The 144179-nt window shown below is 45.3% G+C and overlaps 4 protein-coding genes across 4 annotated transcripts in view; all 4 read right to left on the minus strand.

Moving 5' to 3' along the window:
• Positions 1-1656, minus strand: part of IGBP1 (immunoglobulin binding protein 1) — a 5988-nt gene extending 4332 nt beyond the window's left edge. Inside the window, exons 1-2 of the mRNA XM_026066306.1 lie at positions 1432-1656; positions 1024-1320 (exon numbers count right to left, since the gene is read on the minus strand). Coding sequence (XP_025922091.1) covers positions 1024-1320; positions 1432-1622 — 488 coding nt within the window. The 5' untranslated portion in view covers positions 1623-1656. The remainder of the gene's footprint in view (positions 1-1023; positions 1321-1431) is intronic.
• Positions 1657-11647: 9991 nt separating this feature from the next.
• On the minus strand, positions 11648-16518 carry LOC112966330 (protein Wnt-11b-like). The gene is made up of 5 exons (XM_026066332.1): positions 16439-16518; positions 15287-15522; positions 14054-14331; positions 13028-13320; positions 11648-11903 (listed from the first exon to the last, which is right to left on the minus strand). The coding sequence occupies exons 1-5, from the start codon at positions 16516-16518 to the stop codon at positions 11729-11731; spliced, it is 1062 nt and encodes a 353-aa protein (XP_025922117.1). The 3' UTR covers positions 11648-11728.
• A 14465-nt stretch (positions 16519-30983) lies between these two features.
• On the minus strand, positions 30984-34811 carry LOC112966245 (leucine-rich repeat-containing protein 32-like). The gene is made up of 2 exons (XM_026066162.1): positions 34657-34811; positions 30984-33223 (listed from the first exon to the last, which is right to left on the minus strand). The coding sequence occupies exons 1-2, from the start codon at positions 34774-34776 to the stop codon at positions 31238-31240; spliced, it is 2106 nt and encodes a 701-aa protein (XP_025921947.1). The 5' UTR covers positions 34777-34811; the 3' UTR covers positions 30984-31237.
• An 8510-nt stretch (positions 34812-43321) lies between these two features.
• EDA (ectodysplasin A) lies at positions 43322-93401 on the minus strand. The gene is made up of 8 exons (XM_026066290.1): positions 93348-93401; positions 78552-78657; positions 56814-56843; positions 51911-52090; positions 49895-49929; positions 49420-49471; positions 46234-46364; positions 43322-44153 (listed from the first exon to the last, which is right to left on the minus strand). Exons 1-8 carry the CDS (start codon positions 93399-93401, stop codon positions 43902-43904), a joined length of 840 nt encoding a protein of 279 aa, XP_025922075.1. The 3' UTR covers positions 43322-43901.
• Between the last annotated feature and the right edge of the window lie 50778 nt (positions 93402-144179).

The raw sequence follows: 144179 nt of genomic DNA on the forward strand, positions 1-144179 counted from the left end.
AAATAATATATTTTAGGCTAAATGATTGTGTCCAACTTCCTTTACCTACAGTGAGAAATGAACAGTAAGAACCAAGGATTAGAAAACTACAGGAGCTGAATGGAGAAGCAGCCTAGAAGAACCTTGCAGCGGGGCAGGTTGCTTCAGCTGGCCTGCTGCAACGCCAGCCTGCTCCCCAGGCTCCGGCACGCTGGAGCGCCGCGCTCACGTACGGCRCAGAGAGCAAGGGTAAGGCAGCTAGGATGGCATGGGTCCAGACTAGATGCAGGCCTCCTTAAGGAAGTGTGTTCACAGTGTCTAAGGATTTTCCCGAAAGCAAATATAATTGCAACTCCTCACCTCGCAGCCGGATCGAGTAATGACCTGCTTTCAGCCAAACTCACAACACAGGCACCTCCGGTTTTCCCGTGGGCGGATGATGCCCCGTGCAGCTGCGCTCGCGGGATCAGGCGCAGCTCCAAGACGGCCAACACCCATCCCGTGTCGCAGAGGCTTTGCTGCGCTCACCCAAACGTCTCCAACTCACTCTCCTACCCCAAAGCCCATTTTATTTAGACTGCTTTCTAGAACAGGAATCATGTTTTGCCTTTGAGCAAGGTGAGCGCTCTTTGAGCCCAGACAGGGCCTTCCAGCGCTGCTACAGCAAGCGACAACTTTATTATCAAAAGCCTTAAAGCAAAGCACGATGAAGAGGCTTTATATCTCTTTATTAAAGATCTATCAATAAGTTCAGTGGTAAAAAATAAAAATAAATAATAATCCCAGCGTGTGGCTTTAYGCAGCTGGCAGCGACTAGGGAACTGATACCGAAGGAAGCATGTGCGGTACTTACCAGAAGACTGGAAACTCGAGACACGTCTCTCCTCTCCCCGAGGGAGCAGAGCTACGAGGCGGCGCGCGTTTCAAGACGGAGCGAACGCTCAGCGCCGAGGAGAACCGCTTTACCGCCGCGCAGGCCTGCCCAGCCGCCCCCCCCGGGCCCGGGGCCGGGGCCCAGGCCTCCCCCCTCCGCCCTCGACCTACCTCTCGATCTTGGCTTGCCGGGCCGACGCCATGGCCACCAGGCCGCCGGCGGCCGGGCCCGGGGCGGCGGCGGCGGCGGGGGGCGGCGGGCTGCCGGCGGGGCCCGGCAGGGCGAAGCTGCCCAGGCCGTAGCTCTTGCAGAGCCGCAGGAAGCGGCAGAAGTGGGCGCGGGCGCTTTCCAGGTGCTCCAGCCGCCGGCTCTGGTTGACCTGCCGCAGCGTCAGGGCCCCCAGCAGGGCGGGCAGCGGCAGGTAGCGCAGGTCGGCCGACGCGATCTCCTCCAGCTCCTCGTTCTCGCTGCGGGACGAGAGAGGCGAGACCGTCCCGCACCCGCCGCCCGCACCGGGCTCGGGGGGGCGACGGGGGGACCCGCGCGGCGCGGCCCGCCTCGCCCCCGCCGCCTCTCACCTGAACAGGTCCAGCTGCGCCACCATGGCGGCCGCCTGCTGCAGGGCGTCGAGCCCCCGCCGCACCTTGTCCTGCACGGCCGGGGCGGCCGAGGACGGCTCGGTGCCGGCCTCCACCTCCTCCCACAGCCGCCAGCCCGCCGCCAGCAGCTCGGGCAGCCGCGGCGCCTCCGTACCAGCCCCCTCCGCCATCTTGGGCCGGGAGCGCAGCCCTTGCCGCCGTGCCGCTTCCGGGCCCGCCCCCGGCCGCCATCTTAGTGGCGGCGCCGAGCCCCGCCGCAGCGGGCGTGCCGCCATCTTGGTAGGGGCAGGGCGGCCGCCGCTGCGAGAGCGGGGCGCCATGTGAGGAGGGCAGCGGGGCGGCGGTCGGGGGGCCCGTGAGGCGAGGGGAGCCCCGTGAGGCGGGGGGGGGAGCCCGGGCTGCCACACCGGGGGCCGGGCAGCCACCGTTGCCCGCAGCAGCATGGCCCCCAAAAGTGAGGCTGCGCGCCCGCCTCAGGGAGTCGGCGTCACCTCGCCTCACACGGGCCCATCGCCTGCAAAATCCGACCTGCTGTCCTTGTCTGGCTCACGTAACTCCTCAAATACCGCACCTACCAAGGCGTTAAACTTCTAGTGGTGGCCTGGGTCCTACCGAACAAGCGAAGATAATGACAGTTAGGGAAATTGTCAGAAAACGTGCCTTCTTCCCACTCAGAAATTGAGCGAGAATGGCAAAGAGGCCATTGCCATGTTAAAATAGCACATTTTTTATGAAACATCTGTTCTAAACAAATTACTTTGAAATTGGGCTCTTATGAGAATAGCCCAAAGAATACGAAGACAACAGGTTATGCCAGAAATTAAATCGGAAGGGACAAAGTGAAGTGGAAAATGCAGCTAGCTAGCCACTTCTTTAGCTCTGCCGATTTGGCTGTCACCATTACCAGTCATACCGATTTTAATATGACACACAGCATATACACCAGTTAAGCGGCATTCTGTATCACAACAGAAAATAAGACCTGGTCCATCTCTCCACAACTTCCAGCATCTACAGACAAGGTGATGCATCGCAGGACAAGGGTTATAAGGCACAAGCAAAGTAACCTGCCTCCGGCAGCCAGTGGCATGTTAATAACACAGCGTTCAGGAAGGAACAGAGAGGGAGAAGGGAGCTAGACAGTGACTTTAGTTATGAAGAGATAAGCTGAAGGCAGGGCAGAAGATAGCAAACGATGAAGAGTACAGCCAAGGTGCCCCAGTGACTGAGAGGGAGAAGGGTCTCAAACAGTTGATCGACCCAAGGCAGGGCAATACCACCCTTAAGGCCCTCCTCAAATGTCAGCACTCTCTGCTTGCATGGACTGAGCCTCCATGGAGGACGTCAATCCTTTGAAAGGGATTGTATTTCTGTTCTCCTTTTAAAATCAAATGTGCTGTTGTACGTGTCTGGAGCAGTGATTCACGTCCTCAGCCATAAGAGATTCTTTACCAGTGGGATACCCTCCCTTGGCCAGGTGTAGAGCAATATGTCTCACATTCAGTGTGCTCAAGCAAACGAGCCATGAATATAAAGAGACTTTACAGAGAAAATTGGCAGAAGTTTGTTTCTGTTGTCTACTCTGGTTTTCCCTTCCACCGGATGCTTTTGCTCATGGCCTGTCTTACCTTAAGTGCATCCACATATATAACAGCAGTTACTCATCTTTTTAGGCCTTGGGGTCTTTTTGTAGATAGCATTAAATACAAGCTCACTAGAGTTCTTCCTGCTAAACCAAGAGGACCTGGATTTCCAAAAGCTCATGTCACCTCCCATTTGACTTTTGCTCCAGTACCCATACCTCTGGAGATTATTGGTTTGGTGGTTTTTTTTTTTTTTTTTTAATATTGTGAATCTCTTTCCATTAATCTTACCAGAAGAAATATGCAGTGCAAGGTTGGAGTTTGTCTGCATAACATAACATGGTGCTATGCAGCACCAGCCAAGCTGTAATCAAATACTTCATAAACTTTATATCAGTATAAACAATATTGTCCTGATGAGCCCATTTGAAGATCAGGCTAGTTAGCCATTCTGCATGTGAACCCTATGCTAGCATTTCTGCACGGTGCTCAGCTCTCGTCTCCCAGCGCAGCGGTTTGCGTGGCAGCAGCCTGCACATCTCTGTGCGGCGAAGGTGTTGGTGTGCGCCTGGGTGTGTTTTGTCTGTGCGGCTGCACCAGAGGGAGCTAAGTCATTGCTAGCAGTGAGGCCCTGCAAGCCCTCCCTGAAGGCCACCTGAAGTCACAGCAGCCGCGGCAAGGCTGTCCCAGGCAAACGTACAGGTCATGACGGCAGCGTGTCTTGCCCCAGGTGCTAGAGCAGTTATTAAATCTGTGATGGCAGGTACTGCGTGTGGTCCTCTCCCGCACTTGGAAGAGTCAGAATGACATTAAGCCATAGGACACTGCGGCCAGTGCCACAGCTGGGATTCACTAATGGCTTGTACTGGATTGGACTCTTACTGCCTAGCATGGGATCTAAATCTGACAGACAGTCTGGACAACGCAAAGCACAGCATGTCAATACGTACAGGCAGCGTAGTATTTTATAAGTGCAATGCCTCCCGTTTCTTCTCTGTGTAGCTTTTTTGAAACAAAAGAAAGACAAAAAGCTATTCACGTTTCCTTGCTTTTAGCTCAGAGTCCTTTCTTACAATATTTCTGAAATTAAAATAGGGATAAGACAGATAAGAGTTAAAGCTGTATTTCTACAAACTGACATTGGTCCATAAGAAGTACAATAAAAGTAATTGACCTAGCTGTGAAAAATTTATATGGTGCAACAGTAATTCAGGGCAGGCTTGCAGCAATTAACCTACTAGAATGAGTCAGTTTATCATCTCCTGTGTTTGTTTTCTTCATACATACATGAGGAAGCTTGATAAAAAGTTAATCATAAAAAACAGAGCAGTTGTGGATTTAGGTTCCTGTATTCTTTGTCCTGAATAGACCCCCAATAGTTTTACTATCCTGTCATCCTCTCTCTGTGTGACCATTTTGCTTATGCCTGAAAATGCAGACACCAGTACTGTGAGATACGTCAACAGTTTTACATGTCATTATGCAGTATTCCTGCATACCAGGCAGGAAGTGAAGAACAACACTCTGTCCAGCAGTGGGAAAATTAATTAATATAATTATTGGAAGCAGAATGGGGCCATGAATCAACAGCCATTTGTTCTTCACTAACACAAAATGCTATGACATCCCTAACAATTACTAGTTCCCTTTCAACAAAAAGGCAATGCCACTATCAATACAGCATCTTCCCCTTACACACGGATTAATTAAAAGCTGCAATAAACCTATCAAATCATCACCCCTTTTAACTAAGAGCCAAGATTTCAGCAGCACTTTTTTCTTAAGGATCAGAGTGAAAGAGACTGTTAGAGTGAACTCCTTCACCCTTAGTGTTATCCAGAGGCTCTCTGAGCAGTTCAGAGATCACCTTTCCCATAGGAAAACTCTGTTTAATCGTTAACGGGTATCTTCTATAGGCATGCCCTTCTGAGGCCTTCACCTCTCGGAGCAAACCAGAGCAGCGGTTCGCAGGGAGCTATAGGCTTGCTCTCCAAATAATTGCAAACAGGCTGATGATGGGGCAGTTTCCCCTCCCTTAGCATTGCGTGGGGACCATTTTGCCCCAGATATCCAGGGGTGGCACAGGACCAGCTTTCAGACACACACTGTCACAGCTCACCAGACGTGAACCAGACTGAGAGTAAGAAATCTGTGTGAGGCCCTGTTTCCTCTGAGAGGGAGAAGGCCATGCCTCTAAGAGCCAAGTGGGTCAGCTCACTTGTTAGCTGGTTGGAAGTTCATGAATTTCCCTGCTAGGAGTTAATCAGCCCTATTTTCACCTGTTGCTCCAGTTGGTCAAGAATAGGTTCTACTTACAGCACAGGAGCATGAAATAAGAGCTAGTGACCAAAATCACCCACAATCTGCTGGTCTTCAACCCCAGCATAAAAAATTGCAAGTACCCGCACATGTTGTTCTCCTGCTGACTGAGGTCTGCTTGGCAGGACATGTTTTTCTGAGCTGCCCCTTCCAATTACAGAACTAATGTTCTTAACACAAGGAAAAAATAAATGGTTCTTTGGCAGGCATAATTATCTAGCAAGCCCCTATTCACACCACAATGAGCCTCAAGCTGGGGACTACAGGAATAGTAGCTGTGATTAGTTCCACTGCACGTGAAAAGGGGGAGTTCCCAGGGTTTTGACAAGCAGGGGATCAATCTCTTCCACTCTCCAGCTCTACAGGGTGTTTTAGTGCAGTAGGTTTTCAGCATGAAGTTGACATCTAGGGATCAATCTCACCTCAGGTTCTGGAGTGTCCTTATATTTCCGCCCATCATTTCCCAGACATGAAACATGCCCACATGCTTTCCATTATATAGGTAGTAAAACCAGGACCGCTATGGTGTATTCCATTTAATGCACATGTGCAGAACATCTGGCTTTGCACATCCAGAGGGCCTGTCCAGTGCTTCCCAGGAGCACCAGACACGTTACAAGTACGTCCAGTCTTCCTGGAAGGTGTTGGAGCTCCTGCATGTGGCCCTACAGCATGGTACGCACAAATAACACTCCAGCCAGACTGAAGCATGCCTGGAAATTCCTTGCTCTACCACACAGCACATGCACAGTGGTCATGGCTGACACAAACATAAGCTGAGAAAGTCCTCAAAATCTGAGTGGACTGAGTTCTGGGGTGGGAGGGGGAGGATGTATCTGGAAAAGCCCAGTTGCATGGCAGCCCTAAGGCAGCTCATAGGCCTAAGTCAGCCTCTGCTTTGGAGACAAGACTGTTCTGCACATCCTTCCCTGCTTAACTCACCTTCTGACTGGCTTTGGAGGTGGTTTCCTCAGGAGTGCACACAAGGAAGATGCTATTATTTAGTGATTCATCAATAAGGCCAGGGCACCTTCTCTGCAATTTGAAAAGTCTACCACAAGCAACCTGCAGTGCGCCACCCACACTATACATGAATGAATTCAAACTAGGCCCTATTGCCCAGAAAACAAGTGAGAGGGAGGAAAAACAGGGTGGTGAAAGGAGACCAAGGTGCTTAGAAATGTAGCAACCCTACTCTCTTCCTGGCCCCTCTGGCTGTGATAAGGATACCATAACATGCAGTTGGCCTGTTCTGTCCCCGAGCCTGTGCATCATCGGGTGGTCCCTGAGCCTGTGCACCATTGGGTGGTACAGCTGCTGCTTCCCTCCTGCAGGGTGTCTCCTCAGTGTGACCTTCCTAGAGAGAGATCCCATCATTTTTGCTGCATTCAGCTTGACAGGACTCCAGCTCTCTCTCACTGCGTCCCCACTGCTGAAGACTGCTCGCACAGCAGTCAGCCTTTCCTTAAGAATACTTTTGGCCATATCTCCTCCTAGCAAAGTCCTGTTCCGGTGACAGTGCTGGTACAAGCGCAGGTAACATGATGCTCCCAGGCTTTTTCTGTTGCGTGTCTTTTGTTCTGCAAAGAAACCAACAAGCACCACCGGACAGTTTCTTGACTTCAGAGTGTAGTTCTCCACAGCAACCTTTTGTATCTGGGTCTTTTCTCCTCTGATTCACCAACTTGCTGAAACACATGATTCTGATCTGGAAGGGATTCCCGCCTGACCATCCGAGAAGAAGGGATGGGAGTCTCTTTCTCTTTGAATCTAGCACAGCCATTGCATCCACTGCCCTTCGTGCTACGCCTGAGGTCCTTCCAGGCTGCAGTCTAGTTCCCCCTCAGTCTCATGGCTGTTACTCTCGTTGATTCATCCCTGTTTCCCAGCTGAAGATCCCCATAAGGACAATCCCTATGGTTGTTTGTCATCCTCAGGGTGTCATGATACTGCTGAACACCCCAGAAATAAAGGAGAACAGAGATGCAAAGGTTCTTCCTTAAATACAAGCACTTACTCATGTTTGTGTCTTGAGGCGGAATAACGTAGGCACCAGCTGTCCCAAAGTTCAAAGTAACATCCCCCAAATATCTAAAGCAGTACAGATGTTGATCAACAGCTGAGCCCCCAGGCAGTGATGCCATCCCAAGCCTTTTCATTCTGGCTCAGCTTTTGTCATAGCCAAGGAACTCCACTGGTGCAGGTGAAAGCCCTGACCCACCCCACCTTCCTGTCAGAGCTGCAGTCTCAGGGCTGTAGGGAGGAAACATCCCAACATGTTCTTGAACAAAGTCATTCATCCCCAAAACTCTTACTTATTTACCAACAGCTAGTTGCCTTTGCTCAGGTTATCCTCCTGGAATAATTTATTGAGCATCCTTCAATGAATAAAGAAATAAATTAAAAAAATTGTTCTTTATCAAAGTCAAAGGAATCCATGCAAATTGCTCTCTTTTCTATAGACCTCATTGTCCACACAATCTAACCAGTAGGGAATGATCCTGTTCATCTCAGTGTTACTCCTTTCAAACACAAGTAAAAAAATCAGCTAGTGAGGAGAGGAGCCTCTTCAGAGCAAACCCCTTGCCTACTTCTCATCATACTTCATGTAGAGGAATAAGTTTCCTTCTTTTTTCTGAGCTCAAGCCAAATTCAGAGCCATCTCTTCCACATCAATTCACAGCACCAAGAAGTGAAAGACTTCTGCCATGGCCATGGCAAAATCAGCTCCAGGAATTTCATTTCCAGAGAGAAAGATAAACAAAAAGCCACAAGACATTAGAAAAAAAGATAATAAAAAAAGGCTTAGGAAAGAAAAGTAAAGAGGTAGATCCGCCAACATCAGTAACAAGCCAGATGAGGTTTCATGAAGCAGAGGGTAATGACAGCAGTCTACCACACTCTGGAGAGGACTGATTGTGAAACTGAGGCAAAAGAAATGTTGGAGGGAATATCTGAAGGGCTGCAAAGCCACAACCATTACACAGATCTTCTCAGTTACAGGGACAGTGCTACCTTCCTGGTCCAGGTTTAATCAGGTCCTGAAGTGGTATCTACCAGAGCTTGAAACATTTGTGGTGGAACAGAAGGTATAGAGGGTTGGAGAAAAAGTCTCTTGTACTGATTTCTCTGGCAGAAGGCATTGCACTTTCTAGCGCTGGAAGCCACTGAAGGGTGACATCCACATTCAAGTTGTTCCCATCTTTTACCTCAGAGGGTTCTTGTGCCAGCCTGGGCAGAGGGAAAAGGGCTCTGTGTTCCTCTGGCGACTTCCTACTGGCATTTCTGTCCAGGCAGGAGTAGAGATAGAAAATGCATTCGGTCAGATGGATCCCCTCAACTGCATGGTTTATTCCTTCTGCATCCATCATCTAGTATTAATTGCCTTGTTCTGGCTCTTTGTCCCTGGGAGACTCTCTCAGTCTAGCAGATCTCACAAGCCCGGTAATTCCAGATGTGGGCCCAGGATTACAACACCTCCCACTCAAAACATTGTCATTTGACTGTCATCTCCCCACCACAGTCCTTCCTGTCCGCCTGACCATTTGCATCCTTCAACTAATTACAGTGCTTTCCAATTTCCTCCAAGACGTAAATGGAGCCCAGCATCTTCACTGCCAAATGACCCCTCCAATCCTTTCCCAATTCTTCCCTGTTGGGCCTGCAGTCAGAATGCAAAAAGTGAGGGAAGGAGAGGACTCTGCATATTCAGCACTTGACCCTGCCTTTTCCCAGGCAGAAATTCAAACAGGACCTCTGTAGGAGAGGATCACAACACCTCCTCAGGGCATTCCTAGCTATTGTAGCCCTTCTCCTCTACCCCAGGCTATGTATGTTTGTAGTTACCAAATGCAAATCACATTTCCCACCCTCCTGGCCGAATCTCTCACTCCACAATATCCTTCTCCTGTTTTTTTCTCACCAGCTCATTTTGCAATGCTCTGCAGAGTTCACAGCCCCTCCCAGTTTCACCTCCCTCTGATCTTGCAATGAACAGTGAGGTGGCTATAGAGAAGGTATTTAAGCAATCCTCCTAATTAAGTACCTGCATCACCTCTCCGCTTAGCCTGGTTCTGGATATAGAAGCTTCACCCATTTTGCAGCCTAGCAGCTTGAAGACTCCCCTTTTCTGAGGAATGTTGGTGACTAACTCCTAATTGCATTTTAAAAGAAAATCTTGAGAGATAGCTTTTTTGGCCTTGCAGCTGTGACGGAAGCCTTGCAGCTGTGGCTTTGCTGTCACTCTGGGAAGGCTATATGCCAGCAGCCTGATCAAGTCAATGGCACATTAACAACTGATAATGATAGTTAACTCACTTAGTTAACTATGTGAGCATATGCTTCACCCCTGAGCATTTCAACTTCCAGCTCCCAGGCTTCTCTCAAATCACCTTTGACTCTCAGCTCTTATTCACTCTTAATATAGAAACCTGGAGCACATTAAATGGAGGGGACAATTTACAATAAAAGCTTATGAATTGATTCCATGACCCAGCAGAGGCTATTAAAATGATTGAATGAATATGGAAATGAGTAATCTTACAGCTGGACTCAGGGCTGAACACAGCCAATTCCATTCAATGCAAACCACAAATAAAACAAGATGCATGCAAAGCCGCCAGAGTCTCTAGGTCATGGTGTGAACTGCAGGAATTTGTCTTAGGATTTCAGTCACATTTACCTGTATTCCTCATGCTGTAGGTTTTCTGAGCACATTTGTATTTAGACTCATCCTTTCTCTCCAAAGCCTGCATGAACTGGAATCTCTTATTCTATGCAAACACTTGGCCAGCTTCAGTGCTAGAATAAATCAGGGCAGCAGAGGGAAGGAAAGGTATATCAGGCCCCCCATCCTGCAACTTCTGACTTCTTGCTGTTCACACACACAGTCCAGCCCACGTTCACAAGGATCAGAAAATAAGCCCATGCTTCCTCAGTTTTCAAGCTAACAAAACTAAACCCCAGAAGGCTGAATTCTTAGCTTGTTGGTCAGAGGCCCAAGGAAGTATTCCATAAGGTTTTCTGTACGTGCGTAATAGCTGAGGCTGACCGGCAATAACTGTAGGTTAAAGGCAAACCTGGACCAATGAGCAGCAGAAAGTAAAAAACATGTCTTAGAACAGAACCAGTTCTCTGCCATACAAGTTGTGGCACCATTGTGTGAGGGTGCAGAAACAGTGCTTCACTCTCCTTACAGCCTCATTTTCCCTGTGGCCAGCTGAATTCCAACAGAGGGGAGGAATGAGGCTGTCCTAGGAAACATGTAGGTCTGTCACCAGAAGAGATGCTGTAATATGTTTATTTAAAAAACACACACCAGAATCCCACTTACATTAAATAAGCGAGTACAGAGTCTAAAGGTTCAATCTTATTCCCCTAGGGCCCTGAAGTCATGTCCTCTCTCCAGGCCAGAGTGCCAGCACACCCAGTATTAAGGGGGGTGGTGGTGGTGGAGGAAATAGGCTGAATACCCTTGTGATCTAACAGAAGGGGTAGGAAGGACGAGTGAGCACACTTGCTGAATGGGCTTCCACCTCCAACACAAGTTCAGAGGGCAGAAACTACGGGGCTACCATGGTTGTTTTGTTAATACAAGGTCGATGTGTGTGGTTTTGCCACACCAACCTGCCTAGGCAGCCTCCAGGACCCCTCCTGTCCGTAGGCTTGTATATTGGCATCAGTCACAGATGAAGTCTCTCATTACTGAGGAGGAGCAATCTCCATGCAGATCTTGGAGAAGATTGATGAGTCTCCTGGAGCAATAATTGGTTCTCCCTGTGTCCAAACATGGTCTTCATTTCAGATGCTGTGAAAGACACTGGACAAATATCTGCCCCTGAGGAGGAACATTTAGTGGTGTGGGGTGAGCCCACAGCAGAAACCTGCCCCCCCCAGAGCAACAGCCCATGACCCCTCACCCTGAGCAGCAGCTTTCTTCCCCTGCAGCTTTCTCCCAATGGGCAGCTCTTTACCCCCTTTCCCATCCATCACTCCTAGCTTTCAGGCTACTGTCAAAAACCTCCTGCAAAGAGACAATGGCAGCCCAGGGTCCCCATTCACCCCTGGAGAAAAGGGTCTGTGCATGCAGAGTGACAAATGGTTTGTCCCCAGCAGGAGACAGAGGGCTGGACACTCCTGATCAGCTGCAGAAGAGCAGCCCTTTGTCTCTGGAGAAATGGAGGAAAGGTCGGCCTTGGGTTTTAGACTCCCCCTCATCACTTGGTTTGTGGTAATGCCAGAGTCCAGGCTTCCAGCCCAGCCCCCTTCTTGCCATAGCTCAAAGCATCCCTTGCAGTTGGTGTCCAGGCTCCAGATGCACGCTGGAGGGTACCAGCACAAGGAGTCCTCCCCCGCCTGCCGTGAAGCCTCCTGCGCTATTTACAGACGTATCTCTCCACCATCCGCCGGCACTTCTTGCACACCACATAGCAGCACCAGTGATACTTGCAGTGACACCTCTCCACCATCTCTTCAGTGTAGGCGTTGTAGCCACGGCCGCAGCACATCAGGTTGCAGCCGTCACTGCCCACGGAGGTCTTGTTGCACTGCCTGCCAATGGGAGGACGTACAAGCAAGAATTCAGAGACTGTACATGTCCGCCCATCATGGTGGCAGAAGAGGGTACAGGCCACAGCTGTCTGCCCTGGCTTCCTGGCAAAGATTTCTTGCCCATAGCAAGAGGCAGCAAGATACAGGGGGAAAGCAGGGGCTGCTTGTGGCACACACTAACTGGAGCTGATTTCTGCTCATGTTACCATGACAGTGCAAACACTGTGCCAGCGGCTGTGACTGAGGATGGACACACACTATATCACGCTGGTGCAGGAACTTCCAGTGGAGAAGGAAGGGAGGATGGCTAGGACCAGTTACTTCTGCTATTGCTAGATCTAACAGGGATTGCAAGTCACAGCCCTGAGGCAACCTTGGCTCAGCCTTCAGACTATGCTTCCCCACCCTTCTAGACCACCCCCCCACACACAAAAATACACCCCAGAAAGATGACCTCTGGGAAACACCACAGACTCCAAGGACTGCTGAACCTTCCTACCCTGTTTACAGGCATGCAGCACCCATAGGTTTGCAGGGAGGGGCAAGATTTTTCCTCCCTGACTCCACTCCCTGAAATGGCTGGATCCTGTCCTGGAGCAGAGTGGAGGTGATGGACTATCAGTGATGGCCTGCTAGACTCTCAATTGCCTTTATTCCTGCATAGTTCCATAAAAGCAACATCTGCCATCCTCCCCATGGGGGCTTAAAATATGCAAAGACTTCTCAGCAATCCCCATGGTGTCCACATCTAACTGGGAACCATCCATCCACATAAACTTCTTAGAGCGTGCTCTCAAACCCAGTGGTACAGACACTCATACATGGGTAGGTGTTAGTTTAAGCCACAGAAGGTGCCACATGAGTCAATGCAATGGAAAGGATGTTCTTCCTGCCCAAGTCTTTGGTGGGTCTGCTCGTACAGTCTGCCTCTGCAGATACAGGGGGCTACAGGCTTACTGCAGCAGATGTAAGCAGCACTCTGCATAAAGATATGGCAGTTATACCCCTTTCCAAACTGCTGAGAGACTGCAGAGACTGTCCAGAGTATTTCCGGTTACATATATGTAACAGAAGCCTCTCTATATTAGAGGCTGATTTATTATGTATTTGTAGCAGTTTCTTACCTATCCTGTGTCCCCAGAGACCCCAGCTGGAGATTCACAGTGCAGTAGTCTGGAGAGTTGATCAGATAAACCAAATCAGTCTCTTTCACTGGCCTCACATCCATTTCTTTTGGTATTAGCTGCTTCCTGGGCCCCAGGAGCCGGTGGGTCACCTTGATAGCTGTCAGGTACTTGGATTTGAGGTCAGAGGCAATTTCACCCAAGTTTGGTAGACCCTTCCAACAGGTCTTAACTGAACAGGAGCCTGAAACACCATGGCATTTGCACTTGGTTTCCAAGGAGTCACTCAGCACCTGCAGAAGACAGGAAAACAGATGAATTTACTTTTGCTTTCGCCTGGTACCCACCCTACTGATTTATTTACAAGAGCATCCACAGGAGGCTTCGAGAGATGAAAAAGCTCTGCTGCTTTCTGCCACCTGAGAAACTTTTTACTTGTTTGAAGGCAAAAGAAAACAATGCTATTGGGACAACAAGAGAATGCTTTCTTTGCAATGAATATAATGGGGCAATCAAGGACTCAGCCCTGCTTCATTCCCCTGGTGATAAGAATGTAACCTTTGGGAAAATACCAGCTGGAGTTTGCAGTGGGGCCAGACGCTTCCCTAACTTACATGTGCTGGCCAGAGATGGCCAAGTCCTCATCTGGAGAACACGACTGCATGAAAGCACAAAGAAATTTGCAGTTCTCAGCATAGCTGATAAGCACAACTGACAGCATTCCTTGAAGCAGAGCAGCCACGAAGCAGGATGGGCCTTTACTTTCCATTAGAAGGGCATAGAGAATTAGCGTAATGTAAAGTTGCCAATACCTCCCTAGTTGTGTAAGGGGTACAGGGATACGTGCATGTGTGTGTCTGCAAACAGATGTAGCTCCATTTTAACAATTTAGTTGTCTCCTCACTTTAAGGACAGCATCCCAACAGCCTGGCCAGAGTCTACAACCTTACATTAGGCTCCCGGCCATCCAAGTTGCATCACTATGTGCCCCTGTTGTAGCAATTTGTGGCCAGTGACCATACCCACCTGTCGGCCCACAGCATTGTTATGCAGATTCATGGCCTTGATAGCTTGTGTTCTCAGCTTGCTGGATTTCAAGGGACTGTCAGCAAAAGCAGCACCAAGCTGGAGGCCATAGCGCAGGTTGTCCCCACAGCCACCCCATCGGAAGTCAGGCCCCGGGACCTCAGATGGGACAGATCCACACGAACAGAGAGGGAGTTCTCCAGAGGCGCAGGCCTGAGCAATAGAGTGCGTGACAGCAGCAGCAGCAAGAGCATGGACAAAGGCAGATTCCCTGGTTCCTGCAAAGAAAAGGGGGAAAATGTCACACCCGCCTGAACACATCAAGTCACAAACCTTGCAGTGCAAAGGGTTTTCCTGGTGCCAAGCAAGTCACCCGCGATTGGTTCCATTTCTACCCACTACCAACAGGTGCATTTTGGAGAGGTCTCAGCACAAAAGCAACTGCACTTCCCCACATACAGTGGGGATAGGGAAAACATGACTCGTTAGGGCTGACACTCAGATAAGCCGGGCAGCAGCACACCATGGCTAGCCCTGCTCAGCCTCAGAAGTCCTTACAAGGCATAACACTGTGTGCAAGTCCTGCACTGCTTTCCACCGCACTTGTCCCACCCACATGGATCTCAAGTCCCTGCACATCTGAAGTCCTCCCAACACTTCACACATCTGCTGTGTAAGTCAGCACCAGGCATTTTCTCTTCCCTTTTTCTTCTCCATCTGACTCGATCCAGCTTAGCCACCTTCGTACCTCTGCGATACACCCCACTGTATCAGCCTCATGCTCTTTGCCAGACTTTTCTTCAATACTGCCTATCAATCATTGCTAAACACTGCTACATGCCACTAAAGAAAGACTCAGGAGGATATTTTCAACGCAAATGCTGCTTTCTTTCTTGCAACAAGATAAAGCTTAGGCTTAACACATTTTTCTCGTGCTCCGTATTTTTAACCTGTGCCCCCTATTGTATTATCCGCTCATTATATAGCCTCTGTTTCTGCTGGATTAGAGCTCTTCTCCCTTTTTCAGAGCCTCTAGCAATTGGTTTTGCCTGAAATCAAATTAACACCACTGTAATAGCAGCAAGTTTTCCCCAGCGAATCTGAGGCAGGACTGACACCCATCAAACGAACAGCAGTTTTGTTTGTTAAAGCACTGTCTAAAGCACCGTTTGCCCAAAAAGCTACGAGAAGCAGAAAAACCAGCATGAAAACACCGGGCGAAGGTTCCTTTACCTTTTAGCAGGTCAGGACCGAAGGCGGGGGCGCGCTGGATGGAGGAGCAGTTCCACCGCATGTCGGCGAAGGTTTTCTGGCAGACGCTCTTGGTGTCGGTGGCAGCCCGGACGATGCTGTGCATGACCTCCAGGTTCCTCCGGCACATCTGGAACTGGTCGGGCACCAAGCCCGCGAGCAGCCGGCAGTGCTGGGTTTCGTTCCAGGCCACCCGGCTGCCGCTCTCCGTCAGCCCGCTGCGGGGAGAGGCCAGGCGTGAGGGGAGGGGGGGGGTGTGCGCGGACACCCCCCTCCAAGGGACGGGGGACAGTGAGCGGGGGGGCCGGGGACAGAGCGCTGGGGGCCGGGCCCTGAGGGGATCCGGCTGCACCCCGATTTGGGCTGGCCCAGGCCCTGAGGGGTCGGCCGTGACAGGGGAGCCGTGAGGGGAGCCAGCATGAGGGGGAGGCAGCCATACGGCAGGGAAGGGGTCCCTGAGAGGAGCCCGGAGGGGGAGAGCCATGACAGGGGGCAGGAGGGGGGAGCCATGAGGGGAACCAGCATGAAGGGGAGCTGCTCTGAGGGGGAGGCAGCCACAGGGAAGGGAAGGGGTCCCTGAGGGGAGCCTGGAGGGGGAGAGCCCTGATGGGGGACATGAGGGGGGAGCTGCTCTGAGGGGGAGGCAGCCACAGGGAAGGGAAGGGGTCCCTGAGGGGAGCCCGGAGGGGGAGAGCCATGATATGGGGCAGCCCTGAGGGGACAGCTGTGAAGGGGGAGAGCCCTGAAGGAGGGTCATGAGGGGGGAGCCCAATGGGGGGTCCCTGAGGGGAACTGTGAGGGGGGGGAACAGCCCTCAGAGAGGGTCCTGAGGGGAGCTGTGAGGGGGGGAGAGTCCTGATGGGGGGAAGCAGCCCTGGGCATCCCTGAAGGGAGCTGTGAGGGGGAAGAGCCCTGATGGGGGTCGAGCCCTGGAGAGGGGCAGCCCTGATGGGGGGGCCATGAGGGGGGGGGAACCCACTGGGGGTCCCTGATGGGAGCTGTGAGGGGGAAGAGCCCTGTTGGGGGCAGCCCCGAAGGGGAGCCGTGAGGTGGGGGAGAGGGGAGCCCTGGTGGGACTCTGCCTGCCGCCGCCAGGCACCCGGGACCCACATCCCCCCCCGTCCCGCTACTCACAGCCACCGGATGGCCGCCGAGAGGCCCAGCTGGCAGAGCAGCGCCGCGGCCACGGCGGCGGGCACGGCGGGGCGGCCCATGGCTGGGGCTGGGGCCTGGGCTGGGGCCGTGCGGCGCCGCCGCCCCCTTTTATAGCCCTCGGGCGCCGGGCTCCTTCCCCCCCGGGGAGGGGAACAAAGGCGGTTTCGGTGCCGTTCGCAAAGCCCCCGCCGTGTCGGGGCGCRAAGCAGCGGGCATCCGCCCGGAGCCGTCCGGGTCGCGCTAGGCGGCGGTTGTGCCCCCGTGAAGTCCTCACCCGCCGCGTGCAGCTTCCAGCCCCACAGCGAGGCGCAGCGGAGCGGGTCGCAGAAAGCCCCGACGCCGGAGGCATGGCACGGCCCATACCTGGCGCCGCCTGGGTTTAGCGAGCATCACCTTCCGCATCCGCTCTGCAAGAGGGAGGTCGCTGGACCGCAAAGCAAAGGCCCATTGCTTTGCTCTGCAGATGAAAACTCATCCATGGGACTGGCTGGCGGGAGCCAGAAAGGGCTGACACAAGTAGGGGACACAAGGGGTTGGCAAGGGCTGCTCTTATTTTCTGGCTTTTTCTCACTTTCTGTGCGGGAAGCTTTAAACGTTCATTTTCCCTGACACAGGACGAGTGAAAGTCTCAGCCATCCGCCTCCTCTGCCTCCGGAGCCCCACGACGAGAGCGGGCTCTCCAACAAGAAGCCGGGCTCCAGATGCACATGCGTCGGCCAGGGTGCGGACAGGGCGTCTCCGCAGCCCGGAGACAACCCAGTCCCCTGGGGAAGGCCGGGACTGCTGGGGACAGACCGCACAGCGGGACTGACAGCAGCAGAGCGGCTGACCCCTGCGGAGAATGGGCGAAGCCAGCCAGACGTGAAGTTTTCTCCCGCATCTGGGATCCCCAGTGACTCCGCCAGTCAAATGCTGTTCTGGGACTGAAGCTAATTGAATGTGGGGAAATCCTGCCCCTAGACATTGCCTTCCCAGCTTCTGCCCTATCCCCCTTGTCTTACAGACAAACCATGTTGTTGACCTATTGTCTCAATCAGGACATTAGCAGCTGCTAATAGTTTCATAAATGTCTGAGGGCCAAACTGCAGAGAATTAGGGTGAGCAGAAAAGGACACCGGGAGGGCTGTCAGCATGCAACCAGCAAGCACATTTCAAAGTAATGCTGTTAAAATTTCTCCCTCCTGCAGCAAGGTGATGGGCTGCAAAGCAACTTCTCCTGCCTTTGCACTCCTCCGTATAGCCTTGCACATAAAAACCTGAGAAACAGCCCTAATTAATTAGTTAAACCATTAGAAATTAATGTGCTCAAAGCAGGATCTAACTCAGCATGGTGCTGTTTAAGCTTGCAAGCACTGCGAACCCCTGGACCATGATTGACATCGTTTTTTCTGTTGCCTCCAGCCCCCTCAAAGTGTGTATGGGGGCAAAAGGGACACCTAAAGGACTTTGACTTGACTCTGTCACTGGGCTTTCCAGACCAGGACCAGTGCCTTGATCTGTACTGCTAATTCCTTACCCAAGAGTCCTGAACACAGCAGGACCAGGTTCTTCAGCACTTTGTCTCTCCAGGCCAAGTAAATCAGCTTAAAAATCCATCATTTATCTCACAGACAGCCCCAGGAAAGGAAGTGGCACAGCTCAGCACAGCACACCAATGCCCAAAGGGGAGTTCGCCTGGTGCGGCACTCACGTCAATGAGCCAGCAGTGGGCTGCAGAAGTGCCTGCTTCATTAGAGGGACTAGCTTATTGCTGGAAAAGTGATACAGCAGGGAAAACAGTGCCTCCTTCAACATGAGCTGGCTTGATGTGACATTTTCATGGCTTGCACATGCTCACTTGAGTTGTTTTTTTCTGGAGGGGAGACAAGGCCTCAGTGAATCTTTCCCTTCAGAAAGTGGAAAAACAAAAGCGACACCTTGCTGCTGTGGAGAGCTTCAGGAATCAGGTAGCCTGATATCTTCCCACAGTGGGAGATGACACTTGATAGAAAAATCCAGCTGACCACTTTTCTGAGGCATGCCCTGGGGCTGTGATTTGGCCTAGCAACATCTCAGGAAAGACTTGCAGCAGAGCTTGCTGGCTGTGTGCACTATCTTTTGAAAAGGGTTGCTTCCTCACGTTTTCCTAAACCACTGTGCTATCCCCTGAAAGTGGTACCAGTTCTGACCACATAGTTGGAGGTTTTCTCCATGTTCATCTTGAAATGCCTGTGGTGGATCTGTTGGATGTCATAGCATAAACCATGTTTGAGAAGAAGGACTTCCACTGGGTCCTATTGGCTGTGCTTGAATTTGTGTTCTTGCAAAATCAAACATCAATCTATTTTGGAAATAGAGGCCTAAGACCTCTACTTGGGGCTTTCACTCCCTCCCTTGCTGTATAACTTTCCTTCTAACTGGAAGGGGCTTTCCCTTCACAGGACATAATTAGGTGTTTGGTTAGTATTCCCCCCCCACTTGACCTCCCTTTGACTTACTGCCATGTGAACTAAAACTATGAAACACAGCTTGAATTGTTGACCTTCCCAAGCTACTCCCTTGGGATGAAAAGGCCAAGGTGCATTGTGCCTAAGCAATGGCCCATGAGGAAGGGTCCTACTAGGAAAGGCTGAGGTCACTCCCAAATCCCAGGCAGAGGCACAAGGGGCTTAATTAAAAGACAGCAAGAAAAGAAAGAAAGAGACACTATATTATGGCTCTCTGGAATCAGCTGATTCTGATCCCATTAACCCTCCTGCTCCTGGCCTCTCCCTGATGACTGTGTATTGACTCCAAAGGGCTCTGAGGTTATAGCAAGCTCTTGTCAACTGAGGAATGATTTTTCAGCAGAGGGAGAAAAGACCACAGCTGGGAGTAGGAACGATAAAGGAAAAAAGTAAATCCACTGAGCTGCTCTACAAAGTGCGCAGCTTGGATGCCTCTGCAGAGATCATGTGGAGGCCAGCAAATACAATCCACTCCCATTTCTGCTTCAGAGTCATCCAAACAGGCAGCCTGTTCCAGCTCTGGATGTGACACTGCCTCTATTTCCACTGGTCCCTGCTGGAGAGAACAAGGAATAACCCAGGCTGATATTCCCTAAACAACAACCCTCATTTTTTAGTTTCTGCCTCCAGAACAAGGACTGATCTGATCAAAATAACAACAACCTGCCTATTTTTACCAGATAAGATGAAACAAGAAAGTAGCAATGAGCCTTCCCTCTCCTGTAGCATGTGCTGCTGCCAACCACTACAGACTAGGCATCAGGTATGCAAGTGTCCTCCCGCACCTCTGGGGCAGCGGGGCTGGTCCTCCCCCTCTGCTGCTCTCTCCAGCCCCAATTATTGCCCAGCAGAGAGAAGGGGTAGGAAAGATAGAGGGCAAGTCAGACACGCTGGCTGTGGCTATCAGCTAGCACTGCTTGTGATCCCCTGCTGCAGGGTAAGTAACCTACAACCTGCTTGGAGGTCAAGCACAGGCGTCTGGGCTGACTTCATCCACAGGTGCAATGTGATCTGCTGGCAGTGCACCCAGCTCCATGGGAAAGGTGTTCAGCAGGAACAGGCATGCCCAGGAAAGCCTGCAAGAAGCAGACAAGGGACCATCAGGACTTGCTGTACTCTTTCAGTCTGGGCAGCCCCTAGAGAAGCTTTCTCTTTCTCTCTGATTCCTTGTGGTCTGAGACACATTTCAGACACCTGACCATTTCCACAATGCAATTCACATTTACATGTGAAATGACTCTCACTTGGGAGAACTGCAGAGATGAACCTGATGTGTGACCCTGGTCCTCTTCTCCTGAGAGCTCTGAAACAAAAAACAATCTCTGTTAATTCCCTGGCATGATGGATATTGAGGGTTGAGGTAGAAAAGTCCTATGAAGCAGCACCTGTCATCGGGGGCCAGATGCTGGTACTGTGTGGGACAGGGTGACAGCACTGCCATGTCTGGTGCCCTATCACATTACCACTAGCTTCATATCCTTAGACCCTGGGGTAAAGCTGTGCCTGCTGGGGTTCTCTGCTATGAAGCTGTTCATGAAAAACCCAAGTTAGACCAGTCTCACCACCATGACATAGTTCAGCTTTCATCTTTCTTTACCCAGTTCTGTCCTGATAGTACTTAGTGTGCTCTGGAAGTCCCTGATATATTTTGCCATCTCACCTTCCCAGTATGGCTTTTGCAGATCCTTCTCTTACCTTGACCAGAGATCAGATATGGTGTCCACACTTCTCCCTCACGCTGGCCCATACGATCCTTTCACTCCAACCCGTAAGATTTTGATGTTATGAAATCATACTCTCTGTAAGTTCCCTTTTTCAGCCTAAGGAAATGCGGAAATGCCTTGGGCTCAGAGGGGGACATTAAGGGAAAATCTCAACAGCTCTTGGAGGGATTAGGAGTTTTCTGACCAGGAAGAGTAGATTTTGTCAGTGTTAGGAAGTGCTCGGGTGCTTTTCTGCGCATCATGTGCTCAGTCCATGTTTCACCAAGCATGTGCAAGCCAGGAATTGCCAAGCAAAGGCAAGCCAGTGTTGGCCTTCTCAGACATGGGCTGCCACATTTCCTCTCCCAGCAGACCCCTCTGCCAAACTCAGCCAGAGATGTGCAGGAAGTCCAGTGACTTCCAGTCTCTCCCGGTTACAGACATGCGGCCCCAGATTCCTCCGTATACAGGTACCCTGCATCCAGCCCACCAGGAAAAGCTTCTTTGCTTGTTGTTTCTTTAACTTCTCCCAGTGCCACAGCTCTGCTAAGGGAACTGGTGGTGGAGACTCTGGTCTAATGAAGAGGCTAACCCTGCTCCGAAGAGGTCCCCATGCCACTGGTGTTTCAGTTACGCTATGACTCCCACCAACGCCAGCACAGCAAGAGCTGACTCCATGAGAGGAACAGTGGGATGCTGAGGGACAGGGAGGTCTCAGCAGGAACACGGGCTGTCAGAGAAGCTAATCCTCCTTGCATGATTTCTAGTGTTATCTCATTAGCCRCCTGGAACAGCCCCACACAGCCCAAGAAAAAGTGACCATCAGCACAACTATACCCTGTTACAGAGGATTTCAGACAAGAYGGTCAGGGAGGCCAGCAGTCCCCTAATCTCTCCTGAGCGATACACAAAGGTGGGCAAAGTGCAATCCCACTTCTATGCAGGAGGGGAGGTGGAGGAAGGGCCGGTGCTCCCAGSTCCCGGGTGCCAGCGGGGCCCTGTCCCGGGGGTTTGTCATCTAGTTGGGTGACAGGGCACTTGCCTCCTGCCAGCAGCTCCTGCACRGAGAGCAGCAGGGCCACGCAGCAGCCTGCATTGGAGTTTCGGGACGTGCTGCCTTGCCCRCAACACTCCGAGGCTTTCACTGCCACAGGCGAAGAGTGCTGTGGCAGGCCTGAGGGCTTGGGGACAGCTCTGAGAAACACCTGAGAGGCAGAGGCCGAGGCGGGGAAGGCCTCTCGCTGGGGGACGACAAAGGCACCCGAGACCTCTTTGGCTTCCCTTGTTTCTCAAGCGACCTTGCTGCACTTTGCACTGAGATCAGCGGGATGTGCCTGCGCTGCGCGGCAGCAGGAGGCCTCCAGTGGTCTGCACACCGGCATGCAGGGAGAGGCCCGGGAAGAGCCCCATGCAGAGACTCTCCTCTCCAGCAGTAGTATGCACCGTGGCGTTCACGACACTAGCACCCACGCTGGCTGGCATGGCCTGCAGACTGAGCTTCTGGACAGCAGAACATCTGGATGCAGCTGGACATCATGGATGCTCACCCACCTCTTTGGGACATGGAGCATTGTCCTGCCACCGCCYGAGCTGTCCCTGCTCTGTAGACAGTCTACAGGCCCTAGAGTTGCCAAGCCAGCTCTTTACCCCTCAAAGCTTGCTAAAAATAAGCAATTCATACCTTGGCCCTTTCTTCCCCATATTGCGAGATGCCCTTCTGGGGCAGTATATAYTGGATCTTCTGCTTCCTTCCCCAGCAGGAATTCCTCTGCCGCATGCTGAAGCTGTGTCCTATAGGCAGAAGCRGTGAGCATCCCGGTGCTCAGCATCCCAGACATCCCTTCCTGATCCTAGATGGCAAAAGGTCGAGACAGGGAGGTTTTGCAGCAGCTGGGGCTGAAACCTTGGACTAGCTCACAGAAACACAGGGCTATTCAATACAAAGCCAGGTCTGAGTTGGGTTAGAGTTTCCAGAACAATATKGACCATTCCCTGCTTAGTGGGTCAACCCCTTCTCTGGGCTGCTCTGAGCAGTGTCAGACCCAGAAAGGAGAGCGGAGATTGCCACCTTCTGGCAAAGCCCATCCCTTTCCCAGTGGTTTTGGTCTGAGGGCCACAGTCTCCCCTTTTCACCCCTGGAGTATCTGCTTTCACCTTGCTCCTGCCTGCTTTGTTGGTGCTGGCAAGTCTTATGTTGCAACAAGGCGCTTTTTTCCCCTATTAGCTATGTTGGTTTCAGGCAGACTCCTCAAGGTGYGGATGGCACCTTATCCTGGGATCTGGAGGCTCTTGAATGAATGAGTTGCCATATCTGATACGATGCTGGGGTCAGWTGGGAAGGCATGAACACATGGGTGCCTGAGCATCCGTTTCAAGGAGCCTGCCTCCCAGCCCTGGTTACATCGGCTGAGTGTTACGGAGACMGGCCATGCAGGTCACCTTTTCTGGCTGACTTCCAGACCTCAGGTGGCATCAAAGCACTTGCTCATGTCTCCTGAGAAGCAGGAGAGACTTTGCTGAGTGCTTGCTGTGGTCATGTGTGGGTCTCAGAGTGGCATTGTGTCCACGGGCATGTGAGGGTCACAGCCCTCCTCGGTGCCCCAGGGGACACTCCTGCCATCAGTTCAAAGCATCAGCACTGTACTCCTCTGAGGTGGATAGATCCGACTGTCCTGGGAAAGAGGTGGCTTCCTTGACTTGGTCCACATTGGCCTTTGAAAGAGGAATTTGGYGAAATCCTGAAGCAACAATGAGCAGTGTAGCTGTGAGATACAAGGGGTTTCAGGAGAACCCATGAGCAATAGATGCCAAAAGCTGTCGGTGAGCAGGAATGAAGAGAGGGCAGATATGAGACTGATCTGGCAGGCAGAGGGCACATCAGACACAGGATAAGATGGATCTGTCTGTGGAGCCTGTCTCTGTGCAGATGAACACTACACCTTCTCGGCACTGACAGTACCRCACAGCCCTCAGCTTGTACCCCTGTGCTTCACCTCTGTCCCKTCAGGCCAGGAAGATGGTACCACAACAGGTTTCACCCACCACCACCTGCGGTTGCTGGTAACAGTGACCAGAGCTGGGGGCAGAGGTTATTAGTAGCACCCTGTCTCCTTACTCTGGGATGCGAGGTCAAGATGGGAGCTGGCCAAGCCCATGAGAAGCCAGTGCCAGTACAGGAAATAGCATCCAGAGATTTCTGATGTCCTGTCCTCAATCTCCTACTAAAATCTGCTGCCTCCTAYAAAAGGTGATTTCTACCAGTCCCCTCTTTGGAGAAGAATTTTGCAATGACTGAGTAGCAGAGAAAAAAAAAGTTTCCTTTTAAAGCCAAAGCCATTCTTCATTTGATATCAGTTCCTCTTCTTAGCTTAATCCTTGAAACAAACATAGGGTAAGTGCTAAAAATGCCCCTTCCACTTCCATGTCAGTGTCTCTCCTAGGGAAGGAGGAGGGTGAGGAAGGGGATTCCCAGCTCAGGAGAAAGGCTTCCCTTTCTGAACCTACCCAGGGGCTGGAGAGCCACAGCAGGGAGAAAGTGAAGTGGTGCGCTGCTTGCCTGATTTGTCTGCGTGTGCTGTATGGAGGGGAAGACCATACAAGAGCAGACGAGGAGCAGGGAACGGACACTTGGAAAATGTGACCACGTGAATCCTTGCCTTTCTGGCAAATGTGTCTCCTCGGGATACAGCTAGAAGAGGCTGCAGCAGGCTAGTCCAGGGAAAGCTCAGGGTGGCAACACAGCTTCAAGACCTGCTCCTGGGTCAGGGCTTGTCTGCACACACACAGAGCTTGCTGCTGGGATTAAGCTAAGCATTGAATTATGCCGAGAGCAGGCCACTTTGGGCCCCCTCCTGAGCAGAGGGGCAACAGAAGTATCGAGAGGCAGAGTCTCGAGTCAAGAGGACAAAAAGCGATGGCCAAAGCAGCAGTGACGAGAGCTTGCTGACGTTCTCCTGGACACAGCATCCGAGCCCAAAGGTCTGGCCTGCAGGCATGGGCAAAACTAACTGTTCACCTGGCTAAAGACCGGACAAGGGGTGATGCAAAAAGAGCAACAGAGTCCGGACCCTCAGGAAGAGCCGTTCCGTATTCAGCTGGGCCGTGCTGCTGGATAAGCCGGCGCCCTTCGGGGCAGCGACACGCAGCTTGGTGCTTGCTGCAGGAGAAGACCTGGCTGGCTGAGGGAGCTGCTCAGGGAGGAACTAAGAGGTGTCCTACATATGTCCCTTTCCGACCCCACAGCGAAAGCTGCTCCTTATGCAAAGAGAGGCCAAGGAGGGGGGATAGCAGAGGAACGTAAAAACAGTCCTGGATGTCCAACGGTTCGTGTGGCCCAGGATTGTGACTCTGACAGGGGCCAAAGCGAACACCCACGAACAGTTTGAGAACAAAGCAAGCACAGGGGGATACCTCCCCCGTGGACCGCCCAGCTCCCAGCTGTCAGAAGAGGCAGCTTCCTATTTTGTAACTTCCGTGGATTTCTCTTCCATGAATTTGTCCAGCCTCCCCTCATACCTCTGGAAACTCAGTGCCCTCCCCATCGCACACTCACGGAAGAACCACATCCTTTTGTCTGGGAGGATCTGACAGTGCTGAGCTGTGGTGACGCAAAGCCCGCTGGTGGCATGCTGTCATGTGATGCCGACGTCTCGGCCCTCCCTCCAGCACAGCTCGGCGACAAGGCAATTTCTGCGCCCCGAGCACCTCCAGTGACATGCCGGAGGGTACGAGTGGACACACTGTGTGTGTGTGTCTGGGAGTCTCTGCTCCCCACTGGAGCTGCAAAGGTTGGTGCTGCCTGGTAGAGGCCACCCGTGGTACCAGGTGGCTGTCCCGCTGCAGAGGGCTGCCTTTCCTTCAGTGAAATGGTCCTTCCTCTTTCCAATTTATTGGTGGAGTCAGTGATCTTACCACAGGAAAGATACTAAGAACAGGCTGTGGGAGGTGGTGACCTGCAAGAAATTACTCCTATCATCAGCTGACCTCCTACAGAGACAGTTAACGCAAGATGCTGACTTCCAGCGTCACGTGGTGATGTGGCTTCCCCATCTTACTGGGAAGATGCTCCCTTAGGTCTGCCTGGAGCAGCAGTGCTTTAAAGATGGAGACAGGGACCATGAGTCTGGAGCTGCTTGTGGGTTCAAGCTCTGAGGAAACCAGAATACTGGGGCTGCTGGCAGCAGCGGCACTGTCCCACTGCAGCCCCATCCCCAGGGCACTAGGAAAGCCGAGCTGGTGGGATCCAGCTGCAGAACACATGGATGCTTCTGTGCGTCCAGGCCTAGCAGCCTGGGACAACATGGGCAAGTTGCAGAGAGGCACCCCAGAATGCTAAAGGGATGTTGCAAGGGAGCTGCTCTCTCCATCTGTTCCCTGCAAGAGTCGCGCTTCCGACTGAAAGTCTGCGTGCTGGAGGTTCAACGGCAGGTCCCAGTCTGGCCGGAGCCCCACCGGAGAGGAAGAAAGTGTCACGAATAACATGTCCGACCTTGCTAACTTGGACAGAAATAGCTGTCAGGGGAGTTTTGTTGAGTCACGCAGAACAGGCGGTGGTAGCGAGTGATAGTGGAAAGCAGCGGCAGCACCGTCCGCACCGAGGGGCAGGGCCATGCCTCCGACCGGGAGGGAAACGTGGCCTCATCTCCCAGAGGTAGCCAGAGCCCAGCCGGGAGGGGGAAGAGACACGGCCACCAGCCCTCTGTCCCCAACCCACACAACAAACACCACGTTAGCTAGAAAGACGTAAAACCCGCCCTGCCGTGGGGAGCCAGGTTACAATAAGACGACAGTGGTTTGCAAGATCAGCTGCATTTGAGAATGCAGCAGTATCAGCAAAAAGCCAAGGAAAGGGTACGTGCAGCCGCTGCTTTGCTGCCGTGGCTGCCCGCGCACCGGTGTGGACGGAGAGCGCCTGCCTACGCGAGCTGGTCGTCGGGTGAAACACGGGCAGGAACTTCTGGTGAGAGGGAGAAAAACAGCATCTCACTGCTGCAGCTGCTTCTGCAGGGATCGTCGGGCAGCAGCCTACAACCCCTTATCTTAAAGCAGATTTGGGGGAGATTTAGGCTAAGCTATGTGCTAAACGAAAGCATGAGGAGCGCCCTCCCCACCCTGGCAGGGAGCCACAGCTACCAGCCAGCCACCACCGACTTCTTAATTCTTAGAGCGGGTCGAGCTCTGGCTTTTGTCTCCATGGAGAAGAAGGGGAAAAAAAAACAACAACAAAAAAAAGCGTGTTCCTAATTCAACTTTGCTGCAGAGAAGGTAATTTCCACATGAGTTAGCAGAACAACTAATTGGGAATTTTTGACAAAATCTATTTTTCTTTGAAAATACAGATTCAGTGAAATTTGAAAGCTTTCCACTGGAAAGAAATAGTTTTGCTGGATTTCTCAACCAGAAAAAAAATCTCCAGAAAATTTGTAAATGGTCAGAATATTTTAACTACAACTACTCTTTTTTCAGACCGCAATTTAAACACATGCTTTCTTAAAGCTTGACATTAAAATGCAACATGTTGCCATAATCATTTCATTTGTTTAAACTTCACTGTTTTACAGCTCTTTTAAACTCATTTTGGATTAAGAACAAACTGGAAATTCTGAGACTTCCGTGGGATAAGGCACAGCTGCCTGAAGCTGAAAACTCCTCGCTTTCTGTATTGCTTGGGAAAAGCGGGCATTACCCTCGGTGCTGCTGTGGACTTGCATCAGCTTAAAGCAGCTCCGAGGCCACCGCCTAGGATACTGCTTTTCTTGGAATCACAAAGGCACACGGATGCAGAGACAGATGATAACCCCCACCACCATTTCCCTGGCCCAACTTCCCTACCTTTGCCCTCGGGGGTTCTCTAGGGTTTCTCTCCGTTATTACAGCTTACCTGCACCTTCCCTGGGCTCTGGCAGCTTCCCCAGCCCCCAGCAAAGCCAGCGCCTCTCCTCCACCTCGCTTAGCCCGTTTTAGGTGTCTCCGGGAGCCCTCGCTGCGGGGTGGAGTTTCTCTTTCCGCTACCAGGCTCCTTTCTTCCAGCTTGAGTAGACGTCCATTGCTCCAACCCCCCCAAATTCGACCCATGGGGAAAACTTAGGGAACCCGGAGAGCTCCATCCCTGCAGCCAACCGTTAGGATCTGGCAACCAGCCGCTGCTCCCGCTCCGCGGGGACGTGGCACAGCCTGGGTCAACACTGCTCGGCAAACAGCACCGGGAAGCCCGCGGGAAAACAGGGAACTGCGTCATGCCGGCTACGGCGCCCAGCCGCACGCGGTGTCAGGCCAGCGCCGCGCAACGCCAGGACGCCCTGCGGCGAAACGCATGGGAAGTACAGCCTGGTAGGTGCTTTAAACGAGGAACAGAGGCCACGCAAAACGCACCAGAAATGCCCACCCAAGGCGCCGGCCCGGGGCCCGCAGGAGGCCTGAGAGCCGGACGGGCAGCAAAGCGCCGCAAACAGCATCCCGGCAGCAATGCGCACAGCATGGGGAAGGCATATGCTTTCCAGCGAGAATGCCCTTTGCTTTGCAGTAAAACCACGGCCAGTTAAGAAAAGAAAAAGTTAAGTAATCGGGATTTTAAGTTAGTTCCAAGCCCTTTTGCTCCCACATCCTCCAACACCACAGGTGTGTGGACACGTACGCAGCCTACGCTGGGCTGGCTGGGGACTTTCAAGGCGGAACCAAAGCGACAACAGATGTCAGAGGCTTTGTTGCAGCTGTATTTTTGCCTTCCCCAGAGCTCGCCCACCTCTGCTGGAGATCCAGCTGCCCCTGCCGCCACGGATTTAGGCATTCGGGCGCTGAGGGCAGTGAAGGTGGGGAAGTCCTGCCTCCCGCACACACTCGCAAAGAGCTTGTAACCAAGCACCAGTCAGGGACAGCACAGACTTTTTTTTCCCCTCTCATCCTTGCTATCTACCTCAATGGTAAGGACAGGACGGGCTGCCTTCCCGTACCCTTAGGAGTGCCTGCGGTCATTTTAAGACCTGCCAACTCAACAGCATCGTTCAGATGAAAGCGTTGCAGGAAAAGGAGCAAGAAAGGAGCGTAGGATTGCGCAGAAGTCCCCTCCCCTCCACCGTGACACACAGCACTGTAATCACTGCCGGGTGCCCAACAGTGCCGGAGTCATTCCTCCAGCAAGTGCTTTGGCACCTCTTTGAAAAGGCACATTTTCCTGGCACAGGCCACCTCTTGCAGGGCTGGGCCAGGGCATGTTTTTGTGCACAGTAGCAAGTATTTAGCCGAGCTATTAAACCTACTTAAAAGGCAGATATTGACTCCTGGGAAAGCTGTGAAACACTCTAGTAGCACCGATACTCTCTGCTATAGAGATAATTATCTTTTCACAAACAGAACCCTGATGGATTGAGGAGGGGCAGATCAATGCAAACAGCTCAGGCCCTGTTTTCATGTCCTCAGTGATGAAAACAGAGTGGAGGGCAGGGCAGAAAACCCACCCACAATTACTTACACCACATGTAATTTCTTCCACAAAACACAGCAGATGGGAGCCACCTCCATTCTCAGTATGGAGAGGTGCCCACAGAGATCACAACATCTGGCTGGCTGCAGCAGCACGGAGCACAGTGCTGGATTTGGCACCAACAGTTTGTGTTTGATTGTTTTTGTAAATCATGTAGGATATTGGTGACAGGAGGAGGCCTAAAATACAATAATTTTATTATTAATATTACAGAATCACAGAATCACAGGATGGTTGAGGTTGGAAGGGACCTCTGGAGATCATCTAGTCCAACCCTCCCTGCTCAAGCAGGGTCACCTAGAGCACGTTGCCCAGGATGGTGTCCAGATGGCTTTTGAATATCTCCAGCGAAGGAGACTCCACAACCTCTCTGGGCAACCTGTTCCAGTGCTCTGTCACCCTCACAGTGAAGAAGTTTTTCCTCATGTTCAGACGGAGCTTCCTGTGTTTCAGTTTGTGCCCGTTGCCTCGCGTCCTGTTGCTCGGCACCACTGAAAAGAGTCTGGCTCCATCCTCTCTACACCCTCCCTTCAGATATGACTTATACACCTTGATAAGATCCCTCATCAGTCTTCTCTTCTCCAGGCTAAACAGGCCCAGCTCTCTCAGTCTTTCCTCATAAGAGAGATGCTCCAGTCCCTTAATCATCTTTGTAGCCCTCCACTGGACCCTCTCCAGTAGTTCCACGTCTCTCTTGTACTGGGGAGCCCAGAACTGGACACAGTACTCCAGATGTGGCCTCACCAGGGCTGAGGAGAGGGGGAGGATCACCTCCCTCGACCTGCTGGCAACACTCTTCCTGATGCACCCCAGGATACCATTGGCCTTCTTGGCCACAAGGGCACATTGCTGCCTCATGCTTAACTTGGTGTCCACCAGCACTCCCAGGTCCTTCTCCGCAGAGCTGCTCTCCAGCAGGTCAACCCCCAGCCTGTACTGGTGCATGGGGTTATTCCTCCCCAGGTGCAGGACCCTGCACTTGCCTGTGTTGAACTTCATGAGGTTCCTCTCTGCCCACCTCTCCAGCCTCTCCAGGTCTCTCTGAATGGCAGCACAGCCCTCTGGCGTATCAGCCACTCCTCCCAGTTTTGTATCATCAGCAAACTTGCTGAGGGTGCACTCTGTCCCTTCATCCAGGTCACTGGTGAATAAGTTGAACAAGACTGGACCCAGTACTGACCCCTGGGGGACACCGCTAGCTACAAGCCTCCAACTAGACTTTGTGCCACTGATCACAACTCTCTGAGCTCTGCCATTCAGCCAGTTCTCAATCCACCTCACTGTCTGCTCATCTAGCCTGTACTTCAGGAGCTTGCCTATGAGGATGTTATGGGAGACAGTGTCAAAAGCCTTACTGAAATCAATGTAGACAACATCCACTGCTCTCCCCTCATCTACCCAGCCAGTCATCCCATCACAGAAGGCTATCAGATTGGTTAGGCATGATTTCCCCTTGGTGAAGCCATGCTGACTACTCCTGATCACCTTCTTATCCTTCACATGCTTAGAGATGGCATCCAGGATGAGCTGCTCCATCACCTTTCCAGGGATGCAGGTGAGGCTGACTGGCCTGTAGTTCCCTGGGTCCTCCTCCTTGCCCTTTCTGAAGACTGGTGTGACATTTGCTTTCTTCCAGTCCTCAGGCACCTCTCCTGTTCTCCATGTGCTTTCAAAGATGATGGAGAGTGGCCTAGCAATGATGTCCGCCAGCTCCCTCAGCACTCATGGGCGCATCCCATCAAGGCCCATGGACTTGTGGATGTCAAGTTTGCCTAAATGATCTCTAACCCAATCCTCCTCCACCAAGGGAAAGTCCCCCTTTCTCCAGACTTTCTCCCTGGTCTCCAGGGTCTGGGGTTCCTGAGGACTGGTCTTAGCAGTAAAGACTGAAGCAAAGAAGGCATTCAGTATCTCTGCCTTCTCTGTATCCTTCGCCATCAGGGCCTCTCCCCCATTCAGTAGCGGGCCCACATTTTCCCTAATCTTCCTTTTGTTACCGATGTATTTAAAGAAGCCCTTCTTTCTTGCTGTCCTTGGCATCCCTTGCCAAATTATTAATAATAGTTAGAGTTCTGACCAATGGCTACAGTTCCTCCTCCCCAGCACCGGGCTAAACTTTTGTAATGCTGTCTGCTGGCCTTGCCTCAGCTGTCTTTTCTCTTTCTGGATGGTACGGCATGACATCCACCCTATTGCTTCTGAAACCCAAACACCCAGGCAACTTCTGTCCTTTTTTCAGAAGGCAGCAGGCCCCATAGCTGAGAAACAAGAGGCTAATCACTACCACCAGCACAGCCAGAGAGCTATTTCCTTCGGGATGTGGACAAAGCCACCGAGGACTGCTGGTTATCTTGACCGAGAAGTTCTTTGTCTTATCTTGGTAGGAGCAGAGCGTTTCATTCAGGTCCAGCACGCTCACGCTGGTCGCCTGCAGCATATCCAGCCAGGCCAGCGCACAACAGTTAAATGGGTTTCCAGCAACAGACATGTGCTTGAGGCTGTGGGACCAGCCCGCAAGAGCCAGCTTTTCAAAGGTCATCAGGTTGTTACTGCGAATGTCCAGGCTTTCCAGCGGGGAGCAGAAAAGGCCTGTAGGAAGAAGGCTCAAATTATTGCCTGATAGGTCCAAAACTTTCAGCGTGTCCAGACAGGGGAATTCTGTCTGGCCATCATGCATTTGGTTTCCTCTCAGAGAGAGTTTCTGCAAGGAAAACTCCAGCCCCTCCAGAGCTTCTTTGGGCATGAACAAATCCTTGTTCTCAGACAGATCTAATGAGATCAGAGGAGTTCGGTTGAACGTGTAAGGATACAGCCTTGTAATGTTATTCTTACACAGACTCAGATGCTTCAAGCTAGGTATGTTATAAAATGCAGTGCAGGTACCTCCTGGGGCTGGCATACGAGAGCCCCCTCCTGAAACCTCTCCTTTATTAGTTTCCTGGCTCTCACAAGGTTGGAGGCTGTTGGAACCAAGATTGATCGTTTCCAAATGAGGCAGAAAATCAAAAAACCAATGTGGCAACAAGTGAATGAAATTGCCATGGAGATCCAGTGAGCGCACAGACAGAAACGCATGCTCCTGAGACACAAGTGAGTCGTCGCTTCCTGTGTCACCTGTAAGTGACTCCTTGGTTACCTTCTGGAGACAATTCATAGCCACATTGAGATTGTGCAGAGCGCTCAGACTGTGAAAGAAAGTAAATGGAAACTGATGCAGCTGGTTATTGCTGAGATCTAAGTCAGCTACATGGGTCAGACTAGCCACAGTATTCAAGGACTTGTTAAGCCTTGCCATCTCATCATACTGCAGTACAAATTCTGCTGGATGGTGTGAACTTGGGACCAGTGACGTAATAGCATTGTTGGAGAGGTTTAAGTGTGTGAGGTAATGTGCTTTGGGGAGCTCTGGAAAATAGAGAAGTCTGTTATGACTCAAGTCTAGCACTTGAAGGAGGTAGTGCTCTTCTCCCTCCTCTGAGACAAAGAGCTCCAGGGCATTGTGGCTGAGATTTAAAACTCGCAGCTGTGTGAGAGCGAAGCCAGCAATACAGTGGAGGGAATTCAAAGCTAAGTTCAGCACCTTCAGGTCTCTCAGAGCCTCAAAAGCTCCCTCCTCTATTTCCATGATATAGTTGTTGCTGAGGTTGAGCTCACTCAGCTGTGGCGTACTCCAGAAGATACCTGCCGGCAGCCTTGTCATCTTGTTCCCAGACAGATCCAGCTTCTTCAGTGTGGTGAGATTGCTGAAGTACCAGCCTGCCATGTGACTCTCCAAATTATTTGCTGACAGATCCAGGACCTCTATACTCCTGAGCAACCTAAAGGCCTTCCCATTAGTGAGGTAATTGCGATCAAGGTGGTTTGATCCCAGGAGGAGAGAGTGAAGATGGGGTAGCTGAGCCAGGGTCATTTCAGACACAGCCTCCAGCTGGTTGAAGCATATGTCCAGGTATTCAAGCTGCCCAAACCAAGGCATGCAGCTGTCTGACAGGTTTTGGATGAAGTTGTTGGAGAGTTCAAGGTACTTAACTCCTTGGCCAAGCTCCTTTGGAAACTTGCGCAGGCCAACACCTTTGCATGACACCTTCGTGGGGCTCTACAGAGAAACAGGAAAAGCCATCAGCATGAGAGAAGGTGTACAAACCAGACTTCCAGCCAAGTGAGCTGCTGTTCAAGATGTGCATGAGAAATGTGAAACTGTAGAAATGAGTACCACTCCCAATTTCTAAGCCCAGGACAGGATGGGGCCAGTCCATCTAAAGACAGTCTTCAGGAGACAAGAAGCTTGTCCACAGGATTAAGGTGAGCTTTCCAAGACTCTGCTTCAGAGGTAAAGGAGAAACTAGCTTCTGTGGTTTCTTTTTGTGCAAGACGCAGTTCACTGGTTTGCACTGCTCTACGATACAGTGTCATCTGAGCCAGCAGCATGGCTCACATGCCTCGGCCTTGCTCCTCTGTCTGCCACTGGAACAAGGCCAGTGACAGGCAGAGAACAGCAGCTCCTGACAAATGATCCAGGCTGTGTCACTCATGGCTGGGCACAGGTACCGTTTTAGTGACCCACACTCCCCAGAGTGCAGATGGGTACAAACTCAAATGGGATCCACAAAATGTTATCCAACTGCTTGTGCCATTAAATTGCACCAATGCTTGTTCCATCTGAGAGCCTCAGCCCTCAGGGAAATGTGCGTTCTAGCAGAGCACAGAGCGGGAGGGAAACCTCTGGATGAATCTGCTCTGCTGCTTCTGATGCCACAAGGAGAAACCTCAATCTCTGACCCCACAGACTATCCTCACATGTTGCCCAGCAAGCACGATGGGCAAAAGTGCTGCAAGCACTGAAAAAGCTGCCCTTCACCTAGCAGCCTGGCTGGGGTGAGCCCAGCCTTTGAAGGGCACTAAGGAAAGACATAAGGCTCTTTGACTGGGAGAGCCCAAGGACTGTTCCAGGAGTGTCCCTTCCCATCTGGGCAGAGAAGGGCACCGTTCTGGTGGGCTGCACTTTCCTGCTCCCTCCAGACTGGTTTCCATAGGAGGGCACCCCAGGGGATCAGCTTGGTGGGGGGAGACAGAAACCAGCAGGAGATTCAGAAGTACCATTGCACGACCAGGCTCCTGCCTCACTTGCATCTGCAGCTGCTGCCTGGAGGCGCGCATGGAAACCTGCTCTCCATCCTGCTTCTGAGTGAACATCTTGAGATGATGCCCCCGTGGCAGGGACTGCTGAGAGATGACACCAGCCCAGCAGTGACACGAGAGCAGTGGGGCGCCGGGAAAGGCCAGGAGGGCAGGCTACAGTCAAGCAGGAGAACGGCTTAAAGAGAGGAGGGTGAAGAGGAGTACGAAGGTGGAAAGAAAGGGAAGGTTAAAGAGATGGAGGCTGAAATGATATTAGAGCTATGGAAGAAGAGTTTCACCCTCTCATTTTAAACCTGTGTCCTCTCTGCGCTGCACTGAGGGATGTTCACAGACCCGGTGGGGAATACTCTGGCTATTAAATCCCAAAGGATCCTTGGTAATCAGCCTTACCTGCTGGCATGGTAGAGGCTTGGGCCTCACTTCCCCACTAGACTGGGCTTTGAGAATAGATGGGAGCAGCCAGAGCAGCAAACATCCTCGTTCAGTGAGCCGGTGTTCAAAGAAAAGCATGTCGGGCTCTGGGAGCAAGCAGCCCCTTCCCACTCCTCCAGTGCTCTCTTGTAAGCTCCGCAGGAGAAGGGCTTTATATAAATAGGCTTCAGCATGGGATGGGGGAAGGAGATAATGCATGTGGGTGTTCGTAGCTACGGAAGTGGGAAAAGAAAGACATAAGCCTACAGAGGGGAAAAACAGTACGCAAAGCCACAAGGAAGGGAAAGAGAAACCACTAGATAGGGGGAGGAGGCAGTGCTGCACAGGGACTCAGGTGATCGACTGAAACTATCAAGGAAATAAAATCCCAGGAAGGAGAGCTGGTACCTGAGAAATCAAGGAGCTTTTGCAGGAGTTTCCCTGCTTGGAACTGCTCTTACTCAGGTTTCCTCTGCCCTATGCCAGGGCTTTGGGCCAAGTGTCCGTGCGCTGTATCCCAAGCCGGCTCTCGCAGGTCAGTGGTGAGGATCCCAAAAGAAGCAGGTGATGGCTCTCTGGCCAGCCTGAGCGCAGGAGCCAAACTCACAGCCCAGGGCAGCCGGGCCGCCAGGGGAACACCCTGGGACTCCCGGAGCATCTGGAGCCTGCAGGTGAGCTCAGCACCGAAAGCGGGGCAGCAGCTCTCCAAGGGAGAGCAAATTCCCCGCTCCCCGCACTGCCGCTGCCCAGCTGGAGGGGAATTCTCCCGCGACACCTGCCCTTCCTCTGGGGAACAAACGCTCCCAGGGTTTTACCGCCCAGCTCCCAGGGATGACTCACCCACGCAGCACATCCCTGCAATGCCCTTGCCTGCAGCAGAAACCTCTCTGTGGATCAGAGCGGATGAACGCATCCCCTGGCCTCCACAGGCGGCAGCACGGCACCCGTGCCCAGGCAAGAGCAAACATACCAAAGGTGGGACCACGGCCTGACCCACCTGCACGGCCCTGCCAAGCGGCACGTGGCCTGCAGCTCTGGCTCTGCCGCTGGCCCAGCGCGCAGGGAGCAGGCACTTCTGCTGCCCAGCAGCCATCGGCAGACCGGCACATCGCGCGCTCACGCAGCAGCGGTCACCAAGCAGGTGCCTCGTCCCAGACGTTCCCCCAGGTACCATTAGCTGCTCCCTGGTCCGCAGCAGGCAAACGAGCAGGTGTTGGAGCCGCCTTCCCACTCCTCCTCTGCAGGGGTTTGGTGTGCTGCAACTGCTTCTTTTATTCTCAGCGTCTCCTTCAGGCCTGGAAGATGGTTGCTGTGTCACCTACTCATCGTGGGGGCCGAAACAAGATGGGGCTTTTCCTACTGCAGCTCCAGGTTGTATCTGGGCTCCCAGTGCTGCATACTGCTGAAATGGAAATTTTTTTGCTGTCATATTCTCCAGGTCCCTGTGCCACCTAGCGGTGACATGCACCCCAGGAATGTGCGGCTGCGGCCGAGTCCGGCCAGCTCATGGGACAGTTCACAGGGCATTTTGCAAAATGGACTTTGTTTTCTTTGGCTCCATGTGGCTGATTCCCTTTCCTTCCAAAGGAGCACGTCTGGACTGCTGCACAGTTTGCTCAAGAACATATTTTGCAGTTGTTTCACATGTTTCAATGTTGCTTTATTCCTAAAAGGGTCTGGCAGAACCGCTCCCGGCGCTCACGGAAGATGAAGCAGCCTGGTTCTGCACCTAGCCCTTCTGACAGTTCACATGGCGGGGATCAACTGGTTGCTTCTGGGATGCAGTTCAGCCTCGAGAGAGACAAATGTCAACAGCTAGACACAGTGGTTTTGGCTGATACACACATTCAGGTTCCACTCTCAAGGCCAGGACATCAGTGACAATGTTTTAAATCCAACCTCTGCATACTCCATTAAAGACAGTGGATCCGATCAGCCTCACTAGGTCAGTGGGGGTCCGTTAACAGCCCGGGCCAAAGGCAGCTATTAGAGAACAAACCTTTATTGTTTTCAGAGGCAATCTGAGGATATCACATCTGTACAGATGTAAAATCATGAAGCCTCTGTCCAGGGAAACACCGACCTCTGGATGAACCTTAATGTCCAACATCCCTCCTCTATCATCAGCAACCCAATGAGGAGCAGAGAAAGCAGAAGGAGGCAAGGGAGAGGAACTATGTAATTCAGTCGCTTTGGCCCAGAAGTGCAACTGCCTGGCCCATGACCGGCGCGCTGACCAAACCCCGACCTTTGACATCCCAGGGCGTGATGGGGAACGCCGGCCCTCTCCTCCATGCACTTCTAATTGCTGGGCATGGGTCTTCATAGCAGGCATGGCAGATGAAATCAGCCGAAAGTCCCTGATCAAAATCAAGTTCAGGGACTTCTGTGGAGAATCCCTGGGCGTTTGCATCCCAAGCCCGTGAACTCCCTTTGCCAGTGCACATCTGCTTTGCTCTCTGGAAGAGCAAGAGACTTTCCAGAAGCCTCAGGGCCTGGCAGAGCGCGATCCGGGTGGGGACAGAGCAACTCAAGGCGCTCTGCAAACACCAAGAGGCATTTCGTGGACTGTGCTGAAGACGGAGCAAGCTGCACAGCATGCAGTGGGAAGTGATTTGCTCCTGCAAGAAGTGGAGTATGAAATATGGAGGCGGTGCTTTTGGAAAGGATACACACATCCTGTGAAAACACCAGCTGCGTAACGACCCCTGGGACAGGGAGAGGATAGACACCCGCCACTAGGTGTCTTGAAGATACAGATTTTTCCTGTGTTTCTTGCCACTTCTGGCTTCCAGATCTCTATTTTTTAGAAGAAAATGTTTTATAAAAACATCTCTTGAGAGCGCTCTTTTAGAGATGCTTACGTTCCCCCAGAGGTTTCCTGTGAGAGGTCTCCAAAGGAGGCGAGGAAACGAGCCGCAGTACAGAGGCTCCGTACAAAGTCAGACAAAGCAGCAGCACCTGACAACACGCAACGCCCTGATCCACACCACTGACAGAGAAGAGAAGGGAGTCCAGACTTCCTGACATTTCACTAAAACGATCTTCAGGCTGGCAGAGAGTGACTTGATGAGGGGACCTGCTTACACCTCAGATTTGTTAGTTTTCTTGTTAAAATGAGTCCGGAAATGGCTATTGCCTTCAAGCCCCTCTCGCAGCCAGGGAGAGCCCCGGGGACCAGACTACACCTTTCAGTTTCTCCAGAGCGCCATCCCTCCTAGCACAATAAAAGCTGGAGGCCCAAGAGAGGCAAATTTGGATCAGTTCTGAGGGCCTGCATCTGTCTAACAGCGCCGCCTGCTCTGACCATCTAGCTGCAAAGTCACAAGCTGTCATCAGAGCAGGTCCTCTTTAGAGATTAATTGTTTTTCAGCAACCAAACAGTTTATAACTTTTTCCTTTTCAGGAGAAGAGACTTGGATGGTTACATGAAGTCACAGCTGTACCGCAGCGTAACAGACACGTGCTCCCACCCTGGGAATTAAGGAGGCAGAAGGGTATCTGGTTATCTAGTTACATCAAACCTATGTATCTTTCCCAGTAAGTATGGTGACAGAAATGCTGTTTTCTGTAACTCTCTCCTGACTGCAAAGAGCAACACAGAATTGAAAGTCCAATACTGAACAATTCTGAGGCTGAATATTGGACTAGTGCCTCTTGAATCAGGTGAGGAGGCCACAGGAGAGATATACTAAAAACTCCTAGAAAGGTGGAGAGATGCCTTGCTTTTCAGCTGCGTCATATCACAAAAGCACAGAACAATTTGCTGTAGTTGTACAGACTTTCCACAGAAATTCCTGCAACTGTTTGTTTGGCTGGAGGAGGAAGTGCCAGACGGCTCCTCGGCCGAGGTACTGTTTATATCTCTAGGATCCATTTCCTCCAAGTGACAGTCCCCTCAGTCATCACATACCTAATACTCACTCCATGATCAACAGGCCAACAACGGCATCAATGGTGTACAACAGATTTTGCCCAAACCCAGACTTAGGCTGGAACAAAACCTGTATGTCAGCAGCATGGAAAGTGCTAGACTGAATTTTGCAGCGTTTAAGAAAGACTTCCATAATGAGGAGTGAAAAAAAATATCAACAATATCTGAGGTCTCAGCACTACTGAGATGTCCACGTGATCTGGACTAAAGATGTAAGACGACACTCTCCCTAAGCAATGCTGGCACTAGAATAAAACTTCTGCCAGAAGCAGAAAAGGAAAGCAAAGTGCCTTTTGTTTTCTCCTCCGCCTTCTGCTTCCTCAGAAACTTGGGAGGCTTCCTCTTCTCCTTGGTCACCGCCACGTGCGGTCGGCCCAGTTCAGGTACCATTCAACCAGCGACCTGGAGCTTTTCCCTAGCAGCACATCAGTTCTGGAGCTTGTGCCATCACAGATCAGAAAGCAAGACAAACCAGGGAGCCTAAGCTCCTTCATGGAGGAGAGAGTCAAGACTATTAGTAATAAGGTAAGTCTCCTCTGTTTTCGGAAACGTGTAGCGGCTCTAGGGGACGCAGATTACCTTTGGACGCTCTCAGGACGAAGAGCCTTGGAGGCAAGCACGCCTCAGCGGCCTGTGGCGCTGGAGAGAGAATGAATGGTTGGGAGAGCTGGAACCGGAGCAGCTTCCCTCCTGCAGGAGCAAGGGCCTGGCATGACGGCAGGGAAAGGACAAGCACCAAAAGCGCATTCTGCAGTTCAAGAAACACTCCTGCAGAGAGAACAGCTCTGTTTGAGAAAGCAGGGGATTTTCTGAAGAGCTAGTTCATTAATCCCCGTCCTTGTTTTGTCCATTTCATCCCAGGCCATGTCTCCCTCTCACTTTGGACAACATTTTGGGCGTGCAGAGTGCCCTGCTCCCTCCCCAGGGAGGGCAACGGCCAACATGGGGAGCGGAAGGGACAGCAGCATCCTTCCGCACAGCTCCCGGGAAGAGCGCGTTTCGCCTGCCACCTACCTGACTGAGGTTCCTTTAGTCACAGCGCTGAACATTGAAGAACACTGAGAGATCAGGAAAAAAGCTTTATTTGCAAAGAAAATATTGACAATTTACATAAACTTACATCCTAATTTATATACATTATGTATATTTTATATACAGATAGTGTCTTGAATAAAGATGTCGAAGCACAAAACAGCAGCAGTGTATCACTGTGCAGTTCAAACAGAGTAACAGGCTTGGAGTTGTTGTATTTTTTCCCACAACTCCTCTCCCATTATATTTTTGCTAGGGAGTCTGAGGAAAGGCTTTCTCCTAAACCTGGAAATGATGAATACAAACATTGCATGGGTGTGTGTGGGCCAGACTTGTAAATGGACGCAGCAGCAAAACATAACTGCACTTGAACGGGGAAGAATGTACGGTCTGTGCGCCAGAAAAGCTTATCAAGCAGAGAAATCAAAATCAAGCAACCAACCCAAAAGATGACTTCAGCCACGCCACAGGCTGAGGTTCAGCTCACAGAGGGGGAACGAAAGGGGCTTCCTTTGAACAGCCTTTGTGTTCCTGAGCTCTGAATCAACACTTTCGGAAAAGAAAGCTGCTTGTTTTGAGGTGGGGGTAAATCTCTGTACATATGCAGGATTGAATGCATGAAACAAAAGAACTACTTGCAACACGACTGGATTTCACAGGGACTTGAAAGATGCATACCTGAGAACACCTTCCAGATGTAAATTTATCCCCACACCCTTTTTAGGCTGTAAAATACAAAGCAACTTCCCTTTTCTCCAGAAGCCTGCACCAGGACTGCATGGGGCGGCGAAGGTGGAATTCAGGGTAGGTGCACAATCACCTTGAAGTCATTTAGTGGGAAGAACCAGCAAGTACAAGAAAGTTTCTGACTGCCTTCACAGTAATTCTCTGCGCTCCACTTCTTCCAAAAGAAAAGAAAAAGAGCAAAGGAAAATTACCAGGAAGAGGGGCTGCTGCTCCCAGCTGGGAGAGAAATGAACCCACTAACGCAGCTTGCTCATCTCTTTCTAAACACAGCTTGGCGTGCCCCTTTCTAAGCAGCTAACGCTGCTTATCCTGGGGAAGGAAGATCCCAAGGCCGAAGATGACCTGGCACAGTGGGCAGCAGCAAAACTACCGCTGGCATTGTGCTCACCTGTATAAGAAAGTCACTGGAGAGAAGCAAAGGGCAGTTATTTGTGGGCAGGGAGCCGTGACCTAAAAGCATCTACTGAAGATGCTTTCTAGCATCTATCCCTCAGGTGCCCTGAACGTCATAGCAGAGCTGGCTTCCCTATAAATTGTGTCTGTATAGAGAATCTTGGGAGGGAGAAGGGTTTAAAATGATATATTCTACACCGATTAGCTGCTTGCTACATTTCTGCAACTGGAATCCAGCCAAAAGTTGAGCAGCAGACCTAAGGCACATAGGTAAGAGCGGAGCTAGCAAGTACCACCGGAGAGGAAAGGCTGGCACATAAGAAGACAACAGCGACTGTTTTTATGGACCAGAGGCCTGTGTCAGCGTCTCTGATATGCAGACATTTGTCTATAAGTGAAGCACTTCTTGTCAACCAGACTAGAAACTGATATACATCAAAATTAAAAGACACCAGAGGGAAAGACTGGAGCAAGGTCCTGTTCTTGGTGGAGTTTGTTAAAATCTTCCATAAGCATCTTCCTGCTCCTGTGAGCTGCTTCCAGGCCTTTTCTGCTCCAGTTAAGGAGAACCATAGAGGCTCCAAAGATAGTGGCACAGAGAAGGATCCTACAGAAGCTGTTCTATAGCCTAAGTAACTTACACTGTAATACTTCATTAATGAGAACTTGTTGCTAGAGAGGCTAAAGGGTTTCAAGTATAAAAGACTCCCCACAGTTGCTACGGGGCCGGTGATCCATTCGCTCACACCAGTGATGAACATGGCTCTCAGATATGAAGGCCACCCGGAGTTAAGTATTCTCTAGCCTCCGACCCTGTGCTGAGGAGCTCAGCCTGTACTGAGCTCACCCTTTGGTATAATGCAAACACTGGGAAAAGCACATTCACAAACTGAACACCTCCCACTCCTCGCGAGGAGGGAGGCAGGGATCACTTCCCTCTGCTGTCCCTCACGCTGTCCCATGCACATGCCAGAGAGGGAACTTGACCGAGCTGCATGGGGTTTCTAGAGAAACAAGGGATTCTCCCTTTGCCTACTCCTGCTCACAGTCATATTCAGAAGCGAACCACAGATCCTATGAGTGGGGGACAAAGAATGCAAGCTACCTCCATCGTGCTCTCACAGGTCATTTCATTATTTATGCTTGCCCCTAAGTATTGCTGTTCAGACTATTCTAAAGCAATTCTGTTAATGATTTGGTTCATGTTCTCACTGTACACAGTTGTCCTGATTCATTCTTGTCAGAGGAACATGTCCTTCGTAATCCATTTTAAAGGAAATAAACCACAAAGACTAGTTAAGTGCCCCTAAGGCTCTTGCTAGTCCAACATGTTAAGGCTAGAAAGGAGGAGAACATGTTGAAAAAGAAATAGCAGGCAATTTTTCATGCAGTTATTTTATAAACTGCACGCCTCCTGTGAATAGCAAGGCTGAAGCCAAAGCCGGGTGCCCCCAAGAAATATTTATCTCCCAATAACTGCAATACTTGGCAAGTGAGATCCCTAGCTATGGATGGGGAACAGCAATGCAGCCAAGAAAGCTTCAGCCAGGGTGAACTCGTCCGTGCTCAGATCAGCTGCCAAGCATGGCACTGACGGGGTTCGCTCTCCTGTCCCTACAGGTGATCACTGCTGAGCCACCTCTACTGGCAGAGATGAAGGTTATGACCAAGATGTCAGTTCAGGACTTGCTCCCAATTCAGCTATTCACATTTGCTCTACCGGCTGAAATTTCACTACCTTCTTTAGTTCAAAAAATCCATTTAAAAAAAAAAAAAAAAAAAAAAATCAAACGCAAACCAAGGCATGACACAAAAGAGCAATTAGTGTTTCAGCCTCTTCCTCCGCTCAAGCCCATCTTATAGCTTTAGATCTCACCAGTTGAGGGGAGGTTATGGGAGAGAGTTGCTCTAGAAGCCAAAAGAAACAATAGCGTTGCAGCTATTCTATTAGTCACCAGAAACGGAGTTATGACTAGACTCAGCAGGGCTCAGAGAAAAGAAAAAGTGGTGACTTCATGCTGGACCAGACTTTTTAAATACAAAGCTTTGCTAGAGACTCCATCACCACTTATTAGAGCATTTTAGATAGAAGAGTGCTAAAAAAGAAGGGGGGGGGGGATAAAGACCACATCTAAAAGCAGGACAGTTGCTATTAAAACAGAAATAAAATTCCTGTTTGAATATTTTATTCTTAAAGATGACAAACTTCTTAAGAGTGTTTTCACAAGTACTTGTGTCTGCTCTACGTGGCTCTGTGAAGCCTGTAGAAATGTGTTCTGCTTTGCAAAACATTAATTAAAAAGACAAAAAACAAAACACAAATTGCTGTAACAGCAGCAGTACTTTAAGGCAGCCCCTGTTAGGGCAAGGTACACCTCTGGGGTAATGGCAGGAACTGAAAGTAGCAGAGGCTCTGGAACTGTAATTGTCATTATCTTTGGAACGTCTTAATTTATGGAATGTAGAGGCAGTTTCATATGTGCTAAGCCTGTTCTATTACATATGCATTTTCCTCTCAAACTTTCTGCTTTTGCAGCCTGCTTCCAAGCTCTAGATAGAGGCACTTCGCCTTCTTCTCTCACACTCCTGAGGATGAATGTAAACACCGCTGTCTGACCTATTCACCTCCTTTCCCACTACGTTGCCATTCCAGTTAGAACTGAGAAGGCAGAAAAACAGAAACCCCATTTCTTGCTTTCATTAGTGTGCAGAAGCAGGAGTGCCTAGACAGACTTCTGTCAAAGTTGTTCTGTCTTCTCCTGCTACTGCCTGGGACGCTCTTGCTAGTGCAACATAAAAGCAGAGACCCACATCATTCTCAACAAGCCTCATGTGAAGATCACAGAGCAGAATATCAGTGCAGTAATACTTGAAATACTGAGACAAGGCAGACTCAACAGCCTTTTTTTCCTCACAACGCTTTTTCAGCTAGCTTTTTGATCCAAGTCTCCATGCAAGTCACAGAAGACATTGTGCTTCCTGTATTCACATATAGGAATAAATAGCTCTGGATCAGTTTTCTTTATGGCCGGATTATAGAACCCCCTGAAATACTGATACGCTTATGAACAGCAGCACTGTGCAGTTCTGTGAGTATCCTTGGACATGCCAAGTTCATCTAGGATGCTGGTGCATCTCCTAGGCGTATGGCCCCAAAGAAAGTTGTGTGCTTGCTCATGTTGATGGAGATGTCAGCATGGACCATTTTCACAGCAATCTTCTGCCTGGCTTTGAGGAGGCAGACCCCAGCTGTATAGCAGGTATTGAAGTTGGTCTTGCCGGTCTCAATACTCCGAGTGCATTGCAGAAAGGGTTTTTCATCCACCACCACCTCATAGCTGGCAAAATCTGTGAAGTTTATGTAGTATACCTGATGTGAAGCAGGAAGAAGAAAGGATATTAGGGAGTGTATTTGTGCACCAGGAACAATTCCACATTCCTTTCAGTGCATATATCTGCTTCCTGAGCTAATGGTAACCTCCTTGGCCCCTCTAACCTCTATTCATTTGAAGCAGAAGGAGCCTCAAGCCAACCACACACAGCAAAACTTTGTATTCCACTTCATACTAATAGAAACATGTGAGTGTCCGTGATTCCAGGTATCTCTAAGGATGAGCTATGAATCCTCACATAAACCCTGTTTATTATAGAAAATATTACAAATCCGCTGCACAATAAAATGTTAATATGAAAACCTAGCTACAAAAACCTGTAAACAAACCTATCTACTACAAACAGCTTTTCATCCAACAAACAAACAATTTTAACTCAAGTCCTCTTTCACTTACCTTCCAAATCCTGCTTTCGGGGTCCCATAGGCCTCCTTTAGTGTTGACATCAAAAATGCCCTAAGATGTACTGGGAGCTGCCTTCTTTGTAATTGTACTTGAGGTGCTTTCAAAGGCATAAGCTACTACAGGCAAGACACTCTCCCAACCCCCACAGCTTGGCAGGCAAGTGATCTTACAATATTTGTGCTGAATTTAACACTTGGTTAGCTCTAGTGGCTAAGTCCTCATGATTCCAATACAGATTCAGTTACTTAACCATCTCCCACACACTGATTCTGAAGAACTGCAAGACGTATGAGAAAGACTGCACAAAGTCTCAGGGTTCTGCTTTTTCCTGACAGAAAAAAACTAGTCATTTTGGATGCATCTGCTAGTTCTTAGTCTATAGTCTGTGACCACAGAAGCTAAACAAGACTGATTCTCCATTTTCCTTGATGGACTACAAACGACAAAGGCTTCAGAGACACAATGTTATGGCCAGCAATTAGCACTACGCGCTTAGGGAAATAATTTACCTTCAGCCCATGTAGAGTTATTTTTCCTGTCCCCATTCAAACTAGACACACAAACAGTTCTATGGAAGAGCCTCTGAGTAACCTGGCATCCACAGCCTGTTTTTTCTGACTTGGTACAGTCCCAATGGGGCTGTTAACTGAATATAGGTAAATCATGAGCAGGAGATAATATTGTAAGCCTGGAGCAAGGTGGTAGTTGCTTAATTGCAGCTGTCACAAGGGAACCCTCTTGTCAGCTGCAGAAGTGCTAAAATCTGTCCCCGAATCTAGATGACATTTCTGTCCACAGGTGACTGCACACCCTGCGCGCTCTGGAAGGACTGGGTAGACCTTAGTAGCTCTGCAGCCACCTTATTTTCCAGGTAGCTCAGAAACTCTGTTCAGAGATTTACAGGAAACTGGGAGCACTGCATTAAATGACAGCCTATCCCCTACATTTTATTTGAATGGGGAGAGGAAACGATGTCTTAATTAGCTGTCTACTAAATCATAATAAAATAAAATGTTACTTTATTTAGTACTTTGTACATAAGCAGGTCTGTATATCTGTTGTTGGTACTGTCTACTGCAGTTGCTGAGCCATCCTGCTACACAAGGAGGTTGCTGGAGCATCGTGTCAATCTGAAGCTACAGAAAGAAGGTGGAGGCAGAATGGAATTACCTGAGCAGGAACTTGGCCAAGCCACCTGGGCTAAGAGTCCTACAGTTATAAAGAGTGACATGGGTTCCTAGTGACCACAAGTTGTCAGGGTTTTGGTTTTACATCTTTTCTAAAGCACAGAGCCTAGCTTCCTGCTGGGACTCTTGTTCAGCACTGAATTGCAATACGGTTTAGATTTGCTGGTGAGTGACTGCAGAGACAATATGGAGGAGAAAAAAGACACTGATGGCATATGGAATTTGGTTCTGTGTCTGTGCATGTGTTTCAGTGACTAATCTCTTGCAGCTGGTATCATGGTGAAACGTGCGACCTTGCGCTTCAAAACTCTAACGTCTTCCTCTGACACACATTTCCTAGAGCACGAAGTGGTTAAAAGTACATACAAGTTCTTGGCATTTGCTAGTTGTCTGGAGCCCTCTCGTGGTTCATGCAAGGCTTCCATTGGAACACAAGAATAGGAGTTAGGCCTAGGACCGTACTCACTTCTACCTGACTATAGATGAAGTATGTGCCGTCCACCAGTACCTCCAGCTCCCCACTGCGGGCATGCAGCTTAAACACCTTGGGGTTCATAGTGATGCGAGACCAGTCATTGAGGACTCCACCTGAAAGATCTCAGTATGAGAAAATGGCAGTCACTCAGTACCCGTCAGAATGAAAAGCGCAGGAGCACAGAAATACAGTTACATTGCAATGTTTCATATACAATGGCTGATAAAGACTAGAGCTGAATAGTCATGTAACTCAGTAGTAAGAAAATCCCAGAATTAAAGACTGACGATGCCTTATTTTTGACTCCTTTCTGTGACACTAGCTCTAGTCACATGATCACTTCCTGCTGTTTGAACACAACATCCATTTTGCTCAGGGCGCAGGAGAAGCAATTTGTATCTCTACCTAGCCTCAGTAAGAGTAGTTCTTCTCATCCTAGAAATTCTGCATATGGCTTTCTGTACCATGCTATCTTCAGCCCAAGCATCAGATACAGACGACCTCGTCTCTTCCTGACACTAAGCTGATCTTATTATCATACCTGGGTGTTTTACAGGCATGACAGGATGGTCCTGTCAGAGTAAGCGGTATCATCCCCTGCTCCACAGCACAGAAACTAAGGCACATGGAAATCAATGTCAAAACTCTACGGGATTTGCTAAGCTTTCTTAAGTCATCTGAGGTGCTCAGGTCTAATTTTCAGACTATTTTTTTATGTTCAGCCACAAATCACAAATGACTTACTGCAGCTATGATTATAACAGCACTTTTGCAAATCAGTCCCCAGGTGCCTTCTGAAGATGGTATCATTCGTGGCCCTTGTAAGAGCTTCGTTATTGGCAACTTCCCTCTACCATGGAAGAAACTCTGCAGCAGAGAGAGGACCAGAATCCAATTCTCCAAGAAAGATCCTCAACTGATATAGATCAACTCCTCTTCCTCTAACTTCCATACTTTTCACTTCTCCCTTCACACTTCTCTACCCACCTTCTACGCTAAACGAAACAGAAGTTAAGCAGATGGTGTGCTGAAGACTACATCATCAGATACTTTCTTGAGGACCACAGCAAGGCTAGGATGAGAAAGGTTACTCTTGTCCTAATGGGAATGGGACTGCATGTGGCAAATCTGTCTGCCCCCTTCTCACTGCTGCTGAGCAGGAAGATGTTCTCAACAGTAATGCTATGATACAGCCCTGACCCCCATTTTAAGCCCTAGGATCATGCCTATAAGAAGGCTAGTCCTTGCAGCAAAAGAGACAGTGGTATTACAAAAAAAATTGTGTGCAACCATGGAATAAAACACACTCTCAGGACTCATATGCGCATGGAGGTCAATTTAGGGTTACACAATCAATTTTAATTTTGGTATTCCTTGATTTCTACATTTTTGACTTTGTAACTAGTGTTATTTTAACAAACGCTTTGTCATTACATTTCCTTGGTTAAAAAATAACCAAAATAGCAACAAAGTATGAAACTGCATCATATCACACCACATTAATCCATACTGGAGTCCTCAATGAGGTTAGGGATTTGTAGATCCAACACCCAGATCCCTTTCATTGGAGCCAATGGAATAACCGATGATATTAATAGACTTTTATTCTCTATATAGGCCAAAGAGCAGAGGAGACGCACTTTGATACGAGCAGATGACAAGAGGCATTCTGTAGGTGTCTTGTTTTATCAAATGCAACTCTTTCTCCTGGTCTTCAGCTGCTTCTTTGCTACCTGCCCCCCTTTGCAAACCAGCCAGGCTCATTGTCAGCTGGACAACATTAATTTTTTAGAGCTCAAGAAAGTCAGGCTCACTGCAGCAGATTGTTCCCAAGCAGCAGAGAAGGACAGTTACAGGGTAATTCCCACTCTTGGAGAGTAGTGTACGCTCTTTAAACATAGAAGGTTCCCATTAATACTGGGATAATTACTCTTTGAACATAGGTAAAAGAGTATTTTTTCCCTAGTATTTTTTGTAAAAACAGCTGATTTCCTTTTTGTTTTGGAGAGCTTCCCCCTACCATTATAGTAAAGAAATTCAGCTTGAAGCATACTTTCCTAATCATGAGAAATTTCAGCTCCCAAAGCTCAAGTCTGGTGAAAAAGATAAACAGTCTATGAGTAGGAGTTTTGGCCCATCCTCACTGCACCACGTACAAGCAGAAGTTAGTGGATAAAGGTCCTGCAACCCTGGTCCTGTCTCACCAACTCTCTTGCTGGTCACGGGCTGCAGCCTTCTAGGTATGAAACTGGGGTATCTGCACTACTGCTACCCCTGGCCCTTTCCTGGGAACGAGCGCGCTGAAGCGCTTCCCAGAGAAGAGAGCAGGAGCACCGATGACTCAGCCTGGGTCCAGGCAGGGGATAACGAAACTAGCTTCTCACAGGCACAGTGAGACACCATGAGCCGAAAGGCAGCAGCTAATGAATGAGACCCAGCTGTTGGCAAGAAGAACAGGAATTTAAACAGAAATCAGATAGGGATTTGGAGAGGAAGGAGGAGAGCAAAGAACAGCTTGTGGACATGAAATGGCTTGAGAGGACTTGAGCTTAAAGGCTGGATTAGAGATGTTGATTGAGGACTGGGATGCACAAGGGGCCATGGAAGCTGCACGGTGCACACACTTGCAGCAGTGTAACGCAGGAGGAGCTAGTGGCTGTGCATCTGTGTTTCCTCTCAGTTCACACTACAGCTGTGCTTTTCCCTAAAATAAATTATTGGGAAAAATGGAGAAAAACACAGGCTAATGGGGCTGAGACAGGAAAAGGATACACTGAAGGCTTAAAATAGAAGAAAACAGATTGTGAAAGAAGGCTTATGAGTCAAGGGGCTGATGAAAATTGATGATATAACAGGTTTGAGGAGGCAGACAATGTATCTGGAAGTTAAGGAGAAGCTGAGACAGAATGGGACAGAATTACTGGGAGATGCACAGAGTAGAGAAAAACTGGGAGATAAATGTGAACATAGGAGAAAAGGGGATGGATGATGAACAGAAGACTGGTCTGAGGGTGGTTGGGCAACAGAGAGTCGAACTAGCACAGGGTGAGGCCAACAGCAGGCCACAAAGATAACTAGTGATCAGTGTTACAGGATGGGCGGCTTAAATCCAAACTACGAAATAAAGGGAGCAGGATGGACTCTTCACAGTAACAATCAATATCATGAGATCCTTACCATTCTTTACTTGAATTGCTGAGCCTTGGCCTTGAAGATGAACCACAGCTGGCTGCAAATAAAATTACAGGGATTTAAAATTAGCCAGAAACACTGCATCATTTTACTGTAACTTGACATCGTTCCACAGAATTGGCAACCAGTACATAAGCATGATAGTACTCTGAAATCAGTACTGCTTTTGGTAAACAAAAAAAGGAGATCAGAGCAGCTGACAATGGTCAATGACAACATAGTGTTTAAGCACCAGAAAAGAGATGAGAACGCCATGCCAGATGAGCACTGCTTTCATCTGAGCAATGAGAAAGGTGAGCTCAGCCAATCATTTTGTGTAGCTATGGTTTAGCACACAGAGGAGGGTTTTTTTTTCGGTGCTATGCCATCAAATACACCTTAGCAAACATAACTGGTAACTTTCACAAAAATCCAGACAGCCTCAAAGCTGACATTTTCCCTTGAAAGAAGATCAACCAACCTGGATGTCTCTGGAGCCTGCCTTGTCTGTGGCACCTGCAAAATGCAATTTCACATAATTGAAGATGAAGCTTGAAAGAGCTGCAGTAAATACCCCTATGCATAAACCTCCTCTTACCACTAATAAACATTAAAGAGCCATTTTAACAGGAAAGGAGGATAATAATAGCTGTATAATGCACAGCTTAATGTTAGAAAGTAAATAAATAAGAAAAAGTTTCATTGACTTTTTCCTATTAATCTGCATTTCTGTCTAACATAATCAAAATGCCCCAACTTTATTCCACCAGTTCCCATGAGAAGGAAAAACTGAAACAACTCTTTTCCTGATCAGCAGTGGTAATAAGACTCTTGGCTGCAAAGATTACAAGTTTCACTCTGCAGTAACTCAGGTCATTCATTGCATTCAAGCTACATGCTGAAATCTCTTTTCTCTGAGTGCCAAATCTCTGTTAACGAAGAGAAGCTCGTGGGCAGCACTCTGGAGTGCTGAGGACCTCATGCTGCTCCTGGCCTGTGCTTTGGCAATTTCTGAGACATAAACTGAAAGTCAATCAAGGATTCTTTTAAGAGCCACGCAAGCTGAAGGGTAATAGCCCTGATATCTCTGAAGAAGTATTTTCAATACTGGATTGTTAAAATATACATACATTAAACAAACAACATTAATGTTAACTTCCATTAGTCTGTATTTTCAAGAGTTGTTAAATTCAGGGATTTTTATACAATAATGGACACATGATTCCATGCAGAAACAATATGGTGCAGATACAAGAAACACAAAGAAAACTGAAAACAGGAACTGCAGGAGAAAAACATATTTTCCTGACTTGTATGGGAGGCAAACTGATTTGTTCAATGCGATTCCTGAGATCATTTAACGCTTGCGTTAAGCAGTAACTTTCCTGATCCTGGAGAACTAGGGTTTGTGTTAGCTTAAAAGGAACTAAAGCAAACACCCAACCATTACAAAGGCGAGACAGCTTGCAGGCCGTGTTCCTACACAGAAATCAGGCATTTGAAGATTTCAATACTGGTGAAATCCAGGCTCATATGAAGCTGAACAGTAACTAAGGCTCTGAAGCTCTTTTCTGCTCCTTCTCAGGATCTGTATTTGAATGCTTATGTATTTTTACGTTTTCAGATGGATAGTCACAAAGCTTCTGCTTCCCTGTAATGCTGAAAAGCAGTGTACACATCTCAGGGACTCAGAAAACCATACGTTTCAGTGGCACACAGAGAAAGAAAATTTATTACTAGAAACAATACCAAGATTTGGAGTCTTGCGCTTTAACCACTAAACTGTTCTTCCTTTCTAAGAGGGACAAAAGTAACTGATAAGCGAGAGAGGCAGCCAGGAGCCTGGGCTCCCGCAGCCGGTCTGGGCGACTTTGTGCCGGCGGCCTCTGCAATTCCCTCCTACGCGCTCCCTGGGGAACCGCTACCTGCGGGGAGGTTAAACAACCTCCCGCTCCCCTCGCACATCGCAGAGGAAGGGCGGCAGCAAACCAGGCCAGCTACATCGCTTCGTCATGTCCATCCTCGTCGGACGGTCACTGCTTCGCACGCTGCACCAAACCTTACACTGAACATCTTGGGATCCCAGTCGTGCCAGTGACCAGGAGTCGGCTGCACCAGACGTAGCCTGTCTTCAGTCCATCTAGCTGAGCTGTCGTGGCAAGACGGGTTTTAAACCCTTCTCACCTTATTTGCTTTTCCCCCCGTGATGTTCAAGAACAGTAACATTAAGCCCTGCCTGGGGATCCCGCATCGCATTTGGACACCAAGTTTGCTTCAGACTGTGCCACTGTCACAGATGGGAGGGCTTTTTTATTATATATATAAAATATATAAGATGTATATATATTTATATATTTTTTGATTTTTTATTTATATATATATATATATATATATATATATTTTTTTTTTTTTACAGCAACAGTGCCACTGTGATACTTGCCACATCACCATGGCTTATGAAGGCTCTGCCCAGAGAGAAGGGAAACAAAAGCGTTACCTGAAGGGCCCTGCAGTCCAGGCGGTCCCTGAGGGCCCGGTGGGCCAGGAGGGCCGGGCGGTCCCATTACGGTTGTGCCGGGGATCCCGGGGATCCCAGGAATCCCGGGGGGGCCCTGGGGCCCAGGAGGACCTGGTGGCCCCTGGGGACCATTGGGCCCTGGAGGACCAGCCTTTTTACCTGAAAAATACAAGGTCAAATATTAGCTTCTCTGCATATCGAGCATGGCACTGTCTTTTACCTAAAAGAAAGCACTGAGAAGGCACAAAGAGGAAGAGCCACCAACCAGCTGAACTGTGGGGGGCCACCAAGGCTCAAAGACACGAAGACAATGTTGTTGGCAAAATGGAAGCAGGCTGCCTTCCTGTAGGTTCCTTCTGGCACATAAAACTATATTTAAACAAGGAACATGCGCTCTACAAGACCATCTTTGCGGAGTGGAGTGGAGTCACCTGCTGTGGAGCCCACAAACAGGGACCACAAACTTCTGCCCTAGAGATTAACCACAGTGCTCGCCTGGAAATCCTGCTCTTTGTACTGGGCTGGGAGTTGGTTGCTCCGCGTTTGAAGCTACAGCCTTCTGAAAGGCAGAATTCTTAAGAGGCGGTCAACAAATCAAATGAGTTTTCGAAGCAAAATATTCTGAGAAGATTTGCTGTGATAAAGTTAAAATAGTTCATTTGAAGAATTACAAACCACAATGCAATGCAATGCAAGTCGAAATAGTAAAAGTCAAGATTAAACGCTCTGTAATTTCTCAATTTTATGATGGAAAACAGTTGTAATCTGATCAACCAGCTGTATGCGTATGGACTATTATATAATCTTTAATGACGTGATAACGTATCATTTGATCTCCGAGTCTGAGGGAGAGAGATTCCTCCAGAGGGCAGTTCAGAGCTTAAGTTCAGCTCCTGTTCCCAGCGGCCCTCCCTTCCCTCGCCAGCCCTGCGAGGGCTGACGCAGCCCAGCTGGCAAACCGGGTGCCCGMACTTGTGCGTGCTACGTAACACGTCCCCCCCAGGCTTCCCAACCGTTAAGGCAAAGACAGGCAAAGTAGCACGTTTTTACGTTGCGAGGAGGATGCATTTGTTAACATTCGTGAAGCATTTAGAGACTACAGTAAACAGTGCCTTCAAAAAATTAAATATTCATTTGGGGCTTTGGATAGAGGGATAGGGGAAGGACTACTAATTCAATCACGAGGATGAAAACGCTGAAGAGGGATGGGTCCCAGGAAAAACAAACAGTGCAACCACGTAAGTAAAGATTCCTAGAGGGCATATACACAAAGGGCTGAAGTGAGATCTGCAGGGAAAGCCTAACCTGCGATTTTTTAATTTTCTAGATCCTTGATAGGAATTATGTTCATTTAATGTAGTTTTTAAAATACTACTTTGTAACAGCTCTTATGCCGAAGAGCTTTATAAACAGCAAAATCATTTCATCAATTGCTGAAGCAAAGGCAGCCGTAGGACAGACTTAAACAGCTTTTTCAGACAACAGCAGCAGTTAAGATATGAGATAAAGACTACTGGAATGGTTTCTAAGCACATTTATGTACTTGCTTCTCTACTAAATTTGCATTGTTGTCATGAAATAGAACTACAAAAGCACCTATGTTAGTCAGCACAGAACTGGAAGGACCCAGCTCTCCACTGGAGGCACCATGGCCCCTGGCCGTTAACAAGGGCACACCGAAGTCCCCCTGGGGACAACTGCGCCCTTTTAGTTAGCGTGCCACACCGTCCCTCCCCAAGCTGACTGATCAAGCATTCAGTTTCTTTTTCTTTCATCAGATGATGAAAAAGCTTGTATTTTGCGTGCAGCTGAAAGAGATGTTAGTCACTCAACTTCTTGGAGCAATGGGCATAGAACTGAGAGTCAGTCAACTGCATACAATTAATCTCAGTGCCTGCTCTTTATTTCTAGGCCTAAAGAAAACAGAACTCTATCCTRTACTTTTTTAAAGCAGAAAACTATTTTAAAGCAAGTACAGGTGATTAAAGTTAATATTAAAGTAATACTGGCATCCTACAAAAATGGGGCAAAAGACTTAAGGGGACAAATTGTTAACAGCAGTGTTTCCATCCAGATTAGTGGATATGTGCCTTCAAATCTGAGCTGGCAACAAGCCAATCTCCTTCCAATCCAGCAACTCTCCTCTTCCTTAGGATAATGACATGCTTTGGAAATTATCACCTTGAATTAACATCCTTACCTATTTCCCCTAAAGCGTATTTACTAAATTCTTTTCATTCATTACCCTTTCAATCTAGATTACCCTAATGAAGGATCATATGTATTAAGTCGGGATCCTGCTGCTGTGTCTCCTTGCTTTACTTCCCAAGAGGGATACACATTACAGCTGTTTTAACTAATCTGTCTCAGAGATCTGTTCTGCTACTAAATTAGCTGCTATTTTAGCAGTAAAACAACTGCACATAATTCTGAAGCTGCACAGGGACACTTATTTTCTATGCATTCTGACTCCTTCAAGTAACTTCAATTACTTTTCTGTGTTACTGGAATCTTGCTTGTTAAAGTCACAAGGCAAAAAATAGTTACATGGTAAGTACGAAGCTCATGATTCATCTACTAACAAACAAAGGAGACCATCCACCGCTAAGTTATTGCATATAACAAATACTGCACTTGGAAGCTAAGTAAGACTCTTTGGACGTTTTTAGTAGGTTATGTGGGGAATGAGATACTTCTGTCTCTCCTTTTCTCTCTCTAAACTTCTGTAAGAGTCACTTTCTTGGGCAGAACGCAGGGCATCCAAGAAGTCCTTGCCCACGAGAACAAGCACTTCATTACGTAGCTGTGTGCCTGCATCAGTTCATGCGTGTCGCACACGGAAAGAAGCCGAGAAATGGGAACAGGCTGACATAGCCTCTCGAAACCCAGCTCTTGAGAGCATTAAGCATTCAACAACGAACCAAAACAGAAAGTCGATCCTTCTGGTTAAGCAGATAGTATCTGCGGCTCTTGCACAGCAAACAATGCTCTTGTGTAGAGTTGCCATATCTCATAAATCTACATCGGTTTAAAAGTGTCCTCCGGCAATCACCAGCACCACCACAGAATAGCTTTGTAGTGAGTGTCTCGATCATCCAGTTCCTAACTTGCCAGGTCTCTATCTTTAGCCAAATGTACTAGGCAGAATCCAAAACTCAAACTTGGCAGAAGCAATATATTTCCCTTAATCATTATACGCCAAACAATAAGCTACAATTCTTAAAAAAAAAAAGTACCATAAAATTATAAAATTGTATACAGCACTACAGCTGTATATAATACAGTACTATGAGATCCCTCTGCTGCTCCAAAATTGCTATGAATACCGCAATCATCATTTGCTATTAATTCAGCTGATTTAACATGGGGTTAGGGTTTCAGAGTTTTGTCAGGACAAATTTTTAGAACATAAAATTTTATGCTACTTTTGAGGATAAATATAAACTAAGTTTCTAACTGTAGCCTGTCTCAACTTCTCAACCATAAGTTTTGAGTTTGTATACAATGAGTAAAAATGATTTGATGTGCTATTAAAGTAGTATATACAAGAAAACAGCACAGAAGCTCAGCTGCTGCCTGTTGTTGCATGCAATTATTGCAGTCTGGGGTCTATGTGAAACTCTGGGACGCATGGAAATTTCTTCTGAGTGACAGAGCATAACGTAAAGTGGATAAAGAGCTAACTTTCCTTTTAACCAAATATGCATTAAGTACAATAGGGCCCCAAGTAGTAAGCACAAAGTTGACAGTAAGTATACATATAAATGCTTTGTTGCATAGGCTTGGACATTGGCATGCGCTTCATTTAAATGCCTCCATAAGCCCCTTGATAAATTAAGCCTTGTATCAGTGGTGAGCTTCATGTGTTTCAAAGAAAGTACATCTGGGGGAGCCCATGAGTTGCACACAGTTTGTTTATGTATTTTTTGCAACCTATAACACTTCGTAAGTGCACACCACAGCTTTTAAAATGTACACAAAAGTATATAGATGGTTACGAGGAGCAAAAAATGGGCAATCAGACTATGCTTCCTTGAAATCAGTAACGTAACATTTTTTTGAGAAAAAGTTTATATGGCAACTCAGATACTTCAACTTGCTCAAGTTCCTGGGAGCAAATAAGAGCACGAATGTAAGTATTCCCCAGGAGTATTACACAGACTGGGTCAACACCAGATACCGCCACTGAACACAGGCCTACGTGCCAAATAACCCAACTCATTGATAAGCGTTTTCAAAAATAATCACTTACATGTTCCAAACAGCTTGAAGAACATGGTAAGAAAGTCAAAGTATCTGTGGACTGATCAACACTTTGAATGGACACATAAAATGCTACTTCTGAATTTAATAAGCATCTAGAAGTCAGATGGAGAGTGTATTTAATTCAGAGGGTTTGAATGAGACACCAACCTGCGGATGGGCTTGCTAAAAAGACAGATCCACAGCAGAAGAGTCAGAGATGCAAATTAACGTTGTTTCACTGCAGACAGCCTGGCAAAGAGCAAGCAGCTCACGAGACCTGGCACAAGACTCAACTCCGCTCAGCCGTCAAACTACACATCTTAGGGTTTAGCGCATACATCTGTACAACGTAATGAACTTTCCAGTAGCTTTCAAGGAAAACTTCAACGAACACCCATCCTCCCGAGGCCCTGCTAGCTCATGCAATCCTGCCGCAGCGAGGAGGGAGCGTGGGAGCACGGATGTCCCCCCCGTTCAAAAACGCGTTTGGCCCTTGCTAACCCTCGTCGTTCACGGCGAGGGGAAAGGGCGTTCGCTCTCTCATTCCCGTTGATCAAAGAGAAGCATAGCCGGGGGAGTTCAACACAGGCACAGAAAAGAGTCGTTACAGGAAAATTAAATTAAAATTCAAACTTACCCTTTTTCTTGTTTTTAACTGAACTCGGACCTACAAAGGAAAAAGAAAGCTAGTGAAATTCAGTGACCACTTCATCTGAAATAACAAAAAATCCCCACTACCCTCAACAACCACCAAAAAAAGGCTGTCTAGAGCTGGAACAAAATTGGTAACAAAAACACTAAGCCAAGGATGCACATTTTTCTGCCATCTACAATCAAATGCTGTGGAGATAAAAAGATCCTACCGGGACCCCGGGTTGCTCTGCCTTCTCTCAGACTAGCAACCCGTATCTGGCTGACATAACTCAATACAGTGAATTTTGGGGCACACTTCAAGAATGAATGTGTCTCTCCCGCTTTACTGCGAGGGGCAAGTTAAATCACCTGCTTCTGGACGACAGCAGACCTCAGGTGCCGGCTGCTTTCCCACCATGGAGTCAGAGCTCTATTCACCGATACAGTCTTGGTTTTGGCTTAGCTACAACTGCTGAGTTTTGCCCTTAGACTTACTGTACATATCCACCGAATTTGCGGATACTGGAGTGACATGCCAAACTTTCAGACAGCAGAAATCCTGGGACTTAACAGATGCCATTTAAAAATATGACCGCTACAAACTAAGTTATTTTTCAAGTGGATAATGGATTCATTTATGGTCTAAGTAGCGATACATTAATTTTCTGTGTCATTAAACCTAACTCCAACAGCCCAGTATGCACTAGAGAAACTTTTAAAAACCTAAGCTCTTTTTTTTTCCTCTGTGATGGATTTGTAAAAGTAACTTTATCTTTGTTCTTCCTAGCCAAGCAACGGACAGGGGAGAGAATTCTTCTAAAATCTATTCCCTAAATCATAGAAAAGCTTTGCATTTTAAAAGGCCAGTAACGTCTTGCTGTGGACAGTGCAACAAAAACTTTTTAACATAAAGAAACAGTAAAAAAAAAAAAAAAAAAAAAAACAGCCACAAAAGTATAAAATTGAAATCCGGTTACACCTGCAACTGCTGTTGAGAAGGTGAAACAATACTGCGGTGAGCTGCTCATGGCGGCGGACGTCGCCGGACAGCTCCTCGGAGCGCGGCCAGGGCCCTGCACGCCGGCTGCTCCGGAGGACGGCCTTGGGACTAGCAGGGGGCTACCGTTAACAATTTGCTACGTGACGGCATTTTTTCCCCATCAATTCAATCACAAAACTGGACCACCAATCTGTTTACAAAATAACACATCAGCTGAAATTGGCCAAGCTTGAGAAACGGTGGTTAAGAGGCAACTTGCTTTGCTGCACTGCCAGCACCGGTCAGAAGGGAGCTCACACGACTCTGCTTGCAGGGGAAAGCACTAACCCAAATGCCTGCAAGCCAAGTTGTTTAAAAGTTATAATAAAATAAAAAACCAAAGAATTAGTCTAAACCGGGTTACTTAAACATTGGAAATACAAGCCTCCCAAAGCAAGAACTGAAAATATTTATAGTAAAATTGAGAAACTACAGGACTTTTTGAGCATCAAAATACCAGTGGAAAGTGAAGCGTGAGACATGTGCCACTGCTTCCTCAAAAATTAATCGGGGATTAGAAGTAAACTGCAAAAATCCCCAGACACTACCTTGCCAAGGAGGGAAAAGGGTCTACCAGTCAAATGCGCCTAAAATCTGGGTTTGAACATATGTTGAGGAAATCACTGAAATCACCTTTACAAGGAGGCATGTATTGGAGAAAACAAATCAATTTTGCAAGAAGATCTATTTACTATTCCTCTTGTAGGGAAGTAGAGAAAAAGGCACGAGGTGCATTTACAAGGTCTGGTGGGGAACATGACCCAGGTGGTAACTCTGCTTGCAAAACATCGTAATTCAGGACTCAAGTCCTCCAATATCAAAGCACCGTGAAATAGAAGAGTGCACTTTTTAATTTATATTTGGGCCAGTATTTAGTCAGACCCTAGAGTGTAGAAGAAACAATGCAATCATCATCTTTAGCTCCATCGTCCCAAATCCCTAGAATTCTAGGAGATCCGCTGCCTTCCCAGAACGACCGGCTCTGCTTGCCACACGCCTCTCCAGCGCCAGCCAAGCTGCGCCTTCGAGGCAGGACGGCAGCGTTTCCGTGCATGGAAGGTAAGGAGCGCATCTTGAGCCAGCAATGGTAGCGAAAGACAAATTAGAAACTAGTACGGAAGTGCCATGACTGCGTTCCCATAACTGGGATAACTAAAAGAAAGATGAGGGAAGAACCACAGAAATATCCAGGAATCTTATTCATGTCTTTTCAAGAGGAATACTGATTTCCATGCATTATATTAAGGTATGATGGGAAATTTCTGGTATTATCTATATTTATTTTAATTTACTATGACTTCATATATTCAAAATACTAAACACGTAGACGGGACACCACGTAGGTTTCTAGTAATGCTAGTACTAATACTTCACTAAGGTGTAATAGTGAAACAAAACATCAGGACCAGCATAAAAGAGATGAATTGTAAAACCTTTCATGTTTTGCAAACACCAAAAGGCTCCTCTCTGCATTTTCCAAGCTCTGACACTTCCCGCAATGCAGAACTAGTGACGATGGCACTGGCATCTCTACGGGCCCTCATCGTAGGCACCAGCTAGTTAATAACACTTGCAGGGAAAAGAAAAAATTGTCTGGGGATGTAAAATAAAAAAAAATGCCGAGCGAAATGTGAGTGCTGCGTATGTGTCTCTACAGACCTTGGAGTCACGAGAGTTTATTTCATGTTATATATATCACACTATTAGCGCTATAACCAGAGTGAAAGTACAAATAACTGCGGCAAGCCAAACACATTTGAAATGGATGGAACCAATTAGCTTCAAAGATGAATGGGACGAATGAGAACCACATGCGATGTCAATGTTCACAGTCTATATTACAACACACGCATCTGTTCCAGGCACGGCAGAGAGAGATGTTACGGCTGTGCAAGTGAATCTTTCGACAAACACAAAAATACTTCTGACATGAAAAAACACAATATTATTAGCCCTGGGAGCTTCTGAGTCTCTGGGGTTTGCATCTGTTCATCTCCCAATAGGAGGGGATGGATAATTTAATTGTAGCAGAGAGCTGCAGGACTCATCTGATACAACACAAGACAGAACTTGCCGAATTTTTGCTCAAAATGGTAAACTCATCTGATCTTTCTAAATTTACTCTAAAACGGTAACAAAGTCTCGCACTGAGTTTGGGCAGCAGAGCTCCACCTCAATGGCAGATGCATACGCCCTTCGAGATGGAGGGTGCTGAGGCGCAGGGCTTGAACGCTTTACTTGGTATACACTAGCCCAACATCTACGTGAGGAGGAACAAATCCTTTCTGCCGTACTTTGCTAAGGCCACACCTCAATATTTAAACAATAAAACCAGTTAAATGCTGCAATAGTTTAATGCATATTACCCTTTGGTCATCTGGTTTTATCTATTAGCAGTAAGCAACAGAAAACGTATGAGCAGCAATATCAGCCTGTACAGTGTCTGTATTAAAAAACAATCAAGAAAATGCTAGGCAATTTATTTAAAGTATGCAGACTTTAAATACCAGCGTCTCCTGGACACACACACAAGCGCAAAATCATCACTGGAAGAGAGACGAATGATTCTTGCATTTAAAATATACCCAGACCCACTTATCTTCCAAGTTCTTTTTGCCAAAGGAAATAAATACCATCTCATGAAAGACATTAAGATATTTTCACAGGTATTTGCACAGGCAATAACATGAGTTTCACGTTACTGTATTAATTCTTTAATACTTTCTTCAAAGATATTTTAATATGGAAGCATACAGAAAAGGATGATCAATAATTTACTAAGCAAGATCAACTATGTTTAGATTATTCTTAACAAGTATTTGCCTGACTTGTTCCCCAGGACCTCCAAAAATGAAGCCTTCAGAGGAAATCTATAATCACTCTTGAAACTTCTCAGTGTCTAACTTAAATCTCCCTAACTACAATTTTATCGTTCTGCTTCAAATACCAGGGACACTAAATTATTTCCTTAATTCCTCCTTGCAGGAGACCTCTGTAACTGAGGACCCATCTTCCCACTCAGTTGTCTTCTCCAGGCTAAACCGCCATAGCCCATTCAATCCTTCATCCCAGGTGCCCATTTCAGATTTCCGATCTCTAATAGTAGTTTCCTAGATGCCTTCCGTCACTTTTTGATCAACACACTTCCAGAACTTTGGTGCCCCAAACTAGACACAGTCCTCTAGATGAGGTCTCATCAGTGCTGACGTATGTCTTCTAGGCTAAAGTCCTGTTCATACATTTCAATATTTCGTTTGTATTTTTCCTCAATATTTGATGTCATCCACTTATATTCAGGTTTTGACTCAATATAGCATGTGATCTTTTTCAACACATCTATTAGCAGGTCCCTCCACCACTTTGTCTTTATGCAGTTGATTAACCTTGGCAGAAGCTTAGTGGGAAGGAGTGCAGGATATCATACCTTCATTTTCAGTCTGTTCTCCAATTTGTCAATATTATGTTTAATTCTACTGTGGCTCTCCAGTACACTTGCAGTCCCTCCTGACTAAAAATTTAATAGACACTGTCTAAAATGCATTGTTCAGGTTGTTAATGAATAGTATTAATAACATCTGGTCTGGATCAAGAATGTTGTATCCTTCTATTTTGACAGTGAACCACTGAAGATTGCCTTCCAGCTATGGCTATTTGGCAACTCATTACTCCATTTGTATGGACCCATTTGCACCAGGTTCCTCTACTGTATCAAAAGCCATATAAAAAACAAAGTACTTGATACCCACTGCTTCTCCTCTGTCCACAAGACCTGTCGTCTTGCCGCGGAAGGAAATTAGTTTGACTTGACAAGCTCTTCAAAAAACTATACTGTCTGTTACTGACCTTGTCTTCGTTTTTCAGGTGCTTACGGCAGTGCATCTGACGATTCCTTCCAGCTCGGGTGGAAACTGAGAGTAACCTGGCCAATTGTTCACAGTTCCTCTTTTGCCTTCTTTATACACTTGGCCTTGAGTTTGCTTTTCATCAGTTTTCTGACATCACCTCTGTTCTTCATAAATTTTCACAAGTATCTGTTCAGTCCATATTAGAGATCAAGATCATGGTCCTGATTGCTTGTATTAAATGCAATAGCTACCAAAGCATGGATAAATTTCTCCACACACCTTTGTGCCGTACTTTTGTACTTCTTCCTAGTATCTCACCTAGCTTCTCCTTCCATTCTGTATTCTTTCTGCTTGTGTTTGAGGCCAAGACAGATGCCAAGATTTAGGGAAGACTATCCCTTTCTACACCTCCTGTCTTTCATCTGAAATTAAATTTATGCTTGTGCTCTAAGAATCCCTCCTTGGAGGAACCACCAGCTTTATTTAACCCTTCTACTTAGCTCTTTTGGGCACAGGAAAGAAAGTTGAGAAGAACTGCTAATACAGAGGAGGACTGGGATATCACAGAGGAAAAACTATACGGCTTTGAAGAATACAGTAATAAGTATGGAACGAGACTCAGTCGTACAAAATGCAGAGCCCTATAAATTAGACATAGGGAGTAATAAGCATTTCTGCTGTATGGTGCTGTTGTTCAGCTGGAGCCGAGGAGAACACAGTGTGTATGCACTGATTTTCTGCGATACAGCCAGGAAAGAGGGAAATGTAATCCTACAAAGTATCAGTGGAAATATTTCCAGCAGAGAGAGGGAAATACTGAACCACTTAATAAACAGGGGTGAAAAAACTGGAGTAATTCATTCAATCCTGATCATACAAAAAGACCGATTTAAATGAGAACAAGATGACAGAATAACTCCTGCGAAGGTCAAACAGACATGACTGGACTGCCTATCTTCAGAAAATAAAAAAGAAGAGCCTGTCTGGTTAGCAGTCAAGACTGTCCACCCTGAGAAAGAGATGAGTACTGCTGTAAGCACACTCCTGGGGAGCAGGCAGGGAGGAAGATGACCTATTAAGGCTTAAAGGACAGCTCTGGCACGCAGCACGTGTAAGTTAGTCACCAAGACAGTTAAGCTGGAGATTAGAAGGCTTTTTCTCACCTCCTGAATGGAGAGATTGTGGAAGGTTTGGAGGGCATCTTCTGGCTCAAAGCCGAGCTCTCTGGCATCATGGAAGCTCCTTAAAGTCTCTCAAAAATTCGTCAATCCCTTTGGAAAGTAGTTAGGTTATTTTTGCCAACTCTTATTGAAAGCCATAATTGGAAAACTACCAACTAGGCTGCTAAGCTCACCTGAAATGTTTAAACTTGCTACGTGATCTACTTTTACAATTTATAATAATAATTTATAATTATGAAATAATTTATAATAATAAAATTTCATTTCATTTCCTTTAGAAAAAGCTCACCAGCTCTGGCTATAATGATTCACAGCAGCTTTATCATCTGCCAGCTGAGTTCTTTGCTGGCAGGACATGATTTCCCCCCAAAAAGGTGCAAGAGTGGCAAAACTGCATGCTGGGCTTTTGAAGACTGTGGCTTTGAACAGCCCAAGATCTTGAGTTCTTTAAAAGCTTATTTTCCACATCTGTTTTGAAAATAAAAAAGAATGATAATAGAAATGGAAGGAATATAAAATCAGCAACAGTGGTAAACTTTGAGAGAAAGTTATAAGCAGGAAAATACAGCTCTAGATGATAGCAAATACCCCAGCCCAAATCAAAAAACCCAAGAGACAGTCGGGTTCTGTGGAAGTGGAAGACACGTCTACTGTAACTCAAAGCAACACCAAGTCACTTCTTCAAGCAGAATTATTATGGCCATAGGTTTTAGCAACAAGCCAGTTCAGCTGCAAACCTCTCTCCTAAGTTAAAGAAAATATTTGCAACAGTCGAGGTTTTGTTGTATAAACCAGCACCTGTGGCACAGGAAGTGGCAGAAGACACCTTATCAGGCTTCAGAGAACAGGTTCTAGCCCCCAGCTCTGCAGACCTAACATCTGCTGCATAATTGCCAAGGTTTTTAGAAAAAAACAGATGGTGAAGCAACTCAAAGATATTACATTTGACATGTTTTCTCTTATAAAGATTAATAGAGCTTATATTTCTTTTCCGATTTTACTCTCTGCATACTACACACTGCTATGATTTACTATAAATATAAAAATATCAAAAACTTCTTTAGGACATGCGATGAAATACACAGGATATTAAAAAAAACTGTGTTCACTTATTAGTTATGTGTGTGGATTAACAACAAATAGTTCAAATTCCTTCAAAATAGTTCAAAATGATTTTACTGATGGGAACAGACCTTTGTAATTATGCCTGCTTCATATAAAACCAATAAAAGGTTGACATAATAGGAATCTGTCAAACAAAGGATTAGTACCTGAGAAAGCTGCTGAATTTTCTCCAATTCTCAACTGCAAAGAGCAGAACAATGTCAGTGAGCTTTGTTAATGCATTCCACCGGCATCCGCATTAAATTCAGAGCAAAGAGTTTCTGGGGTGAGGGGAGAATAGGGTTGCGCTTTACAGAGAAACTTGGAGAGGTTGAATATCTGACTTCCTCCAAGGTAGGTTTGAGAAGTTATGAAATACCTACCCTTTACACTTCAGAGGTAATGATAACTTTATATCTGTTCTTCGCAGAGCACCGAGAAGGCCGTAAGAACCATTTTGCACACTGAGAGGCATCTGGGCCATATCTGGTATATCTGCCATGTGATTAGCTACATTTAAGCACATTGAAACAAAATGAAGAAAATCTACTGATGTCTTTAAGGTGACTTACGTTTGCCTCAGAAACCAATTACGAAGAGATACGCTACAAAAACTGTAATATCGCCTATAGACTGCACCAACGCATTTTCAGAATTCACTCTATTTTCACTGCTTGGTCCTGGGATTATTACGACATTCCTTTTCTATTTTTCTAGCCCAAAGTTACCATGATATACTGTCAATCTTCTTGCCTAAGCACAGTTCTCGTTTGAGAGATAAGTAAGACCAGATAACACAACTGAACCGTTCATATCAGCCCCTGTGAGAGTGGACACAGAGCTCTCTGCATTACCGTCCCCTTTCTGCCTTCTACAGAGGAGAAAACGGAGGAACCGAGAAATTAATCTTCATCCCAGGTTGAAAAGGCAAGCTGAATCAGAGACAAAATCTTGATGATTAATGAGATGTTAGTGGCTTCCAGAAATGTCACTTCACTTGTTTTTCTTCATACTCATTTGTAAAATAAGCATGAGGTGACTTCTAAGTAAAATCACTAAGTCTATAGGTGTTCTTCTTGAAAGTAGCTACCTTAATTTTGAAGAGAAAAACAGAAGCAGGGAGCTCCACATAACTTATCTAATATGTGCGTTTTCAAAACTATACCATCTTTGTGAACTACAAAGAAATTTACAGCTTTTCTTTGAAGTGTGAACTTTTGGCTGTAGTTGGAAGAATATTAATGACCACTGTTCTCAACAGCTATCGAAATTTGTGTTAACCCTGCTAACCATCTGGTTTAAGAAAGAGCCCACTTGAAAAATCTCAGTCAAAGCTCTGAATACTGCCCAAATCCACAAGTACCTTCTAGAGAATAGAAAGCTAACAGGATTTGAGTCTAGTTCCTGGACACTAGTCGGGAAACCATTATTAATGGCATTCTTGAAGCATATAAAAGTCCCAGCCAATGCCCCATTTGCACACAAGGATTTTTGTCTTCAAGGAGCCTGGAAGCTAAACAGACAAAATGGAGAGTGGGAGAGAGAAGAAACCGAAGCAGAGTACAACAACCCAGGCTCCACGGTGCAGTGGGTGAGCATCACAGGATTCAAGTCTTATTACCAGCAGGTTGTTATTCTGCCTAATAATCCATAATAAATTCCATCTTTCATATAAGCCTCTGACCAGCAAGTGTCTACCAACCTTGAAAGCTTCCACCTTTCCAGGAAGGAAGTTCTCTGCCACTTGAAGCTTTCCAAAAAAATAGCAGGAAACCAACTATTCAGGTAATTTTTACAGTTCCAAGGTCTATGCCTAGTCTAACCAGCCTTGTTAACTTTCACAAACATTAAGACCAGAAAGAACCATCATGATGATCAAGTATAAAAGAAGTCCTACCTAACAAGCCTTCCATCAATCACTTTGTCTCTATTTGACCAATTTTAAGGCAAAAAGAAAAAAAGAAAAAAAGAAAAGCTCAAGTGTTACTTCAAAGATGAAAGATCTCAAGCAATGGAGAATCTACTACATTCTTTGGTAAGTTGTCTCAAAGGAGAAGACCAAACAAATCCCCTTTGGTCAAACCTCTGAAACTGTTTTTTCATATACAGAACTAGTGTAACAATATTTGCTTCATTCACATGGGTATAGGATATGTAATGCTTTTCAAATATTTTTAAGTGCAATGTTATTAATGCCAGACTATGGTGGAGTTGGGGAAAGAAGGATGTTAGCTCCCAAACACATGCTTAATCTAGAACATGTGGTTTTGGGGGAGATTTGGAACCAAAATGTTTTCAACATTTTCAGGAAATTTGGTTTAGCCAGATGAAAGCTTCTTGGACCCTACTGAAATATTAAGTCAGTGATACAAATACTGAAACAAGATGAGTTTTTTCCTTTCCCCTAAAAATAAAGTGTTTCTCTACTAATTCCAAAGAACAAGGCAACAGATCTTGAAGAGCAGATCAAATTTGGTATTATTACTCCAAAATATTAAGAAAAAACAATCAACTACAAATCCAGGAAAATACCCCAGAAGTAAAATGCATCATGTATTTCTCAAAACTTCTGGTTTGACTTGCTAGAGGGTTGTTGTTTTTTTTTTTGGGGGGTGGGGGTTGATGAAGAGGGGTAGTCTTCCCCTAAATGTGGAGAAAAGATACTGTCTGCAATTACAGGCAAAATGGCTGGGATAGAATGAGATGTCCAAGGTACAAGGCTATCACTAACTCCAATATATCAGAATACATTGAATATATTGTACAACTGAATGCAGAGTTCACCATACAAAGTGGAAGAAAAAAAGCATGAAGAAACAGCAGCGCTTGATATATAAGTACCTAGGGCAGAGGACAGTGCCATTCATTTATTCTCAACCATCACTGTTGCTTCTCCCTCTGCTTTTGTTTCAATTTTGTTTTAAACTCTTTAAAGCTCACCTGTGGACACAGTCACCCGTAATTATCTTTTCTGGCTACATCTTAAATTGAGACACTCCATGCTGGTCTCCCATAAAATGGCATGCCCTTCTTGTCCTTCGTCTAATGGTATCTTCCTTCAACAGCACTACCAAGAGTTCATCCCAGCCTGCTGCTCAGTTCCTTTAAACTCTATGCACAGCAGAACTGTAAGTCCTGAATTTCAGAAGTCGTTGCTTCAGAAGATAATGGTCCCCCATCCTATTCTAGAATTACAGGCTGCTAAGTCCCCAAAACTGGCTGGGTGCCAATTTATAGCTGACACTCTTTGTTTATGATACCACACCCCTGTGGTGAATTAAACTGCCTAACACTCACAGCCAGTTTCCTCCAGCCCTTGAGATCAAGAAGAGTTTGCAGCTCGTCTTGCAATCTTTCGAGGCACTCCCTTGGCTATGTCCACTTTTGAGGCTATTCTTCATCTCCTTCAAGGACTTTTCATATGTCTCCATATGTCTCAAGGGGAAGCGTCGTGCACTGAGGTCTCCTCTGAGACTTCTGGGACACTATGCTTCTTGGCCAGAGGGTCTGAGAAGAGTTTGTGTATCAATAGCAAGGCTGAGAAGCACTTCTCTTGTGGTGAGTTAGGTATGAGAGTTGCTTTCTGTTGCCTCACTATTCTTCTCCTCTGAGCAATCTGTCAAAGGACAAGCCTATATCCATGTGCTATCCAGATGATCAGATCCTGTTCCAGGAGCTCTGTGAATCAGTAGCCTGCTCTCTCCCTATTCCTCTGATTCCATACACTAGACTTCAGTTTGACCCCATCAGTCTAAAAATGAACAGAGAGAAGTCACAGCCCATTCCTGTCCAGTCTCCAGGATCACTGGAGTGTCACTAGAGCCAGAGCGCCACAAACGCCCTTCCTCAGACAGCTTCAGGCCATGTGAGATCTCATCACATAACAGCAGGCTTTACGTCACTGTTGTTTTTTTCTCCTCACAATACCTCAGAGAGATTTTTACCTGGTTTGACCATTAAGAAACAGGGCTCTTCACATGTAGGAATAACTTAGCCAAACTCATAATGAATGTGAGGACAGTTAAATCCCCAAATGCTGAGACACTGGGAGACAGAGAGAGTATGTTCTGCTGTATTTTAGAGTGACCCTTAATTATATCACAGGGAAAAAATCTTTAGTTAGAGCAGTTCAGGATAATCAGAATGGAAGTATGAGCAAAAGAGACAAACCTAAGAAAAGATCAGTCAAAAACCTGTTTCATTTTGTCCAGGTAAAGGTACCTTGCAGAGCAACCACGCTCTACCCTATTTGGGCTGCAGGAAGAAAAAGGATGACTGTAACTGCTCTCATGCATTGACCAGGTTTCTCCACCTTAAAAAGGACTGTGTAATTTGTAGATTGCCAGGTGCCACGTGAGCGGGACACGTACTGGAGCTCGCACAGACCCACCCAGCCCTGCATATCTCACAAGGGCTTTTTGACATGAGGAACAACACAGGTGTGTGGGTCTTAGAAGAACCGGGCCAAAACAGCAACAGTCCTGGAGCCATCTGCCATCCTTGCTGTCTTGTCATGTCTGTCACAACGTCGGTCCTACTTTGGGGGAGAGGGTTAGATCCAATGACCTCCTGAGGTCCCTTCCACCCTAAATTACTCCATGATCTTACTGCTTCTCTAACAACCAGGAGAATTCTACTGAAAATCACTACTCTAATTCTTTTCCTCAGAAAAGCATACCTACCCTCATTTCCTGCAACAGGAATTTTAATCACTTTATGTGACATAAAGAAGGATCAGCTGACTTTAATTTCTTTCCTCAATCCCACCAGAGCCACTTCAGCCTCTGGGGCAGAGCTTGCAGCGTTGCTCCAGGAGGCCAGCACATACTCTGCTCTGTCCTGCAGCTGATGCCTTCTCTGCAAGGCCGGAGACCTACACGGGCAGCACAAGACCTCACCCTCCCTTGTCTGTGATGGTGAATCGTTAAATGGCTTGAGATATCCCAGGAAACCATGCCATTCGGTAATCCGAAAGTCAGGTAACTTTGTTTCTTCATTATGCTGAAGGCTCTCATTTTCACCGCTCTTGAAAAACTGAAAAATTTCAGCGAACTAAAATGAAACACCTCAGTTTTGAAGAATTTGAAATGAAACTGAAGCAAGAGAGAGGCACCAGGGATGGCTGGGAAGAACTGAGGTGGGCTCTACTCCTGCGTACGTATATATTGCTGAGAGCAGGCAAGATATCAGGACACCCTATCGATAATGTGAAGGTTAAAAACCAACCAAACAAACAAACCAACCAACCAAACCCTCCAGTCTCCGCTGACTAGGTGTAAGCACACCACAGTGTGAATGTGTTCATGAGCAAAGACAAAATCCTGCTCCTAATTAACTACAGAGCCACTGTTGCTGGCTCAATAATATTGCACTGATTTCTCAAAAAATAAAAAAAACAATCAAACATAAATCTCCACCCTTCTTAACTCCGCTCCCACATAATCAGTCCCAGCCAAGCTCCTGGGGTTCACACCAGAACCTGTGGCCATCGTATTTCGTTTTCTGCACTCTCACGGGCTATGGAAGAAGAACAGGATGTACCTCTTTGCCTTCAGGTATTTAGGCTGCATTCCAAAACCTGCATCTTTACAGCAGAGCTGACAAACACCACTACTATTTCTAATTCAAGTATCTAAAGGCTTTTTTTCAGCTTGCTGGCTGGACTCACAGGGCTTATTTTATATACACCACTGTACCCTATTGCTTACTTTATCAATACCACATATTTGAATCTAACAATTTAAAGCGTAGTATTACAGCTGTGTTTTTATTTTGTTTGTTTTATTCAGTTGTTGCTTAACACAAAACATTCTGACATTTTAAGTCATATCCCACTAAGATAAACAACTAACATATGTCATGAATTCCAGCAGAAATGATTCCCAAGTGGTTCTGCAGCAAGGTTTTAACCAAGTGTATTAAAGGCTCTCTTAAATTGTTTGTTGGTGTTTTTAAACACACATTTCCCCACTGCAGTCAGCCATAAGGAATCAAGGACAGGTGTGAGGGAATCTGTTCAGCTATCTCATCTCTGCAGCAGTTTACATATGTTTTTCTTCCTCCTGTAGGTAACTGCCTAATTGGACTGAAAGCTTCTATGAACATTCCACAAATACAGTGCCTGCGAAATAATCCGACAGTTTAATTACATGGAATAGCACAGATCTATATCTAAAGATGTATATGTGCGCATATATGTATACTTCCGTTTGCAGGAATCTGAAAGCAATCAGGAGGAGAGAGCCTCTTCCATTCCCTGCCAAGCCTGGGCCTCCTGCAGTGGTCATGTCCTTAGAGCAGTTATGACAGCGAAGTGTTATTTGGCCCAGCCAACTCTGGGTTTACCCATTCATGTCATTTCAAAGAGATTAATGTACTTAACCAAATCCTGCTCATATTAATGAGATCAGTTATGAAAGCAACAATGTTGCTCTACATCATGGCTAACAAAGCCCTAATGAAAGCACAGAATTACCATGTCACATTCACAACATTTTCCCCTGAATAATTTCCTGGTGGTAGTGTTTTTTAGCTTTGTGCAATACTACACTTCTTTTCTTATAGTTGATGCATCTGGTCTAATACAACTGACTGGATTTTTAATATGAGACCAGAAAGGAACAATTGGTCACAACTTCACAATTCCCATCAGCAGAGCAGCAAGAATAAGTCTGTCTGTTCAATCCCTCCCCCTGCTCCCAAAGACAGAAAAAAGAGCTTGTTCTAGCCCAAGATCTGCCAAAGTCAGATATCATGTAATCGTGACAGCAGACCCCCGAATCTGAATACAATATCTGGGCCCTCAGAAAGGCTTGTGCACGCAGGCTCAGCACCAGTTACACAGCTTTCGTGTTAGAGCTGATGTGCGACCAGACGGACTTGCAGCATGTGCTAAGCAAACTTGTGTCTGCCTGCAGAATACTGTGTAGATGTGGCCAAAGAGCCAGTTTATTCACAAAAATCAAAGCTCAGCTGCAAATGTTTCAGGAAGAAGGACAATAGAGCCTCTCTCATACTGTGGGAAAGAAATCACCAACTACTAGTTTATTTTGCCATTTACAGTGCCTGGTACATGGCATCCATCATTAGGCGTACACAGTTCAGATGCAATCACGTTCCTGCATTGCTGTAACATCTGTTTTCTTCTCATTAGTACTGACCGTGTTTTGTAAAAGAAGAAACTATTCAACATTCTTAAACTTTTCAATACTTGACCCGAGGCATTATATGAAAAGCCCCAGTTTTTAGAAATGAAATTCATATGGAATCACCAGTCAGTCCTGAAAATTTTGGTCCCTGCTTAAAATGAAGTTTTAAAAGAGTTTAAGTTTTAGCAAAGTCTGCTGAAGCACATACCTTAGACCAAGCAGTAAGAATCTATCAGGACAATCCTGGAATCCATCCAAAAGTTGAATCAGCATAAGGAACTAAAAATGCAACCTAGACCCTCCTTCTCAAGCTTTCTGAATAACCTCAGCATCTCAAAATCTTTCAGCTGTGATGCTCCTACCTCAGCCAAAACAGATAGGAGATGAGGGGGAGGTACCAAGGTGGGAGAGACAAACACACCAAGGAAGCTTTACAGATGGAATGAATCTAATCGCTTCTTTAAATATATCACGAACAATGAAGTGAGGGTTACTTTTAGAGCAATCCAGATCCAACAGGAAGGGCTGGTGACAGAGGCATAGGAAGGTCGCGTATGGATCAGGGCACTCTGACTGCTGCATTGGGATCTCTGTGACCTGGACCAGTTCCTCCCTTTGTTGCTCTTCATGGCTACCACACCATTAGGTTCATATCTCTCTGTGAGTTAATTGGTTTTAATACTCAACAGCTGAATTGGGATGCTATTGGGGTAGCAATGTGCCAATGGAGTAGGATGAAGAGCTCTGGACTCCGTTAGTTTTCGAACCCCGGTGCATTCTTGTTGGCTGATGTCGTACATCCTCGTGGAATCCTCATCACCCGTGCATACTGAAGGAATGAATCTCACCACTCAGGCTTTCAACATCTGACACTTTCCAGACAGCTAGTCCAAAACCTGAGTGGAAATGGCATGCAGGCTTCAGCAACTAAGCTAACACCTCTGCTTTTCTAACACTCTCGAGCTGCATGGTGCTCCCCTGAAATTGTGTCTTATTTGGATATCTATGGGGTCATGCTTCTGGATGATAATTGTTTCTCTACGGTTTCCCAAGATATGCTTCAGCAAGGATTGTTAATGGATACTTCAATGAATTTGGCCTTACAGCAATTTCAGGATTAAAAAAAAAAAAAAGAATACAGAGTATTTTGAACCAAGGACACTATTAACATTTCAGCTGACTGAAAAAATGTATTTTCTTAAAAGTTATACCTAGAGCAAGAAGATACCCTCCCTCTAGAGAATCTTCACCTTTAGTCTCACTTGTTTCCAGGAGTAACATGGTATTAATCTACCACTACTGTAACAGAGCTGAAAACCACGACTTAAACTTCATTCTGAATTTTCAGACAGTTGTTAAGCTTCTTTGGATCTTGTCTCAGTGGAAATGCTGGCGAGAAATGAGCACAGACACAAGATTATGGTCAAAAATAAGTTATCTATGTTTTTATCTATGTATCTTCATAGCCGAAAAGTGCCCAAGGTACAGGACCTTATACAAATAGGCTGCCTTATTATAATTAGCACAAGTTAAAGATATGTGAATGACAAGTAAGGATCTGCAAAAAATCTTTAGTCACAATTTTACCACAGTAGTTATAAGAGCTGACAATGATGTCACAGGAAAGAGACTGAGGTGGTACACGGAGGTTCATACATTTGTTATGACATCATCTTAATTCCTCCCTTCCCCCATTTTGGAGGAAATTGCAGAGAAATTCTGGGGGAAATCAGAGAAATTTAAATATTTTCTGGTGAGCCTTTCTTTTGGGACCGTCTCCCATGCTCCAGTATCCAGGAAATGCTCTTGTTCTTTATTTATTGAGTGCTCATCACCATGGTTTCTGAGCACAATGAGGCTCTATCGCCCTTAATACATCTGCGTTTCTGAGAATTCCTGGACTTTGGGGAATTGCATGTGGCCGACACAAAGGAACCAATTGTTCCAGGGCTCTGGAGTCAGATGGATATATCTTTTCTTTTAGACGGAGAGGAAGCAAGCAGGAAAAGTTGCTATTGTGATCCGTATAAAAAAAGCCCTACTGTATCATCAGCACCATTACGTAAGGAGGGGACAACAGACAAGTATGAAATGCCGAGCTAGGAGGACCTGCTAGCTCCGCATGGGACAGCCCCGGCAGAGACACGCTCCGAGAACGGAGCGCTTCTCACGCCGGGAGTAAACCTGGAGGCTTCTCCTCCCGCGAGGCACAGGGAAACAGGGAAACAAAACCCATGCTCTGGCTGGCATATTATTTTCAAAGCTCCAGGTAAAAGCAGGAATCTAGACAAACTTCTGCTATCCCAGTGAAAGGAATTTAATTTCTATTTCAACAAAAACCATTTACAGCACTAAAACCAATGAGTTCTCATCAAGGACTTTCCTCAGCAGTAAGGACTGCCAAAGTAGTAGGAACCAAATTGTTGTCAGCTTAAGGACAGCCATCTGCTCAGCCTCCTTCCAGCTGCCATGCTCCAAATCAAAGAATGGATAACAATCATTTATGTTTCTCACCAAGCTCAATATGAAAAAATCTAGGAAGGAAAAAAAAACCCAAACCAAAAAACAAAAAACAAACAAACCAGGAAAGCGGCACTGCAGGGATCTAACTGGGAACAGAGATGAAAGTAGGAGAAAAAGAAACTAGTTTTTTTAAAACAATGTTTTTTAAAGAATCCTATTGACATCTGCTTTGTAAATGTTCTGTCATTCTTTATAACCTCAACAGCACGGAATTGTCTCTGTAGTTACAACCATGCTACTCCCATATTTTGGCTTTGTTAGCAAAGACCCAGCAGCATTTTTACTGTTGCTCTGGGAATAGAGATCTAACATTTCATACACAGTTTATTTAAAAGTGGACTAATTTAACATTCTTGATGGTTCCTTTTAGCACAACTGTTGCTAATTACCAGCTCCAGAATGATCTGTTAATCTGGGAGCTAAAGTGGTTCCACAGCAGCATAAATACACTAAGACAAAAAGGAGGGAGGGAAGAAAAAGAAGAGAGGCACTGGAGAGGGTCAAGTTTTAGTGAACTAAAACAAATTATGTGACAGGTGGAGCTGGTAATACGCAGTAAAAAGCACATCATAAATTGGTAAAGAGAATAATTCTGTTCCTTGAAAAGTGGAAAAAATAGTTTTTAAAGCTGTGCAAATGTTGGTTTTGGTGGCATGCACAGGAAGCTGGCCTGAAACATGATCTACGCTCCTCAGGATCGGGGGAGGCATTTATCCGTTTACTGCCGTTTGCCCGCGGCAGAGTGACCCATTTCGCAGCAGCACTGGGAGCCGCCGACGGCGCGGGCGCGAGCCGGGGCAGCGAGCGCCTCCAGCGCCAGCGTCCGCGTAGGAACCTTATCCCAGGACACGACCTCGGCTTGTTAAATTGGTTCCAGGGCACTGCACATGGAGGGATATAAACAAAAATTAAGACAACACGACCATAAAACACGGCAAGCGAGTAGCAGGGCTGGAGCAGCAGTCCTCAGAGAGGCAGTCCCTGAAACACTAAACTCGTGTTTAACCAAGAGGTTTGACTTGATTGCTTTAGGCTATTGCGAGCCATTTTTCCTGCGTTTTTTTGGCAGCAATGAGGACATCCCGAAGCAGTTTCGCTGTCTGTGGGCTGCCGCATTCCTGCTACGATGCTCTGCTCTCCAGATGCGGACAAGGGCAGGACCTTCCTCCTTCCCTTCGGCCTCCCAGCGGGGTGGGAAGAGCAGCGCTAGCCCCCTCCGAGGAAGGGATCGGAGCAGGTCGGACCCCTCCTATGGGCAGAGGGGGGTCACGAAGACCCAGTCCCATACAGATGAGACACAACTTTGTCCTCAGTACAAAAAAAAAAAGTTCTCTTGACCTGCCCTAGGTTTTGCCTCTCTTTCCAGAGGGCTGAGTGTAAAAAAGCTTCCTATCGCCGGCACCAGCTTTCTCACGAACCCAGACCAGCCACAACCCGAGATGGGCAGAAGGACTTCCTACGTGTTAGCAGGGTTTTGTAATTGCCTCTTCCCTTTCCAGTCAGTTTTCACTGCCAAAGACTCGAAAGTAAATTTTTTTGAGAGAAGAAGCTTTTAGGAAAGGAACCACGTTATCTTTGACATTTAGAAATCAGCCAACACATCACACTGTTGGTACTCGTGGAAGACGACGAGCAGGACTCGATAGCCACAGACTGACCGCAACAGCTTCACTGAAACTACGGCCTCGCACATTTTTGATCGCTTTGGGCTTTCACTGCATGTGTGAAATGACTTGAAAGTTTATAAAATTAATTCCAGACAAATATTAGTGAGGCCTCAAGAAGAAAGCACATCTCCTTCCTTCTGGGAGTTTACAGTTCATCCACTTTTATCTTCAGGAGGCTCTTTTGAGATCAAAGATGTGTACAACTTTCCCGTTACAAAACTTATGAAGAAAACAGCGTTACCAATGCCATGCCATGATTTTTTTTTTTTTTTTTTTTTTATGATTCATTGGGCCTCTCTCAAAATAAGATTCCTGCATGCATACCTAAAACAAACAACAAAAGTCACACAGAAAAGAAAAAGCCGCTGCTGTGGGGTTACCCCAGATCCCCGGGGGAAGCCTGCTCCTGCAACACCCTGCGACGCTGAAGCAACAGAATCTGGGCCTCGGGATACTTCTTCCACAGTACATGATCTTGCTCTTCCTTTCTTAAAAAAAAAAAATGGTGCAACCTTATAATGCAAAATTACCTGATTTTCCCCATGCTATTTTGAAGACTAAGCAAGTGCTTACAAACAAACTGACCCACTAATGTCACTAGGAAAATGACCTGTCACGATGGCAATTTTGCACATCACCTTCACCTTAAGGGATCAAAAACCTAAATTACAAAAAGACATACACTTGGTGGGAATGTGCTGCATTTCTGGAACAATTTGACTTTATTACATTCAGGGAACATAAAGCAAATTTGGGAAAGGACTGCAAGTTGCTGAAGTATTACAGAAGAATTACAAGTTTTCATTTAGCAGCAAAGACGACGAGAATAGCAGTCTCTACAGTTCACCGACTTTCAGCAACTATTCTCACAGTAATGCAAGTCTCAGCACATCTGCTACCATAAAACCAGTATTTAGACAGCCTAACGGACTAGACTGATTCTATCAAACATCTGCCCGCAGCACTAAATTTAAACAGTTCACACACAGCGGAAAGTTGCTACTTATACAAGTGACTTGCAAGGATACTGGAATAGATTTCAAGGAGTCAATGCAAAAGGATTTGGAACCTGACTGCGAGTCGTCTGAGCACCAGCCTCAAACTGATTCTAAAAATGACGGACCACATTTAGCTGGAATCACTCACTGAGTCTGTACCAAATGCATCATACTTGTCAACATTTCGGGGAGGAAGAATCATGGGAGTTTCATGAAGCTATTTCTTGGAGCACAGCCACAGCGAAACATTTTCCGCTGTGAAACTGTAATGTTTCCAGGGAACATGGGAAACTCATGAAGCCAGGAAAGCTGAAGAGGAAAACTAATGATAGCTGGGAAGATTATAAGTGCAGTCAGGGATTGACGAGCTTAGTGAGCACGAGGCCATACACAGACCACTATTTATGTCTTTCTCTCCCTCACATCCTAGATGACGTTACGTGGAAGGCAGGTCCTCTTCTTGCCTTCGAACAGTGCCAACGCAAATTTTAACAAGGGCATAAAGTGCGCACATTCATTCGGCTGATAAGCAGCTCAAATTTTACTGGTTGAACTTATTGGTGGGCTGACTGCTCAATAAGCTTCTTTAATTATGTTTAAATTGTTCTAATGCATCTCTTACTCCAAATTCTGTTCTGTTTAAAACACCAGCTTCTGCTATTAGAGGATAAACATCAACGGTAGCAACAGTTTCATTGAAAGACATGAAGAAAATGCAGTCACCAAGTGCTGAACGGGAGATGCTTCCAAGTATGGTTTCGAATTAAGGTGAGCGACCTATACTCTAAACTCCTGTACACCTCCCGGGCCTCTCCTCTGCTCACATCTCTGCCTATTCCTGGAGCTCACAACCTTGCTGGATGAGCAACTTCAAAACCAGAGTAAATTGGGCTTCACACCACTGTGTTTCACACATCATGAATGACAGCAGTGCAGTCCCTTCCCTGCTTCTTCAGGCATACAGTTTTCTATCTCCAGTTCTCCTGGCCCGTATCATGCATATCTTACACGCACGCCAGACCTCAGGATACCTATGGAGGGCTGCACTTGCAGGCAGAGCATGAACAATCCCCAGCTTTCCCTACAGACTTCCTACAGTTTCTACACTATGAAGCCGTAAATGACCCACAAAGCCTGGCTCCTTCTACCACTACCTTTTTTTTTTCTGTACCAGGTCAGCCTCTGTGGAATCATCTGAAACAGCCTCCATCTCCCAGACATTTCCAGATTACAGAATAAAGTACTAACCCATGCTTAAAAAACAAAACCAAAAAAATCCCAGCTATCGGACAATAACAAGATGCAATTACAGCTGCATTATGATACAGCCCATCACGGACTGGAAGACGGGGCTGTCTACCTAGGGAAGGAGTGTTGTCACACATCACGTCTAACTGATTGCAGGGTCTGAAACAAAGAGACCAGACACAAGAAGAGAAGTCATTTGGCATCTGAGCACAAGGGAACAGGAGACTTGAAGGACGACGCTCTCACCAAAGGACAGTGACAGCGCAAGGGAAGCAGCAGCTGATGCCCTGAGGACCAGAGGACACAGCACAGAACCTCCTTCTGTACCCTGACACCAGAGAGGTCCAGCAGTCATCCAACACCTATGCCTCCGAGGAAGCCCAACATGCCTGTGGTTTGAGGCACAGATCCTCATTTTTATATTTATCAAACCACAGATAAATATTTCACATTTTTGGTATTTTTCCACTCTCTTAATACAAGCTCTATAGAACTCTTTAATCCCTTAATATGGGCTTCGAATCCATCTGTGACCCTCCACTGCACTGAGAAGGCCAATTACAGTGCGGTTGCTGTTTTGTAATGCAGACATGTTCAAAGTTGATTTTTAAAACTACTTAGAAAATATACTTTATTATTTTAATCCAAGACAGATGTACAGAACAAAAATATAGGTATATATGTACAAATTACACCCTTAAATGAGCTTAGAGCTTCTCTAATAGAGAAGAAGAGTCAAGGACAAAATTACCAAGCAACATTAATTCGAGTAAACTTATTAGAAGTACAGTTGTAGAAATTAGCACTACTGGAGCTAGTAATCTGGAAGGCAATCAAAGTTAGAAAGAAGCTGTTATAAGGCACAGATGTCACTTTTTTCCCCACATACACAATTCTGTATATAACCACGATCTGAAAAAATGCCAGTCTTCTGCTTGTTTGTGAAAAGACAGCAAATGCAGCAGTAACAAGTAAAGTTAGAGACTCACCATCGGGCCCTTCGCTACCTTTACTCCTTTTATTTCGACGGACACGTCTTCCTTCTTCTCCAACATGCAACTTTTCTTCAGGATGAAAGAAGTTCAGCAAGGCCAGCTGGAAGAACAAGAACAAGGTTAAGCATCCTTGGAAGCAAAACGGCTTAGCTGCGTATCCTGGAGAGCGGAGTTGGAATGCCAGCTCCTTCCAAACGCAACAGCTTCTGTTAAACTGGGAGGGAAAGCTGAAGTGACATGCTGGAGAGCCCCTCAGGAACGCCTCATTCCTCCTGACTGGAACTGCAAGACCTTTTGTCATATATGATGCGTGGCTTGTCATAAATGAGGTCTGATATGCCCTCGAGGGCTTCTGTTTGTAACCAGCACGTGCGAAGCAAGAACTTGCAAGCTCTGATGTCAATTCTCTTGAATAACGCTATTCAGCCAACCTAAAATGCGGGAATTAATAATGCTCTCTGCTGCAAGCAGGTTGTGGTGAATAATAAAGTCCCTCTTTGAACACACCCCTGAAGAGTTAAAGCACCACCACATACACAATCATTAAAGGAAATACCGTAATGTTCATGATATTTAGATATGTAATGCAAAGTGGTGGATAAAGTTGGAATTTCATGCAAGAACTCTAACATCTACACAGCCTGCAGCAGGGTTTTGCGTTTCTGTAAGGGAGCAATCCCTCTACTACTAAATCCCAGTCAAAGCGGGCTGATCTATACTGAAAAAAATTATTTCTGTCATCCTTCTCAAAATGGCATCCATTTTCCCTAGCTAAATAAAAATCACCTTGGAAGCATTCTAAAACTTGTGAAAATTCAGTCTTAATAATGAACGTAATTAAAAAAAAGCAGCAGCACATTTCAACTTCGAGTGAAAACAGGTTCCCTACTGATAGCACAGCAGAAGTCCAGAAAACGCCGTATCCAGCGTACAGCCAGAAGCACGAATCGCTATAAAACCAGGAAGTTTCGAAATACGGAGTTCTGTAGTTGCCACTTTGAGGCTTATTTTCAGAAATTGGCCTCAAACTCTGCTCATGTTTTGTTCTCGTTTTTCCCCCCCAAGATCCAGCTTTCTTTAGGGACGCGCTTTCAAGACACCCCGGGAGCGCGGGAGCCGCCTGAGCAGCGGCGGTCGGGGCGGCAGGACGCGGGAGCCGGGCAGCGCCGTGGCACGGCGACGGGCGCAGCCCCGCTGCAGCGGGCAGCAGGCCAAGCCCTGGCACCCCCCGCCGCTGGCAGATTTTCTAATTTCCTGCCGTAGATTGAGTTACTAACCGCGGGATTATGGAGGGGCTAGCTGGAAATAATCAAAAGCCCCAAACGCTGATGCAATCGCTTCTAATTATTCTCTGCAAAACTTGCTCAATTCTTGAGCTCTTCCGCCAGTGTTTACTCCCTGCCAGTAAGTTTTTCTCTCTCGAGCTCTCTCCTGTAAGCCTCATTAGCTCCTGAGGCTCAAAGGTCTTCGGGAACCTTTAAATCCAATTCAGCATACCACGTAAATTAACACTTTAAACCTAGAGCAAGCACATCTTTGTAACATGAGTTTTGCCAAGAGATAAAATTTTTATGTAGTGACGTCTTATTCATGAAAAATGGTCACTGCACTAAGGACGCTTTGACAGTCATTAAATAACCCTTCCTACCCAGAAACTCGAATTTCAGCTTAAAGGCTTTACCGGTCTTCCCAGCCGCTCCAAGAAAGAGATGCTCCTCACCCGGTAGCCTTTCCTCCAGGTATTTCCACGTCATAAAATACACAACCACAAGACAGACGGATGAGTTTGGGGAGCCGAACACCCAGCTCTGTGCGTTACTGCACCCACCAGCAATCGGGGCTGCTTCTGCTCAGGGTGCGATTTTCTCCTTTAAACTTAAGAACTTTGATCGCTGTCGATTCACGCATACAGGTACAAATCTAACACGCACAAACGCACGCGCCTGTAAGAAGGGAACGGAGAGGCTTCGGGAAAGCAGCCCCGAAGGTCACCAAACTCGGTTACTCTCCTAAGGACAAGCCCTGCGGGATCAAAGCGGCGCTTAGACAGCAGAGAACAAAAAACTCCTTTCATGAACAACTAGCTAAAGCGGGGGCTTGCTAAGCTGGAGGTCATAAAGGTCCCTATCGAAAGCAATGACCATTAACGCCGCTCGGCTTGTGCCGTGCAGGGCTCCCCCACTGAGCGAGCTCAGCAGGCCTCTCACCGCATCAGATCTGGGCTGTGTTTTAGACTGGCTACTGTTGAGTTGGGTCTGCAAAAGCTAAAAAGAAAAACCAGTATTGTCGGTGAGCCGAAATCCACAAAATGGAGAAAAACTTCCAGATCTACTTGCAATGGTGGGCTTCATTCATCCCTCCCCTCCTTTTTTTTGCCTTCTGGAAGCGTTATCTCAAGGCAGCGGCACAAAAAAAAGAAAGGGGGAACTGAAGGACGACAGCGTGAACTTGCTGAATTTATAAATTCAGTACCTAGGCACAGATAGAGCTGCAGATGAGGAGAAGTCTGGTATTGTACCTTCTAACCCTGAATTTCAGAACAAATGCATCTTAAAGTCATGTCCCCATAACATGCATTTTCATTTATTTTCACAGCTGGCAAGTTGAGAATGAGAGAATTTGGTCTCCAACTGCGTTCTGACAGGACACCATCAAGACCATTTTGGCACATGAATTTCTTTCCAACAGCTAGGATTATAATTTACCGTACAGAGGCTATAAACTCATCACACAGGTGCTAAAGCCAGCGTAAAACTTCAAAAAGATGCAGATACCTCACTGCAGAGGAATGCACGATCGCCCCGGGGTCGTTCGCTCCTCGGCCCCCGCCTGCCCCAACTGCAAGGCCTCGGCAAGGGCGGCGGGCCGGCGGCACGGCTCCGCGCCTGCCTTCGCGCCGGCCGTGGCCACAACAGCCGCTGCGGGCTTGCTTCCTCTGCTGATGCTCTGCTCCCAGCTTAGGAGTGGCACCTTCCTGCTCCTTAACGAAGATCTGCTGCGTTCTGCATTTGTAACTTTATGCCAATTTGGCTTTGAAGCTCATCCAAGCCCTGATACGCTATTTCACATTCTTCTTTTTTAGAAAAACCTAAACCAGAAAGTTTCCCGGTCCAAGGTCCAAGTCGTTTCTATTCAATCCCACCTGTCCACAGGTGGATCTCAATTTAATAAAACTCTTGACGCTTTGTCCTTTGGCTCCTTGCCGCAACGATGCCGTGCTACCGAAGGAAGCAAACCCAGGCCCGCGAACCGCTCGGGGCAGCCTGCGATCTGGCAGGAGCTCCCCTCCACCACCTGCACGCCGTCACAGCAATAAAACACATCCAAAAAGCAATGACAAGTAAAAGCAGGCACTTATCGACCTAAGGGAGGACGACTTACAGCGCCGGGTGGGAAACTCTCAATTACGCTCAGAAGAAACAACATGACTAAGTTTTCTGAGTAAACTGAGAAAACAAACCAGCGTCCTCGCCATGATTTACAGCATCGAGCATCTTAAGGGCTACAACAGACAAGGAATGCAACAGCGTGAGTGAAAGGACGGCTGGGCCCTCGTGGGTATGGAGGATATCTTCTTCCGCACAACAAAGCAGGAGAATTCATGAGCAAAACGACTGAAAGCTTTTTAAACTTAAATTAAATCCAGTTGAAACACTGGCATCCTAGTCTGAGAAACGAATTACATTATAATTCAGGTTAAAATTTCAATGAAATCATCCGTACTACTTTTGAGTGCCATTATTGCTTGGCTATCCTATTTGAACATCACAAAATATGAATAAATAGAAGCACTGAAAATTACATGTTTGTGCAACCAGCATGCTAAAATGTGCAGCTTCACTCAGAAATAAAAAACAAAAAAATCCTTCTAACTTCAATGAAGTGACATGAGCTGCTTCTGGCACTAACGTTAAAAATGAAATCTTTCATTTTAAGATGATTTTGTAATGGTACAACACTAATTGTTTCAAAACAAACACGTTTCATTTTATTGTTATTATGAATGCAATTTTAATACAACATCCAAAATTTTGAAAAGCAGCAGTTCAAAATTAAGCTCATCCAAGTCTAAAAATCACCCAGGCCATCCAAGTCTATCTGTCTAAATATGCCAGTACGGACAAAGCTGCAAATATCACTTATATGTTTTAGAAGCACAAATGCCTTTGGCTTCAAACAACAACTTTTGCTGGAACGTGGTGGCTTTTTTAATTGTGGAAACTCAACACAGAACAGGAATCATGGAGGGTGGCAAAATATTTGGGGGGCTATCTCGTTTTCCATGCCTCTGCGTTAGCGCCACAACAAAGATTATCGACAGAGAAAGGCAATTTTCTTCTTCTGATAGGTATAAACTGGACCCTCGTATATCAGCTTTCCACTACCCATGCTTCAAATACACAAAACTATTAGCAAACTTGGAATATTCAGCTAACAATTTCAAGAATTTGGAAGGGATGACGTACTTGGATTTTTGATTGAGGACTTTTTTTTTCTCTCTTTTTGGTGAAACAGTCCAAATTTATTAAAATACCAGAAAGCATTTCAAAGGCTGAACAAAACCATTCCAGTTTGATCTCAGAAGAAGAAATACAATTTTTAAACAAACTGACACAAAATATGTTTATTTTTTACTACTGCTATTTAACCAACATATCCTTTTATTTACAAAATTCTAATAACAAGGCTCTAAGCATGCTTTCTTCAGCACTACAACTAATGTGAAACTTCCTATAAAAAACCACCCCCAAGTAAGAGGCATACAAAAGGGAAACTCAGCTGATGACTGCTGAGCAAATGCAAACGGGCCCCTTCACCCAGCCTGGCTTTCCTCACACAGAAAAGCATCGCATTAACTCGCAGCTCTTCACTGCTGCAGCTTTGGGTCTGGATGTAAAGTTGTCTATGGTTATGCCTCAGCTGCAGCCCAGCTCCTCTTCCGCTATTTTCTGCGTTTGCAACAAGAGGGGGTTTTCACAGCAGAACTAATGGGCGTTTGCCACCGAGCTAGGAAACCATAACGAAGCCACGTGGGCAGATGCAGAAACAGGAAAAGTCGTCAGCAAAATGCTACTAGTTAGCCGCTAGCAAAGCGTTAAAACATAAACGTTGCTGAAAGTAATTCTTTGCATGTCTGAAAACTGACCAACGGCAAGGACAGTCCCCTTGGGCCTCCGTCCCCTCGAGCCTCCAGGTCCGACCGCCGCTGGAAGCGGACAAGGAGGCTACAGCAACGTCTCGCCCGTCCCCGTGAGCGAGCACCTCGGGGCGTTTCGAGGGCAGGCCGGCGCGGAATCACGCAGCGCCGCCCCGTCGGAGACTCGCTTCCCCTGTTACGAAGGACGTTTTCCTTCTTGTTTGTATTTGCGCTAAGAGCTGACAGTGCATATTTGGTGCAAAGACGTTTACAATAAACGCCACAGTATTTTTTCTTCCTCTCGAGACCACCTGATTCCAAACTATCCTTGAGGGATTTGTCCGACTGCTCCCGGTGTGCAAAGTAATGGCCCATCCCGAGGACTTTTTCCCATCTTTTCTAGGGCTGAGCTACCACTCGCTCCTTTTACCAGAGTTTTCAGGGACCACTTCTGGATCGGATCTGATAGGATTATTTCCAAAATATATATTTATGCTGAATCGTCATTTTAAGAGTTGGGAGGTGACAAAAGCAGAAGGAAACTAAATATCCCACTAAAATCACTCACGCTGCATCTTTTTAAAGGTAGCTGAAAGTGCTGAAGATTAATTGTTGGGAATAAGGAATCATATTTTAGGCAGTACCTATCCAGCTATGAACTCTTGATGATAAAAGATTATTGGATAGCTTCAATGTTACTTTATGGGCAGGGGGGAAAAAAAAAGGCAGCAGCAATACTGAGGCTGATATGCTTCTGGCATATTCTGGTCAAAATTCAGACTGTCAGGATCTGGAGACACAGAGAACCTTGAGCATCGCTTACTCCTGGATAACGAAGGACTGAGCCCTGATATTTTTTAAAAACTGCATTTTCTTTTACTTAATTTTCTTAATTACCAACATAAAGAATATTTTCTATAATTACTTGGTAATATTCTTCAAGTACTGTTCCACTGTTACCTTAAAAAAATCCCCACAAGCAACGGAAAAAGCAACTTAAAATGAAAATGAGGAATTACAGAACGTGTTAACTTAGTGCTCTTCCTTTGGAAGAGCTGTGAGGTGAGAAAGCATAGCTCACTGAAGGTACTAAGAAAGGTAAAAATACATGTAACTTGCATAGCACTCACGCTAGAACATTACTAAGAGTATTCTTAAAAGTCAAAACCAATAGGTGCACTCTTCAAAAAGGTTTCTTTTAGGAAAACGTGACATCAGCCCGATGCTCGAGCTGGCACTTGCCGGCGAAGCCCTGGCAGCCGAGCGCGTAGCCCTGCTCGCGGCTCGCCGCGGGACGTCCCGGACGGGGACCCTGCCTTGCTCGGCCCCCCAGCGACCTCCCGGCCCGTCACGGCGCTCAAGGAAAGGGCAAGTCCGCAGCGCTGCGGAGAAGCCCAGCAAGCACGTACCTGCTTCCAGAACTGAAGTATTTGCTCCCACGCAATTAAGCAATAGCTATATAAAAGTTTGGAACGATCACTGTTCCCCTCCCTCCAAGCTCAAGCCCTCAAATTACATTAATTTTAGAAACACCACGTAAATCTATTATGACTCTGTACTTTCAGTCAAGAAAATAAAATCACTGGAGGATGCTTAAAAGGTCAAAAAGTGAAAAGAGAAATAATCCCAGGGGAAAACATACCTTAAAATAACCTGTAAAACAATAGTAAAAGCATGCCTTACCAGAATGAATCAGCTCTACCTTGGTTTCTCTCAGCAAAATAAAGAAAAACAAAGGCCTGCATACAAAAGCACTTATTTTCTCTGCAGCAACATGCCGAATCCTCTCTGGAAATGCTGAACAATAATGCTCTGGAATGTCAAGAGAACACAATAGGAATTACCAAAATAACRTAGCCTGCAGTTACTCAGAAACTAATCTGTTTTGTAAAGAACGACATTCCACAGTCTACAAAAGTGAGACTAAAGACACTTCATATAATTTTTTCTTAAAAAGTACCATAAAATAGGAAGCTTTCTTCAGGATATGAAACCCAGATGTATCATGGAGTTATTACTGGAAATGCAAACTATGCGCAATAAAAAACAATGCTGTGATGCTAAAATAATTGTTACAGTTTGAATATTTAATTACACCCCTCTGCAAATACCCTAAATAACACGCATCCCTCAAAAATACATTTTATAGGCACGAAGGTCCACTGGAAACCGAGAGAACGTATTTCAGCAGGCTCAAACAGCGTCAAAATGAGAGGTGAAAAAATACAACCCAATCTATGCAATTATGTGCAAATAGCACATTTTTTCCTTAGGCAGGACGGTCTGTAGGAAGAACTAATATTTTACCTAAACAGCACAGAATTGGAAAAAAGCCGACAAGCTTTTGGGTGCACAAACCCTAGTCCTGAGGAAGCCTTACGCTCCTGCCCAAGATCCACCAACAGCAAGGGGCCCCTGGCTGTGTCACTCTGCATGATGCTAAACAACTGCACGTGTGCACAATTTTGGTTTCCAAAAAGGGCTGGCATGACAGGGCAAAAAAAGCAGCTGAGAGATCAGGCTACAGGTTTACAGGAGCCCCTTAAAGCCAAAAGGGGTATTACCTGCGGCCTCTTCTGGGTTCGCTTTTCAGGTTAGGTAAGTTATCGATAGGCATTTTGGAATATACCTCCTATGCATTCTTACAACGTGCCTCAAAGCATATTCGTTATGTTAAAAACAAAAAAACAGAAAACCACCCTGATCTGCATGCTGTATTTCTTAAAGTTTGCTTTTAATCAATAATGAGAATGTTGGACCAGTCAGCTTTAGATCTAATAATAAAAAAAACAAAAACCAAAACTCACGCTCTCCTACAGCACCAGAGAACAAGCATGAAATCATCCTCCTACATTACTGTTTAATGTTATTGTTAAAGTCAAATTCTCTCATTCATTTGCAGTTTTGGAGATTATTAGCGTGAGAAGACTAATAACCAAACTAAGCTCTTTAGAGACATTCTTTGCAAGTAATGCTGTTGCTTTTCTGGCGCTCTGAAGTTGAGCAGTCGGAGGTTGTGGTTCAGAATAACAGCAAATTGAATATTAGCCCCATTGTCCTACATCAGAAATACCCCTGTGGTATCACGTGGTGTAAAAAACCCGATGGATTATTTATTTTCAAACAGACTAGAAAAGAAGTTTTGTGAGTAGCTTTGTTTTATTGAAAAAACCATTCAACATATTTTAAGCCTTGCTTTTGTCATCATTACTTTTCCTTATAAAAACACAAGACGTGAAAGAGCAAACAATTCACATTTCAGCATGATAAAACATGACAAAAATTTACACAAGGAGTCTTGTTTGCAAGACACGCCACACTTCTGAATGCAGAATTCTTGTAACGTGATACACATCACGAGAGAAAACCTGGCCAGAGATAGTAAACGAGAAAGTAACAATTAAAATTTCTATAAGCCATAACTCTCAAATCCCTTCTTACACCTCCAGATCTTCTCTTCAGCCCAACTCCTCTGCACGCCTCCTTTCCAGGGGATTTGAAATAGGTTACCTCCGGTCCCCTCCAAATCCTCCCACTGGCTTCTTTTCGGCATGAAAGCTCAATACCATCCGCTCCTTCAAGACGGTCCATAACTCTTCCTAGCCCTATTGCTCCATCTCTCATCACTCCCTGTCATCCTTCCTCCACGGTGCTCCGATGCCAGCCAGGCCGCTCTTTTTGCCAGCTATTCACAGTGAAGCCTGAGGTCCCAAAGGCACAAAACATCAGTTTTGAACTGATAGGAAAAACACGATTCCCCCTCATTCTGATCTGCACGTAATGGTCCTGACAGGCTTTTTGGACTCAACAGTAATCTTCAATTTATTTTTATTCTTTACCTCCCAAAGCTAAGAGGTAAAGGGATTCTAGTATCTCCATTTTCTACCTAGAGAATTAAGGCATCGGAGATACTGCGCAGCTTATCCAAAGCCACACAGGAAGTCTGTGCTGGAGCAGGGCCTGGAACATCGCCTCCGGGCCGGGGCTGTACCAGCAGAGCCCCCTTTGTCGCAATACTCAGGAGACCCTTCATAACGAGTGACGACTAAGTGGCCAGCCAAGCAAGTCTCCGGCAATTATAAAACCAGACCCAACCGTGGTCCAAGAGGTGGAACGGGACCAGGTCACTCAACAGGGACTGGCGCACTGCACCCGCCGCTGCTTCCGTGGAGAACTAATGCCCTTCCTGGTAAATCCATGGCCATTAACAGAGCACAAGCACTTTTAAGAAACAGATTTGAGCTGCTTCTGAGTATTTCTATCCTTAGGTCGAAAAGCCTTTCAGCAAAGGACTGTGCAATCAGACTCTTCAAATATGGAGCCCAGTGAGTCATACTCTTGGGTCTTCTAGGCACTGTGGTAATTTAAAATTATTAGACAACAATAAAAGAGGAGGGAGCATATTTTCCTAAGTTTTAATTGGTATTTTAACTTTGTTATTCAGGAAAGCCACTGTATTTTTCAGCACAGATCATTAAACTGATTGCCAGTTTATCAATTCAATCCTTGTTACAAACCGCCCAACACAGTGAATTAATAGTCATTAGAGGCTATAATGCAACTCAAACTTTCCTTCAGAACTGAACCATTACCAAAAACTTTACTCTTCATTCTTCCTTTTTATGGGCAGCATTTGTTAGAGAATGGGACCAGACCTTCAGGGAATACTGGCAGAGCAGCGCGCAATCCTGCCGGAAAAGGATCTGCGTCCAGCTGCCTGGCCCCGCAGCCCCGGGAACCGCGAACCAGAGCCGCTGCGGAGGTGAAGACTAATCCTTGTCCTTGGGCGACCCGGCAACACAATACCATCCTACAGCTCCTACTGGAAAGGAGGAGTTAGTCCAAGAGAAGGCCTGCAAGAGAGAAATTTCTTCATTAATGTAGAGAGCTCCTCCAGGCTAGGGAGCAGAGTAGGAAAAACAGATTAAAAGAGGTCGCTTCGGGAAAGGATTTCCCTCTCAGTGCGTATGGCCAACTTTACAATGTTAAATAATCCAGAACACTCCATCCTTTGCATCTTTTCAAATAATTGCTGGACGCCCAAACATATCAGTATTGTCTTTTTTCAGAGAGGACTTTTTTCTCCCAAATTTTTATCTCAGCAGAAAATAAGTAATTTTCTAACTAGAGCTTTTAACAGTAGTCCTAGATATACGGCAGTGGTTTTCTTTTCACATGCTGAAAACTCCCACAATTACAGCTACCAAGCTTTCACTAGGAAAACTAATATCCTCTCAGAATGAAAGGAAAATAGAACAAAGACTAAATATTTTAAAGGTTCACGTAAAACCTCAGTAGTTAAACTGCTAGGTCAAACTACTCCACCAAATATCAGGCTGCTTTCCAGAAACCTGTCTTTAAAAGAAAGTGTTTTTATTTGCCCCACCAAGAGACAGTAAAAGTCAGGAGTAGCTACATACTGTTTCCCTACAGTATATTATAGATAGCAAATTCCAGAAACACAGATAGTAAGAAAGTCATTTAAAGCTGTACACTGATTAAAAAACAGTATTCCAACTGCCCAGCTCGTGACACAGAGAGTTGCTGCGCAGTATGAAGTGCTTCACAGAATACTTCAAACAATGCAGTACCATCTCACGGTGGCTCCTCCGACCGTTCCCGGCCTAAAGGCCTTGGACAGCTAATCCAGAAAACCAGCTTCTGTACATCCCATGAATTTAGCTTAGTTTAACATGCAATGTACCAAGTATTTACATTTCTACCACTAATTCACTTCTACTTTCAAACACAGTTAACTCATCTCCGTTAACGCCACACTCATGTTATAGAGAAAAGAAGAAAAAACAAGTATTTTCTGTGCAACTAAAACACTTAATCAGTTTGTTCTTTCACCAGAAGCTGGAGTAGGTGCTCCCGGGCTGTTCAAACAAAAGCTTCAGATTAGCATGAGCTCTCTTCTTTCCATATATTTGTGTGTTAAATATAGGCCACAGAAAAGGCTCTTCACAGCGACCTGCTTTACACACTTGAGGAGGCTTCCAGCTGTCCTAATTGGGATTAGCAACAGGACTCAGTCTCGCCACTGAATTTGGAAGCATGGGAAAGTCTTCTCCTGCGAAGGCTCTCTCTTGGCCTGGGGACATACAGTGTTTATTATCTTCCAGGATGGATTGCTCTTCCATACCTCCAGCTGCTGATACACGATTTTAGCCCAGCGGGAGAGTTTCACTCATGTAAAAACCTCAACCACAGTTTTTAAAGCATGCACTATATAGACACAGCTGAGGAGACAAAATCTTCAGAGGCTCAAATCAGAGCTATAGACTACAGGCAAGATAAGAGCAGCTCTGTGACGACATCTGGATCAAGCAGCTTTAGAGACAATTAGTTATGCAACTAATTTCAAGGTTTCCATTAGCAGCCACCTCTGGGCTGCGGGTCAAAGCATCGGAGCTGTTAACGCTTGTGCAGAAGGTCCCCTCCTTTCCTCCGGAAATCAGGAGCGCTGGCTGTGGGCATGGGGCTTGACAGCACGTGCGGATGGCTAGCCAAGGGTTTTGCTGGGGCATGTCTAAAACAGAAGTCAGTCGCAAGAGCACTGACTTCAATGAACAACTAAGAACGGTGGCTTTTTCTGCACTTTTTAAAAAAAAGAATAGAAAATAAAGGTGTAAGCGAAGGGAACACCTGACCCACACTGAAGATAACACTTGCTTTTTACTTTCTGTGAACTCGGAGAACCTGAAGCAAATGCAGTTAAACTTTGGAAACACGGCAGCAGAAGCAAACATGAATTTCCTTTACATGGAAGCTGGGACGAAGAGTCTTACTTTGGAGAGTGAAGGGTTCTGACACACATTCAATACAGGCAGTCTCCAGCAAGGTCTTGTATACAAATTGCTGGTTCTCCATATAAAATTTGTTTTCAGAGTAAAATGGAACCAGTTACAGATTCCAAAATCCTCAGTCACACACACACGCAGCTTTAACTGATTTTATAAGAGCACCTGAGTACCCGAGATCTAAATCTGATAACAAAGCAACATAATCTCGACCCTAAAAGACTATGGTTTGGTTTACAAGGCTGCTTGCTGAAATGCTTGTCTCAAGATACACTTCTGCGGAGCTGTTTTGGTCTGTATTTTAGCTGCTGACTCCTAAGTGAAAGCTTCATCCAAGGGTACTATGCCGTTAATGCTCCAGCTAGACACAAACCTGAGGGAGTCATATACTACATCTAATATAAAGCAACGGTTTAGTTTTTCAATTTATTACACCTGTTGGCACTGAAAGAGAAAGCTAAAAACACAACCCAGATGTTAGGCAGAACAAGGTCAAAGCGAAGTTTAACACCATATACAAAGACACCTGCACTAAGTATTTTAATGGTAGCAAGACTAAGAGATTTCCATATCCTGGTACAGTAGACCTGCCATAAGTTCTAGGAACATATTGGTTAAACTGCTGAAAAGTATCAATATCAGTTTAAGGAAAGGAGCCTAAATCAGTTCCTTTCGTTTCCCAAGGAAATCGGACTTAGCTGTGAACCAGAGCCAGACAAAGATCTGCTGTCTATTACCACAAATTCTCAGTTTTTCACATTTTAATTAGCCTTCACGGTCTTTTTCAATCCCATTTTCAGCCAGCTGGACTACTTCCCCTCCATATGTAGGTCACAGCTTCTTCTCTTACATACCCATGGTAATTTTTTTCTTATTTTAGCATTCTATATTATCAAAGCATTTGTGCACTGCTATAAAGCACTGAGCACGCTTGCTTTGGAAGGGGGTGGAGGGAACACTATAAGCTGAAATGTCTCTATTTTCGCCCTATTTTCTCCTTTTGTCTGTTTTTCTCCATCTCTGCCTTTGTTCATGCTTTCTCACTGCCTGGATCTTCTCCAGTATGTCCAGGACAGCATGAAATCAACAGCATAAACCTTCTTGAAGCAGTAATACCTCTAAAATGTTCTGACATTAGGCATCAAGCCAGCAAAGAGCTTCAGGGCCTGCTCTACGCCCCGTGAAACTAGAGACTGGAGTCTCTCAAACCTGCAAAAGCTCGTATCCAACCACAGCTATGTCTCCTCCTCAGGAGGAAGTTTCCTTTTACTATGTTTGAAATCTTTTTTAAGAACACCCAACACGTTCCACTAGCCATGACGGACCAGTGAGTTCGTGTGGCCTCCACAACTGAATACCATCACCCATAACACACTAGAGAGACTAGAAGATGCTGTTTTCCTACTCCCCACTAAAGCATGCTTCTTTCCCACTCAATGGCCTCAGTTTGCACCACCTTCAGACGTTTCTCATAAGAGAAAGGAGCTCTGAAGCACCACTATCTCAGACAACTGAGCAGACTGGCTTCTTGAAAGAATAATGAGTTATCTCTTTTCTGAAAGCCACCTCCAAAAGAGGTATATCCTGATGGTGACAAAGCCATCTCTTCTTGCAAGAGCTAACAAACCAGCAGAAGATGGACAACTGGATCGTGCTCTGGAGCGTTCCATTAAAGATACGTCTGCAGTACCTGAACAGACTACATTTTTAAGTTCTCTGATATTTTTCCATTTATCTTTCAAAGTTCTACATACATAAATCCATTACTTGAGCTGCTACTAGTTATGGATTTGGATTTTCTTATTAAGATGACCCCTGAAGTAGAAAGTTACAGGAGAACATTTGTCAAACACTGGAAAGTCAAGTGTCTGACAAACTGATACTTTCTCCGCAAACTTAATTCTACCCTTGATAATAGAGACCTACTGCCACCCTCTTCTTCCCTAAACGAAACCTGCTGTTTTCTCCGTGAGAATCACAGCTCCAAACCAGCACTGCTGCTCCCAGCCGCACGGTGCCAGCCATGGAGCACAAGGGATGTGCTCCCTTCAGCCTAGTCCCACGCAGCTGCGAGAGCCCCTCAGGGCGCTTCGGGCAGCACTGCTGACATGGGGGAAGCTTGGCCCTGGCTGCCGTTCCGGGGGGATCGGACCCCTGTGATATACACTTGCTTTCTTAGGCCAGAATACGGGGTGGGAGGTGGAGGTGGAAAGTCAGGCGTGTAACTCAGTTTGCCAGCAGTTAAAGTTTAAGGATTATACTCATGTTCTGTAAGATCCTGAAAAGTTCATGGCAATACCAGATTCACATAACCATTCCTTATTAATGCTTTTTTCCCTATTTATTCCAGATTAATAGAATTTTGAGAATTTTTGGCTCTAAACTGTTCAGGTAGATAAAGCTTTTTTTTTTTTTTTTTTAATATATATTTTTTCTTGCTCCACAACAGAACAAAAACAAAGACTTCCTGTTAGAGGGCATTTTTACCTTCAGCCCAGGGGTTTTAAAAGCTCATTTTCTAAAACTGGATCTTAAAATAAACCTTCAGCTTGGATTAATTTTTATGAGATTTCATTGGAAGGAGGAAAATGGAAGGGAAAGAGAGATAAGGAGGGATTCATATAGTCTAAATGAAACTATTACAATTTAAAAAACCAAAACAGGTCTCCTGTAAATATAATGTCCATTAAATAATTGATACACTGTAAAAAAAAAAAATCTGCTACAGCATAGTAACTGATGAATAATCTCAACCAAATTATTGCCTATGCATTTAAAATAGTCTTCATATTGAAGTTTTCTCAATGAAATAGCTAGAAAAACAAGAATAAATTACAGATAGCAACATACCTGACTAATTTTCAATTGCTGATTCATTTCCTGCAGCAGGGCATCACTGCCCATGTAGGTTGGAAAATGCCAGTGCAGTATGTTTGGACCTGTCAAACAGCCGGGGCGATACAGAACGAGTACATTAGACAGTTCACAACCTTACACTTGAACTGGTTTTATAAAGCATTCTGTTTAGGCTAGGAAGGTTTTGATGCCAATTCCCATAGCTGCAGGAACTCACGGTAGTGTGGTGGGAGACAGCTGCTGCCAATTTATTTCTATAAAATTGATCGATTCAAACAAATTATGCCTTGTTGCCTAATTAATCAGATCCACTGATTAGTGTCAAAAGAGACTGATCTCATAGAAATGTGATTCAGTGCTTTTAAAGCATTTGTTCCCTTTCAGGGCACAGCTATGCAAACAAGTCGCCGCAAGGTAGAGCTAGGGTGTGGATTCACAGCATGTCAACGACACTGCTGAACGGCCAGCACGCGTGCTGCTGCCATGCAGAGATTACAAAAGAGCTTATCCCTTAATGAAAGGTCTCACTGACGTTGCGCAAACTAGATTCTTCAGATTTTCAGAAGCAAGATCTCAAGTGATTCAGCAGTTCTCACACTGCAGGGTGCATCATCTCAGGTTTGTCTTGTGCCTTATACAGAGCAGGGAAAAAACTAGCTTCCACCAAAAAGAAACGGGGGAGATGACCTGGTCCAAGCTGCTGAAGCCACCTGGTCTACTGGCTGCAGCTCCACCTGAGCTCATCATTTTGTACATAAACAGGAACAGGACATAGCATGAGAAGAGGGAGAAGGAGGAAATATTCCCCTGCGCCTCCACTCTAGAAAGCAGATAGAGCCAAGATAATCCTCAACACATGGCACCTGGGAAACAAATTATTTTGTCTCCAGATAAATGTAATTCTTGCCAGAAACTGAAATTAAATTGCTGTTTATTTTCCTCCTAGTTTGGTTTCCCCTGGCTGCATTAGCTTAACTGGCAGGAGATGTTTCCTCTGGAAGCCTGCAGAGACACCCTTGGACACCTCTCCCACACACCCCGAACAGCCTCGACACACACCGCYCGTGCCAAAACCACAAACACGAGGGAAAAACAAAACCCAACGGCATTTTATATATGGCTTCCTAAAGAAGTAAAGCTTAYGCCGTCACGATCTCTTCTGTCGGTTGTGCCATCTCATCACCTCTCCAGACCTGGGAATCCATTGTCCTGTTTTAATCAAACAGGGAAAATGGTTTGGCAAAAGCAAACAAACAAATCAAACCCTTAAGCTCCCCCAAAGTTTCAGGATAATCAGCAGATAAAACAGATACAAAACKTAACATCCCTGCCTCAGAGTGTGCGTTCTCCAGCAGCCGGCAGAGCACAAGGAACAGGAGCGGCGCTCGGACACGCCACTGTCCGCGCCGTCCCTGCCCAAAGCCGCACACGGTTACCGGCAYGGCACGGACCTGGGAGCACGCAGGGCCTGTTGGCAAGCGCAAATTAAGAGTACAAGAAGAGAGAGACAGGACAACCCGCTGGAGATGGTGCTTCATTCATTCCGCTGCTCTTGGAGCAACCTGCCTCCTTTAGTAACTGACAGCTCTACAAAGGCAAAGGCCGTTTGCTGCGTCGGCAAACCAACGGGGCAGAAGCAAGTCCTCCGGACCGCACAACGCGCTCCCAGGCTGGACCGGCGCCCTGCCACTATGGATTTCGGGATGTTCTCAGCCTTTTAACGTGCTGCCTGTGCTACAGAGGTTGACCACGTGAGCGTTGTTGGGTCAATCCATGGATTTCATAAGATACCAGCAGAAGAAAACAGCAGAAACCTGAGCTTTGAAAAGAAGCTAATRGTTTCCAACTAATCTAAGTAAGAAACGTTTGGATGTACTGTAGAAGTGGAAAATACAGAAAACAATCTGGGAATAACACAGGAACTCTAATTCATTCACACCTAGATATTCCATAAAATACCATATCTCACACAGCTGGTCCTAAATACAGGCAACGCCACATCCCGAGCCATCCTCTAGGCTGGGCTTGCCAAATAACCCTGTTCCACTTGCTGGTGCTACCATACAGATTCATAATCAGAAAGACAATCTCAGTTTACTCTCCACATAAAAGMAAAGTGACTGCTGGTAATCAAAAGCAAAATGCATCAAACCACCCACTGGTTTGATCAGCGGTCAATTGGGTATGAGTTCCAGCTCGACCAGTACTAGCAAGCACATTTTGAAGTTAACCATTGTCTTTTTAGCAAGTGAACCTTGATTATGACATTCAGTCTTTGGTTATGAGCAAAACACAGTAATACAAGAAAGGAGAGGTGTTATTACATACTTATATATACATACATATAAATATATATATTGTATTATATATCCTTATTATATCCTTTGGGCAAGCCAAGCCTTTCTGTTTTAAACTTTGATGTGATGAAATAGAGAGCATGTCTTTTAAACAGGCAAGATCAGCGACACAAACGATGCTGCACAAAACAGCAGTCAGCACAACTTTTCATGACATAAGGGTCCACTAGGTTGTCAGCCCAACCAGATGTTTCCATCTAGCGAGCCAGGCCAGATGGTGCACAGCTGTTCGGAATCTGTCTTCGTTACTTCTTCTGTATGATAACGCTGGGAAGTCAGTTACTTATGACTCTCTTCTTGCAGGTTTTTACTTTCTGAGACTGGAACAATTTGACTTTGCATATGCCTTCCAGTCTGTCAAGATGTGTAAAAATATTTAGGTATTTAATTCTAAGTTTGTATATGCTACTTCTGGCGCTCTGGTAGTTATTTTCTCCATTATACAGATATGGCAAACCAAGGCACAGCAAGATTAACTGACTTTTTGAAGGTTAAGAAAATAAGTCACACAAAAAACAAAATATGATTTTTTTCCATAAACTATTCTGTTCATTCTGAATTCCTAAAAGCTTGTTTAATCATTTGAAGATTTGCAATCTGGTGTTTACGTCTTTCTGAAATACTACTTACCCCAGTTTATTTCCAATCATTTAAGGTTCAAAACTCAATTTTAAGTGTATGCATAACAACGCAGCTATTCCCTGCTCGCTTCTCTGAAATGGACCCCAGTGATTCTTTCACAGGAAAATATAATATTGCCTTTTTTTCCAACCGTTCATTGTATCATTATCCTTTTCTTTCCTTCTACTACCTTTTCCTTCTTGCTTAGTCTCTTCCTATGCTCACATATATTCTACCTAATTTCCCTCCCCAATAGCTTATATACTTACTTGCAGTCTTTCCTTGTATTAACTTTTAATTACTCTTCTTCTATTACACAGTCAGTATTTACTTCTTTGTGTGTGCATGGGAACTAGTGAAACAGAAATACTTTTTCTCTCTTGAGTACRCATTCCTTTGTGCACCCCCTTGTTTTCCTGCCCAGTTTCCCCAAAAAACAAAACCGTGACAGAAGGCAGTCAAAGGACCAGGAGGCCTGGCTTCATTTCCACGTGCAAGGGCTGGGAACAAGCAGGTACACCAATTAAAAGTGGCCAGATGTACATGGCACCAAAACTCTTCGTAAACAGCAACAAGTTTGAACAGGGGCAAAATTCATAAAAACCTGATGTCGGCCAGCGCGAAAGGTGCAGCACATACGTTCTCGAGTTGGCACCAAGCCTGCGGGGCAGGTGAGGGGGCACCGCATGCCGAACCTGTGAAATGACCACTGTTTTGCAAGTAACTTGTGGCATGTTCCTGAGCAAGCAGGAGTCGTCCCTGGTAGAGCAAGGTGCTGCTTTGACTGTTGGTTTCCCCACAGATACCTTCAACAGAACCATACACCGACAGTAAATTCACTTCAGAAGGAACTCCCTAACCTCTGTTCTCCTAGGAAACAAAAGAAACTCTGAATAACGACCTAACTGTGATAGGGGCACCTATTGCTAGTAATAAAGATCAACTTAGTCCATCAGAAGAGCCTGCCACCACGGGCTGGCAAACGGTTCAAAGCCAAAGCATCCAGGCATCTGCTCAAACTGCACGGTCGTACGTAAGCGCTCTTGTGAACGACTGCAGTGAGGCAACAAGAGCAGACTGCATTGTACGCTACGCTAAAATCAAAACCTCGGACTGGTGCCCTAGCCCAGCCTGCATCTTCACTGTTCAGAAGTCCTAAACGCAGAATCCAGAACKCCTGAGCTCGGTTTCAGACTTGCCAAGCCAGTAGGAGTGGGCAAGCACACTGAGGAATGAATCAAAGCGGGGTCCGCCGTGCCAAAAAGCTGTCACTGGTTGGTAGGACGTGGGCGTGTGCACACGCACGCAATTTAGAGAGCGAGGCCGCTGGAGAGCATCTCCAACACTCCTGCAGCCAGCCCACGTTTCCCGAAGCCTGACCCTTCCTCCCTCCGATTGCCCATTCCCACCACCAGCGATGACAGCTTCCTGCGCATGCGTGGCAAGACCTGTCATGCCAGCAGGCTTTCATCCCTGGCCACATTAGAGCGCTGAGCTCTGATCCCAAATCCACAGTAATTGGAGCTGAGCACACTCAGCGTCTCACACAGAAAACAAATTGTTAGYGTACATCTGGGGAGCCCACAGCTAACACGACTTCGTGACTTGCTTTGTGCCGCTGCATTAGCGAGTACCATGTCATAACAGCTCACTGAACGTTCAGGTCAGTCATACCCTGGAAACCACCAGAGGCACATCGAAGCCAGGAAAGCTTCTGGGACTACTGGACGTAGCCAGTAGCCTCTTACCTGACATCCGGCACTGGAAAACAGGCAACAAGCTGATCAGCAGAGGACAGGAAATTTGCCACTGTGTCTCACAAATCTCCAACACGCACCCTGGTAGGGCACCCACACTGGAAGCCTCATCCGGACGCCGTTCACTTGCTATTGATAGAAAACACTGAAGTCACAGAGAAAATAAGGAAGGGGAAAACCAAACCAAACCAAACCTCCTGTGGCTGGGAGTCGCTGCTCCTCTGGGTGAGATGAACTGCTACACGGCTTTGGGCTCAGTGTAAGACAAAATGTTGTTTAAAGACAGAATTGGAAACTACTTCGAATGTCACCTCACATTCCAATTTGCCCATGGATGGGGACAAAAAAAGCCTGGACAAAGCGCGAGCTCTGGGCAGCCTTGCTGCCGTGGGTCCTGCTGCCTCCCTGTCCTGGCACCGTCCTGGCAGCGAGGTGCGAGGAAGGACAGGCAGCAGCAGGCTCTGCGGAAGCCCCCGTAAGCGTTTTCACTTTTCAAAACTGAAGGATGACAAAAACTGTTTAATTTTTGCCAGGAAAAAGTATCAAATATACCTTCACCGGGGTTCTTCAGGCAGTTTTGTGTNGGGGGGGTTAGGCTGAAACTGGCTTTCTAAATCATCCTGGACAAACAACCAGGAACATCGCACCAAAACAAGAACACTTCAACTGGCCAGGTTTTACTACAAATTCATTCTACTTGAACTTCTATATTCTTCAATAGCCCACACTGAATCCGCTAAGAACTGGCCGTCAGGGAGGACGGTGGCAGAGCAGGCAAAGCCTAGGGCAGGCAGGGGCAGGGGGCGGCCAACGACCCGGACCACCGCGCTCCCCAGCGGCCGCAGCGCTGGAAATCGGCACACCAGTGGCGCACGGTCCCACCTCGGCGGCACTGAAGCCATCGGAGTGATCTCAGTGTCACGATGTTTTATTCCCTTGACCTCGGGGATCAGCCAAGCGGCGGGACAGATTCCCCCACGCCCACCAAATGAAAGGGGTATTTCACCATAACCTTAAATAAACAAAAAGCAGAAAAGGCAAGATGCCGCTGGGAATGACAAAAGGCGACCGTAAACAAAACTGCAGATAAAGCCAGTGAACGTTCTGAACAATGTTTTGCACTGTATAAGCAGAAGGATTTTGCTTTCTAGTTAAGACAGAAGGATGGAAGGGAAATGAAGGCTGTAACTACAGAATTAATTCTTGAATCTCAGTAGCATGCAAGGCTCCAAAATAAAATTCCAGATGACAAAAAAAAAAAAAAAAAAAGACAGACTCATGGAAATAAGCTGAAGAATGGAAATCCTGCCTGCATTTCATCTTAAGATTGATCTTAGCCAGACTAATCATCTTTTGGGAAACTACTGATTTAGCTAGAGAAAATGGAAATTAGTTTAGGAGCTGGAATACTGGCATGGAAATTATATAAAGGGAAGAGACAAACCAGTTTTCTTTAGAGAATTATCGGAAAGAAGAAAGTTTGGTTGAGAATTGGTCTTTACAACAGACACTTGCTTTAATAGCACTGGCAAAACATCAATACTTCTGAAGTTTGCTGATAGCGTAAAGTGAGAGATATCTGTGATGCTGAGGAAGATCAGAGAATCAGCCAGCAACTGATGACCGTGAGGACTGCTTTTGTCTCGTTGCTTCTTGTACGTACCAGTCAACCACCAGAAGACTAGGAGCCACTAGGAAACAAGAAAATAAAGTCTTCAAAATTTATTAAAGCAGTAAAGGTTGGAAAACTTAAGTCACTGTTCAAGGAATGAAGAGAGTTCATCTGTAACACTGCATCTTAGTTGCACCTCTTTATTCAAAAGTCAGGAACACTAAGGCTCTCGACCCTCTGAGGGTCAAAAAGCCAAATCAAGCTTAGCAACACTGAAGAGAAAGAAACACAAACTGACCAAGAAAAAGTTTTCATTAAAAAAAAAGTGAAGATTGTTTCAGAGACAGAAATGGGCTTTGCTGCGCATGCTGAATTAGGCAGCAAGCTTCACGGAGCTCTTTCTGTGGGCCAGTCCTAACTGCAGGCTCAAAGCAAAGATCTCTGTCCTCCTTTGCTCCGCAAGGGACATATTTGGTCAGTCTTCATTAGTGTGATACCTTCGTTCTCTTCATGCATGTTTACATGGCTCTCAGTTACTCTGTTAACAACTTATCTGAGTACTCATTCCAACAAGTGTATGTTATTCTACTTTATCGTATCAATATGACAAAAAAGCTCTTTAAATTAAATACAACTCTGGCTATATCTGCCATGATTATGCAGTCAAATTTCAGGTTACAAATATTACCCACTTACCCTAAAAAACCCCTCAGCTAACAGTCAGGATAGCAGAAACAAGTAACATTGCAACGAGAAAACAGAATAATCAAAGATACCTTATTTAGGCAAGCATGTTAGAAACCCGGATTCAAAGACCTTAAGATTCCTAAGGTAAGAAGGATTTTTTGTTTGTTTTATTAACACAGAGATCTAACACGGAATATTCAAAAGGAAATTGAGATAATCTGCCTGGATTGCATTTAATGTTTAGCTTTTCCCCTTATTATCTCTCCTTTTCTCTTCGTATCACTTCAGGCCTAAAGTCATGTCATAACAACGTTTGTGAACACCTAAGTATTTGACAAATAACATTTGATACCTGCAAGAGGTTTTCCTGAGCTGCCTTGTGGAAAGCGGAGAGCACAGCAAACTGAACCCAGCGAAAAGGCATGAGGCTCCCAGCAGACTCACAGCCAGGTCTCTCCTGATCTCCCACCATGGTAGATCGGGGCCAGGAGAGTGGACAAACCTCCTTACGTTGTGGTGGCACGCCAGATTTGAATCTCTCCTCAGTGAAACAACCCAGTTCTAACGACTAAACTCAAACACAAAAGCTGTGTCTTGGACAATTATAAATCACAGCTGGACCACTAAGAGAACCTGGTGCCTCTGCAAAACGCGGTCACATGCCTGGTGGTTAGAGACCTCCTGATGCTCCCAAAGATTTGGGCAGAAGATTCAAAGTTCTCATAACTCTATTAAAAGTTTGTAACTCTTGTAAAGGTTTGTATTCACATTCAGTTCTGTCCCTCCTTAGCCTTTTTTGTACATAGAGAACAATTTGGTTTCTTATTAGCAGACTGAAAAACTGTTACTTTATGATAGAAAGCACAGTTAATGCTACCAGTGTGAGAAACAAGCTTCTTTTGCTAGATCTTATTGTCCTTATTTAAAAAAAATAAAAATAAACAAGTAGCAGCAAAAAACAGAAACTAACAAAACAGCCTTATAAAATGGATTATTTGGAATCACACAAATATTTAGATTATGGAAAGTTTTAGTAGCACTGATACATAGGATACATATTTCTTGGGAATAAAGTTCCTGTTCTGCCTGCGTTACCTTAACCTGCAGGGTTACCTTTTGTGATCTATTTAGTACCTGGAAGTCAGGACAGTACCAGTCAGTTTTCCCAACATATTAATAAACAGAATAATCCAGTGACCTTTCATGGGATTTTTTGATCAAAACATTTTCAAAAGCCATATCTGTTATCAAGCAGACACCTACGTGATCTCACGCAGAGCTGAAAAGCTGACTGCTTTGGGTACGGTAACACATACTGAAAAATATCACATTACTCGTTATTGCACTTCTTATTAGTCTGAATGAGCCACTCTTTTAATAAAGTATAATTTTAACTATTGGAGATGACAACGAAGATATTTGTGAATCTAGGAGAATCTTGTAAGATCAGTTTAAACAGTTAAAATAATAAAAAGGAGGAATATGAACAACATCAAACCGGTAACTCCAAAACTTTCGGGATATGCTTTGCCCCCCGCTGCAAAGGCTCCTCTTGAAGGAGCGAGCAGGAGGGTGCAGGAGGGCAGGCCGCTCACTCAGCTTTGGCACAAGGCGTGCTGACCCCAGCTTTAGTCACGAGGACCTCTAGTAGTCCACAAGGCCATAGCGTGGTAACTTGGTACGGTGAGCATCATCCTAAACGCTAGAGAAAGCCTGACCATCTATGACTGCCTCAGGCCAGACTGCTGCCTTATACTTTTTAATTCAAGGAATCCCGGAATATTTCCACCCACTTCTCTCAATTATACCGACTATGTGATCTTCTGCAAGTCTCGGAGCCTTTAAGCATTCTGGGAGAGCTGCAACGAAACAGCATCGCACACTGCTGACAACGGGGACGTGCAGCTCGCTACTGATTCTTCAGGTCCTTCTGCACCTGCATCCCGAGAAACAGCAAGGAGAGGAAAAACCTGTCCTGAATTAGAACACACTGACATTCTGGGGATTGGTTCTTCTCCAGTTGTAACAACTGAGAGATCCTGGGCAAGGTGAGGGTTTTGACTTTTAATTTAAAGCTCCTTTATTATTGATGAGGATCYGGGGCATTCTGTCCATTCCCTACTTCTCATCTTCCCAATGAATATCTTCCTCCCCAGAAGCACAATGAAATTCATCTTCCAAACATGCAGCTACTCGGAAAAGGCACTCAAGCACCGGACAAGGTAAATATTTAGCTAGACTGAGGTTAGCCCTTTTAAAGTGTAACTGTGCTTCTTACTACAAACTCAATTGACTGAGCTTTGTTGACACTTGATTGTATCAACAACTGATTGTGAAGCTTAGCCAGCATTTAATTTGAATCACATCTGTGAGAAGCAAATGACCTACAACTGTCCTAGGAAAGGAGCGCTGCTCACTCAAGGAGTGAAGCTGAAAGCTTTAACATAAGGACATTTCTTGACAGTCAGACGTCAGAGCAATCCAAAATCAGAATGCAAAATATAAGAAGCTAGTCTCCCTGCTTGCTGTGCCAAAACCAGACTGAGTATAGTCTTTGGTCACCATACAGAATATTTGTATTAAAGAAGCTGAGTTAGCCCTATAATCAAGTGTGTCAGTAGAGTGCAATGCTTAGATGTGGTGATGATGAGAACGTACACATACAGAGTAATGCAGAGTTGCAGCTGCTTCTATCCCAAGACGTCAGGACGAACAGATGGAAGGGCACTTATACTCCTTGCCGCTGGATGAGATGGTATCTCATGTGAGACCAGGCTGACATTTGCAGGGCTGCTGACACAAACTTTGTACAGATAGCTCAAGAAAGCTATGACTGCAAAAGAGCAGATACTGCAAAGAAGGAAAAATGGTTTCCCCAAGGAACCTTTTGGAAGAACACGAGGAAAGGAAGAAGGGCAGGCAGGTTTCCCTTTTTCTATTAACTATCTCCAAAGATCAGATGAGGTCAAATTTTTAACAGGTGAGCACAAAGTGACCCTAAAGGATCTCTAGCTTTGCGAGGACTTTGCAGTGTAGATCCCCAGTGAGGTTGAAGCTTCTTTACAAGTCAACAGTACTGAAATGGTACAGCGGGGGCAAAGAGGGGGAACTCCTGCAAACCACCTTCTGATTGACCTGGGAGGAGGCACTGCACCCTAGAACGTGGATACTCATACTCAAATGACACGGAAGTCACAGAGGTATTACCAGACTCCTTACCCACCCAGGAAAGTCTCCAGTTCTTGTTACTTCCAACAGCAGCACAGGAAGAGGGCAAGGAAATCTATTGTTAGAACAAGCGCACAGGATCAGTGATCTACACCCCTTCCAAATATACACAGTGGTTTTAATCTTAGCTTTACTTGCCAGCAACTTCTCCCTCCTTTTGAGATGTATATGTTCTCTCAGTAATCTCAGAACTGCTCAAACCACAGCCTACAGTTTCCCTTTTGCTTAGAATTCCTTCAACTGAATAAAAAGGGAATACTAAAGACTTCATAATACTAATATTAATGAAATGACCAATACTAATGCCATACAACACCCTACTAAAACAAACCAAATACATCCAGTATGACAGAGGAGACCATATTGTCTTAAATCACAGACACGAACCCAAATAACTGAATGGATGAATATACTGGACTAATTCAGATATTCTTAGCAGTACAAAAGTATGCACACACACTTTTATGGATTTAATACCATGAATATTATGTTGGAAAAGGGTTTTGAATTCTGTCAAAAATGACAGCAAACAATCAATAGTTCTATGCAGGGGCAAAGAAAGAAAGCTTGAGCTCTTGGGTTATAGCTGTCCACAGATAAATATAACATAATCTAGAAGGAAAACTATTAGAAACCTTGCAAATTCCAAATGGTAGCAAAACAGTCCAGGCCTCTGTAGGCTTCTGGTTAGCATTAAAAACTTCGAGGAGCATGTAGGGCTGTGATCTTTGACTGGCAGCTGTACCATCAGATGCCCTGCACACAGGAGACTTCCAACAGCAGAAGTGCACCTTTACCACTTCAGTTTGCTTTGCTCAGAGGGGAGGTTCTGCCCATGACGCTACAAAGCATGGCTTTGCAGATAGACTTGGGTCTGAAATACGAACACTTTGCCAATACAGTTACACTGGCAAGAGACCCCGAAGTACACGTATGTGATCTTAGTTGCAGAAATGTAGAAAAATCAGTAAGCAGACCCCTCATTACCAGATGCTCCCATACACCACTTGGAAGGGAGAGCAGAAAGTCACACAACCTTGTGCAGTAAGGTCAGCATTTAAAAGGAGAAGAAACAGAAGCCCTCCTCTTTCAACTTTTAGAGTTGAGAAAGAAAGAGAAAAGGAGAAAGAGTATCCGAAAGGGATGAAATGTGCAGCATCCCAGAAGCACAAACGTAAAATTCAAAATAACATCAGCTAATTCGGTTAAGAAAACAATTATGCTTCAACTGAAAGTATAAGTCACTCTGCACCTCCCGAACTTGCTGCCTTCTGGGATACTGTGTTTTCTATTAACAAAAGAGGATGGCTTTATAAAACAGCTGTTTTTGTGCAGACCTGATATCCAACTGCATGTCCCAACACTTACTTGTTCTGTCTTGGTTTATCATTTCATCTACACGCCCTTAAGTGGCTCTTTGTCAAACACCTGAGTGTTGACATATCCCGTTCTGCAGAATTATGCAAAATGGAAAGCAACAAAAGGTCGGGCTGCACAAGTTTCTGTGGATTAGCTGCTACCATTCTAGCCAGGAGCAGTGCTTGTAACTGCATTTATCAAAATAGTTCCCTTATACATGCATTAGACAGAATATCAAATAAAAGTTAACAACAGTTTAAAGAGCCATACCAATTAGTGGCTATTGCTCTTGCRCTACACAGTGATATAGAACATGCGCAGATTTTCATCAAGACCCTCTCAAACTAAATGTGCTTAACTTCAACAACTTTAACAAAAAAAGCAAGAAATCACCACACTTATTACATCCAGAGCACTGAATAACTGAAGGCAGGGGAAGGTGCAAGAAGCCAATGATGGAAGCTGTTATTCCACTGTTTTTATGATTTACCTTCTTTAAGTTAGCTTCCGGCATATCTTGTAACGCCTCACTTGCACTGAATTCAAACGTAACCTAGTTCATCCATTTTCAGGCATCCCTTCTTAACGCAAACCTAAGAGCATATCTTTGAAGAGAGGTTAGTTACCAGCAGTACTTCCGTTCCGTGGAGTACTTCCATTGCCACAGGCAGGATAATCAACAACTTTTCTCATCGTACCCTGGGCAGGAACCCTCTGAACCGGGGGAAAGAAAAGCGTACCAACAAAATCCCCAGCTGCAAGCCCGAGCAGACCAGAATACGAGATAAATATCACCCATTCACTGCCACATCCCATAGGAGTGCCACAGAGTCACCATGATCATGTCATGTTCCCTGAAAGCCCTGCAGAGGCTGGGAAGTTTTGCTGATACGGAGCCAGCTATCTCTCAGGGCAGGATGGGAACGGGACATGCTGTCAGCACCATGTCTAGACTAGTGCAAGCTGCAGATCTGGGTACACATAAGCTTGGGTGGTGATGGATGGGCAGGACCCGCTCAGTCTTTGCAGTTATGGGCTACTAGCACATCTGTGAGCCTTGGTTAATGCTTACAAGGGAGCAGCGTGGTAAACCCCACCAGAGCAGCCGTGACGGACTCAGAAACTACCGGCTGACAGATGGTGCCGTTACTCCCTCCCAAAGACTTCCCAAAGCCTGGGCTCTGTTCCCGCAGGCAGACGGAGCGTGTCCCCCAGCTGACGTACCAGGCACCCGCGCAGCAGTGCCCAAGGCAACCTCAGACAAACTGCTAAAGAAACTCAGGTCTGAAGAGCAAGGATTTGCAGATGGCCTATCGCTCAAAGGTAAGCTGTTTGATTAACTGCTATCCTCAAGAAAAGGACCTTGATGAAAGCACTCCCTAGTAGGCCGGAAACACTGGAGCAACGAAAAGGAGCCTTCAAGCCTCTGCCTGCTCCTGAGGCTCAGCATCAGTCCCCCGTAGCAGAGTTATGTACGAGCTCCTCCTGACTTGTATGAGGTAGCAGCAGATTTGTCATCTCTTAATATGACCAACAGAACACAGATACATATTTAAATAAATCTCAGACTCTAAATAACTAGGAAACAAAAGTTTAGTGCATTAAAGCAGGCAGAGAGAAGCAAGTGGTTTGGAAGCAGAAAATGTCTGAGTTATGAATAATTGTTTAATGCCCTTAATAGGTACTCTACTCCCAACTTCACTTCTGCCGTTTGCCCAGACATGCACCAAGACACACGCTTTCCACAACACAATGTTCAGCACAGATTTAAGATGATGCTACAAATATTTTGTCTCATATTAGGTATGCATGATGTGGCACATCAGGTGTGTGGGAGACAGCCACAGACTGCTCAAGGACTCCCGATCCCAGAACCGAGTCTCTGTTGTCTGAACCAAAGGAGGAAAAAAAAGAAAAAAAAAAGGCAAACAAAAAAACCTCCTCACAAATTTATTAATTTTCATTTCTAAATAATGGTGCCACTGGAGAAAGTCAGAGTACCTCACAGTGGAAGTGCAGAGCAACTGTTCTTAAAAAAAAAAAACAACACTAAAAGGTACCTGCTTCAAAGACAAGACTAAAAGCACATTATCAAAAAATTTACTTTGTGTGACATGCCCCTGAAAAGCGGAGTTCTAATACCATTACTTGAGACATTCTTACATCCTGGATAGGGGTTTAGGCTAGAATCCGTACGTGTTTGACAGATGCGCTGCAGCTCCCGGCGAGCAGGCCGGGAGGAACACGTGCAGCAGCAGAGCCGAACGACGCTCCCTCCAGCCGCTCGGGACAAGAAAGGAGAACAAYGCACACGCACGCACGCTCCTGCCAAACTTCCCTTCCCACAACTGAGCCAGGCATTAAGAGTCTATCAAGAAAAGAGTTTCTCAAAATGAAAACAGCAGTTCCTGATTCATCCAGTAACACTGGTTTGGGGGGAAATGAATGAAATGCTTCCGAAGTCCTGCAGGATGTTTAAGTAGGTAAGAGAAGGCAGCTAATGAGGACAGCGGAAGCCTCGACTACTACCCATGGTATTTAACCACCCTGACACCGTCATAAAGCATTTTCATTCATCACAGCTGTATTTTAAAGGTACGAGTGTTGTAATTAAGCTAGCATAGCAAAGAAGATTAAGCAAGATAGTATGCAGAGCTAGTGTAAGCTTTGCCAAAGCTCATCACTAACTGCAAATTAGTTGCATGCATTTAAAAGCACATTTGCATCTATTCTTCCTAGGTAATGGATGGGCAATTACTTTAGCTCAGGTATTTTCAGTACATGCACAGTGTCATGCAGTTGCGTTAGCTAAATTAATTACGTTATGAGGATTCTGCCAATTCTTTGGATTACGGCCACCGAGCTCAGTTTCTTCGGTTTGGATCCTATAATACTGTCTGTTAACTATACAATTAGCGTACAGAAAAGCAACCTGGGGCTATTCCTTTTTTCCTGTGGCTGCCATTACTTTTGCTGCTGCCGTGTCAAGCCTTCACCTACATAGGAGATTGGCATAAAAAAGCATTAACGTCCCTTCCAACCCAGCTCACTTAGAGCCACTGCAAAATACTGCGGGCTCAGAGACACCAGCTTTCCGCTGGAGTGCCGCAGCGCCTCCTGCACGTGTCCGGGCCCCGTCCGCCGTCTCCGCTCGCTGGGCACCAGCCCGCAGCAGCGTCCATCGCCCAGGCTAGCTCACAGCTTCGCAGGCACAGAGGCAAAGCCGAGTCCTGCCTCCCAAAAACAAGCAGCCAAGCGCTTACATTGATGGGGAYGAGAACCGCAGCAGAGGTTACAAGCGTATTTCATCACCAGGTTCTTGCAAAGATTAAAACAAGCAGTGAATCAAAGCAAAAGAAAATGGTCATTAAAAAGCAGAAATTAACAGTGTAAATGAATCACACTGCCACTAGGAAAGCTGACTCGCCTGCCTGTTTGCTAAACTGTAGGGAGGCCACCATCTAACCAAAAGAAATCCAGCATACTTTTGCAGAAAACTTACATTATCTGGTACAAATAGCAACTGCAATTAATCTGAATAACAAGTATTTATTTATTTCAAGTATTTTTATTTATTTAAGTATATTCAGCATTGCCTCTGTGCAAACAGGACCCTTGCCATGTTGTTTTTCACCCACATAAAGAAGATTTTTTCAGGAGGAAATACCATTCTAAAGCTGCCAAATTGCCAAGGGATCAGGAACATGGATAGACATGAARCTTTCAATACATTTTATTAAGTGCCCAGATTTTAATCTTACTATGCATGAATCTTTGGGACAGACCTCATTTTTAACTAGCTGTAACTTTTCAAACCTAAATCTTTTGTCAGATATCCTCCAGAGCAATACCACACTACAAGTATGTTTAGAACAAATATCATCGAGTTTCCAGAGCTCTTCCCTGCAGCTGCAAATTATTGGCCAAAAACACCCCTTCTTGGTCAGCTCACCACCACAGAAGACCTGAAGGGAGAGAGACAAGCTCTCTCCCTGCCTTTTTTTTGACTACCAAAACTTTCTGCCAGACAGACTGGAGCAGTCCGAGAGGTCTCTGAACTATAAATCACAGCAGCCCTAACCCTGGGGAACACATACTCACCCATTAATCTTTGCAGCAGCTCAAGACCAACACATGGACAACTCAGAGCCTCGGTCCCAGACGGTACAAATTAGTTATAACTATGGAAATCACAGTCATAAAACAAAAAAATTCAAAACAATAGAAGAGAATCCAAACCTTACCAAGAGAGCATTTTCTCGCAATATAAATTTTGTCTAAGCTGGCTCTATAAATCAGAGCAGAAATGGTCTGGTTTTGATGACTTCATTTGAGGACGAATATGTAAAAGTGTCTTCTAGCCCAAAAAGACTTTTCCAGAATCACCTTACATGTTTTGCAGAAGGGGGAGACTTATTTATTGCAGATACGCTTTTTCCTGGTCATTCAGTATCTACCACCGCCTCCGCTGCCCTGGGAACAGAAGAGCGAGGGTACAATTTCCATCCCTCTTTGCTCAGGGAGCAGTTTCTCCCACCCCAGTTAAAAAGGCGGGTTTCCAAACGTATTTCAGCCTCCACCGAACAGTCTCCCAGAGGTGCAGAAGCGGCACACTGGTGCTGCTTCCAGACACGGCGGAAAACGCAGACACTGTCCGAGGGCTAGCGCACAGGCACATACTGCAGAAAAGCACAGCGCAGAGACACAAACGGTACAAGAYGCCAAAGCAAAACATCTCTTCCATTTAACCCTATGCGATGGCTTACTTGAGGCACTGGAGCAAAACGGTCTCAAGTTCAGCTAACTCACATCCCCCCTCCCTGATGAAGGCAACGACCCCGACTGCAAGGTGAGACTCGACGGAGCAGAGACGCCGCTCATCTGACGATGTACTGAGCAGGTACTGTGCCGACACATCCACCAGACCAAACATCCTGAAGCACATCGTGCTTCGTGCTAGCTCCGTTTTGATCACCGATTCGCACACCTTGACACAGCCTCCACTGGTCCCTGCGGGTCGGAGGAAAGTCATGACTTGGTGTTAGTATTTTGGGAATGAAAAACAGTGAGAGCGCGCTGGGCTAGAACCCACTTTGAGACAGGATGCAGCCCTTGCTCCTGCATACAGATTTTAATCGGTGGTATCTTGGTCCTCCTTCATACTGCTTATAACGCCAACCCCTCCCAAACAGTCGCTAGATCAAGGAGACTAAAGCAGGGCCTAAACCCAGCCTCAGCACTCTTGGCATTACCAGCGGGGCTGGTGCCAGCATTCAGCCCCTAAGCAGGTCCTTAGGGGCAGATGCTGACAGTTTTCCAGGGTGTGCACCTCATGCATCCAAAACAGCTAAGTTTCACTTCAACCAACTTCTACAAGTGAAAGCTCAGTTCTTCCTCAAGCTGCTCTGGTAATTTGTGGTGCATTTTTTTGTTAAATAACTCATTCCAAGTTGAGAGCTTTCCATAAATTTAATTTGAGCTAATCACTTTCTTGCCAAAGTAGAAAAACAAATCAAAGGTTTATTTTCATGCTACTGAATTCAATGCCTGTAAATTTAATTTCTATCTGTACTTTTGTTTAAACGTTTTAGTGTTAATTACAACAAGCAATGCAAATTAGTTTTCCAGCATAATAAAAGGCCTGTTATAACAGATAATAAACAGCTTTGAACCATAAGCTCTCCAAGATGCTATTGAAGTGTGTGTTCTGACTCATAGGTCAAGATCAAAATCTTCATTCTAAAACCAGGATGAGGATCTTTGTGGCAACCRTAAGCTGCAAATACTTAAGTGCAGAACATCACATTCCTCCCAAAGGAAGAGTTTGGAGCAATCTAAATGTCTGAAATCCAAGAAATGAAACCTGAAAACCTAGAAGCCCGAGTGCCACTGGACTTTGACTAAGCTACTATTTTAGACATGTACTATAACATGCTATGCGCTATTTGTTCTTATTCATGGCAGGGGGAGGATGGAGAGAAGCACACGGGTCTGTGTTACACAGCTCCAAGAACGCATGGTAAATAATTGCCGGGAGGCAAAGACTTTGCAGATGTTCCACCAAACACCTCACCCCAGCCCCGCCGCCAGCAGTGCTCAGGCAGGGGTAGGGGTGATCACGCCTGCTTTCCTTACCGAGGTACTCGGGCAATACAGGGACAGAAGGAAAGATTTAAAGTAGCTTCTGTCTTTATGAGAACTGAAAGATGTTCAGCAGACCTGGACACAGAACTGAGCAGTGAAATTTTCCTTGCTGGACTCCAAGCTAAACAGGCTGACTATAAGATAACCACAGGATATGGAGGATTTTGAGGACATCTGGTTGATCTTCCACTTGTGATCCAAAAGCCTGAAAAAGACGACGGCTGTCTGCCAACACATTTACATGCCTGATATACTGCTGACACGAATCCAAAAAAGACTTACCACTTCCAACAAGGAGCAGGTGATCACTGCTATGATTTGTTGATATGAAATACAGCAGTGCTGCTGCTAGCCAGCACTTGCGTGTGATGTTTGTCGATACGAGGCAGAACCTGCTGGCAGCCTGAGCTGTAACATCCTGATGTGTGCATTTACTTCCTCCCGTGACCACTAGATGCAGAGCTCCCAAGAGGCTTATCTGAGCACTCAACCTGTCAGGGACATCTGAAAAGGCATACGCTTGAATACAAATTTAGTGAGCAACTTATCACTGAGGGGCATGGGTGACTGGAGGAGGAACTGTCGCTTCAGTTATGACTTGATGACATTATGGACATAAAAAGCCCAGAGCTGAAGGGTTGCAGAAGCATTCAGAGCAAGACAAAGCACGCATATACTTCCACGTGCCATAAAATGGTCATCCAGTCCTAATACAAACATGCCTGACAAATCTCCCATTCGGCAAAAGAGACCGTCTACAAAAAGCTAGCTGGTCTGATGAAAGCAGGTTGAAACGGAGTTCAGTTGTAGTCTAACAAATTCCAGAGGCTGAGACTTCAGGCCTGCTAGTGAAGTGCTGAGAGAGCCGAGAAGGTCTGCTGAGACCCAGAGGTTTCTGAACAGTCCTGCCACCAACCAGTCATCCAAATACGAAAATAAAGAAACCAAGTGGCACTGCTACTCAAAGAGGCTTGACCAGAAAAATCAAACCAAAGTATTCAAAAATCCAAGTCTTACTGGTAACAAGCAAAATCATGATATGAAAGCAAGCATCTTGCTGGTCAATAAGACACTAACCAGATTCTCTTTCTGGACACCTTAACCTGAACTTGCAAAACTTGTGAACTTCCCAAATCCACACACTAATAAATCCCTTTCCCATTTTGGTACTAGGAAATAACTGTTGTACTGAAAAGCTCAGAGTTTTGATGACAGCCTGCTCCACAAGCCCAGGACACAGGAACAGAGAACATCCAGAGAGCCAAGAACGTTAGCTGTTGTTCAAATATGGCAGAAGMAGCTCCCTCCACCCATCAGAAACCACTAGACATGGAGAAACGTTTAAAAGAGGAGGACAAGCATTTTGTTTTCAAGGCTCAGCCACCAACCCTGTTGTGGTGRGAACATGCTGATGGCTCACACGTACCTCTGAACTTGTCAAGGGCTGGTTAAACATGAGTGTGGAGATCCTGCTGGTGCTCCTTCTCCCCTCCTGTCTTTTAAGAAGGATACCAGTCCCAGTGCTAGATGATAACAGTACCCTGGTCCTCTTCRCACGTTTTATGGGCCCAGCAATAATGCAGCCTCAGTCTGAAAGAAACTCCCTTTCCTGTGCTCCGTATTACGGGGCGTTACATTCAGAAAAAGAGGATGTGGAAAAGATGAACCATCTTTTTCTCACTGATGACTCCCAGAAGGAGTGTGCTTGGAGCGCCAGCTCAGCCAGGATGAACAGCTTTGGTGCGTATAGTTTGGTCCAAAGGGTAATTATACCCTCCTCACTAAACAAAGTTTTTTAGTTCAGAAAAATCATGGTGAATCAAAAAAGTCTATTCTTATGACCATTACTGGTTGTTCTATGGATTCAAGCCATCTCCTATCCTGCAGAAAAAAATTTTAGAGAACTATCCTGTAACTAATATTAAAGATGTACCTTTTGCTGAAATGTCAGTGCGTTGCTACCAAATGCTGTTGTCTGATCTCAGTTTTCCTGTCTGCTYTGGCTCAAGCATTGGCTGATAGGAAAATTTATCACAGAGCAGATCACCACTCAGTATCTTCACAGTCACTATCTCCCTACTTATTTTTCTTGCTTAAGAAAAGAAAGCGTGGACAAACAACAATCAAAACACTCTGCACTCGCACTGGTATGAAGATTGCAGATTTTACAACCAAACATCTGGCACATCAATGGCTTTCGTTTATTCCTTCTGCATGGTGCACATGACATCAACTCATTGATCTCATAAGTTAATATAGATTTAAAGAAAACACAAGCAGGTGTTTTCTCTCTAATTGACCTTTTCTCTCTATTTTAAACGCAAGAACCAGAGTTTTAGGAAAGTCACGCAGGTTTAGCTGGAATTGGTGGCACGGTCTAATAGCACATTGTGCTGCATTTCAAGAGATCTGGTTTCAAAATTGTTGGCCCAGTCACAAGCTTCCTGTGTGACCTTTGGCAAACAAGTCTACCCCACACCTACCTCTTCTATTTACAAAACAGGGTCAGTATTTTCCCCAATGCAAACAGTATCCTACTGCCCTGTAGAGATTTTGCAAGGATAAAGCTAATCCATGCAGCAAACAGTACTCAAAACCAGAAGTGAAGCCTGTATTTGAACATAAAAAGGAAGARTCTTCATCAGACTCTGTAGGTATATAAAATAATCACAAAATGCAGAGGAAGATGAAGGAACTGTGACTTGGAGAGAAAAAGAAAACAAGGTCAAAACCAAAGAAAAATTGATGTTTAAAAATGAGGAGCATAGTAAAGGGCTGAGTTTAGCTTTAGGCACTTTTTTGAAGCATAGAAAAAGGCCTGAAGAAGGGTAGAATAGTTCAATACAAGTGTGTGTCGGTGTGCATATGAGATGAGGGATGGGTCTAGCTCATGTTTGTTTTAAAAACATAAGTCTTTATTCCTCCTGGAAAAGTATGGGCAAGTAGACTGAGATCTAGTAGGTTTATGCTATAAAAAGAGAATGGCGAAACACAGACAAGAAGGAATTTTCCATTCAGAATTAATTTGTTTTCATTAACACCCAATTCCATTGCTCACTATTAGAAGAAARGCTCTTTTGTTAAAATTTATAGGGGCTAAAAAGGCCAATGAAGGGCTGAAAACGCTCCTCCCCATAACAATGGATTCGCTACACGAGCAYTTCCCACAGAAATAAGTAATATCAGGCTTCATATTCCCAATTTTTCTAAGGTTAAAAAGTATATGGAAGCCACTTAAAAGCACAGTTTGGTCTCCTTCAACTATAAATAGTAAAAATATTTTGTTTCCACTCTCTTTGGYGTTTCATTTTCAGCCCTCCACGTCAGTAAAAGTGGCATTCAAGCTTCATTTGGACAGTGGGGCTTGCAGATGCTGGCTTGGCCACGTCACAGCTTCATYTGGACAGGGGGGCTTGCAGATCCTGGCTTGGCCACGTTGCAAAGCAAATGCTGCTGAGCGATGCCCCGGCGGAGGCTCTGCCCGCGCAGCGAGGGGCTGCTCTGCCCACCTCTGGCCGGGGGTTCACGCTGGCTCCCCGCTAGCGTGGCCCTACTACCCTCGGTGGTCTCCGATTTCAGAGGCATCCTTCAGCCCCACACTGCCTCTGTGTTTTGAAGGGTTTTTTTTCCAGCAAGGATGGAGGAAGCAAAAAACCATCAAAAACCAGAAATCCCACAAACCCCAGAGAAAAATAGCAGCCACATAAGGATAYGAACATCTGCATTAATAAGCTATTTCCACACTTCAGGATCCTTACCGGCATTTAAAGGTACTGYGCTGGGAAGAAAGGAATAGAAACCAACTAAGGTGCTGGAAGGAGGAAGGAAATCTAGTAGARTTAGATTAACCTGGAAATAAACAGAAAGATGATTTGAGCAACCTTCTCCCCTGAAATGTAACATTCAAACAAAAAAGTGAACCAAAACAGAAATGCCAAGATGCCGCTGTAGGTAAAAACAGAAATAAAAATAGCTTAAATTGTAGAATTAGTACTTCGGTAAACTAATGCATGTAGTACAGATGGAAATTTAGCATTGTAATCTCTTCACTTTCCAGATTTGATGCAAAACATTCRGAAATCCAGAATCAATTGCAAATATTCACTCCTGATAAAGATATCAGGAGTAAGGAGAAAGGAAGGAGATTCACAGAAGAGTAAAATTCTGCAGAGCTGGAGGAAGTGATACAGAAAAGCTTTAGGAAACCACACAAAATGAACTATGAGCTATCTACTTCTCAGTGTCACAAGCTACTCTCATTTGACTTTTCACATTCATTTAAAGCACTTTCACAGTGGATTCTGGATTTTTCAGTAATTTCTAAAGGAGTTGATATAAAATAGATTTCATGCAGCTGCAACTCGATGCACGTCAGCGTAGCAGCCCTGCAGTTGCCGCTCGCTGCTCGCCCGCTCTTGCCTTGCGTGCATCCACGTGGCCGTCTCCTTGCGTGTCCTCTGCTGACCTGGAGTCACACTGACGAGATACAACTTTCTTTCTTAACTAGCAGGGCACAGACTTTCTGCAGCCACGCAATCCAAGCCACAAACTTCAGCATTGCATCCAGTAGTCCAAAAAAGGCTGTTGTGTGCCGAAGCATGCCACCCCCTACTTCTCACAGCGCCAGGGGAGTAAGCCAGGGCTCCTTTCATCTTCTGCGCCGGACAAATAGTKGCATAAAGGGATTTCTCCCCCCTTCACCAACTGTAACTGTTGACAATATCATATTAAAGTAGGGCTGTAACAGCCCTGGTTTTTGCAGCCAACAGATCTGCAACTGCATAGCTCAGCAAAAGGCAGTGAGAAGCAGAGCTCTTGGAAAGCTGCTCAGTGCCACGAGCGCAAGGAGCCCAGACCGCCTTGTAACACAGCCCGGCACAGAAGCGGGATCCTGGCTGCAGGGTCCAGCTACCCGTCTGTATTTCAAAATCTAGAAGCGGTTTTGCTTATAAAGTAACCGAGTGTCACTGAATCTCAGGTCAGAGTGGATAGTTTCAAAGACACGGATAAAACAACATGCAAGACAGACGGAGACTCAGCAGCTGGGAAGCTGTGAGAAAGAGAGCAGAGCCCAGGAGGGAGCGTTGCCAACTAAACACAGTGCACTTCATCACAGCTACGAGGAAAAAATGTAGGCAATATGGACAGGTTTGCTGCAACCCATGATAGGACTATTCTCAGCGACTGCAGAGGAATTCCCTGGCAAGGTGCTCACCACCTCGCCCGCTGCAAAGCGATAACGAAGCGGGAGAAGTTTTCTTCTAACGAAGACGGCAGCACTAGCACGGAAGAACGCGCCTGCTCTTGGCCACCTTCCAACCTTTCCCACGCTATTCCTCTTTTTCCTGCCTCCTTTCCTGTTTTGGTTGTTACAGATAGCCCCTTTCTAAAGTTCAGCTTCCGGCAGCAGACTCGGATAAGACCGAGAGATGAACTTTAGTGGCAGAATGTGTAATAAAAGATGAAATACAGAGAAATAGGTGATGTTAACATTATTGAAAGCTGCCATGCATGAGTTTGCAGTTATCACAACACTTTATGACAGACTTCTGAAAGTGAGATACAGCAATACACAGAGATTTAAGGCACTCAGTTGCTTGTAAAGAGCCTGAAAATGATGTCAACTCTGACCAAAAAAAAAAGTAGTCAAAGCACTTGCAACCGAGCTCTTTATTCTGCAATGTGCAGAGAACAAAAGAGCTCCACGCATGCAAGTGCCCTATTTTGGCACGAATGCAACCTTACTAAGGCTACCAGCACAAGCAGCCCCCTGCTGCAGCCCCCATCATGGGGTAAGCAAGGACCATGCTGCAACCCGGGGATCCTTGTCCTTTGTGGAGAAAATGACTTTTCTGGTCCCTCACACCATAGGGACCCGCAGATCTCCAGACGCGGGTATYGCCATCCTCCCTGAAGTTACGGTAGAAAGTCTTACTAGAAAGAGTCCTAGACAAGGGCGGGTTGGATGCAGACCCCTCGGCGAGAGGCAGGAGCTGGCTAGAAGGCCTCTAGTTGGCAGGAGAGAGCATCAGCCACCCCAGGAATGCCACTGAGAAAGGACAGGGACATATATGAAATATTTCCTGGAGCTGATGCAGAGACAGAAAGCTTTGCTGGAGAACATGTTTCCACATCGCCCCACAGCTAGGAACTCTAGCACAGCCCAGTCACGTCTGGCAGCCCATCGCGACCTGGCAGCAAGAGCCCTCCGCAACAACTACTCGGAGGGAGGCCTTCTCCTCTGCTTGCCGGGCGGCGAGAGCGCCCAGCTCGCCCTCGCCACCTTCGGCCGCCCAGCCCTGCCGCAGCCTGCGCCCGGAGGGAAAGCAAGCGGGCAGCAAGCTTTCTCCTCCGCTCATTTATCACTGGCAGATCCCACATATATGCGCACTTAGTTCTTGCTATGTTGTAGAGTCTGAACTGTTCTTTGTTAGTATTTTTTTTTTTTTTACTATGTTTAAAGTTGTATATTGTTCCAAAGTTTCCTTGTTTCATGTCATTGTTTGTTACTGTGTTTGAAAGTTGGCACATATTTGTTCAATTAAAGATTTATTTGCACTATTTGTTGAATAAAGATTATTCTTGCTAAAAGCTAAATAAAGTTTCATAAAAACTCACACATCCCATAAACAAAATACCATGTCCTTTCCAAAAAATTATTGCACAAAACATTTCAAAATCACTCAATTCATTATACAATAAATCCACACACAAAATAACAGGACCTTGCCAGGATACATAATAAAATCTCATTACAACACTTTCAGACCCTAGCTTCAAAGCGGGAACACAAAGCCTCCACAAACGTCTGGCCCTGGAAATTGCCAGTTGAGTGGTCAGAGACTCCCCCATACGTTCTGAAAGCCTCTGCCATCATCCAGGGCCATGGTTTGGCACCTCTTGGCTATCACCCAAACACAGCAAGCTGTTAGACACCCGAGGTGGGTGCTGCTCAGCAGTCTCCGGCCTTGCTATGGGCCTTCTCCATGGGCTCCAAGACCACAGGCCCATTGCCACGCTGCGGCCACTCATGGCTGTGGTGGAGATGCTCCCTCACGGTCCAAGCACCAAATAAAAGCATTCGCAAACCACAGACACAGAAGGCGAGCAGGGTTTTAAGGAAGAGCCAGCACAATTTCCACACGGGTCCCGAAAGCAGAGCTCCATTTGGCATGAAAGAAACAGAGGAGAGTTTCTGCAAATCACAGATCCTTCCAGAACATATTACACTAATAATTAACCTGATGACTGTTAAAAGTTAACTAATCTTTGGAAAACCATTTGAAAAAGAAAAAAAAAAGTCCTTTTAAGTTTGTAATTAAGTTTGGGGCAAAAGCCACGTCGCAATATGCTTAGGGAACCCCAACCATGCAAAAACATCCCCAACTTAATGACAGTCTTCAGTACCTTTTTCAAAACCAAATGGCAGCCCCAACTTATCTGCTTACAGCCCATTAATCACTCGTGTTGAGTGCAGCAAACTTGCAGAGAGCGAAGGCCCCGGACGTGGGCACGCTGAGGGTGTCCTGCCTTGGCGGATCGCTGCCAAGCCAGAGGAGAGCAGCATTTGCCAGCTGACATTCTGCTGCCAACCTGCAACAAAGTTAGTTTCAGTCAGCAAACTTCTCCCACCCCCACACCAAGAAACCAGGCTGCAAATGAAGTGCTGCTGCGCGTGATGCTCATCAACAGCTAGCTGCTGGATAGCTTTGGCTACAGCAGCAAGACGACCGTTCAGCTTGCGAGACGGCTGCAGTATCACAAAGTAAGCGTGCAGCGAGACTGAGGACATGTGCAACGGTCGCTGTGCATTAATTGTCAGCATCACAGCGCATTAACAATTTTCCATCTGTGCTGGCTGACAGATTTTGAAAAATGGCCTGGCTCATTTAAAATTCTGAATAACCATGATTCTCTTAACCAACCAGAATTTTGAAATTGGAGAGGGTTGTTTTTGTTTTTTAAGTGCCGTAAGTTCCCAAATAGACAGCACTTCACAGAAGGATAAACACCATGTAATGCTCGCATAGACTGCAACATGCCTATTCAAAAAAAAAAAAAAAAAAGCTCTTTATGGATGCACTCACCTTCTTCCCGGCCTATTCCCGAGTGACTAACAGCTGCCCATGTGGATTCAGTTATTTCCGAACAGCTACTCTGAAACTGTTCACAAGAAACCCACTGCATAGAAAAGCCCTAAGCAAATATCAAAGAGTTAAGAAAAATGACAGATTGTGAAAATTAACACCAATGTTAGAAAAATTGCTTAGCCTGGTGTAACAGGGTTTTCAGACTCAGCTGAATAAGGAAAACTCTAGACTAAGGCAAGGAAAATCCTGCTGAAAAAGGTTAGGCTATGGAATAACTTTCCAAGAAAAATGGAAGCAAAGCCGGCTGTGATACCCAAACAGTAAAATGGAAGTAAAAAAGCAACAGAATATAGATGATAGCAGACATATCCTTCTTACGAAAATGTAGGTTGTGATACATACATTTTACCCTCTTATTTATAAAATTAAGCTTTTACAAATGCTGCCAAAGGCTGGGGGACAGGGGCGAAACTCTGCTCAAAGAGAGCGGTCAGGACGGCGCTGGAAAGAAGCGCCGGGACAGGCTACGCACAGCGGTCACCGACCCCTTCCCACGCAGGGCTCAAAGCGCTTTGTGTCTCCTTCCATTTTGAGCACAATCACTTGCGTTAGCTGCTAGAGACGCCTCCCTCTGAATGCTGTGTGTAATATATTGTTTAACCATGCAGAGAGGAGTATGAACTCATAGTGGTTTCCCAATCCTGACCAACAGCTCTGAGAGCTACTGGCAATGCATATAATAAGTTATTATGCAAACAAAAACTGGACTCAGCCAAGGGAAATGTGCTGGCTCTTAAAGTCCCATCTGCATCACAGCAAGGATCTCAATGAACTTTAAAATACTTATTGTCACCACAATGGGCAATATTATATTCTAGTTTGGATCTGCTCCTTCAGAGCATTAGCTCTCATTTGTAGATATTTTTAGGCTTTCCTATCCCACTCCTCATTATGAAACACTGAGCTGCAGATTGATTTATTTCTTAAAAGCAAGTTGCTGTTTTCCCAATAACAGATTTAACAAATTTGTTCCACCTGTTCAGTTATGCTTCCAATGTCTTTTTTGTGGTTTCATTGAAGTTTTTTTTAATCCAAACCTCAAAGACTCTAAACTCAGCATTAAAAGACAAGCTCAGCATCATCACTACCACTCACAATTCAAATGCTGCTCCAAATTACTGCAAGCTTTCATTTGTAAGTCGATACAGACAGCAAGATTATTAAGCTTAATGGCTGTGGGCGCAAACACACACTCTTCCGAGGACATTCTCCTACCGTAAAAACATACCTCTTCATTATACAGAAGGTTGTTACATTATTCCGATCATTTTTCTCCTGTTATCTCGCTAACCTCAGCCCTGGTCTACAGACAGAGAGCTATTCTAAAGAAGAAATCCTGTGCATATCCATGGAGTCGCTCAAGTCCAGCGAAGGGCTTGCTTCTTGTTTTATTGCAGTGCGTGTTAACATTAGTGTGGGTCAGAAATTAGGACGTGGAGCTTTCGGAAATGGCTTATACGAGACCTCTGGGGCACAAGGTGATATAACTCAATAAACACTGCATTTTATTTCAAGGTGCATGGCTGCAATCCTAAACCTTGAAAGAAAAACTCATTGCTGCAATATTTCATTAATATAATCACAAACAGCTTTCTTGGATATCCAGCTCACTAAGGAACTTTATGGGTTAAAAACTGTTAATAGCAGCAGATGTGTGGTCACCTTACAATAAGAAATCACCCTTATGCTAACTCTTCGTAACTAGAAAGATCATCAGCTTTTAAAATTGCTGTAACTAGTCCAGATAAAAAGCAACTATTTCTTCCTTCAGAGGTAAATCCAAGAAGGCTCTTTAGAGATTTATCAACAAGTCTGAGATGAACTTAAGTCTTCTCACACCAACCATGAAGGGAAAAAAAATTCCAACAAACTGGAATTTAAGATCTTTTTTTCCTTCCTATCCCCCAATTTTTTAAACACTTACTTGCTCCTGCAGACTTCATTGCCAATTCTAAAAAGGCTGGAAGTAAAAACAGGGAATGAAAGGAAAATCCAACACACTTAGCCTTTCACATTAATACCAAAAAACCCACCCTGACAATCATTAACTATAAGATTAATTATCTTTGAGATTTATTTAAAAAGTTTAATCCAGGGAATTCTCTGCTAGCAGATATCACTGTAGTCAAGAGCCTTGAATAAATATAGGGAACATCCATCCATACGGGTAACAAGAATGCTCAATGCCATTTATTTTTGCTTTCTCATGTGCATGGAAAGAAGTGTGCTTACCAAAAAGCTAAATTATTTCCTAACTAGCCAATTCTCTTTGCACCTCACCCTGGTTCTCTGGTCCCAGCTATGCTAACGCCCGAATGAGCCACGTCCCTGCAACGGTCGTGCGTCTTAAATGCATCACTAGCAAGGACAGACATCACCGCTTCCGTCAGCCTCAAACGTCAGCCTGAAACACATGCTTTCTTTAACTAAACATTACACACTTGGTTGTGGTTCTCCCCATTTATCTTACTGCATTTACTTCTCAAGGCTTTTGTCTGCTGTTCTGTCCTCAAGCAGGTAACAACGCCAGCAATTTAACAACTTAACGGCAGGCATGTCTTTTTCTTTCTTCTTATCCTGAGTCAACAACGGATTATGAAAACAGTCACCTGAAGGCTAGCAGCCGATACCAAACCTGACTTTTCCAGCATTGAGCATATACTATACTGGCAGAGCTAAGAAACAGCTTTAAGCCTTACTGGCATAATAAGCACAGCACTAGGATGGAGGGACACCAGGCTGCTGCTAAGTTTATGCTTATATCGAAGAAAGAGGAGCTCTGCTTTGCCTTCTGAACTATCGACAGGCACGTTCTGATTTTACAGTATGCCAACGCTTGGGAGTCAAAGGAGAAACATGGGTTGGGATTGAGAGGGCTGAGTAGAAAACAGACACACAGACCCCTTAGAGCAAAGAACAAACCAAATTCTGAAAATCCCTGTTTTACCACCTGTGGGAGGGCAGGAAAAGGGGCCTAGCAGGGGAAGTGGCACACTCCAGGATGGCTGTGCCAAAGTAGCTGTCACCACGAAAGCTCATTGGTGATATGAGATGTCCGGGGTCAGATTGCTTCTGGATCATCACTGCAGAAGGCAGCCTCGAGGACTGCAGGAAAAGCTGCCCCAGGAAGCGAGCTGTCCCTGCAGGACTCTCCAGGTCTGATCACAGGTGGGCAAGAGGAGAGATGCCGAGCGGGGAAAGCAGATGGGATGGGCGTCCTCTTCCGTGCCTCTTCATCACTGGCACCTTCTAATTAAGGCTTTGAAGGAGAAGTGGCTAATGAAAACTATCCGAGACAAATTTTGAAGGCATTATGATAAAGGCTGGAATATTGCACTAGAGTTTGATGACTGAAATGACAGAAGCAAGACAAAGTTCAGCAGCACACTGAGGAGTCACCAAAGAGTGCAACTCATCTCATCTGCTGGTCTGAAAGACTGGATGAATAGCTCTGACAACRCAGAGCTCTGCCTGCGTTCTCCCTACAGCCAACGGAGAAAAGTAGGACAAGACGAACTGTGCCTCGAGGAAGATTCTCCTTATTCAAAGATAAAAAGAATAAAGACTACACACCTAATTTTGAGGTACTTGCAATTAGCAGAGACTAAGCATTGCGTGGCTTTCATTCAGGACCACCTCATGGGTTTAGTGCAGTTTAATCTTTGAATTTACATCTCCGATTCATTTACATTTCCTTAAGCACCCACATAAATGCAAAGCTTTGAGTCTGCTCCAGCGCTCAGGTTTTAGACAGCATTTTCCTTTCAAGAACAAGTTCCTTTCCATTATAAGCAACTGCTACGCTCTCTGCCAGACCAGGAGGCGAAACGGCATTCCCAGCCCCAAATCCTCCTAACGCTCACAGGGGAGGGGGCAGCCCCCGGGGCGCGAAGGCCCTGCCCGCCCCGGAGAGGAGCTGCCCAGCTTTGGCATTTGAAGCTCTCGCCACCTCCCCGCTGGGGAAGTGTCCCCCCGTCACAGAGCAGGCTTTTGCTCACTGCCCTACACAACCATCCTCGCACTTCAAAGGGCAGCAGCTTGTACTGTTTTTATTTTATATTGTCTGTTTCAGTAAATTCAGGTATAAAATGATAAATCAAATGCTATTTTTAAGAACTGAAACTGTTTAGTTAAAGAATACCCTATTTTCATGTTGCGCTGATTCACAAATGACCAAATAGGAAGTCCAAAACTGTAGTTTTTGGATGCGATCAAGGGAAAGAGCCCTTTCAACAAGCACAAGCAACAGTTCCAGGATCTCAGCTAATTCTTTCACTGTTACCTCTTGACAACTGGATTCCACAATGAAAAACAAACAAACAAACAGTATTCTCGAGTAGCTCAGGCATTAATAAAATCATTTTTAGATTTCAAAAATCATTCCACAGCAAGCATTTTAGAAGTAACATTTAACTGCAGCAATTTATTGGCAGAGCATAGAAGTGCACAGGTGTGCAGAAGAGCAGGCCAAAGAATTCTACTTAATTTATGTGCAAACAATTATGCTATGGAGCTATCAGAGAAAAAAAGAAAACTATGATTCTGTAAGGAATAACCCAAGTCTGTTTATCTGAAAATTATGCCTGAATAGTGCAATTATAGTAGAAATCTACAAACCTAGAAATAATCTTTACTCATTCATTCTTAGCATGAAAAACGGAAAAAGCTAAGTATTTTATTCACCAAAGGGATCCTCAAAGTTTAAAATATATAGTGACATCTTTCCAGCTAGGATTGCAAGGAAATTTAAAACTTTAATCAACTATACATGTCTGATTTTAACCTAAAGCAAATTTTTAAAGATCATGTGAGACTTAATACGATCAAAATAATACTCAAGAGGCCTGATATAGAACCAAGAATCAGACATTTGTCTCTGCACTTCTCAAACCTCCCTCAAAACTAAATTTGCAGAAGGAAAAGTTTCATTCACCTTGCAACTATTTAAAATAAGTACTCCAAAAGCTGAAGCCAAGAGCCTGAAAACCTCAGTGTACTTCTCTCCTGTATTCAAGGAATCTCAAACCTGCCTCCCACAAAAGTATGTGTTAACCCGAGAAGCTACTGACTGCGCTGGGCTCTGCACGTATCTGGTGGGTTGCAAGTGCACTAAAGCCTTCCCTGCGGCAGGGACCGGAGCTCAGGTGTTCAACCGTCAACGTCAGGTGTCTCCACACCAGGCCACCAGCCCGCTCGCCACCCATGCCAGAAGTCCCCATGTGCAAATGTCGTGAGCGGGGCAGCACATCAGAGAGGTGGCACCAGCATAAAAGCAACGTGATCGGGTCCAGCTGGGTATCTCCTGCTTGGAGACAACGGTGGCGAGGCTGGGGCAGTCCAACCGTCCCCAGGCTCATCACGGGAGCTGGCTTACAAGCCATGCTGACCCTGCTGGGTGTATGCAGGAAGGAGCATCTCCCTTTCACACTGGAGTTGGGAAATTCCCCCTTCTGCCTGCAGACCTAACCCTTTACGAATTCAGCTGAAGAGTCTTCCCTTCACTAGACTTCCCCACACCGATGCAAAGGAATTCTCCTTTTCACTCCTTGAGGCATGGGAGACCTTGGTTCAAACTGCTACTCTTAATCAGATAATCAAATTTAAATCTGTTCTGCTTATCTCCGGTACCGGCCTGAGCTCCTGAGGTGGATTTCTTATTTAAAAATCTGGTTCTAAACAAAATCATTTTGGATTTCCTGACAAAAAGAAAAAAAAAATTCCGCAAAGGCCTGCTGTGCTAACAGAAAGATTCTGACTTTTGGGGGGCTGGAGGCAGCCTGAGGGCTAACCAAAAAGCTAATRGCAGTAAACAGACTCCCACTGAAAACCATTTAATCAGGTTTTAGGAGAAAACAGGCGATACAAGAATAGCAAAAGGGAACTATTGCCACAGACATAAAATTTGCACATGCATTTACTTGCTTTCATCCAACAATTAAAGCAGGAGACATTCATCCGCAACTGCTGCTCAGCCTAGCCATTACCAACTGACTGACAGTTTTACAGGCCTCAAAGTTATTTTGCACAGTGAATCAACAAAACAACACAGCCTGCACAGTCCAGACACCAGTCCTAAACATTGAATGGCACCCAGAGCTCTCAACATACTTAACTGATGTAAGCGACTGAAAATGTATAGAGCTGCCTGTAAAAAACATCCACCCAGCCAGATTATATACTCCACTGCCTCCAAGTGAACAAAAACAGTTTTTAAACATGCCAGAGTTCAAGAACCTTCAAAATATTAGTTACCAGCTGCAAAACAGGTCCATGCTGCCTCACTGGGTAGAAGAGCAGCAAGGAATACATAATATTACTAAAAAAAGAGAAGTATACCCACTAAAGTAGGTAATCCTTGAAAAGGTTTGACATGGATAGTCTCTAAAAGATGGAACAGCTCCACCAAGAAGCCAAAATGTTATTACGAATGCATCTCCAGGCAAAAATCCCCTTTGGTTTTCATCAGCCTAGGTATCTCAAACTATTGCTCTCATCAAGGCTTAATACAGGCTACTTTAGCACTCCTAGGAATTACAGCCTTAGGCCACCAGTGAGAGTGAACCTGCCCCCTGGACCTCTCTCCAGCCTTAGAGATGGAGCTGACAGCCGAGACCTACAACGGCTGCCATCATTCCCACCCAGCAAAGGCTTCAAGTTGTGAGGCCTTCAAAYACCAGGAACCATTGCATCTTGACCTTCTTCAGCGAGGTGATGAAAGATGCAGTAAAATACAACATGTCACTGAAACTTCCCCACCAGCAAAGCCTAACCATGCCACTCTTCTGCAGATGCGGCAGTCGGCACTTCTTGGACCCCTCCATCTTCCCCACGCACACCAAACCTGGCAGACTGCTTAGGAAAGAAATCTTTCTTCGATGAAGAGCACTCAGTCCAAACCAACTACCTATTTGTTACCTCTAAAATGAGTGGTACAATTCATTGTACTTACAGCTAAAAATGAACACTACACAAGCACGTTGACTGTCCCTCTTTCCTACAGGTCGGGCTGTTGAAAACATCTTCGCTAGCTTTCAGTCAGCTTCCTGCATCAACACAGCTTTCTTTACCAACTGTTCCTAAATCACCAGTCTTAAGGTTTTAAAGCCATTAATACACSAAGACAGTGACATCAATCAGCCTAAGCAGCACCACGACAGCAGCTGCCCTGGGCGTAGGACAGAGCAGAACACAGGGCCCTGGCTAACACACAGCAACATGAGCACAGTGTCCTTGGCCAAGTGGAGCCTGGGACAAGGGAGCCTCCAGGCACCACTGGAAAACTCAGAGGTTCGCCATGCGTACAAAACACTGCACGTTCCTCCTCGGAGGAAGCCTTTCCAACAGGAGTATCACTTACAATATGAACAAACTCTTCAAATTTCTAGATCTCTAGTAACCACCATATATTTCCCCACAAAAATCCAAGATACTCAAACTAAGATTACTGGCCTTGAAAAACTAAAAGCCAGAAACACCAAAAAATTACCAGGGATTTTGCGATCGTTGGTATCTGGCAGGCACTCATCATACTGACAGATACCAATATCAGAGCCAACAGACAAGCCAACAAAACGGACTATGCRGCTATCCAGAGGATCGCCCCATGTATTCTGTTGCTATCAGCCAGATTTTTCCTCAAAGTACAATTAATCTCTGTTTTTCCCTCACAATCAAATACTTTATTATCAGGAACTTTTAACCTGGGATTGTTTTTGGTTAAGTCTGAAAATAAAAACCAGGGAAGGACAAGAATTTCTAGAACAGCTATAACTAACTCAGTTTTGGAGGCATAAGGCATATTTCATGTTAACATGTCATTTACTATCATTTAATGCTAACAGTGTCATTCGCCCTTCAGCTAGAAGAAAGGCATGTAAGCAACTCTGACTAAACTAAAATTCCCCGATTGCAAAGCACTTCTGCTGGTAGTAGCAATTTGAGTATCATGCTTCTTACGYCCTTCTTCGAACAATATCCCCACAAGTCCATTCTTAGAAACACTCTTTTATTACTTCGTATTATACATGCCAATGTTAACTGAGCATCCTAGATGCAGCCTGAATCAACTTCAATGTCAGTAGCCTTCTGTATCATGCAAAGTAATGTTGAAAGAATGGGGAACAGCTGGATCAGAGCTAATGTTCTGCTACTTTATAACCTAAATGGTTATTACTGATTTTTCATGACAGAGTGTTCCTATTTTTCCACAAATACTCTCGCTTCATTCCCCAAACAAGCARAATTACAGAGACAGATAGAGGTGATACATGAATGCATTACATTGCAGCCTGTCTCATTCCATAAACATTTAAGGCCAATTCCAGAACTAGTACAAGGTCTTTMCGAGAAGCCGAAGCCAAGGTGGTTAACATTGAAAGCAAGCTTTTAGGATGACATTTCAATAGCACAGCACAAGCCCAAACAGGAAGTACTGCAGAAGTTATTTCTCTCCTTCCTTGTATCATTTTCAAGCTCAACCTTTTACTGTCCAAAATGCATTTACTGTATTATTTGCACTGTTGTTTCGAAAGTGGTACTTTGCCCTGCCTCTAATAGCCTCATGGACTAAAGTTAAAAAATGTAGTGCAAAAACTCTGCTTTCAATTCTAGTGTTTGTTTTTTTTTTTTTTTACTTTGTTTAACTAACTATAGTTGGCCTCATTACAATTATCTACTAACTGCCAAGTAGTCAAACTACAAGCAAAATCATTTGTTATCTTGAAGCTGCATCTGCTCACAAAACCTACAATGTTTTTTGTTGCTATTGTTCCTGGGATTTGGGATTTCTTGAGAAAGCACACTTAATGATAACAAAATTGCTAGGTAAATATGTCAGCGAGACCTTTCCTTTCAGTCATAGCCTTGGGGTATGGTTTCTGTACACAACAAAAATCCTTGCTATTTGCCAGATTTCATATAGAAAACTTGGACCCACTAGAATATACCTGTCATTGCTTTTGTACATCAAAAGGTGGAATATTTAACCAGTTGAGTACCTGATTCAGATAAGTAATTTGAAGCCAAACTGGATGTTCAATCTAGAGCTGACTGAGAATTTAACTCTCAAAGCCTCCCCCCACCTTAGAAAAATGCCACTATCATTATCAGAACTACTGAAACAGTTTCTAGCCAGAAGAGAAGTGCCCAACACCAGAAAAGTTAACAGTCTAAGGGGACGGAGAGTGTACCAGCCTAGGAGTCAAAAGACTTTGTTTTGAGCCTAACTGCAGTTATTCATGTGCAGACATGCGTGTCTGGTTTATTTTAAAAACAGGGTATCAACAGGTCAGGTTGTGTGACAATGTAAGTGAATTCCTTAAAGTCTTCATTAAACAGGAACAGTTTCCTCAGTCAGAGCTAGTTAATATTTTAGCCAAAATTCCCCCTTGAGTACTTTGGTTCAATATTTAGGTAACAAAGGAGAAGAATTCAAGTTATTCTCAACTTGATACAACATGGTATCCTTACCTTCGTAATAAGTTTGCAAAGAAACTCAACAGCCTTTGAAAATGCTGTAGCTGGGGCGCTGCAGAAGAAAATGGGTTTGACTGTAGAGGAGATGGAAAGACTGGGGGGAGACGCAGCGGGCGGGGGGGGACAACGAGACACCTTTACTGAATTAGGAAAAGCATCACTAGGAACATGAAGAATACAAAAACCCTAAYATTTTTATCACTCCTAAATATTGCAGTTACTTTGAAAAGAGAGAGAGAAAAATAGACTGACAGACTAGGGAGGAAAGAGTTGACAGCTATTTGCTATATCTAGCATAATTTTCTTYGGCAAATTTAGCCTGTTGTTAGAAACGTGTGCCAGACATTTGGATCAGCAGAGTTGAGCCTGCAGGAGCAATGCTTTGTATTTAACACTTGAAGACCTCAACTTCCGAGATCTTATCCTACCATTTTATACCAGCGAAAGCCTGAAGACAGCACATATGGAACTGACTAAGATGCTTGATGCAATGACTATAAATTGTCCAAGTTCTGCAGCCGCACRTAAGAGTGCTAACAACAACTGTGCAGTACACATTTGTTTGAAGTCAGATCCTCCTTTTATTACAGGCATGCTGCTTTAGCCTTCAGAGCAGTATCCTCYGCGTGACTTCAGCAGGCCTTGTGGCCTTTTGAGATAGCATGCCGCCAAGGTAGCGGAGCCCATCTACAGACCTGAGCGCTGCTTTCGACAACGTGTACTACTGGCACAGCACCCCTCCTATCAGGGCAAGGCTTTGCTGGGCTCCCTCTGCCTCGTGCAAGCGGCTAAGCGTAAATGAAAAACAGTCACTTCAATCTGCACGCCAACGTGCACGCACAAGCAACACTCACAGGCAAAGCACGGGAGGGAAGAAGCCACAAGCTTTACGGTGTTTGATTCGATATGGAGTATTTACAGATTAAAAATCCCAATATCCCTTGAAATACTGCACACAGAGGTTCCTTTTGTCTCAGGAAGAAAAACCTCTGTATAAACAACAMTTGCTGCCTGATGTCATTTTTGTCAGGGAAAGGTTTGATATTTCTCATTGATCCAATGTCTTGCCAGACATAACAGCAAAGTGCAGCTGAGCAAGATTCGTGCTGAGCCTCTGTAGCAGCCTCACAATTGACTTTATTGAAGGCTTTAGTTAAACTTGTTCTCAATATTTTTCACAAACACATCTATGCAAAATCATATCAATATACCTTAACCAAGTCAAAATCAGACTTTCAGAAATTTGRTACTTCTGGCAGTGTCACTGTAAAATCTTCTGACTCCACCCTGGGAGAGATTTTTTTTAAAGCAATTACGATATCATGGTAGTTGTTGCACTGTGATGTAAATTCCTGTCTGTAGAAATGGAGTTAAAGAGACAAACAACATCCTAAATGATCTTTGTATTTTACATAATGAYAAACTGTTGCAACATTTTCCTGAAGGTTTTGAGGACCATATTCATATAATTCAGACCACTATTTCACCATGCAACATCAACACAACTGTTTCCAAAGCTCCRGTTATCACTGGTAGCGCTGTTAAAGGTTTTTGCCTGGAAAGTTGCAGCAGAGAGAGAGTTTATTAAAGTTATGAAGAATAATGACAACAACTCAGGGTTTTCTTATGCTCAGTTTTGACCATCTTTACCCCAGAATGATGCAAAGCAACTCATTTTAGAGCCACAAGTTGTTTTGAAGTAATCCCAGAAGCTACTTGCCACTTTTTTCCGATTTACAGATTGCCAGACTACAACGCTTCTTGTCCATCCTTTTCCTTTCGTGACATCAACCTTGTCTGCACCTCCCGTTAGCCTATTAGCCTATTCGCAATGCGGATATAGACACTAAGAGGGACATAAGAGGGTGTCATTGCTTAAGGTAGCCCCAAGGAAGAAGCACTGCCAAAGATCATTGTGTACTGCTTCCAAACTTTCTCAACTCYAATTCACTCTCCGTTACAGTTTGATTACAAAAACAAACAAGACAAGCTTGACCTGCAACTTCTTTTCAAGGACTGACATTTTGAGAATTTAACATTTCACCTCACAGCAAACTAGAATTGCTTTCTGTATTAAGACTGCTGAAAGACAAGTAAGCCTGCACTAGGAATCACTATCACATATGGCTTAAGGTTCGTACATCTGCCCCAGTCTGACATCACCAGTATGACACTGTTTCACAAAGATATTACAGATGAGATAAACACCACAGACTGCAGACGTTTCCAGGTCTTCCYGAACTGGCCAGTTTATCAGAAAAGTGTAAATAACAAGGTGATTTTCTTAGCATGTTCCACTAGGAAGTGACATCTAAGTGTGTTTCAATCAGTAACACAACACCACAGAGCCTCCTCCTAGTCTTCAAAGTCCCAACACACAATTACACTCAAACCTCCTGATAGTACGTACCTGGCATTTTGTGGAATAACTTAATGATGTTGCCAAGACTCCCATAAATCTGGTTTTTAATCTCATCAGTATGACTAAACAGACACTATCAAGAGATAGTACAATGAGCCTGTTATTCCTGACCTTTTTATCCAGTAGCTGGCCCACTGGGGAGCAGAAATAACTTTACCTAGCACCAGCACACCTGTGGAGATCCAAACATGCAGACTGTATCACTCATCTTTGATTTGCCTGCACGACAGAAAATAAAACCATCCTCAATATCTTTCGGATGAGTTTTTCCAGCAAGGAATTTCAGTGAGCGATGACTATAATGCTGTAGGACCACTTAGGCTCTCAGCCCTCTGTCATTAATGAAAGTGTCTGGACGTATCACGATGTTTAAGGTCACCACAAATTCTTTCTTTTTTATCACAGAATAAGTTGTCTAACTACGTACAGGTGGTATAAGTAATTTTTAGGGATTCTTTTCTTCTGCTTTAAACCCTGGGGAGAACTAACTGGACTGTTCATCACAAACCCTACTCTTGATGCCCAAAGGAAACACGTGACCTACCAGCACCCCTGCCTGGAGATGAGCTGCTGTCATCTGAGCTGCTGCACATGAGTCCGTGTGGAAAGGCACCTACCAGAAACCTGCCTGTCTTTATTGCCTTTTGTTCACTACTGAACAAAACCAGAATAACCAAGGATATATCAAACATCAAACTGCCGAAGACGAACACAGTGATAAGGTATACGTAGCCCATGGGAGCAGGGCTACAGCCACCACGCCGCCTAGCAGAGGTGACAGCACTGAGCCAACAGCGCCCACTTTTACCTTATCTCCCACAACGCGCTCAACAGCCTGGTGGTTGCACTAGCAGTGAATGACACTGAAATGTTATTTTATTCACAGCCCAGTTTATTAATAAGCAYGAGCACAGTACATCTACAGACTAGCAGACTTGTTTTTCCATAGATTCCTTTTTTCATTAAGGGAACGGGGTCAGCATTCAAAGACTCTATCAGATAGCATATAGCTACTGCAGTTATTATGGTTCTCAAAAAAACAAAAACAAACAGAAGAACTTTTGGTGGTTACGAGAAGAAACACGTACACAGCCAAATTTTCTTCTTGTTTGAAATTCAGCACACCTTTGTTCAGGTTGCATCTGTTGAAGGTTGATGACTTACCCAGCAGAGAGTGGAGTCAGTAATTTAAAGTTCTACCTGGGTATGGAGAAAAAAAAAAAAAAAAAAAGGAAGTCAAACATTACTTTTGTTACCCGGGAAATGAATACCTAGATGGTCTTCAGACATTTTTGAGATAACCACTACATAAACATCCTTCAAATGAACACTGAAAAGCTACGTCTATGGTCTCTTGTTTTGTTGTAGCATCGAAAGGAATTTTGAGCCAAYCAATCAATACTGTGTCTGCAATTACTGACTATTTTACCATGCCCTTGCTGTTTCCTTACTTTAAGCTTAAGCTTGATATTGATACTGCCCAGTCAGTTTATCAGACTGGAGCTCCATTTTGCCATGAAGTCATGATTTCTGTTGGCTTCAATTCGATCTGGAATTCATACAGTTTGAGTATTTCCGTTACTGCCTTCAAAATGTAACAGTTTTAAGTTAAATTCCCCTGCTCAGGTCTGAATGCATTCRTTTTACCCCAAGCAGCTCACATTTCATTTATATTACTAAAAACGGTAATTTTCCTTTGTAAAGATTTAGTCAATCTGAACTCAACACTCAAGTTGTAGGAAAAACACTACTAAAACTTCAGAGAAGGGTCCTCTTAGTCACRTAAAGATTATGCTACATCGCAAGGAAATCATCGTGGAAGTTATGGTGAGCAGCAGAAAAACCTGAGGTCATTAGAGGAACATTCGTTAGATCTTGTCCAGAACAAAAACACACAGAAAATAAGGTCACACCTTTCTTGGAAGTGGAGATTAAAGAGAGTCGTGAGCATATATAAACAAAGGCACTTAAAAATTCTTCCACAGGAACAGCATTTTTAGGTAGTGTTGTTTTTAGTGTAGCTGCAGTCAGCGAGCACGACAAGCACTTCCTCARCTGAACTAGTGCGCAACAGAAAAGAGTCAAACAGATTTGAACATATATACCAGAAAATGCAATAGCCATCTAATAGTTTACCTCAGAAAACTATGCTTTTATATTTAATAATACCAGCAAATAAATTATTAAGAGGTATTTTATGCTAAAAAGTCTTCTTACACCAAGCAAAAGGCCTGTAAGCAACTTAAACATTCTTTAAAATGAAGTGTCAATAAAATGTGAATAGTAAAAACCTAATTTAGTTTGATTTTAGGTCTCCCTTGATCCCAGTCATAAAAAAATATTTGTGTGTGTGTGTGTGTGTGTGTGTGTGTATTAAAGTTTCTGCATTTATAACAACAGAAGAGTAAAATAAAGAGATTTGCAGAATCAGATTTCAGCGAAACTTCTATCAAGAATTCTCTCAGGCCAAGGTGGTGCTACTGGTCAAAAGCAAAGACAAACCCAGCTGCTCCTGACAGACAACAGCCCTACAGCTCACAGGGGTTTGTGAGACAGCAAGGTCCACGCTCTTCCTCAGCTCAGTTTCAAGGWCAGTGATGTTGTGGCTTTCTTATAATTAAAAATCTACAGATTTATTTCCTGACCAGCTTCTTCTGAGCACATTCCTCTTTTTCTACCTCTAAAAAGATACAGCAGCATCACTACTTTTGAAGAACAAGCTTGATTTTTACCACTGCATCAGTGAAACAAACTCCTGCTGCAAATTCAAGCTCTGTCTTATTTAATCTTTTGCTAGAGAAACATCAAGAGAAAAYTCATTCTTGAAAAATACATAGTCTAGAAAAGAGGCACGAAGAAGGAAAGAGGCTTGCATGCTTTTCCTTTGAACAAGGGAAGGCCTCCATCCTCTGTGCAGGGCTTCACTGCCTGAACACCCTGTTAGCTAAAGGCACCGCTAAGATCCTATACATTTCACATCAGTACAAGCAGCATCAGAGGAAAATGATTGCTGGTTACTCAAAGTCTCATACAACAGGTCTGCTTTCCCCACCTCCCCCCTCAAAAGCGTAGCAGCAGCAGCCAGCAGATACGTAGCTTCTGGCTACATCTTGTTGGTGATTACCTACCAGCCTTGAGCTTCTCACGTATAGTTAATCTAAGTCTCCAAAACTGCTGCTAAACATGTCCTCGAAAGCACACAGGCAAACTTCCTCCGTGCTTGCGGTTAACAGCTCGTCAGCAACCAGCCACAGGAGAACGAGCGGCGGCTAGGATGCTTGTCTCACGCATGTGGTTTACCAACCGCTAATACTCAGAAAGAAAAAACTTGGAATGCCCATTTCTTTTCATTCTCAGCGCTGTGTTAGGAAACACTGGTTACCTGACTGCCTAAACTAGAACACGTCTTGGGAGGTGCAGATGACAAGGAACTGCTTTTAAAAGGTTTTGGTATCTCAGTCTTCTCTATCAATCGTCTCAGCAGCAACATTTGTTTTACTGTCTCTGTTGTTACGGCACTGCCTTCTCCTCTGCTACACAAGGACGTACAATTCTTCAATTGTATTCTGCACAGGTGGCCACTATCACTAGATCCAGGCGTGTACAGTGCCTATAGTGTTCCTAAGGCAGCTTGCAATTTCTTGGTCAGCACATACAGCCCATCTTTGTGCACAGCAGTATCCCAAGACTTAAGCTCAACGCTGCTGCGTCACAAACATTTTCCTGCAGAAGTGTGCCATGGAAGCTATTGCACATGAGTTTTGGCTCAAAAAACCTGTTTTCTCCTGTTTACCTGTTCCTTGCTAACACCAGAGTCCAGAAGGCTGTAGCAATGCTGCAAAATCATCGATGCCTAAATGCAGCCTCGAGCCTTTTGCATGTAATTTACTTATATGTTTAGGCTTTCAAAATTAAGTTACACTATCTGCAAAACAAAAACAGGTTTGTGAAGGAATGCAGATGGGTCACACAGTTCCTGAACAACCACAATAACGCAACGATCCTTCAAGGTAGGCAGAGGAAGTCTGGGAAGGCAGACTATTCACAGCACACACTGGATTGTGAGAAAAGCCCAAATTAAAGCTCAGCAATATTAGTAAAAATCAGCATTTTTCACATAAGATTATTCTGTTGAATAAACCTGAACTGAAGCCAAAGTTCTGCACAGTTTAGGAACTGGCACACAACTCATGTTCTTTGGTTAAAACAATTCCTTTGAACAACAGAAAATACAGTGCAGGCAGGGGTAAGAATAGAATTACAACCAATATAAACTCAAAAAGAAAGTCATAGGTTTGTTATCCAAGAACTCCAAGAAATAAGGAAGATTATAATTCACGTTAAAACAAAATTCCAAGCCAGCAATAAAGATGTTATTAAAAAGAGGATACAATAACCATTCAAAATTGACAAGAAACATCTTTAAAGTTTACCTTTTACCAGCACACAGAAAAAGTCTCCTTTCCATCTTCAAAAGGAAAATGTTCCCCACAATCTGCTTCAATGACGCAAAGATATAATTCAACTCCTTGTAAAAGCTGGTGAGCAATATTTCYATTCACTTCAGTAGAATGTCGATCTCTAAAACAGTATTACTATAATTCCTAGTAAGAGTTAATCATACAAAAAAGTTAACAAGCATCAACAAGTCTATACATAGCTCAAAGGTAATGAATGCATTAATTTAGTTCACTATCACTAGAAAGGTAGTAACAGCTGCAGTTAAAAATAAATTACTTTCTTTACACATTTTCGTCCTGCTCTCTAGATACACCTCATCAGCTGCAGATCCAGAATTTCATATTTTGATCTAAGTTTTCTGCCATAGTATGCTTTATGGAAAAGTCTGAGAATTAAAGCTTTCCAAGTAGAAACAACACTCTTAATCATCCTTGCAATCTCAAGTTTCTCACGTCCTCACGAAAGCRCTAGTGAAGAGGAGGCAACTGTTCTAATGTGCTAACAGGTAGAGTGATAGAGTCCTCCAACTACAGTTACATCAACAGTCTCATTTATGAAGTTGAATTGTTTTCTAATCTCAGTGTCACAACAGGTTAGCATAGCAATAGTTCAATGCATCAGCTTTAAATGATTTATCCTGTTTTCCTATCTCATAGGAAATTTAAAAAAAAAAGTGCTGGTCAGATTTAGCAGTAGCTCAGCAGCGCATCTGGAAGGTTTAAGGAAATAACCATTTCCAAATTATTTCCTGGATTAATTTCATTGAGCCCAGCATACGGAAAAGATTCACAGAACCATACAAAGTCCGTTTATGCCATTAGCACCTATCCGTTCTGTGCCCACAGCACCTTCTACTTACTGCAGCGGGGCGGCTAAGCCTCCTTTCCGTGGACACGAGAAAGGTCACTATCATTTTACAGGTGAGAAAATACAAGTAAGAAGTCTCAGTATTCTGCTGTTAGACTGGACAAACTGCATTTATGTCTTCCACCCCCTAGTATTTTGCCTCAGGATCACAGAAATAGAACTAACCAGGTCTTTGGTGCATATCTGAAAGCAGGACGTTACTTCATCTGCTCTGACCAGTCCCCATTCTTCACTGAGGCTTCTCCTAAAGATCGCAGGAGAGGGGGCAAACAAGGGTCTGCAGACAACTTGGCCTAAATATTTGTCATTTGCTCTAGTGTGGGGAGGTACCCATCAAGAATGTGTCCTTATCTTTTCATTTGTTTTCAAGAGCTTTGTATTTTTTTACATGGAAAAAAGCAGGCATGCAGACCTATGGTAAAGTGCTTACTGTAAYGGAGACTGGGAACACCGAGTTGTTCTCTCCCCACAAAAACTCTTAGCCAAAATAAATAAAAGTCTCAAAGAGAATCTGTTAGTTTAGATCTTTCCCAATCAAAAAAGTGATAGCATGGCTATGATGAAGGATCTGGTGAACAAAATGATGGTCAGAGGGCCCAGAAGCCTCTCAGAGTCCATCTTACCCCAGAACTAACCCAAGACCATGCCAAGTTTACCTTTAATCCTCTCCCCCCCTTCCACCTCCCAAATAAAAAAACATCTTGCACTGTTTTAAGGGATATGTAAATTCAGAGCAAGTTTACCCAAAAGGGGAAAAGATTAGAGCTTGCACCTTGCTTTAACTTGAGGCTTTTAACTTCATCCTTTACAAGGCAAAGGTGCACATGGTCCGACAGCCGTTCTAGTTAGAGCAGTGCTGGGAATGAGCACAGGAGCTCAGAGATGTTACTTATGAAGGAATTTTAAAACTGGAGTTGTTTAGCCTAAGCAAGGGAAACCGAGAAGGGACAAGACAACATGGAAGGTAATCTAAAACTGCTGCATATCTAGAGGACCAGCATGGAGGAGCTGCAGCACTGCATTTAACCATTACCAGGGCAGGGGGAAAACACTTCAGCAGTTTAAAGAAAAAATGTAGCACCTGTCTGGTCTTTGACCAATAATTTAAGATTACAGAGACATTATATGTTCTGAGGTAAACTTTACTTCAAGCGATGGCTTAAGAAACCATTTCACTGCTTTCCTCCTTCCACCTCGTTACCTGCCTCCAGAGAGGTTGAAAACGCAGAGGTAAAAGGAATTGCAAATGGAGCATCAACAGAGGCCACACAAAGCCCCCGTGCAGGGGCAGGGGCAGCTCGGCAAGCGCTCCAACACCCGCATTGCCAGAGGCGCGGTAAGTATTTAAGCCTAGTTTGTGACTAATGGCCTGCAAAGACTTTCGGAGCTGTCGGGACATTGTACCTATTGTAAAGGGGTTAAAAACAGCAGAGAAACGAGGGGCCCAGTGTCACAAAGCCACACTTTCTCATGGCGCCTGCATTCTGGGCCAGCACCCTCCAAGCTCGCCCCAAGGGGGGGGTTGGTGGCCCCACACCGGAGGGYCAGTGACCAAAGGCCGCGCAGGCCCTGCGGGGAGGCCAGCTTTCCGCCACCTTCCCTCCTCCCGGCCGCGCCATGCCATGCACCTCCACGCTACCAGCCATTCCTCTGCCGGGCACTGCGTTATCAGAGTCCTTCGCTGCACAGCAGCTGGTTTTGTTTCAGGACTAGAGAAATGATGGTCTGTGTTCTGGGAGGGCTGATTGCCCAGAAAAAAGTACACGGCTAAAATAAATAAATAAATAAATAAATAAATAAAAAGGATGGTTTTCCGCTCCCCCCTCCAGCTCACCTTGCAGACAAACAGCTGCACCAGCACCAGCCGCGAGAGCTCTGGGGCTGGAGTGGGTCACGGCGGGACCCCGGGAACGCAACCCGCCCCGATGAGGGAGCTTCCGCCGCTTTTCCGAAGTCACTTACGTCTCCCGAGGGAGCCTGGCTGAGAGGAGGGCAGCGGCAGGGTTCGGCTTTGCACGCTGTCCCCGTGGCCATGCCAGGCGTGGAGGCGCAGCGCCAAGCCAGACCGCTTAGGAGTCCCGGAGCGCTCGGAGGTGCGGCTCCCCTCCGCTGCCGGAGCGTCGCTGCGGCGGAGGTGCAGCTTCCGCGGCAGCACGGTGGCACTTGCCGTTTGCAATACATTATAACGCTGGCCTTTCACCAATACAATCGCACATATTTAGTACTTCACACTTACAGCAGAATTTCATTTCGGCTTATGGAAAGGGCTCATTTTAATATCCACACATCTGCCAGTAATTATTTCTGCTGTAGTAGCATTCAGGCCCAACTGGCATCAGCACCATTAGCATTCAAAAACAGTTCATTTCCCCAAGAGTTTAACAAGACAGTACTTATGACTGTAATGTTTAAAAGTCTAGGCTAGAATTTTATTCTTCTAACTTATAAAGGCAGTTAACCATTTTTAAATGGCATCCAAATCTTACTGTAATTTTGTATTTGCAGATAATGAATTTTGACAGATTATACATCTTCAGAGACATTTACGCTTACTTACTGCACAGAATTTTATATAGTGCTTTGCATTTACAAAAAACCCACAGCCTCTCAAACACAAGTCACCTTCTGCAGCCAGACACCTCTAAAAATAACTTCTTCTTAAAGTGTTGAAAGATATTAAAATACAAAGTCATTAACATATAATAAGACTGGAATGAGAGCTTTGCATGCTCTGAAGTTCTCAGGGTTTGGCTTCAGGTCAAGAAAAATATATTGGATTAGTATGAGAGCAAAATTAGGACAGTGTGCAGTTTAATTAGTATTACAAGATATTACATGTGTATGGGAGAGCACAGAAGATTTACAGTATTATGTGGTAAGAAAATATCATGAAAAGGTTAAAATAATATCAGTTTGATAAAGCACAATGCACTCAGAGGTTTAGAGGAACATAACTTTAGAATGCCACTGATATTCTTAAAAATATAAGTTTAAGTACTTGCCAGTTAATTCATCTAAAATTTGCGGCTGAAAAAAGGAAAATTTGACCAATGTGACCAAAGTTATTTCAGATATAACAACATTCTCTATCAAACAGTTCYAACAAATGCTAATAAAAGGTTCTAAGTCCTTGTATAAAATTGCAGTATTCATTCTTATTCACAGAATGGATAGAAAATAAAAATAAATACAGGCAAGACTAGTACTGGAATGGAAGATGGATGTAGAGTTAACAACAGCAAACTATGGCTATACCACCTACAGGATTTCAAAATTTTTCTAAAGAAGTTGTCTTCTCAACCTAGCAGCTCTCAGCCCAGGGAAAACCAAGCAGACCCTGAAAAACACTCCCAGCATGTTCTGCTCCACGGAGAGCCAGCAGTGCGCTTCCATCCACCACGTTGTTTCATGTTCACGCTGCCCAAACCCCTTGGGACATAAAGGAGTAACACAACTGTATTCTATTTGGCCGCAAGCCTTTTCTGGTTGTTTGCTTGTTTATTTTTAATTATTTCAACATCATCTGCATTTCCATATTGGAACGAGGATTAATCAAGGAAAATACGCCTATCTACTAAATACAGAACTATCATTTCTGGACCACAGAGTCCCTCAGCAGCAAATTCTTGATGCCAGGGGAGTAGACTGGAGAAGGATCACTCCGTACTTGCCCACTATTTTATCTCCTAGGCATCTGTTCTTGGCCTCTTGTCAGAGGCAGGAGACTGGGGGGAGGCTGACCATGGTCTAATGCAATGTAGTTAGTTATTCTTGCAGTCACATTTTGCTGTTTCGTACAATACATCAGCATCTCAATTCTTAAGTGATCTGAAGCATTTCCTCCCTTCCTTCACTCTCATCTCAGAATGAATTTCACACTTATCCCTTTGTCTACTTTTCTTGTGCTCTTGGCTGAAAATCACTCTTTCCTTCTGTGCTCCTGCAGTTATTTCCCCAAATCTGTCCCATCCCGTGCCCCCCAGCCATTCCGACAGGTCCATGCAGGAACCACCAAACACACAGGTTAGCGACCACAACTCTGCTGCTGACCAAACACAGATTGAAACCTTCCAGCTCCTCAGTTACAGGAAAGAGGATGACTGCAATTTCCCAGGATGATGCCACTGGCATATAAGCCTGCATGATGTTGATACAAGCTTCAAGACAGCAGTTGCAAACCGTATTTCATGTTTTCTAATTGTTTCTTCTGTTCTAGCTGACAGACGTGAGATTTTCGTCTTTTATCTGTTCAATATTCTTGCCAGCATACTAACTACTTTCAATCCTTCCTCCCACTGGCGTTCAGGTGATCTCCAGCGAGAAGCTCTAGCAGTTAATGCATACTTGGGAACAAGAGAACTAGAAAGTCTACTTTACCAACAGTTTCTTCCTTTCAGGACGAGAAGTCCTAAGCTCAAGCCCTATACAGCTACCCAATTTGGGGGTGATCATACCCAACAGCTAGGTTTTCAGCCAACAAAATGAAACACTCAGCTTCATGTACAGAAGTCAGTAGGCAACCAGCACAACGTAAGAAATTGTGTCTATGCAACCTGCTTTGTACAGTATTACAAGGATGGAAATTAAAGATAACAAAATGCACCAAATGGCAGAAATCTCTGTAAATAAGCAACCCAGAAAAAGTACCAAAAGCAGAATAGTCACAGTAGCACACGTCTCCATCCAGCCTAATCTAACGCACCAGTGTGTCTGGCCAGGGAGATTTCCATATTGTCAAATTAGAACATTCCTACAAAGGAAATGTTCCTACTCGAGCTAAGAAATTTAAAGCTACAATATATGGCAGCACAGACATATTTCAGACTTACAAGCCCATTCACAGGCATAGTAGCATAAATATGTTTTCCACTTGATTTCGGACAATCACTCTACAACCCTCTCTTGCAGGCACATACCCCCCAGACCTCGTACCACCTCAGGAATGTTATTCTCATTGTTGAGGGAAAGGCACAATTAAAACGTGAATGAAGGTTACCAAAAGACATTAAGTGTGATTAGTCTGATAGTGCACTGTGGTCTCTTTACTGCCATGTAAGAGCTTCCTTCAGCTACAATTAAGGTTGCCAAGTGTAATTCAAGGGAAAAGATGCCATTAAACACATCCTTAAACATTACCATTCTTCTGCTTAATGGCCTGCCCGCATGAACCAAATGTTTACATAACCTCAGATTAAAAGTAATGAAACTTCGAAGAATGAGCTCTGAATAGGTACTTAAAAGTTTATAGCCCCTTGAACTGCACTTGCGGTCTCTTGGACTGCACAGCTTAAGATTTCCTACTTTTGAAAGTTATGGAGTTACATTTTGAATATTATCCTTGGAAGCCACGTTAAGCATTTCAGAGGGAAATGACAGATGCCACACATCCTGCAAGACCATCTGTTACCTGAAACCTGAGGTCAGCTGGAGGGTAGAGCATAAAAGACTGGTTTCAAAGGAAACTAATATTTAAGTGTTTTTGACAAGATCTCTGTTGAAAGCTTTCAGCGCTCTGTCATGTTTTAACTCTTTGCTTATCTGTCATGCACCAGTATATCGTCCCTACTTAGTGTAGGGACTTCAAGGTCAGAAGTACTTCACAACTTTTCGCCACAATTCTTGTGGCCTTTTGGCAATAGTATTAGCACAGTCCATCCCAAATGTACATGTCTAAGGAACTAAAGTTTGAAGCATGATTTAAAACACTCATAAAAGTATGAGTTAAGTACACTCAAGGAGGCAAAAATCTTTGAAGTAGCTTTCATGCCTTTAAGGCCATTTGACGGCTTGCTGTGTAAATTGTACCTGGAGCCTATCTTGTATTCTGGAGCTGGAATCAAGATGAAAGAACAAAAAAAAAGGTATTTCACCTAAGTAAGGGTGGGAAAAGGATATGGTATTTTCACTACTTCATAAGATGAATACAGCAGTTAACTTTTTTACATAATTCCCCATTCAGACACACAAACTGCCATTCTAGATCTAACCAACAGGCTGTTTGTTCAAGTATCCTGCTTCCAGCTGTGTCAGAACCAGCTGCTTTCCAGTATGGGGCAAGAAACCCCATGAAAGACACCTATAGAATTATCATCTTTCTTTACATATATCTCATTTATTTGTGACCACCTCAGAAACCTGAAAGAGGAGGTCTGAAATCTTTTCCAAATACATTAATAATTTAGATCAGTGCAAATAACCAACATCTCACAGCATAAACCTTCTGTATAAAAGTTCCCTCTTCTGAATGTACTTGTAAATCCTGCATGTTTTACAAGCAGTAAGGAAAATCAAAAGTGATTACCTTTTACCGATACGTTGTGTACCTTACAATTTAATTTCAAGTTACTGGAAAAAGGATGCACCGATCATTAATACTGTCCTGGTACTCCAGTCTAGGTACRCTAGACTAGAGACTAAATGTAAAAACATAGTTCAACTTCAGGGAGCTTCTTCATCGAGAACGGTCTAAACAGAGAGGTGCACAAACAAAACAGTTGGAAAAGAGAAAGAGTGGGAGAACTCCATAAAGAGGAAAACCAAAAACATTAGTATAAATACTGAATAAGAACAGCTGTCCACCGAACCTGGTGAACGTACTTTCTGGAAGAAGCGTCTRGACTAACATTAGCCTTCTGTCCTGTATAGCCAATAGCTCTTTCCCATTATAAGTTACAGAAAGGCCAACACAGAGCAACCCTTCTCTAGCAGAAATTGCCCAACTGATTTACCAAAAATTAACTTGACATCGTATCCTTACCGAAAACATAGAAAGACTATATATTATTCCCTAAGTCTCTTCCTTCCTCTCCCAAATAAAACCAGTTATTCATTTTTACTAAATATTACAGAAAACAGTTTTCCGTGTGGATAAAATGAACCATCTCTCGGCTCACAGCAAGCAGTAACAAACAGCACCAGAAAGTATGGGATTTGCAGAATTACACTTTCTGCAGCCCTATGTTCTAACAACATTAGCAAGCCAAGGTTTGCAAACAGATGGGATACTCTGTTAGACTGAGTGATACAGGTGCAAAAGAGAAAAGAAACAAGTAAACAATTTGGGGGTTTAATATGCCTTTCTTTAGTGGAACTGCAAATACCAGTGTGTGTGTGTGTGTGGGGGGGTGATCATTATGTCAGTCATGCTGATGTAAGCCCCACCTGAAAGCAGGTACTTCCCTCATGAAAGCAACGATAGAGCTAGTGATCTACCAGAAGGACATCTTTCCAGGTGATGAAGGTAAATACTGGTAACTGAAGTGCTGCTCAGCACATTTTTTCATGTGACTTGCAGTAGCCCCTGGCTATGACAAAGCAGAAAGACTCATTTAGCAAGCCACAAGTGCCTTAAGAATTAGTTTGATGTGATACATCTGATGAATATTTGATTTTATTCCAAGAAGCAGACTTGAAAGATTCTTTTTTTAAAGCTTGTCTTAGGACACTTACAAGGGCACTAGTTTCACCCCGTGTTTGCTAAAAACAAGTTTTCAGAGAAAGATGGCGTGACACATGCTTATTCCAAGGCTATTTACAGAAAACATACAGCAGCTATCAATTAAGACAGATTTCGGGGCTAAGCTAACCTCTAGAGCAATCCCGACACCTAATTCTTTTCATGCTGTTGCTTCTCCACCAATACCCCCGGCTGCTTCAAACTCGCCCRCGGCGCTCTAGTCCGGGCCTC

This window comes from Apteryx rowi, unplaced genomic scaffold, assembly GCF_003343035.1.
Source record: "Apteryx rowi isolate R43461 unplaced genomic scaffold, aptRow1 scaffold_24, whole genome shotgun sequence".
Taxonomy (NCBI): Eukaryota; Metazoa; Chordata; class Aves; order Apterygiformes; family Apterygidae; genus Apteryx; species Apteryx rowi.

Coding starts and splice junctions, on each gene's coding strand:
- LOC112966245 (XM_026066162.1), bottom strand. CDS start 34,776: ATGCTTTTCTTTGAACACCGGCTCACTGAACGAGGATGTTTGCTGCTC. Junction 33,224..34,656: donor AGCCTCTACCATGCCAGCAG/GTAAGGCTGATT, acceptor GTTTCTCTGTAG/AGCCCCACGAAGGTGTCATG.
- LOC112966330 (XM_026066332.1), bottom strand. CDS start 16,518: ATGGGCCGCCCCGCCGTGCCCGCCGCCGTGGCCGCGGCGCTGCTCTGC. Junction 15,523..16,438: donor TCGGCGGCCATCCGGTGGCT/GTGAGTAGCGGG, acceptor CTCTCCCCGCAG/CGGGCTGACGGAGAGCGGCA. Junction 14,332..15,286: donor CGGTCCTGACCTGCTAAAAG/GTAAAGGAACCT, acceptor TTTTCTTTGCAG/GAACCAGGGAATCTGCCTTT.
- EDA (XM_026066290.1), bottom strand. CDS start 93,401: ATGGGCAGTGATGCCCTGCTGCAGGAAATGAATCAGCAATTGAAAATT. Junction 56,844..78,551: donor AGGTAGCGAAGGGCCCGATG/GTGAGTCTCTAA, acceptor TTTCCTTTGTAG/GTCCGAGTTCAGTTAAAAAC. Junction 52,091..56,813: donor AGTTAAAAACAAGAAAAAGG/GTAAGTTTGAAT, acceptor TGTATTTTTCAG/GTAAAAAGGCTGGTCCTCCA.